At 41.8% G+C, this 102,181-nt stretch overlaps 5 protein-coding genes across 10 annotated transcripts; 3 read left to right on the plus strand and 2 right to left on the minus strand.

The window, feature by feature from the left end:
* Positions 1 to 1,606: 1,606 nt before the first annotated feature.
* Positions 1,607 to 20,295, minus strand: CMC2 (C-X9-C motif containing 2). Of its 4 annotated transcripts, XM_083629837.1 has the most exons (6): positions 20,149 to 20,291; positions 16,539 to 16,690; positions 15,326 to 15,371; positions 11,345 to 11,469; positions 2,833 to 2,904; positions 1,607 to 1,811 (listed from the first exon to the last, which is right to left on the minus strand). In XM_083629837.1, the coding sequence occupies exons 4-6, from the start codon at positions 11,423 to 11,425 to the stop codon at positions 1,737 to 1,739; spliced, it is 228 nt and encodes a 75-aa protein (XP_083485963.1). In that variant the 5' UTR covers positions 11,426 to 11,469; positions 15,326 to 15,371; positions 16,539 to 16,690; positions 20,149 to 20,291; the 3' UTR covers positions 1,607 to 1,736. The 4 variants fall into 4 exon arrangements, with proteins under 4 accessions (XP_083485963.1, XP_083485964.1, XP_083485962.1 ...); XM_083629838.1 differs by lacking the exon at positions 16,539 to 16,690 and having other exon boundaries at positions 20,145 to 20,295; XM_083629836.1 differs by lacking the exon at positions 16,539 to 16,690 and having other exon boundaries at positions 20,149 to 20,289.
* Positions 20,296 to 20,298: 3 nt separating this feature from the next.
* Positions 20,299 to 35,595, plus strand: CENPN (centromere protein N). 2 transcript variants are annotated; one of them, XM_083629832.1, is made up of 11 exons: positions 20,299 to 20,680; positions 22,799 to 22,979; positions 24,366 to 24,411; positions 29,110 to 29,169; positions 29,971 to 30,047; positions 30,457 to 30,633; positions 30,867 to 30,968; positions 31,920 to 31,977; positions 32,489 to 32,601; positions 33,973 to 34,096; positions 35,089 to 35,595. In XM_083629832.1, exons 2-11 carry the CDS (start codon positions 22,809 to 22,811, stop codon positions 35,199 to 35,201), a joined length of 1,041 nt encoding a protein of 346 aa, XP_083485958.1. In that variant the 5' UTR covers positions 20,299 to 20,680; positions 22,799 to 22,808; the 3' UTR covers positions 35,202 to 35,595. The 2 variants fall into 2 exon arrangements, with proteins under 2 accessions (XP_083485958.1, XP_083485957.1); XM_083629831.1 differs by having other exon boundaries at positions 20,436 to 20,595.
* A 1,176-nt stretch (positions 35,596 to 36,771) lies between these two features.
* Positions 36,772 to 53,816, plus strand: ATMIN (ATM interactor). Its single transcript, XM_083629820.1, has 4 exons — positions 36,772 to 37,339; positions 44,007 to 44,132; positions 45,032 to 45,231; positions 45,910 to 53,816. The coding sequence occupies exons 1-4, from the start codon at positions 37,031 to 37,033 to the stop codon at positions 47,726 to 47,728; spliced, it is 2,454 nt and encodes an 817-aa protein (XP_083485946.1). The 5' UTR covers positions 36,772 to 37,030; the 3' UTR covers positions 47,729 to 53,816.
* On the minus strand, positions 51,881 to 71,598 carry LOC310769980 (uncharacterized protein C16orf46 homolog). Of its 2 annotated transcripts, none has more exons than XM_083629821.1 (4): positions 71,298 to 71,598; positions 67,861 to 68,106; positions 61,704 to 62,813; positions 51,881 to 57,848 (listed from the first exon to the last, which is right to left on the minus strand). In XM_083629821.1, the coding sequence occupies exons 2-4, from the start codon at positions 68,068 to 68,070 to the stop codon at positions 57,153 to 57,155; spliced, it is 2,016 nt and encodes a 671-aa protein (XP_083485947.1). In that variant the 5' UTR covers positions 68,071 to 68,106; positions 71,298 to 71,598; the 3' UTR covers positions 51,881 to 57,152. The 2 variants fall into 2 exon arrangements, with proteins under 2 accessions (XP_083485947.1, XP_083485948.1); XM_083629822.1 differs by having other exon boundaries at positions 62,145 to 62,813; positions 71,298 to 71,562.
* A 6,326-nt stretch (positions 71,599 to 77,924) lies between these two features.
* Positions 77,925 to 81,630, plus strand: LOC310769987 (protein phosphatase 1 regulatory subunit 3E-like). Its single transcript, XM_083629833.1, has one exon. It carries the CDS (start codon positions 79,643 to 79,645, stop codon positions 80,726 to 80,728), a length of 1,086 nt encoding a protein of 361 aa, XP_083485959.1. The 5' UTR covers positions 77,925 to 79,642; the 3' UTR covers positions 80,729 to 81,630.
* Positions 81,631 to 102,181: the final 20,551 nt, after the last annotated feature.

The raw sequence follows: 102,181 nt of genomic DNA on the forward strand, positions 1-102,181 counted from the left end.
CATTAGAATTAGAAGCGAGAAACTGACGACGGGAAAAGAGCCTGCGAAAACTTAAGATTGCAAATGGGTTGAGAAAAAGGCAGCAGCCCCAAACCATGAAGTTTAAGGAGAAGAGCTGCAGCTCAGTGGTACAGCATCTGCTTTTCTGGCAGAAGACCCCAGGTTGAATGCCCAGCACGTCTGGGTCAGGCTGAGAAAGCCTCCTGCCTAAAAACCCTGGAAAGTTGCTGAAAGCCAGTGTGGACAATAGTGAGCTGGCTGGACCAACAGTCCAATTTAGTTGAAGGTAAGTTTTCTATGTTGCAAAGTATGAATATGTTCTAAGTGTGAAGAACTCTGAGCTAGATTGTAAGAAATCAACAAAACACAAGAGCTTTCTTTGCAAAAGATTATAGGCTTTTTCATATTATCCAGTTTATAAATATATAGACCAAGCAGGTAGCAACCAACCAACCAAGGGCAATAAGTAAGCAAGGTCAAGCAGTCTAGCACTCAAAGGCTGTTTATAAGTCAAAACTGTTTCTTGCAGGCAGATGAAATTACAGGGGAACCCTAACCACGGGTGGTATTCAACTATGTTTTAGTCAGAGCAGCCCTTTTGAAATTAATTACAAAGTTAGGTCCATTAATTCTAGTGGGTCTACTCTGAGTGAAATGGGCCGTGCTGTGTTAATATATGTCCATTCATCCTTTTCTTTTCTATTTAACTTTTTTATCTTGTGGATAAACTAAGCATTATTAAAAAGTGTGTGACTTCAGAGCCCATCAAATACTTTTTTGCTGCTCATCCACCGCCCCCAATCCAGTATCATCAGAGTTAAGTTCTTTTCCCACCAAACACAGGAGCATTAATGCACTCAGCTGTTTGTTTGCACCTCCTGCTGGAGTTGCACACATGATGTTTCAGGGTCATGTTTTGACAGGTGCGCTGAGCAAATAGGATGGTTCTTTATGCCTCTGACCATCTGACTTGATATTTTTTGAAAGCAATTTGCAGATAATCAGGCATTTCTCTAAGAGCTTTTATTTCCAAAAGGAAATGGAGTGATATCTGAAGCTCCTAACATATTAAACAGTTAAAACCAAGGCCATGTGTATACGCCAGCAAAGAAATGCACTATGTTGTACTGGCTGCAAGATTCGGCTTCCCTAGTCTCTGCTTTCTTGCTTTCTTTTTCAAAGCAGCCTCCAAAAGTCTCAGGGGAAAGCTCTTCCCAGCCTTGCTCCCAAGAGATCCTTTTAATATGAGATACCAGGGACTGAACCTGGGACCTTCCACATGCAAATCATGCACTCACCCACTGAGCTATCATTCCTCTCCGCAGAAAAACTCGAGAAGCAATTATACTTCACCAAGGCTATCAATGGCTTCTAGTCAGGATGGCCATATGCTACCCTCAAGGTTCAAAGTAGCATGTCTCTAAATACCTACTGTTGGGGAGAATGAGTAGGACAGAGTTATTGTCTTGGCATCCTATTTGTGGGTTTCCTACAGACATCTGGTTGGCCACTGCAGGATAGAGGATGATGGAATAAATAGCTTGATCTAGCAGGGCTCTTTAAAAAATGTTAAGTCTCAACCAAATAATTAAAGTGCACTGAACAGTTGCCAACACCGCAGCCATTTTTATTGCAAATGTTTTGGATTTAAATAGTTTTCTTTATTTAGGTACCCAGAAGACATGAGACAACACACTCCTTTGGCCATCCGTATGTTGCCCAGTCCTCAGCTCTATCTATGGTTCTGAAGTTCTCATTTTTCGTCTTATCTCTTCTGCGTGTGCTTGGCTCCTGGCTCTGTTTTCTTGATACTGGCAGGAAAAACAAGGCGATAAATGAATAATAGATAAGTCATGTCACTACATTAAAAATGCAGCATGGGTTTATCACTCGAAAAGGAAATACATGGTTTTTTTGTAGAACACAAATTACATTTGCATTGGTTGGGGCGGGGACCACCACCAAAGCAGCCCACTAAGGTTATTATTTAATTTGCATCTTTAGCTACTCCATTTGTTTTAGGTTGAACAGAGTTTTCAAAAGTGAACAGCAACAACGCAGCTCTTTCCACAGCTCCATATGCTTTCTGGGACTTCAAAGGAACACTCTGTGTACATTTTTAAACCATGAGGGCTAACAAACCTTGCCAAAGGATCTGAACGATTGCCCAGTATCCATTTTTGGAGCAAGGTGTGTGAGCAGGTTGTGGCAATGCAGATTCTGTGGGATGGGTGTGGGTGGGTTAAACAAATTGTCTAGATCCTCTCCAGCCTGGATTTTGGCACTGAGTGTGGTCCCCCAGGTGGATGATTTCTGATGGGAGACAGCTTAGGGGAATATGAGTTCAAATGCTTTTGTAAAATTCCAGCAGGACCCCTAGACTCAAGAGCAGGGGTTCCCAAACTTTTTCAGGCCATGCTTGGTTTCATAAACTCATCCCCAATGCCCCCTACCCGGCCCTACAAAAAGCATCATTCAGAAGAGCTGTTTGCATGACTTAGTAAATATAACAACACCATAAAATTCAAAACAGTAATAATTAATTGCACATTTATTCAAAACCAAATTAATACTATTTAGTTCAATTAATTCAACGAAACTGTGGAAATTGATCCAGTGATACCAACATTTCAAAGTCTGTTAGTCATTTACACCTCCAGCTATCCCCTTGCCTCTTAGTATCCCCATAGATAATCCCACTGCCCTTCCTGGGATTGGTACAGCCCACCTTGGGAACCACTTAGGAAGGCACAAATAGGAATAGGAAGGCACACAACTGAAAGGGGTGTTTGGGAATATTTCAGTGGTCCGGCCTCACTGTCTGTGGCTTACCTCTTTCTTTAAGCATCGCCTCATTTCTTTGTCAAAATCATTGCAACGACCAAAATATCTCATGATGGAGTGCTGAGAAACAGGACCACAGTAATAATAAATTATACAAATAAATACACCAAGTCTTCTCATGTCATTTGTATATCACAAAAAATAGCATAATAGTTTTGAAGTAGTATCTACAAGATATGATACATTATTAGCGGTCAATGTACAAGTTATTTGTTTGTGAATTGGTTTAAACAAAAGCAAAAGTGAAGGGGAAAGAGGATAGAACAGGATTAACAGATAAAATTTAATACTGCACACCTAAACAGGAGCCCTTGTGGTTGTGCTTAGATTATGTATGAGTAAAAGTCATTTTGGGGACGCGAGTGATGCTGTGGGTAAAACCTCAGTGTCTAGGACTTGCCGATCACATAGTCGGCAGTTCAAATCCCCGCGGCGGGGTGAGCTCCCGTCGTTCGGTCCCAGCTCCTGCCCACCTAGCAGTTCGAAAGCATCCTTAAGTGCAAGTAGATAAATAGGTACCGCTTTATAGCGGGAAGGTAAACGGCGTTTCCGTGTGCTGCTCTGGTGCCGGTTCGCCAGAGCAGCTTCGTCAGGCTGGCCACGTGACCCGGAAGTGTCTGCGGGCAGCGCTGGCTCCCGGCCTCTAGAGTGAGATGAGCACACAACCCTAGAGTCTGTCAAGACTGGCCTGTACGGGCAGGGGTACCTTTACCTTTACCTTTTTAAAAGTCATTTTCCCCCTTATGTTGCCAATGAAATAATACAAAGTGTTGATGGACGTGGGAAGGGGGTTCAAAGTGAAGATGATAATTTATGTTGAAATTTATGGTAATCCATAATCAGTCATGCAGGATTGCCTTTCCAACTCCCCCTCCCCCAAAAAAATCTGTAAAATGGAGGTTGTGGCGCTTCTGACAACATGGGTCAAACCAAGACAAAGGCATTTGTTTCATGACGGTGTATGTTAATTAGCTGACCAAGGCTACGACGTCAGTGTTTTGTTTTTTATTCATTGCATACATACCTTTCTGCCAAGGTAGTTTACAATTTAAAATATGAAAACAAACCCACAGTACAAAATATTCTCCAGCCGACTTCAGGACCTTCACTCCCTAACCCAGGCTTACTCACTTCTTGCTTCCCTCAGAGCACCCAGGTCTTAATTTGCTGAAAGAAAGGCGGGGCATAAGAGGGTGGGGCTGCCACCTCACTCCTATCAGGTCATTGCTGGTTCCTTCAGGAGCTGGTGGTTAACCCTGGGCCTGGCTTCCTAACTTCCTGTTGTCATCACCAACAGCTGTATGACACCATGCTTGTGTTTTTATACTTGTAAACCGCTTAGAAGCCTATTTTTGTATTAAGTGGGATATAAGAGAATACTAATAGTAACAGCTACTTATTTTCTTTTCACCTCGTGATTGACACTCCCCCTGCCAACCATCGGAAAGGGAAAGGGCAGGAAGTGGGTGGGGGTGGAGTGTAGGCATTGTTCCTGGACACACATCCCAAGAGAGGCCTTGAGTAGTTGAGCCAGCAGTTGATAGATTTCCCCCAACCCAAATCTAAAGACTCTCATCCATAGTTGCTGCACCCATATAATACAAAGGAAGCTGTCTGGTTCACATGTCAAACCACAGTATAGTGTGGAAGCGCAACATGCAGGCTCAAAGAGAGCATATTGCAATGGACTAAATCTTCCCAGAAAAAGGCGTGAGGTTTTTCATATTTTAAAAAAAGAACAATTGGACTTGATTTGTTTGCAAGAAACCCACGTGACTAGAGTACATCGAAAATTACTTATTAATAAAAGATTAGGACAGGAATTTATTTCATCAGACAAAGTGAAGAAAAGAGGAGTGGTGATCTACGCAAAGGAAAAGTTGGCCCCTAAATTAATTTTTAAAGATGAACAAGGAAGATATTTGGCAATTGAAATTCAAGTTCAAGGAGAAAAATTATTGATAATAGGAATTTACGCTCCAAATGAAGGGAAGTCAGAATTCTTTAAGAAATTGCATGAGACATTAATGGACTATTTGGATTACAATGTAATTTTGATGGGAGATATGAATGGAGTGGTCTCTACAAATATGGATAAAGCACAAAGACAGGTAGTCTCCAAGGATGGGAGACTACCAAAGACTTTTTTTGAAATGACAGATAACATGAACCTGATTGACATTTGGAGAACAAGGAACCCTCTTGAGAGGGAGGGAACTTTCTTCTCTGAAGCAAAAATGACCTGGACCAGAATTGACCAAATATGGGTAACTAGTGGGATGGCACCAAAGATAAAGAAAGTGGAAATCTGCCCAAAGACTTGCTCCGACCATAATGCTGTAAAGATGGAGATGAACTTAACAACAGCTGGTTCCTTCAGATGGAGGATGAATGACTCCCTATTTAGAGATGAAGAGGTGTACAAAAAGGCCCAGAAAGCGGTGAAGGACTATTTTGAGATAAATCTGAGAACAGAGGTGGAGAAAAGAGTAATTTGGGACGCAAGTAAAGCCGTTATGCGAGGATTTTTAACACAACAGAATGCTATAAAAAGGAAGAGACAGAATGAGAAGAAGGATAAGATTCTGGAAAGGATAAAAGAAGGAGAAAAAAAACTGAGATCAAAGCCAAAGTCACATGAAATTTTGAGAGAAATCAAGTTTTACCAGAGGCAATATATGGAACTGATGAATCAGGAGATAGAATGGAAAATAAAACAAATGAGACAAAAGACATTTGAATCGGCAGACAAATGTGGGAAACTTCTGGCATGGCAATTGAAGAAGAGACAAAAATTGAATATGGTTACAAGCCTACAAGTTGAAGGAAAGAACATTTATAAACCAAATGAGATTAGAAACTGTTTTCAGAGTTATTTCAGGAGACTTTATGCACAAGGGCCGGTGAATGAAAAAGAGATAGAAGAATTTCTTAAAAAATATGGATTACAAAAAATTTCTGACCAAAGTAAAGTGATTTTGAATCAGAAGATAACTGAGCAAGAAATTGAGGGAGCCATTCAAAATATGCAATTGGGAAAATCTCCAGGACCAGATGGATTGACCTCCAGATACTACAAAGCTTTGAAAGAATGGCTTATACAACCGTTGAAGGAGGTCTGTAATGAAATTTTAGAGGGGAAGAAGGCACCCGAATCGTGGAAAGAAGCGTATATTACACTTATACCAAAATCAGAGACTGAGAAGAATCAGATTAAGAACTACCGCCCTATATCATTACTTAATGTGGATTACAAAATTTTTGCAGACATTTTGGCAAAAAGATTGAAAAGAGTTTTGGTGGGAGAGATTCATAAAGACCAGGCGGGCTTTCTTCCAGGAAGACATTTATCTGACAATGTGAGAAACATAATAGATATTATGGAATTATTAGAAGCCAATATTAATACTAAGGCAGTATTAATATTTGTGGACGCGGAGAAAGCCTTTGACAATATCTCTTGGAGCTTTATGAAAAAGAATCTTGAAGGGATGGGGGTAGGCCAAGGTTTTGAGAATGGTATAGGTGCAATTTATTCTGAACAAAAAGCAAAACTGATTGTAAATAACGTGGTTACTGAAGAATTTGCTATTGAAAAAGGGACACGACAGGGGTGCCCAATATCCCCATTACTTTTTATATCTGTCTTGGAGGTTTTATTAAACATGATCAGAGGGGACCAGCTGGTTAAAGGGATTCAGGTCAGAGCTAAACAATACAAATTGAGAGCGTTTGCAGATGATCTAGTATTAACTTTACAAGAGCCAGACACTAGTACGAAAAGAGTTTTAGAGCTAATACAAGTATTTGGTCAAGTAGCAGGTTTTAAGCTGAATAAACAGAAAATGAAAGTATTGGATAAAAATCTAACAGTTGCTGAAAGAGAGAAGTTTCATAGTGAAACTGGTTTAATGGTAGCAAAGAAAGTGAAATACCTGGGGATTAATTTGACATCTAAGAATGTGAACTTATTTAAAGACAATTATGAGAAATGTTGGACAGAAGTTAAGAAAGATTTAGAAATATGGTCAAATTTGAGACTTTCCTTGTTAGGCCGAATTGCTGTTATTAAGATGAATGTTTTGCCGAGAATGTTGTTTTTGTTTCAAACATTGCAGATTGTGGATAAAATGGATTGTTTCAAGAGGTGACAGAAAGACATATCTAGATTTGTCTGGCAGGGCAAAAAGCCCAGAATAAAATTTAAGATATTAACTGATGCAAAAGAAAGAGGGGGGTTTGCCCTGCCGGACTTAAAATTGTATTATGAATCAGCGGCTTTTTGCTGGCTGAAAAACTGGCTGCTTCTTGAAAACACAGACATTTTGGATCTGGAAGCGTTCAATAATAGGTTTGGCTGGCATGCATATATATGGTATGACAAGGTTAAAAATTCATCAAGGTTTCAAAAACCATATTGTTAGGAAAGCACTATATAATGTTTGGATTCGGTATAAAGATTTGTTGGAAAACAAAACCCCTAGGTGGTTGTCACCAATGGAAGCTAAGGAAGTGAAAAAACTTAATATGGAATCTAAATGGCCAAAATACTGGGAAATTATAGAACAAGAGGAGGGGAAAGTGAAATTGCAGAGCTATGAGAAATTGAAGTCTAAAGTAAGAGACTGGTTTCATTATTACCAGATAAATGAAGTTTTCAAACAGGACAGGAAAATTGGCTTCCAGGTGGAGAGATCAAAATTAGAAACAGAATTGCTGGAACCCAATACTAAGAATTTGTCAAGAATGTATAACTTGCTGTTGAAATGGAATACACAGGATGAGATGGTTAAATCAGCTATGATTAAATGGGCACAAGACATTGGTCATGACATTATGTTTGCTGACTGGGAACAGTTATGGACTACCGGTATAAAGTTTACGGCATGTAATGCCTTAAGAGAGAACATTATGAAAATGATTTATAGGTGGTACATGACCCCAGTCAAGCTTGCAAAAATCTATCACACGCCCAATAATAAATGCTGGAAATGTAATGAAACTGAAGGTACTTTCTACCACCTCTGGTGGACGTGCCCAAGGATTGAGGCCTTCTGGGAAATGATCTATAATGAAATTAAGAAGGTTCTTAAGTGTACCTTTCATAAGAAACCAGAGGCCTTTCTCCTGGGCATGGTAGGCCAATTGGTGTCAAGGAAAGATAGGACGTTCTTTATGTATGCTACAACAGCAGCAAGAGTTCTTTTAGCAAAGTATTGGAAGACACAAGAACTACCCACGCTGGGGGGGCCACTAGGTGGCGCATCGGAAGATGGCTGACAATAACATCTCTCCGACCCACACGAGGTAATTTGGAGGCTATGATGGGGGTAATTAGCCTCCTTAACCCCCCCAGGATTATGGGGGGGACGGCCCTTGCCTGCTGTGCCCTATACCACCCCCGAATTTGTGGGGGTGGGGGCACTAGGCACAAAGCCCTCCTGTGGGACTCCGGCACTCCTGGACGCCGTCCCTGATCCGCGCCTCTAGTTTGCAAGAATCTTCAAAAGAAACAATTTGGACGAGATAAATTGCACATACTTCAAGGAAAAAGGGGGAGTAAAGACTGCTGACAGAAGAGATCTCTGACAACAAGGCAAGAACAAAATATGAGAAGATACGTCAAGATACGGTATTGCAAATGACTGAGGGGGGAGGGGGAAATAAAAACTTTCCTATCCTCTTTATGTGATTAACAAGAATCCCCTCCCCTAATGAGTTAGAACTTTAAGGACTTAAGCTGTGATTTAAGGCTGTGTGGAGATAAACTTTCGAACCAAAGCAATGTTTCAAGACGAAGCTGGAAAGTTAAGAGTTTTGGAATGACGCAGTTAAAAATGCCGTCGCCATCTTGGGAGGCATTGTTGGAGCTCTTGGGTCTGGGAGGAGAAAGAGAGAAATAGAGCTGTTTACATATCGTGGATTAACTTCTCTGTGGGACTTAAGAGCGAAAAATGCCTGATTTATGATGGAAAGAGTGATGTTATCTACGAAGGAGATATATGGAAACCATCTGGACTTAAATTGGAAGAACGGGAAATTCACACAGGATTATTATATTTGCTTATCGGCTTAAGGAGACTAACAGAAGAGATCGTAAAAGAAAAAGAGAAATTATATGAACAAGATATGATGTGGAAACACCAAGATAAGACTGGATAAAATTATGAGCTTTGTCTGGACTGATTGGGACTGATTTGGACACTAACGCAGTAATAAGAAGATGATTTGAATCCCCCTTTGGATCTTGAAGTATGGGTTCCCCCAACAAAATTTAAAAATTTGGCTTTGTAATTTGGAATTTATGTGATGTGATTTAATTTGATGTGATTGGCCAGTTAATAAAAATTATTTAAAAAAAAAAAAAGAACTACCCACGCTGGAAGAGTGGCAGACGAAGGTGATAGACTATATGGGACTGGCCGAGATGACTGGCAGAATCCGTGACCAAGGAAAAGAGACGGTGGAAGAAGATTGGAAGAAATTTAAAGTTTATCTTAAGAACTGTTGTAAAATTAATGAGTGCTAAAATGTCATGGGTAATGTAAAACAGAATTGCAGTGACAAATAATTGGGTAAGAGAAAAAGGATTAAAGAAAGTGAATTATAAGTAATTGAAATTAGGGGTTGCTGGGAAAGTTTAAAACAGGGATGCAGAAAAGGGAGGTATGGGGAAGTCGTTGAAATAAGGTTTAAGAAAAAGAGGTTATGAAATTATACGTGTTTATATGTTTGTTTGTTTATGTATTGTCAGTTGTATTGTGTCTTAATATATGTTGGAAAATTAATAAAAATTTATATATAAAAAAATATCAAAGAGAGCATATTGCAGTCACTTTGCTCTTTGTTGGTCATTTGGGTGATGCACTAAGCTTAATGGGCTCGTGGTTTAGCTCTCTCAGACAAACCATGTATTGTAAACATAGGACAAACCTTGGTTATGCTGCATAAACTATTAAATTTAGTTACCTCATGTCACAGAGCCAGAGCAATGCTTCCTGCCCCCCTCTAAACAGGCTAATGTCATTTTTACGTGTGCACACATACGTATTCACTGGATTGTTTGTCTGTTTGTTTGTTTGTTTGTTTGTTTGTTTGTTTGTTTGTTTGTTTGAACCACTTGCCCCTCCAATTTGGCTCAATCCTAACCACAACCAGTTCAGTGCTTACTACAGCAGTAAGTCACAAAAGCCTTTAGGAGCCTAGGCACCAGTTCAGTACAGGACTGTATAACTGTTTCAAAATTATTAGCAGCTGCATTGAATTTGTATGCTGGTTTCCACTCCACTTCCTATACTTGCCTTGTATTAATCTCAATAAAAGCATGTTTCCAAAGTCCTAACATGAAACAATCAATGGACCATATAAGTTAACTAAGAAACAGAGGAAAGTTCTTTTGTAAGTAGTATTTAGAAAATAAAGAAATTTATTTTCACGACCTAGACCACAAATGCAGATCTTCTACTTCCTTCTGCAGGAAACTATTTTCAGCTAATTAACTCTTTATTGTTGCTTCTACATGCACAGCCAGTGAACAGTTAGCAATTTTTAACGTGTCAGATGCATCATCTGCATCTTTATACTGAGAGTAAAAGATCCTTCCTTCCTTCCTTGGCTGTGCTTCCATTTCTCTTCTTCCAGCAATCAAATATAGGTTTCAAGTAGGACTGATCATAAACCACATCTTGTTAACCTATAATTATATGTAACATTTCACCTAGCCTTTCTAAAACATGAAAGGATTAGAGCTGTTCATGAATATTAATTCCGAAAAAAGGCTCCCTTGCAGCCATGGCCAGGCAGGAATGTTACCGCAGATGAATTCTACCGAGCAACAAAAGGCAGCTCTTAATTACCCACCATGGCGTAATTAGGTGGTAGCGGTAGCAGCAAAGTTCTAATTGCTTGAAGAGAACAACTGCAGCCAAGGAGTCGGATGGGCGATACAAGGCCCATGGCTACAGGGCACCCTTGCAATCTGACTTCTCCATCATATTTGAGAATCGTAAGCACCTAGCAACTCCCTCCCACCCAAAACCTAACCCAGCAACTGCCTTACAGGCAAAATCTCTCAGCATTAATTTTGAAAAGGCTTGTGTGGCAAGCCCAGCACTTTGATTGCTCTTAATGCACCAGCTGATAAACCCGTCTGTACGTACCTGCAGTAATATGGATGCTTCTGGATGTTACATTATATTGAGAAAGAAAAGGGTAAACAAAATTGTCTCTTGTGAAAATGGACAAACCTGCACAGCTGCTGAATCAGTTTAACCTGCTGAACTTTCTAAAGGCACCATCAGCAACACTGTGTGTGCCGCTGAGCCAAGGAGAGAGAGACAGAGAAAGAAAGAAAGAGAGTGAGAGCTGCTCTTTAGGATATATTTAGCTATTTCATGGTCATACTGCCCAAAGGCCGTCTCCTCTATCTGTAGAATTCTGGGATAAGCCCTTTCTATCAGGATACATTTCAGTGTGCTTTGGGTTTAGGCAGAAGTCCTACCTCTTTGTGGCACTCCTTGAGCAGACGGATAATAAGGTTGCATTCTTCGCTGTGCAGATGAGGAGACAGATCTGGATGCATCACAAATTAAGGAGAACTCATGGGCAAAATCTGAAGTCTTCCACCTGTCAATATTGTGATACATTTTTATATCCAAGAGAATGCCAGATAGGGCATCTTGCCCTATGTATATTTCTTAGCGAAAAGATCAGGACCAAAGCATGATTATACAGTAAAGTACTATTTGCATTTGGCTCTTAATCTTTTGTAAAATCAGAGAATCTATAGTGAGCGATTAATTAATCAGTTTAATAACGATAATATTTTTCATTTATTAACTGCTTCCTACAAGACAGTTAGGGAAGCAGGTGGTGCTGTGGTCTAAACCACTGAGCCTAGGGCTTGCTGATCGGAAGGTCGGCAGTTCAAATCCCTGCAACGGAGTGAGCTCCCGTTGCTCGGTCCCTGCTCCTGCCAACCTAGCAGTTGGAAAGCACGCCAAAGTGCAAGTAGATAAATAGGTACTGCTCCGGTGGGAAGGTAAACAGCGTTTCTGTGCACTGCTCTGGTTTCGCCAGAAGCGGCTTAGTCACGCTGGCCACATGACCCGGAAAAACTGACTTCGGACAAACGTTGGCTCCCTTGGCCAGTAAAGCGAGATGAGCGCCGCAACCCCAGAGTCGTTCACGACTGGACTTAACGGTCAGAGGTCCTTTACCTTTACATGACAGTTTATTTAAGCAACTTACATTATATAAAATACACAACTGCCTGTGCATAATTTAAACCCAAATACATAGAATAAAACATAATAGAACAGAGATGTATTGAGGAGTTCATCCAACAACAAAAGTAAAACCTGACCCTACTTGTAGATGTACAATACGGATAGGCAATGAATCATACCACAGTACAATGACGATGACAACAACACAACAACCAGAACAACATAATTTAGTTCATGTTCTACAATGGGTTGGTGATTTTAGTTCAGCTCATCAACTGAGAGCAATTCCTCTTTTTCCTGTTTGCCCAATTAAAGGTTCTACATAGTGGGAAAACCTTACATACTCACTTATCAACAGATAAAATGGGCCAGGAGCCAACAAATTAGGAGACTGGTTCTGTGAGCTCAAAGAGCAGCAAATTGGTTTTGAAACCATAGGGAGTTTCATATAGTTTATGATGCATCCCAGACACGTAGGGAATGGGGAGAGCATCAGCTGCCCAAGTAAATCAGTCCCATTGGGCTAGTTTAAGCCCCTTGTATGAACCCACAGCTGCAATCCTAATAGGCACATTTGAGCTTAAGTCCCACTGAACTGAGGGTAACTCATTCCTGAATGCTTGTGCAAAAGTCTGCGCTGCAGGACTGGCTCTTTGGATTCTAGCCATAAATCACTGCAAATTTAGTTTTAAATAGAACGGGATCCTCTGAGCCCCACATACATAATGATGAAGAGAATCAGTAGATTAGGCAATGACGCCTTTTGAAGAAATACTTTTTTAAAAAAAATGGCAGAGAACACAGTTGTCTGATAAAGCACAATTTGTTCAAAATATGTTGAAATTCATACATCGGGTATCAATACATTTCTCCCCAGTATCTGTTGGGCTTCTCTGTGTGTCCCTTGCCTGTCCCAATGCAGCTTCTTTGGGGGTGACCTTTTGCTACTAGTTTCTGCTCTGCCACACCTCAGCCTCCATTAATCATTTTTTCAAAGCTGAAGCTCTATTTCCACCTCATCTCTGTTAACTATACAAGAATAGAGCAGCAGTAAATGTCTCAGCTTCTGGCTGCCTGGGTATGTGCACCACTAACCGTGCTTTCAACACGTATCTCTAGGCATCAAGGTGCGCAACTGCTTCAAAAAGTAATCAAGAAGTAAATCTTCCTGCAAGGCTTTCAAGGTTGACCTCAAGGGTCTAGCCATAAGCCCAGAGTATCAGAAATACCAAGCCTGAACAACCAACTTTAATAAACCTGATCTATCGGGTGTTTTTGTGATTGTATAGTATATAGAGAAGGGAGCATGACCTCGGGATAATTTTCCTGTACCCAACTTGAAAGCTATTCAGCTTTGGCAAGTTAGAGGCAACCTACAAAATGAGATAAGGAAGGGCTATCACACCCCTTTGAGCTTTTAGGGTGAGCGAGAAATCAGAAGCTAGCCAGCCAAGAAGACATATACCAAAGTGGTAAATGGAACAGATAAGAATGTAAAAACCTGAGAAGGTAAGAACAAAGGCCTGTTTAGGTTTCGCATCTCGCTTCTCACCCATGCCAGCGAGAAGGCCAAAAGCAAGGAACAAGCACAATGTGTGGGCCTCTACTTTGGACAAAGCCCCTTTTGGAGAGATTTTGAACAGACATGAAGGACGGCTTCTATAAAGTAGCCCAAAGATAATTCGGTAGCTCCCGAAACTACAGAACAAATTCAGAAGGTACAAGAACATAAGAAGAACCCTGCAGGATCAGGCCAGTGGCCTATCTAGTCCAGCATCCTCTTCTCACAGCAGCCAACCAGAGGCCTGTGAGAAGCTCCCAAACAGAACCTGAGCCCAAGAGCCCACTCCCCTCCTGAGGTTTCCAGCACCTGGTATTCAGAAGCATGCTGTTTCTGAGCAGGGACAGAGCACAGCCATCAGGGTTAGTAGTCTTTGGAGCGGTTAAGAGCTGAAGAGTGTCTTATGTTTGAGGATGGGAAAGGAAAAAATATAGATAAACTGGAAATAAAGATAATATAGATAAAACTAGATAGATAATATAGATAAAACTAGATAGATAATATAGATAAAACTATATAGATAATATAGATAAAAATATAGATAAAACTATCACAGATAGAGTATCTATCACAAAGCATTGGTTTGTACTCATTTCTCTCTGGGGAGGAAGGGAGAAGAACCAAAGAGAACAAGAAAGAAAAAAAGAGCCTGGCTAGGTCAGAACGTAAAAAGAAACCTCCTGGATCAGACCAAAAGGCCTGATCTAGCCCAGTTTCCTGTGTCCCGCGGTGACCAATCAGAAGCAATAGCACTCTTCCTTTATGAAGCCTAAGAACTGCTATTCAGACAAATGCTTGACTGAATAGCGTGACTATGACTATAGCCATTTTTCTATATTATTATTTAAAAGGAGATTTTAAACAACGCCTTCAAGCTTAACACAGTTTAAGAACTGGTATTAGTAACGTAGTTCCAACGCCTGCAATTTATCAAATACAACCATCAAACTTGTTAAATTTACACGCAGAAAATAAAATGCACTGGACTTGGATGCATAGAATAAAGAAGATAAACATTTGTAGTGGACAATGCAACATAACATAAGGGACTTCCAGGTCAAAACATATAAAGCTACAACAACGGGATTTTGGCTCTGTTCCAATAGCTAGCAAACTTTTTAAAAAAAGTAGTTTGTTTAAGAAAGAAAAACTTCAGTTCATTTTCTTCTTTGGCAGGGAAAAATGGCTGAAGCACTTTTTACGTTGACAAAACAAAATATAAGGTTTGCACGTGATACATAAATACAAACTCCTGCTCACCTGTGAAGCTTATAGCATAGCCCTGGGCAAATCACTGTCTCCCAGGACAACTTACTTCATAGCATTGTTGTGAGGATATGTAAGTAATTTAAACATTGGAGAGCTGCTGCCAGTCAGTGTAGGGCAGAGCTTTCCTAACTGTTTGTTGTGACACACTAGTATGTCGGCTGCAGTGTGTAGGTGTGTTGCAGGAACACTCCCCATGCTTCTCCCAGGGCTAGAAAGGGGTTAGTTTAGCCTCCATTTTGCTAGTAAAAATTGAATTACTGTGTTGCAAAATGATGCATGTCTAAAAAGTGTGTCACCAACATGAAAAGTTCGGAAAGGTCTGGTGTAGGGAATACTGGGCTAAATGGATCAAATGTCTGCCTCCGTATAAGGCAGCTATTTCTAACCTTTGAAAGCCTGGAACAATATAAAAATTAGTACTTACCTGGGAAATCTGACTTGTACGCCTGCTGTTATCCGTCAGTTCACAACTGTGGGTGGAAAACATGAATGGCATTTTTTAAAAATCAAAATTCTGTCTGCTGAACTTTGTTTTTAAAAGTTACTGCAGTTTGTGTTCCTAATGTGATTGTGTATATATGCTTACTACTGCAAGGACAGGAAGTCAGAATTCAATTAAAAACCTACAAAATCAGAATGTTTACAGAAAACTTGGACCTTGATAAAAACAGGTCCCACTTTATACAACTTGGACTTTGGTAAAACTATGTGAGTTTAAAATCAGATGGATATTTTCAAGAAATGCACAAGGCTTGAAGCCAGTAAAGGAAGGAAAGAAGGAATGTTTGTTTGTTTGTTTGTGTACACATGGATGCGTGTATGTATGTGTGAGAAAACTATTTGGTACTCCAAATAGTACTATTTGGTACTCCAACAACTGCATAATTTTTATATATAATAGTTTTTGCAACACAATATTGGATACATAGAACATCAAGTTAACACTCCAGCATAGGTTTCTACATTCCCTGGGTGTCATGCAATGGTGATTGGTGAAATTTTTATTGCTATTATTTATTAAATTTGTATACTGCCCTTCACCTGAAGATCACAGGGCAGTGAAAAGCAAGAAAAGTTTACTGTACTGTGTTATACTGCACTCACTGACAGGATAAAGGTGCAAAAGACACACAGAGATGCAGTTATTGACCATAACATTGTTAATTTGTTATAATATAAAGAGAGGCCATAGCTCACTGGTAGAGCACAAGCATTGCATGCAAAAGATCCCACACAACTTTGATAGCTGTCCCTGGCCAAGGTCCTAGTAGATAGTGTCAGGTGGCACTGTGGTCTAAACCACTGAGCCTAGGGCTTGCCAATCGAAAGGTTGGCAGTTCGAATCCCCGCGACAGGGTGAGCTCCTGTTGCTTGGTCCCAGCTCCTGCCAAACTAGCAGTTCGAAAGCACGTCAAAGTGCAAGTAGATAAATAGGTACTGCTCTGGCAGGAAGGTAAATGGCATTTCCATGCACTGCTCTGGTTTCACCAGAAGCGGCTTAGTCATGCTGGCCACATAACCCAGAAAAACTGTCTTCGGACAAACATTGGCTTCCTTGGCCAGTAAAGCGTGATGAGCGCTGCAACCCCAGAGTCGTTTACGACTGGACTTAACTGTCAGGGGCCCTTTACCTTTACCTTTTTAAGACTCGGGAGACCCAGTTTCAAATCCTCTCTTGGCCATAGAGCTAATTGGGTGACCCTGGGCCAGTCTCTCTCGCAGCCAAACATACTTCTCAGGATAGTTGTGAGGATAAAATTAAGCTGGAGACTCTGCGTATTGTCCTGAGCTGCTCAAGAGAAAGGCAAAATAAAACAGTAATGAAATAAATTCGGAAAAGGGCCATAGCTCAGTGGCAGCATGTCTGCTTTGGATGAAAAAGGTCTCAAGTTCAACCCCTGGCATCTTCAGGTAGGGCTGGGAGAAACTCCACATGGAACCCTAGACAGCCACTGCCAGTCAGTGTAGACAATACAGGTCTAGACGAATGAACAAGTTGATATGATATAAGGCAGCTTTCTTTCAGAGACCCATGAGATCAACTGCTGGCCAGAACAGACAATACTGAGCTAGAAGATATTTAGCCTTTGACAAGTGAAGGGTTGTAGCTCAGTGGTAGGGCATCTGCTTTGCATGCAGACATTTGCAGGTTCGGTCTCTGGCATCTCCTGGTAAAACTGGGAATGTGTCATGTTTGAAACCCTGGAGAGCCTCTGCCCAGTACTCTGAGCCACATGGACCACTGGCCTGACTCAGTGTAAGGCAGCTTCCTATATTCAGATAATTAGTGGTTTATCAGAGCAAGTATTATTTGCATAGCATCTACACATGTGCAGTGGCTGCATCGCCCTCCCTTCATCATAGAAAGCAAAGGGGGAGACAACTGCATATATATACACACACAGCTTCGTCCCCAGATGTCTGTTTGCACTCTGCTACTGAGCTATTATGGCAGTGCCTTGCTCTAACCATTCTCTCTTTCCACAGTCAAATCATTCTGCACCACTGAATTCGCAGAAGAAAATGAGCAAGACTGCTCTGTCAAACTTCAAGAGATGATTTATTTATATTGATCACAAAGCAGCATTATCTCGGCTCAATACATTTAACCTCAGGATATTAAGGAGCCCCCACAGAAATGGCATTTTTCTTCTTCCTCAGGAGGGAGCGCTGTTCAATAAATAGTAGGCTGCCAGGGTTTTTTTACTCTCTTACAGAATGAATGGAACAGCTTTATGTCCCCTAAGGAGACCTAACCGTCTACTCTCAGTATATAGGTTTGACAGAATGGGCTAATAGTGAACTCCTTCTCCGAATCAGGTTCTTTAAGTGGCATAAGTGACACCACAAACACACACACACACACACACACACACACACACAGAGGAGGTATCAGGCACCTTGGAGTAACCTCGTAGTTTGCAGAAATACAGAAACACCTCAGACTTATACAACTCAAAAATTATTTTTAAAAACTGCATGCCTCAGACGGTGACATGGGTATTACAGAAAAATTTGTATTGATAATTTTTCAGTCTGCATCAGAACATTTTCTGTTGTCCTACAGGGTGATCTAATTTAGCATGCTTATTTTATTTGCATTTAGTAAACGAAGCTAAACACTTTGAACTGCCAAGATTTCCTTGTATATATTCACAGTTGCCATGCATTAATCATTACTAATGAAATTATGAAATGGAAAATCTTCCACAGGAAAAGGAAGTACTGGAAGAATTTGCACTCCAAGTCACTGGTGTCAGACTTACATAGTACTGTATTGTGATATTTCACTGTGCAGCACAATTGTTACTTAGCCAGCAGTGTTACAGCTGCAGCCAAGCTTTCACCACAGAAACAAGAAAGGCAGATTAAAAATGGATAGTTAGATGTGAAAAATCTACACTTTAAAGATGGGAAGTGTGAAAAAAGCCTCTGAGGGATTGCAGAAAGCCTGACATTGCTGTGGGTGAACAGGTTTTCATAGCAACTGTTTGCTAACTAGCAAGAGTTTTCATCTTCTTTTTAAGGAAGATGGGATTATTTCTCACTGAAAATGGCATAAATGCAGGAAAGCTTCCGCCAAGCCTGATTTAACTTCCAGTCCTGATGTGATTAATATGCACCATTATATTTCTCTCTCTAAAAGCAGGCTGTGAGTTGGTTTCTATTTAAATGCACATAGAAGCTATTTACAACCCACAGGACAACAACAAAGTGTATATAAGAATGACCACAAGGTGGTGCCATGGCCAAGAAAAGCAAGCATAACTATTAAGATGCTTTTCTAGTCACCACCACTATAAAATTCATTCATTCAAACAGTGCTTATATTCCATTTGTAGAATTCTGCTGTCGGAAAGTTCAGAGTGATCCGAATTTATACATAGGCTAGTTTTTGTTCAATATACAAGGTTCAGGCACACCATAAGCTACTTTAAGATCCCAACATTTTCCACAAAAATTACAGTTTCGGAAAACCAGTCATACTGTAGAATGTGGTGCATAAAGTAATGTTGTTGTTGTTGATTTGATTTCTTAGCCATCCTTCACAATAAGGTCCCAGGGTGGATTATAGCAATATTACAAACAAATTACACTCAAGAGAACTGGGTGGGTCCTAAAAATACATAGCTCAGGTGCTAAAGGGGAGGGTAAAGTGATGTATCTTCAACATGCAATTGAAACTATATAGTATAAGTGCCAGACACACCTCTGTGGTGAGCTAATTCCACAACTTAGGGGCTGGCACAGATAATGCCCTCTCCCACCAAAGCCTTCTTATAGTATATAAAATCATAAAATAGTCAATGAAAGAACAATAGAAGGTAGACGTACAAATCCAGCATAGCTACCCATTTCCCAACACAATATGACAAGGGAGGGGAGAGCTTTATTAGGACAACACTACAATGCAGTGAGCAAGCCTAGTTTGAGATTTTCTGCTGTTCCTAATATTGTTTTTAATCACAGTTTTAGTGAGAACATACTAGCATACGGACACATCATAAATCTAATCCATTTTCAAAGTATACAGAAAAATACATAAATGTAAGAACGAAAGGACTGAAAGTACATCTTCACACAGCATACAGTATTGTTTTTTAAGACTGGGTTTTTCATAAAAGCACAGCACACAGTTAAACTATGGAATTCACATCCACAAGTAGTGACGACCATCAACATGGGTAGCAAATTCATGATGAATAAGGCTACCTATGGATGGGTTCCATCTCCGCTGTCAAAGGATTTCCGTTCAGATCCTGCTTCCAGGCTTCCCACAGGCATCTGGTTTGCCACTGTGAGAAAATGATGTTATGATATATACAGGCCCTTCGCCTGATCCTGCAGGCTCTTCTTATACTCTTAAACAGCAAAAAATAAAAATAAAAATCCTGATTTGCTATTACAACTAAAGTACTGAAATTCCAAAAATATTACTACCTTATAGGCAGAGCAATCAAAACTCCCCATTCCGCTGGACTTGAGGAGATATGAATGGCATAAATGTGTCCCTCCACTGCATTAATTTCAATGGATCTACGCTGAATATGAATTGGTCAGATACAACTCAACTTATATTACATATATACATTACATAATTTCCCCATGATATAATACAATAGATATAAACGGGCAGTCAACAAAATTCAACATCCTTGCCATTCTTATCCTTCCTCCTCTCTCACATTTTCGCTCAAAGTCACACAAACATCCGCTTACTGAAGACCCCGCTTCACACCTACCTACCTAAGTTCTGCAAAACTCCCAGCACGCCTGGAACAGCAGAAAATTCAAAGAAAGGGCAAAACCCGGATGTAAGCTTCGTTCAGACCCGGAAGTTGTTGTTTCTTGACCGCTTCCGTCACACGGAAACCCCACCTCTTCTCCTGCTGCAGCTGATTGCACACTATACTAACGCTGCCGCAATCGGAACAGGAGACGAGGAACGCTAGGGGACTTCTGTTGACTATCGCGGTTCGAGCTCTGCGCAGCCGCCAACGCGGCGCGTGGCACCGCTAGAGCGGTGATTGGCTTTGGCGGACGAGAAGGCGGCAGCTGATTGGCTGGTTCAAAGCTGAGGGGACGGTTTGGCGGCCGCGGCGGGCCGCGCCAGTCGTGAGGGGCTCGTAAGCCGAAAAAGAAGATGGCAAAGAGGCGGCGGCTGAACGCCGGAGATGGGAAGGACGGGGCCGAGTAAGTTCGACTTGAGGGTGGGGGAGCGCCGCTGAGGTAACAGGGGCTGCCCTTTTCCCTCAGAAGAAAGCGAGCCGGGGAAACGGTACGTTGTAAATCAGTCAGCTTATTTTTATCCGGCTCTTCCTCCGAGGAGCTCAGGACGGCCGTTAACATAGTGGGATCCCCATTTCGTCTTGGCGACAACCCTGTGAGGTAGGATAGGGCCGGGAGAGGAAGTCTCAGCCAGTGAGAGCTTCGTGGCCGAGAGGGTTTGAACCCGAGTCACGGCCTTTGGGCCTGGGGAGCCCGATGTCGTGCTCTCCTGGTGTTTGAGACGGCAACTCCCATCAGCCCCAGCCAGCAGGGATAAAGGGCATAGGAGCCCCGCCCCGTAGTCCCCAAAGTAATGTCAGTGAGTGGGTTGGAGTGTGGGAGAATGCTGCTGCTCATTGATGAGGATATTTTCCAAATTGTTATAGATCTGGGGGGATCCCGCCCCTAAACTCTAGGAATAAATAAGTATTAGGAGTTTGATTAAATGGGATGTGGATTAAGACACCAACTTCACAGCTGTGCTAGACAAGGAATTCCTGGGCTGGCTTATGCAAACCAACCTGGTGGAGCAAGGGTACAATAGAGGCGCTTAACAAGACAACGAAACTTCCCTCTTGCCCGCAGGTGTGAACTGAGACTGGGGATTTGGGAGGTTGCCAGGGTAACAGCTGGGTGGGAGCTAGGTGAAGAAGGATAAAAGAGCTGAGATCCATCATTTGGAGTGTGCTGGCTGCAAGCTACTTATACTGCTACCTTTTGGAATGACTATGGTGTAAAATCTGGACTTCCTTCATTCAGACTGAAGGTATAAATAGGTGAATAAACCATATTTCTTAAAGCATGACATTCTCCGCCATGTCTTCTATTCCCCAAAGGGACACAGACCCCATGTGTGTGCCTAGGACCCCATGGGCTTTTGCCACCAAGATGCTCGGAGACGCTCTGTTATTTTGCATACTTCAAGCATTTTTATATTCAATAACATTTATAGACAACTTGATTGTAAAAACAAAATACCCTCTTACAAAAATATATCTTCCAACAACTCTCAGAAGAAAGTAGGGTCCAGTGTACGCTTATGTTGCACTGCTCTCACAAGAGTAAAAGCCAGTATAAAGTGGCACTTACAGTGCCAGACTAAAAGCAGGTATCTGATAGTCCCAGATTCACATCCTCATTCATCCACCGAGCTCACGGAGAGTAACCATGCACCAGTCACTTTCCTTTCTCAGCCTGGTCTACCTCACAGAGGTTGTGAGGATAAAATGAGGGGAACATGTATTTGGAGGAATGGCAAGATAAAAATAGAATGTACATGTAATTGAACTACAGCTTGCATCATCCCTGACTATTGGTGGTGCTGACTAGGGTTGACGAGAGATGGAGTCCAATAGGATCTGGAAGGTACCACACTGATTACCCCTGTTGGAATAGTGTGTCCTGTACTGGCTTCTGAAGCAGGCTGATGTAGCCAAAACACGGGAGAAAATAAGTATTTAATATCTACTTGTTGTGGATAGGATGATTGATTCACAGTAGGTTCTACTTTATAGTATGACTAGACCTTAAAATCTCAAGTGATGAAGATCTAAATTTGTTGTGATTATCCTGAATTTTGGGAATATGTAGCTATACCACTGAGAGGTTTCTCACCTATACTTTTGCCAACATAATTTTGTAAATATTACTATCCTACCCTCTTAATTATATTTTCAAAACTCCTAAGCTTCTAAAACTTTAGCTCATCTCTTGATTGGAAGGTGTTTCAAACCTGTAATTATTTTAGGGTTGTGGCTGGGGTTTTTGAAGCTTCGTGATACCATTTTAAGATGAAGACAGACTTGTAACAGGATTCCAGATGTGGCTGCAGCAAATACTTATAGTAGCATTTCAATTTTTGCCATTTATTTTCAATCCCTTTCCTACTAATTCTTAATACTGTATTGGATTTACCTTTTTCACAACTGCTGCATGCTTTCTATCTTCAGTGTGTAATGCAGGCATCCCCAACCTCCAGATGTTTTGGCCTACAACTCCCATGACCCCTGGCTAACAGGACCAGTGGTCAGGGATGATGGGAATTGTAGTCCAAAACATCTGGAGGGCCGAAGGTTGGGGATGCCTGGTGTAATGTATCTGAATATTTAATCTCTATTTTATTTTGAAGGGTCTTCATTATGGATGAGAGAGTAGCTGAATACATTAGAAGAACTGTGCTGCGAATCCCACGTTCCGAAATGGGGAAAATGCTGGCCACATGGGGGTTTCTGTCTGAAACTCAGCTTCAGTCTTTAAACATCCATCAGCTAAAGGAAAATGTGTCCCAAGAAGTAGTTCGGCTATGTGAGGTGAGAACAGTATTGGAAGGATCATTGTGAAATTTGTACAGATGTCAGTGTTTTTTCTGCATAAAATAAAACACATGCTTACTGGGAAACATAGTACCGTACTATGACTGTACTTTTGGTGGTCTGTGTTTTAAAATTACTTTTAATAGGAGTTGGTCTCTTAATACTGAAATCTTTCTCAAGTGCCTTTAATAAGGGACCCACCAGGCCTTTGGTGATGTCTTCACCCAAATAAGAGGATGAGGCAGTGATGTGAGCACATGGGAGCATGTGTGAAAAGTAGTGGTCTTTGCAGTGAGAGAATTTTGAATGCACATTTGGGGGGGCACATTATTCTTACATTTATACCCCATCTTTTTTCTGTCACTATTATTCCTTGCATGTGCAATGATGTAGAACAGGCTTCCTCAAACTCAGCCCTACAGTTGTTTTTTTGGCCTATAACTCCCATGATCCCTAGCTAGCAGGACCAGTGGACAGGGATGATGGGAATTGTAGTCTCAAAACATCTGAAGGGCCGAGTTTGAGGAAGCCTGATGTAGAAAATAGCACTGGCTTTGGCCTTTGGGGTGCATATCTTCTTGTTCCAGTTCTGAGAACTGGAGCATACTGTATCTTCTTGCTCCAGTGCTGGAGTATAGCAGGGCAATGTGATGGAGCTCCTTTTAGCACCTAATCCAGAAATCTGAGCACTGTGTAACTGGAACCCTGGGGACAGGGCCACAAACCCCTCCCGCTGACAGTCTGTTACAAATTGTACATGTTGTATGGGAAATGTGACCTTGGAGCAATTGCGGTGAGGCTCAGGGATACTTTGGCTGTAGATATATTTTGATTTGTATAATGATTCTGCAGAATTTCAACAAAATCCATGACTGTTGTAGCCCTTGTTCATCTATGACGGAGTGCCCCCAGTTTCTTGTCAACGAAGCAACTAATGAATAACTAATAGATTTTACAGTTTCCGAGCTTAATAATGAAACAATATTATTTTAATACAAATGCCGTTTTTAACCAGATCTGGACATAAGAGTAAGCCATGAACCATGATTTACTGTGAATGAGTAGCATGCTGGTGCACACAGCTCTTTCACATCCACCCCCTCCTCCATGCTTGGAGAAAACAAATCAGGGCATAGACTTGGTTTTATGTGGGAACGAATCCTCACACATTTGCTTACCTGCTTAGAGAAAACAAACCACTAATGCTGGTTCGCAAGTAATACAAGGTCACTGTTCTACTTTGTTTTCTCCTAACATAATATGGAGGGGAGGGGGCTGGTGCACCAGTACATTTGGAAAAAACTGTGGCTTGCCATTGTATGCAATTTGGGCCTATATAATATCGTCTAACTTTTTTGATTAGTTGTTCTTATTGTCTTGAAGGAAAACCATGCAACTATCCAGCATGCAGCAGATCTAGACATAATTTGTAAGTGAAGTGTTTTCTTATATTTTGTTGTTGTTGTGATTAGTTTCTGTTTTGGTATAAACCAGTTAGATTTTGGTTAAGCACTCAGCACTTCCTTTTGATTAGATAAATATTTGTCTTGTCGAAAAAATAAATAATTTAACTTTTAGGTAATACAAGGTAGTTGATGACTCCCCTTCCCTCTTAATTTGATGGTATTGTTTTCATTACACAGTGATACTAGGCCCAGCTATCCATGTACCATTTTCAGAAGGCAAGAGTCCTCTCCAACCCAGTAATTGTGTTTAGCCAGTACTGTAATCGTATTCCCCAATGAACATTCCCAAACCAAAGAAGTTTCTACTAGACTAAGATTTCATTTCTTTGCAGTATGTTGTTGTTGTTGTTTAGTCGTTTAGTCGTGTCCGACTCTTCGTGACCCCATGGACCAGAGCACGCCAGGCACTTCTGTCTTCCACTGCCTCCCGCAGTTTGATCAAACTCATGCTGGTAGCTTCAAGAACACCATCCAACCATCTCATCCTCTGTCGTCCCCTTCTCCTTGTGCCCTCCATCTTTCCCAACATCAGGGTCTTTTCCAGGGAGTCTTCTCTTCTCATGAGGTGGCCAAAGTATTGGAGCCTCAGCTTCACGATCTGTCCTTCCAGTGAGCACTCAGGGCTGATTTCCTTAAGAATGGATACGTTTGATCTTCTTGCAGTCCATGGGACTCTCAAGAGTCTCCTCCAGCACCATAATTCAAAAGCATCAATTCTTCGGCGATCAGCCTTCTTTATGGTCCAGCTCTCACTTCCATACATCACTACTGGGAAAACCATAGCTTTTACTATACGGACCTTTGTTGGCAAGGTGATGTCTCTGCTTTTTAAGATGTTGTCTAGGTTTGCCATCGCCTTTCTCCCAAGGAGCAGGCGTCTTTTAATTTTGTGACTGCTGTCACCATCTGCAGTGATCATGGAGCCCAAGAAAGTAAAATCTCTTACTGCCTCCATTTCTTCCCCTTCTATTTGCCAGGAGGTGATGGGCCCAGTGGCCATGATCTTCGTTTTTTTGATGTTGAGCTTCAGACCATATTTTGCGCTCTCCTCTTTCACCCTCAATAAAAGGTTCTCTAATTCCTCCTCACTTTCTGCCATCAAGGTTGTGTCATCTGCATATCTGAGGTTATTGATATTTCTTCCGGCTATCTTAATTCCGGCTTCGGATTCATCCAGCCTAGCCTTTCGCATGATAAATTCTGCATATAAGTTAAATAAGCAGGGAGACAATATACAGCCTTGTCGTACTCCTTTCCCAATTTTGAACCAATCAGTTGTTCCATATCCAGTTCTAACTGTAGCTTCTTGTCCCACATAGAGATTTCTTAGGAGACAGATGAGGTGATCAGGCACTCCCATTTCTTTAAGAACTTGCCATAGTTTGCTGTGGTCGACACAGTCAAAGGCTTTTGCATAGTCAATGAAGCAGAAGTAGATGTCTTTCTGGAACTCTCTAGCTTTCTCCATAATCCAGCGCATGTTTGCAATTTGGTCTCTGGTTCCTCTGCCTCTTCGAAATCCAGCTTGCACTTCTGGGAGTTCTCGGTTCACATACTGCTTGAGCCTTCCTTGTAGAATTTTAAGCATAACCTTGCTAGCGTGTGAAATGAGTGCAATTGTGCAGTAGTTGGAGCATTCTTTGGCACTGCCCTTCTTTGGGATTGGGATGTAGACTGATCTTCTCCAATCCTCTGGCCACTGCTGAGTTTTCCAAACTTGCTGGCATATTGAGTGTAGCACCTTAACAGCATCATCTTTTAAAATTTTAAATAGTTCAGCTGGAATACCATCACTTCCACTGGCCTTGTTATTTGCAGTGCTTTCTAAGGCCCATTTGACTTCACTCTCCAGGATGTCTGGGCTCAAGGTCAGCAACCACACTACCTGGGGTGTACGAGACATCCATATCTTTCTGGTATAATTCCTCTGTGTATTCTTGCCACCTCTTCTTGATGTCTTCTGCTTCTGTTAGGTCCTTACCACTTTTGTCCTTTATTATGGTAATCTTTGTACAAAATGTTCCTTTCATATTTCCGATTTTCTTGAACAGATCTCTGGTTCTTCCCATTCTGTTGTTTTCCTCTATTTCTTTGCATTGCTCGTTTAAGAAGGCCTTCTTGTCTCTCCTTGCTATTCTTTGGAAATCTGCATTCAATTTCCTGTATCTTTCACTATCTCCCTTGCATTTTGCTTGCCTTCTCTCCCCCGCTACTTGTAAGGCCTCGTTGGACAGCCACTTTGCTTTCTTGCATTTCTTTTTCATTGGGATGGTTTTAGTTGCTGCCTCCTGTATAATGTTGCGAGCCTCCGCCCATAGTTCTTCAGGCACTCTGTCCAGCAAATCTAAATCCTTAAACCTGTTCCTCACTTCCACTGTGTATTCATAAGGGATTTGGTTTAGATTGTATCTTACCGGCCCAGAGGTTTTTCCTACTTTCTTCAGTTTAAGCTTGAATTTTGCTATAAGAAGCTGATGATCTGAGCCACAGTCAGCTCCAGGTCTTGTTTTTGCTGACTGTATAGAGCTTCTCCATCTTTGGCTGCAGAGAATATAATCAATCTGATTTCGATGTTGCCCATCTGGTGATGTCCATGTGTAGAGTCGTCTCTTGTGTTGTTGGAAAAGCGTGTTTGTGATGGCCAGCTTGTTCTCTTGACAGAACTCTATTAGCCTTTGCCCTGCTTCGTTTTGATCTCCAAGGCCAAACTTGCCAGTTGTTCCTTTTATCTCTTGATTCCCTACTTTAGCATTCCAATCCCCTATAATGAGAAGAACATCCTTCTTTGGTGTCACTTCTATAAGGTGTTGTAAGTCTTCATAGAATTGGTCAATTTCAGTTTCTTCAGCACCAGTAGTTGGTGCATAAACTTGGATTACTGTGATGTTAAAAGGTCTGCCTTGGATTCGTATCGAGATCATTCTATCATTTTTGAGATTGCATCCCAGTACAGCTTTCGCCACTCTTTTGTTGACTATGAGGGCCACTCCATTTCTTTTACGGGTTTCTTGCCCACAGTAGTAGATATGATAGTCATCCGAACTGAATTCGCCCATTCCCGTCCATTTTAGTTCACTGATGCCCAGGATGTCAATATTTATTCTTGCCATCTCATTTTTGACCACATCCAACTTACCCAGGTTCATGGTTCTTACATTCCAGGTTCCTATGCAATATTTTTCTTTACAGCATTGGACTTTCCTTTCGCTTCCATGCATATCCGCAACTGAGCGTCCTTTCGGCTTTGGCCCAGCCGCTTCATCAGCTCTGGATCTACTTGTACTTGTCCTCCGCTCTTCCCCAGTAGCATGTTGGACACCTTCCGACCTGAGGGGCTCATGTTCCAGCGTCATAACTTTTATATGCCTGTTGTCTTTGTCCATAGAGTTTTCTTGGCAGGGATACTGGAGTGGCTTGCCGGTTCCTCCTCCAGGTGGATCACGTTTGGTCAAAATTCTCCACTATGACCTGTTCATCTTGGGTGCCCTGCTTGGCATAGTTCATAGCTTCTCTGAGTTATGCAAGCCCCTTCGCCACGGCAAGGCAGTGATCCATGAAGGGGTCTTTGCAGTATACATAGCTTGAATTACATTTAGAGCCAGATAAGGAAATAGGATGCTCTTTTCAACTTAATCCTCTGTTTATTTACAAGTGTCACTGTTTAATTTGGCTTACTGCCACAAGTGTTTATAAGATTACAGTACTATTAAATAGTATTTGCATAACTCACTAAATACAAGCTTGAATATTTGTCAGAATCTGAAGGTTTGAATTCCATTGTGATCTGAAATCAGTAGTATTTGGTAAACATTTACATTGCAGCTATTTATAGTTTACATTGTGAAATGTTAAAATGTAACTACAGTACCCCAGATCATGCATTGATTTCTAGTTTGCTTCAATTTTTGAAAAGTAAATGGAGGTTGAAAGAATCTATCCAATGTCAAGTTAAGGAACCATAATTTCTCCTCCTCTCATAATTTGGAATAAATGTTTGGGTAAATATTTGATCTTTATTGTATTCACATTTATTGTAAGCTGCTTTATAGTAGAAATAACAATAAGAAGAAATAACTCAACTAGTCACTTGCAGGTTGGATTTGGCTCCTGAATAAATTTTGGGCACAAATGGCCCTATGCAAATATAATCAGAATGATATTAAAATTTGCTGACAATTATACTTGTTAGGGAAGTAAATTTTGGCTGCATGAAGGGATGAGGAAAGTGGGAGTATCTGTGTACAGTATTGTTTAGTAAGCCAAAATGTATGACTTAGAGTTATCTGCAAATGTGGCCAATGAGAATAGTATGTATCTGCACTATTTGGAAATCTGTTTATATCTTACCATTTGAAAACACATGTCCTATTTCTGTGAAGCTCTTAATTGTTGGGTGGAACCAGTTTTATTATATGGAAACTGATCATCCATGAAAAGGGTTGGGTTGGATTGTTCTAATCTCCAGAATGTGTAATAGATATGGGTTCCCAAGCATACAGAACTTAGCCATCCTTTCTGTAACAAAGAGCAAAACTGTTGACTACTCAGCAAAATGAAATATGAAATTCCTGTATTGTGTAGGGAGGAGTTGCTAGCTTATAACAATTATGGATTCTTGTGTTAATAAGCAATGCTGTTTATTGTCAAATATTTTTCCTCAGACAACTACACATACAGGGACAAAAAGCTTTGGACTGTTTATCAAATGACAAAAGAAGGTGGTAAGTGTTTATAATTATCAAAAGCATTATATAAATAAGTGAAGTGCCCAGTTATCTGTTATAGTCTTATTTTGCTTATCCTCACTTTAAAGTGGATTATGTCAGCTATCTTATAAAACTTGCTGGAAACCTCTAAAATTTTGCTGTTTTTCTTGCAGACCTTTGACTGTTTAGCAGAGCTCAAAGGGTTGGGTTTTTCTTAATGCTACTTAAAGGCCAAGATATACTTCTTCCTTCCATAATAAAACATTTCCCCCAGGAAATGAACAGAGCAATCTAACTGGGATGTGTGTATGTATGGATCCACCACCATATCCTAAGCCTCACCAACTCATGCCAGCCAGGGTGGCAGATTAGTTTTCATTACACCAGCTCTAGACTTGCTTTGAGGAAAGAGCAACTTTATTATGCCCTTTCCAGAACTATTGTCTACAGCAGCCATTCCATCCTATAGGAGAAGGTACTGCAGGATCTTTCCATAAACTCTGCTGGAAGATCAGAAACTTTGGCCCCTTCTCTCCTTGAATTCCTGTAATTCCAGGTGATCGTTATAAGAACTGAGAAACAGTGACTAAATTTTATTTCTCTCCCAACCCTTTTTCGTTTTGTATTTCATATTTTTGATTGCATTCCTGAGGGCAGGGATATGAGACCGTCTCAGAAAAGTTTTTAAACTAAAGAGCAGGATTTTTAAATTATTAATAATAAATAAATAATTTGGTATTTTGCATGATTGAACTAAAATAATGCAAGTTATGTTTGGAATGAAGCTTATTTTAAAATGTTTTATTTTATTGGCAGGTGATGAATATGACATTTTTGACTTGGCAGATTTTAAAAAGAAATTTAAAAGAAGTCTTCAGTCAGCTTTGAAAAATGTGAGCATAAACAATGCTAATATTTTGGGTTCTCTTAAATGTTTTGTTATCCTGTTGTATAAAAATAATGTAAATTTATAGTAATTTGGAACTAAATGGAGAAATGTCTACCATCTATCCAATTTAGCAGTGATCCTTGGGTTTGTTTTTGTTTTTTTAAAAATGCAGTATTTAGTATCATATTGGAAGGTAATTAGGTGTGCTTCATATCTCATAACTTCTTTGTATACATTGTAGAAACCATTGTGTTAAAATAGTTCATGATTTGTTTGCTGCCTCTTGTAACACACATATAAGAAACCAGGATGTCTATACTTCTTGGCCTTTAAATATAGGGTTCTCAGTAATTTGAGTGCCCACTTCTGCCAGCTAGACTGCAATATATATTTTTCCTTTATCTTTACTTCAGGTAACTATCAGCTTTAAAGAGTTTGAAGACAATGCAATTTGGATTCGCATTGCATGGGGAACACAGTATACAAAGCCCAACCAATACAAGCCATCCTATGTAGCTTACATTTCACAGACTCCTTATGTGTTCATATCCAGCTCTAGAAATAAGAACTGCAAACCGTTACTTTTGCAGGTAAATACATTATGTCTGGTAAAGATTTGTTTTTCTGTCATCTTCAAGGTAATTTCTAAACTTAGATTTAGTAAGAGTGAATGAACAAGCAACTGGAAATTACTGCTCAGCTGCATGATATCCTACAGAGGTATATACTCTGAAATTCAATATCAAATTCCAATTCTAAAACAGAAATAATGGAACAACTCTTTCAACTTCAACTAAACTAGCACCTTCATTTTTAATTAAAGGCCCTGCTGATAGCTGCCAGTTACAATGACATCCATGAAATGGACCTCCGAAGCCGTTGTTTAGACTCGCTTAAAGATATTTTACTTAAGCGATGTAGCCAGGTGAGTTATTTAAGTATACTATTCTAAGTCAAATCTTGGGGGGTTTTTTAAATCTTAGGCCTGGTTCTAAAATTCCCAGGAGGTAAGGAAATTTTCTCCTTCAAAGAGATTGCTTATAGTACTACAGAGCTGTACAGTCTCACAATCAGGAAGAGATAATAAGGGCCAGAATTAGTTTCCCTCCTGCTTTTAGAGCCATTATTGAGTTTTTATCATTTCTGTCTGTTATCACTTAATCTCCAAATATGCCATTGAACTGCTTTGCATTACATGCTAAGCTGAACCTTGCTAAGTCACTTTGCTCCTCCCCTGTCCTTTTTGCTATTGTGCTGAGCCAAGGTTTGGCTTGATGTGCTGTCTGAACTGCGGCTTGTGGTTAAGATCTCTGTTCACTAACCATGAGCTGTAGCCAAGGTTTGTTCTTGGCTACATTTCATGGTTAGTGAAGAGAGAATTGAGCCAAGGGTCCTTCACTGAGCACTGGCAAGAAGGAAAAATACTTGGTTTAGTCTAATGTTCAAAGCAGAGGTTGTGGTTTGTTTTCCTCTAAACAAACCACAACAAGAAGTCAGCATTTTTAATATAAATCAGATTGCAGTTTTGTGATGCTAAGCCAGTGATTTGGTTTGTTTCTTCATAAACTAGAAGGAGGAGCAAAACAGCCCTGATGGAGTCATTAAGCATAATATATAGTTAACAGTTTCTCATGGCATGCAAACTGGGTCTTAAGTCAATGAACTTGGAATATTGGTTGTATACAAAGTCCTACTTGGAGTAGACCCATTGAAATTGATGGACCTAATTTAGTCATGCCCATTCACTTCAGTGGGTCTTCTCTAAGTAGGACAAGCATTGAATGCTATGCAGTTTCATACAATCACTCATTAGAGGCAAAAATACACTAACAATGTTCTATCACTATTCTATCTCTCCATGGACCCCCTCCTCCAGAAATTCCAAACACATCACCCACAACCTCTACAAGAACGAAATTGCATTCTGCAAAGAGGTACCCATAATATCTTGGTTTAAAACTCTATATAGCAAAACAGTTTATTTAAATATTAAGAAGTCTGGCCATTGTAAGAAGGCCCATGTTTACAACATGACTATCGGTTTTGGGTGCCCATATCCCCTGTGTGTGCACAGGAAGTGGTTCAGCAAGTTGTGCACTAGTTGGAGAGGTTTATCAATCTTCTAAAATATTTAAATAAATATTCAGAAACTTCAAATAGTGGCTAATATTTATCTTGCATGCATTAAACTCACAGCTGGAAGTTCATAGCTTTCTCTGGTGTTGATCTGTTCACTTTTAGTATGTTTGTTATAGAGTAAATGAATGGGGGGGGCACTGCAGCACAATTCATAGAGTACTTCAAGCACCCAAGAGTGAACTGCGTGTGTATGTCTTACTCTGTTGCATCATGACCTTTACATCTTTGGAATTCTGTTCAGTTCTGAATGCTACTTTGAAAAGGATAACATTTTACATGAGATTTTATATGGTTCTGTACTTTCAGTGGATCCAAATATAGTAAAGGAAGATAAACTTAAAAAGGAAAGAATTGAAAGAGTTAATGAGGAAGCCTTTGGTGATGGTCCTCAGCCAAAACTGGAGTTTGCACAATACAAGGTAAAATTATATTTAATGCATATTATATAAATTTAATGCACAAATATACATTTATTATGTATATGTATTCTATAGAATTTATTTTTGCACAAAGCAATACTTAGGGCTGAAGTGTCAGTTAACTACTTAGATTAATTATATAAGACTATTTGATCAACTGAAAAAGGTGCCATTAATCAGATTTAAAAGAAATACATGAAACTATATGGTAGGCACCATCTCAGGGGAGGTGCTCCCCTGTGTAAGATGCACAAACAAGTTCAGTTTTTATTCTGTTTATTCTATTACTACTTCAATCCCATTTGTTTACTCAGAAGTAAGTTCCTATGTTCAGTTAGAGTTGTTTGTGGCCTAAAATTCATATAATTGACTAAGTTTTCTATTTCTGCAGCAGCCCTGCAATTTTTGTAATATAGGCCAACTGTTAGCGTGCAGATTTCATTGTACTAACTGAAAGAGTATTGATTTGTTCCTCCGTGTTGCATGAGTCCATTCTAATACTGTATAGACTGCTTGAAATACAGTCTAAAACCTTGGGCTTAAATGGCTTACTTTTCTTAAATGAACTATTTTACATGCACACAGGATTTCCAGCCGTGCATGCAGATCATTACCCTGTATACAGAATGGTGATATTCCTTTGATGTTGTAATTGATACATCATGGTCTTGAAATGTTAAAGTACTTTTCTCAATTCACAACAACCCCAGAGGGTAGTGTACTGAGACTGAAGTAATTCTTATGCTTTTTAATTGAGCCAATACTGTAGCAATACTGAGACAGTAAATTAGAATATGTAGCTTAGTGCAGTGATAAAAATGCAATCAAAATTGCTGCAGGTGTTTTGGGTTCTTTAAAACTGTGAATGAGGCTGTTTTAGGCATTGTTGCCTATTTGCCACAGGGGGGCACTCTGGTTTTTTTTAAATGCACATCTATTGAACCTGTTTTATTTAATGTCTTTGTGACAGAAGGCCCAAGTAACGCTTGTTTCGTGGTACAAGACAGGTAGAATTCCACCAGAGTGATATAGTTCTCCATATGTTGAGCTCAGTCTTCACTGATTGGCTCTGTGTGTGTGTATACACACAAATACTTAAGAAAACATAAGTACTTTGAAAAATCAGATTGTAAAATCTGAAAAAGTTGCTGTTCCTGTTTGTCGATTTCTTAAAGAAAATGCATAAAGCTCTTTTAAAATGAGGTGCAGGAAAGGATAACTGTTGAATTCTGAGTGGATCCTGAGTGTAATAATCTGTTGGCTGAAAACAAAGTGTAGTTTTAGCACTTTGAACTGTAAAAATAATTATCGGCTTATTATAAGCTACAAAGAGCGCTTTTTTATAAACCCATTTATTGATTTGACTTACAGCTTGAGACTACGTTCAGAAATGAACAAGAAAATGGTATCTTGAACAATAAAGACCCGTTTAGATGTATGGTCAAGTTTTCTAGTCCTCATCTTTTAGAGTCACTGAAATCCCTAGCACCTGCCGGTAAGTGTTCCAGTGTCTGAGAATGCACACTCACAGTATTATGTTTTGTATGCTTATCTGGTGCATAAGGATTCCATAGAAGCAGTAATTCCTGAGTTTCAGTACCACCACTGCCAAACTTATTTTTAATCTTTCAATGTTTTAAAACTGGTTTAGGCTTTAAATGACAGCTGATAATCAGACAACTGGCAAAATGTACTCTGTTTCACTTGTCAGTACAGTGGAACCTCTACTTACGACGTAATCAATTCCAGAGGTCTGGCCATAAGTCAATCCGGGTCGCTGGTAGAAGCGCTGTTGTGTGTGGCAGCCGCTTTTGTGCATGCACGAATCGCAGCAAACCCGGTATTTACTTCCGGGTTTGCCATGGTCGCAACTTGGATCGGGCCCAAGTAGAGGCAGTCGTAAGTATAGGTTCTACTGTATTTAAATGCCAAAAAATTGAGTTGAGGAATATTGGCTGTGCCAACATTCCAACATAAGTTAAGATGCAGGCAAATGATTCCATAACATCTTCAGAGCCCTTTAGCACTGCAGCTGAATGTTCGTACTTCAGTTCCTATTGCTTGACTTGCACAGGGGAGTGAGAAACTGAAATGTATCAAACTATGCTAGCAGGAGACATTAGGGGCTGAACTTGACTAAAGGTCCCCTAGTGTGGGGTAGGGAATTATTGGATCAATCCCCATGACGTCTAGTAAGTAAGGCAAATTATGAGAGTTGTAGTAAGCATGGCTAATTAAGGGTCATCAGTTCTCCAGTCCTGGTCTAGTGTAACATACAGAGGATTATAGACTATTATAGTGATCTAGAATAAAAGGCAAGTGCATAAACCAAGTGAAGAGCTGTGTTTAAAAGAAAAGGCTTATGTGACCCTTAAAAGACAGGTCCCACCAAACTGTTTTGTTCTTTGGACAGCTGTACTTTCAAGGCAATATGGAACCATATGCAAAACTTAGAACTGATTCTAATTTTGTTTTCTTCTATTGTAGGGCTGGCAGATGTTCCCCCCTCACCATTACTTACTTGCATCACCCAAAAAGCCAGGAACTATTTTAGAATTAATGAGAGAAAAAGTGCACTATCACAAACCCTTGCAAGCTAATGGCATTTTTAGACAAAGGAGTGGATTACTTATTTCTCTTCAGCAAAATAAAACAACATGGAATGTATTCCTATAAACCTCTTACAATTTAGTTGGTCAGATTACAATATGACATCTTAGCAGGCTGTAGCCTGCTAGCTGATGTGACCTGTTGACCAGAGTCTGTATGTACTTCCTGGACAATGAGTAGGTGAACTTCTTTAGCAAATAACTGAAGTTAGATGTAATATCAAAGTGCTTGATTGTTTAAGCAAATGAAAGTTTTACTTATCTTTAACTTTTCAGGCAACTTTTCAAAATTCTTATTGATATGGTATTAAAATTATAATAAACATGGTGCTTGTAATATTAGTTTTTAAAATAGCTGTGTGATTAAATAAATGAAAGCTTATAACTGCTTGTGTCCAAGTTTTTTCACAAGAGTAAATAAAGCTATTACATTTTACTGCCACTTCCCATTTAATACAGTAGTGTGCTTATCGAAGAACTGGAATTAGTAATGCATTTCCTTGTTCTCTAGTCCAGTGGCTTACACATTCTTGCTGTTTTACCCCCAAATGTAGTCATCAGTAGTGATAGTGATATGATGTATACAAAACTCAAGCTGTGTACAGTATAATGAGACAAACTCTGAAGTGCAACCCCCTCTGAATAACAAAATACCCTGATTCAAAGCACTGCAAAGTCTGAGCATGTAACTGGCCCCATTATACTGGTAGTATCTCTTTTATATCAAGTATGTGTGCCTCTGTTGAATTACAATCAGATTTCCAAAGAAGGTTGAGAGACAGCATATTTTAGAGAATCAAAGATTTATTTACTATAGATATAAAATCATTATTTTGAATTTTTAAAGGTTAAACACTGACATTAATGAATATTTAATCCAACTGCTAACGGTATTCCTCCTTCTTTAATATAAGCCTTTTTTAGATTTTCTTCCTATTCTTATTCAATGTCCAAACCTGTTTTGAAGTTAATTCACATGTTGTGGGGTACTCATTTTGACTTGGAAGAAAACAGAATTTTATAGTTCAAATTGGGAAAAATAAATACAGTAAATGGACAAAAGTACAAAGATTCATAAAACATTTAGGGGTATGCGTACCCCTGTGTCCCCCCAGAAAAAGCACTGTGTGTACATATCAATTTGAGTTCATTTAACAGGTAGATTTGGAATGTAGAGATCTGTATTCCAGTGTTAATGACATCCATAGCTTCATACATTTGGAAAAATTCATACTTTTTTTTGCGCTTTGTCCCTGTGTAAAATGGGATTGAGTTCATCTGAGGATGAACACATGGGCGTCGGCAGGGGTTAATAAACTGAGGATTTGCCCCCTAACATGAAGCCTGCCCCCCCCCAACATAAATCCTGGCTAAGCCCATGGATGTACACAAGTTGCAAACAAACTTTTGCAAATAACACAAGAATTTCTACCTATCGGTTCTCAGTTACGGTCAGGCCTCAGAACCCAAGATCTTTCATATGCAACTGCTGAATGGGGCGGGGGACGGACCACCACCCTCTTTTGTCCACATTCTTTTGTCCACATCAATAACCCATATTCCATTTTACAAATGGAGAGATAGAAAATGCTGGTCTACTTTTATTTCCAGCCGCGGATAATATCTGGAAGGCACTAGGAGCAAACTGGGTGTGGGACTTGTTTCGCGGGCCCCTCATGAATATGGAAAACGCCAGGTATAAATATGTATGAGCTGCCTGTCAGTCTCTCCGCCGAGTTCCCTTCCACGCTCTTTCTCCCTCTCCTCCCGCCACCGGAAGTGCCCCGCCGGTCGGCGGATCGGGAACGGCCGAGAGCAACATGGCGGCTACGGCAGCAGCAGCGGCGGCGGCGGCAGGAGGAGCCGCAGCAGCCGTATCACGGGCGCCGCCCGCTCGGCGGCCCGGCCTGGGCCTGGGTCTCGGCCGCCCTCCGCGCTCGGCGCCGCGTGGCCCCCGCGAGCGGCCGTCGAGCCCGTGGGAGCTGGTGAGGCCCTCGGTGACGGAGCTCTCGCGGGCCGTCAGGAGCAACATCCTGTGCACGGTGCCCGGCTGCGGCAAAGTGCTGCCCAACCCGCCGGCGCTGAGCATGCACCTCAGCAAGGCCCATGGTGTGCAGCAGCAGCAGCAGGTAAGCGGCGCCCTCCCCTCTCCCGCTCCTCCGGGGACCGAGCGCCTTCCCTCTCCCTCCAGAGGCGCGCCAGAGAGAGGTTTCACTTCAGCCCCACTTTTTAGCATTCGGTTTCTTTATAAGCTTCCCAGGTAACAAATGTACTACCGATGGGTAGCTATCGGAATTCAATTATTTTCATTGATGGCAACTATCTGAAATCAAATGTGAATGTTAATAATCACTCCCTTCCAGCATCGGTTTGTTCACAACGTTCCCAAGTCGTAGTTATTGGTGGGTAGCAGACAAAATTCAATTATTAATTATAATATTCAGCCCCTCCTCGTATCCCAGGCAATTATTATTAACTGGTAGCTATAGACATTCAGTTATTAATAATCACAGCAACAAAAGCCCTTTTCCTATTATTCGCACCCCACCCCCTTTTGGTTGATTTACCTCAGATACCCCTTTCCTCTCCCTCCCTCCAGTGGCATTCTTACTATCTTTTTAATGCCTTGTTGTGAGCCACTTTGAGCTCATTTTGTTTGCTTGAAAAGTGGTGTGCCAGTACAATGTTAAATCAGACCTCAGAGACTCCCTTTCCCACTCACAATTACTTCTTAGCTTTATTTAAAGGTTTCAGGCATATTTAGCAAAGCTGCCAGGATGCCATACAATCATAGTAATAAAATACCCTTTTTTAAAAAGCAAATGTTAGGGAGGGCCCATAGCTGAAGTGATGCACATCCTTTGCATGCACAAAGCTCCAGGTTCAGTCTTGGGACAAGATTCGATTTCTGCTAGTTGTGGCAGATGATACTGGACTGGATGAACCATTTGATCAGATTTGGTGTGAGGTAGCTTCCTAGTTGCTCATGTAGAAGATTCCTTGTGGAATACTCGCACCTCCAGTTAAAAGTATCTTATTGGGAAATAATTATCCTTGAGATCCGAGAGACCTGTGGCCAGTCAAGATAGAAAATACTGAATTAGATAACCATTGGTGTAAGACTGGGAGTAGCCAACATGGTGCCCTCTAGACATTTTCCACTACAGCTGCCACCATCAGCCCCAGCCATCATGGCCAGTGATCAGATATTATGGGGGGATCGTAGTCCATAACAACTGGTGACCACCACATTGCCATTCCTGATCTAAATCATAGGAATATGGTATATGAAAGTGCCATACTGTGTCCTTTGAGTCAGTATAATGGGCTGTATCCAAGGTTAGTTCTACTCAGAGAACACCCATGGAAACCCAACCCACTGTAACCTCATTCCGTATGCTTTGAATGTAGAAGGTTTCAGATTCAATCATCAGTATCTCCAAATGTTGGGAGTATAGTCAGACTATACTCAACCTGAAATAAGTTAGTGAGGGTCTTATGGGGGGGGAGGCAAAACACTGGGTTTATTGAAATCAAAGCTAGAGAGGTCTCATATACTCACAAACACTCTGTGATGGAGTGGGGTTTGTGGTGGAAGCTTTACACTGCAGAGATCTTGCCCCTCCCCAAATGGTTCTGTCCCTCTAATACCTTTTATCCCTCAATAACTTGATCATCTGAGCCTCTTCGTCTGTTCACTTAGTACTTTCCAAAATTCTCTAGTTCGTAACTTGGTTGATTGGCATCATAATTGCAAGTAACTTTGGTATTATCAGGATGTTTTCTGTTCTTCCTGGGGAAGACTGGGTACCAGCTATCTCTGGAATGTTATTTTCCTCTCATGCTTCTGGAATTTCTGTTAATCATAGGTTAGCCTGTGACTTCCAAGGACTGTGGCTCTTATTGTGGGTTCTTAGCTCTGTAGCTTCATGATGATTCTGTAGAGGCAGAATTCTAATGCTTTGTTCATTTGTGATACTCAGCAGTTCAGCTCAGCTGCCATCCTACTTCCTTTCCTTTAGTAATTTTTCAGCAGAAAGTATCCATTCTAACCATTCATTCACAGAGTTGCAATACATACCGTAATTGGTAATCATCCACCACACATTCTGCTTGACCTAGAACAATGTGTAACATAAGTGCAGTGGTACCTCAGGCTAAGTACTTAATTCATTCCGGAGGTCCGTTCTTAACCTGAAACTGTTCTTAACCTGAAGCACCACTTTAGCTAATGGGGCCTCCTGCTGCCGCCGCGCCGCTGGAGCACGATTTCTGTTCTCATCCTGAAGCAAAGTTCTTAACCCGAGGTACTATTTCTGGGTTAGCAGAGTCTGTAACCTGAAGCGTATGTAACCTGAAGCATATGTAACCCGAGGTACCATTGTAAAGGGTTGTTTGAGTAACAGGGCTGGGGAGGACATGCCTGTAATATTGGAGAACCACTGATCTTGCTCCCTCATAGTAAGCAGGTTTAGAACCAAAGCCCGAACTAGAAGTCTCAAGTGCCTACATAATTTGAACTGGACCTTCCAGACACTTGCTGCTGCCACCACCTATTTAGCCCCATATGATTATATGTCTTTCTGCAAAAAGGAGACAAGTAGTGGCACCACTAATCTGTGACCCTCACCATAAGCATCTGACAAATCCCCTCACTATGGTCCTCCTGTAAACGCTCTCACAGAAACATATTTACAACTAAAAAACTTTTTCTGAAAGCAAATATGAGGAGGCGCCTCTTGAAGGGCCAAATAATGAACCCACCCTAAAATCTCTTTCTTAGCAGAGTCCTCAGTAGGCTCTTATATAAATGTACTAGGTGCGGGTCAGGGTTTCTTCAAACTCTCAGAATCCTTCAACTACTATGGCCCACTGATACATGTGGCAGCTTTATGTGGCCTTGTTGCAGCCCTTCCTGATTCCTCACTCCAGCCAAACATCCAGCCCGCCAAGCTGTGCTGTTGTTAAAATCAGGCAAGAGCATCCCCATTTAAAATATTTAGAAATCCCTTCCTAAGCTCTGAAACTGCACTTCATCTAAGCTTTCTAGGTTCAATGAACAGTATCCCCTCACCATCTACATTGCTTTATCGCAACCTGTGTGCTCTTTCATTCCACAAATTCACTCTGTACAGTGGTACCTTGATTCTCAAACTTAATCCATTCTGGAAGTCCGTTCCAAAACCAAAGCGCGCTTTCCCATAGAAAGTAATGCAAAATGGATTAATCCATTCCAGACTTTTAAAAACAACCCCTAAAACAGCAATTTAACATGAATTTTACTATCTAACGATATCGTTGATCCATAAAATGAAAGCAATAATCAATGTACTGCAGTCACACAACCAATCAATCAGTAACTGAACTGGGTTCCACACTGTCACAAAATCAAAACAAAAAGAGCTACAAAAATGCAAAATAAATAGCAAAAACAGACAGACCTCAGCATAACACTCAAAACGGAAGTGTGGCACTCAAAACGGAGCATGTTCAACTGCCGGGGGGAAATCGCAAACCAGAACACTTACTGCTGGGTTTGCAGTGTTTGGGTTCCAAGTTGTTTGAGTACCAAGATGTTGAGAACCAAGTTACCACTGTACCTTTCTTAAAATTTCTGAGTATGCCCCAGGTAAGGACAACTTCATAACCTTCCCAGACCTAGCCTGAAACCCTAGTAACCTAATCACTGTATCTATGAAAGGCTCACTGTATTTAATTACAGATTCCTTCAGCTGCTCTGTGTATTTCAGACTACGGAAGGAAACCTCCTCTCACCAAAGCCAGAATCCCTGCCGCTAATCTTTCTTTTCTCCTGTAACTTTCTCTTCTCTTGTGTTTATCTTGAAAATGAGCTTTGTGCCTGAGCCCATGGTGCTGTTTTCAAAATCCTGGTATTTAAGTGAAGTACTCACATCTTTGCTACTGCCTTTATGGTTGGGTTCCTGCTTCTGATTGTACTTTGTTGATAATATTATTTAAGTTTTAATCTCTTTCCAAATTTGAAATGTGACCTTTAATGGGAAGTGGCTGGCGGCTTCTGCCAAATCCCTTCCAGAAGTGCTTGATAAAACCTCTGGTGGGAAGCTGTAGCTATTTAGAGCAAAACGAGTGTTTATAAAACAATGTCCTCCATCTTGCAGCCAGATACTTTGTTTGGAAAGTACTGACTTAATTAAGATTTTGAAGTAATGTGACAATAATATTGCAACATGTCCTACTTGGACTCCTTGTGATCCCTCCTCATCCCTTTACATATCCCAGGGTGGCATATTGGCTTGTTGGGCTTTTACCTCAGAAATATCTTTTCAGACTTATTTTCACTCCAACCAACAATTTTTTTTTCTCAAAATGGTATTCCATATTTTAGTGCCAATATTACAGTAGACAGTAAGATACCTGATAGTGCTTTAGAACTATGAGTACAGTGGTACCTCAGGTTACATACGCTTCAGGTTACATACGCTTCAGGTTACATACGCTTCAGGTTGCAGACTCTGCTAACCCAGAAATAGTACCTCGGGTTAAGAACTTTGCTTCAGGATGAGAACAGAAATCATGCTCCAGCAGCAACAGGAGACCCCATTAGCTAAAGTGGTGCTTCAGGTTAAGAACAGTTTCAGGTTAAGAACGGACCTCCGGAACGAATTAAGTACTTAACCCGAGGTACCACTGTATATGGAAATCTGTATACCCTTGTGAGTGAATTTTGAAGTGAGACTTGCATTGTATATGGGGAAACTGAGCTCTGTAAAATAAACAGGAAGACTCCAGTCACTGGGTCTGTGAGCCAGTTTTAAGTCACCACTCATCCATGGATCTCACTAGGTGACCTTGAGGCAGTCATTATTCTTCAGCCTAACTTACTTCATGTAGTAATTGTGAAGATAAAATGGATGGGTGGAAGAACTGAGATGAAAAATGTAATAAATAAATGCTGGCAGCTTTTTGTTGTTTTTAAAGATTCTTTTGCTTAAGGTTTGGAAATATTTTTCATTCCTAGGGATTTATATATGCTACCACTGCTGTTTATTAACAGAAGGGTAGGGAGGGCCTGAAGAGTAGAGAGAGTCTTCCTGCATTCTTCAGGACTGAATCGTTGCATTTCAGGTTTTAGCATCTCTAGGCTGTTCTCTCACACTTTCCCCACTCCTTTTTGAAAGGGAAGATAAAAAGAAGTTAGAGAAGAGGTTGGGCACCGATGATGAAACTTACACTCCAGCCAGTCTGAGCATGTATCTAATGCAGCTGGTTTGGAAAGCCTTGGATTACGAATACTTGGGTACCTTAATGTATAAAGAGAATGCCACACTTTAAAAAGCCTTTAAAAGTTCTGCAGTCCACATTTTACACCAAGGAAAGCTGTCTCTTTGTATTAATTGAACCACACCCATATACTTCTGCAATCAAACTATTTTGTAATGTTGGGCACTGAATCCCTGTCCCCAAACTACTGGAATTAAGCCCTATCTCAAAGCTACTGGAAATCCTACTGATTTCCTTCTGGCTTCTGAGATTTTAGGAGCCATATCCACACATATTTCAAGCAAATCTTTCCAACCAGAAGTGCCAGAAACTTTGTGTTTTTTAATATAATATTATAGGAAATAATATGCTCATTATTCTGTGTTTTTGTCCATTCTTGCTCTGAATCACAATATGCTTAAAAACGTGCTCAAGTTCAGCTATGGAGAGACTGGAGCAATCGGTGGTTCCTTGATCTGGTTCATGGCTCTGACATCACAAGTCATTGGTATAGCACTAGTCTCCTTAGCTTCAGTTTGTTCTGAATTTAATATTACACTCACTTGCTGTAAGATGTTTGGTTCTAAATTGGTTGGTCTAAAAGTTCAGCATAATGTTTTCTGCAAAATGTTTCTGTTTCCTAAGTGACAGTGTTCACTCAATCATATCTTCTTGGTTTAACAAGCCCAGATGTGAATAAGCCTTGTGTGCACACACACCCTTCCCTCCTTCTTGGTGCCCCAAAATTAGCCCCAGAATCTACACTTATTACACTAGCACTAGGAAACTGGTTAGGTTTGGAACATTTTCAAACCATGGTTTAAAATCCTGGGTGGTTTGGAACATTGTAACTGTGCTACTGGGACCTATTGCTAATTGAAAATTGCCTTGCTTCTCACAGCGTGCCAAGGAAAAAAGTGGCAGCATGAGAATAGCATACCCTCCAAAATTTCTCTGATGAAAATAGGGACATCCCATTCCATAATGATAATTTTACTATTTATACCCCACACATCTTACTGGGTTGCTCCAGCCACTCTGGGCAGCTTCCAACATATATGAAAACATAATAAAACATTAAAAAAAACCCTTCCCTATACAGTATTGCCTTCAGACAGTTCGGGGGTTAGATAACTCCATACCATCCAACATTTCTCCAGTGAAAACAGGGACATCCTAAGGAAAAGCAGGACATTCTGGGATCAAATCAGAAACCAGGATAGCTTCTCTAAATCAGAGCACATGAGATAGAGCACATAAGCAAAAGCCTTGTACATACCTCTGCTTATTTAGCCAGGATTGACCCAAACTGGGCTAGTGAATAATCAACTACCTGTCACATAATCTAGGCAATTAGAGTGAGCTGGGATATAAACTACCTAAAGTTTTTATTCCATATAGGGAATAACTGAAACATGTACAGAAGTTTCAAGTGGAGAGTCTCTTCAGTATGCAGGCAGGCAAAATGCTGTATAAAGACAAGCTTTATTTGTATTCCAGATACTTCTGAACCCCAAACATTAGATACAATTTAATAATATTCTTCTCCTACAGGATGGAAAAATAAATCCTGCAATAAGGAAAGACTTGAAAACGCCACAGAAATACTACTGCTGTCCTATTGAAGGTTGCCCTAGAGGACCAGAAAGGCCTTTTTCACAATTTTCTCTTGTAAGACAGGTATGTATTCTAACTACACTATTCAATAAACAGAACAATATAATTTATATGGAACATCTTATTCAAGAGCCATGCATCTTTCTGAATTGCAAGATTTCTGTGTAAATGTATACCATTATAATCATAATGGTATACATATTGTCAGTTGTCTATTGTTTATGGGATCAGTGTGTTGGGAAAGAGCTCTCATGAAAGGGAGCCTGCAGCATCCTTGCACGGGTTTTATACATGCTACTCTTTCATTAGAAAATTAAACTTATTAAATGTGTTGAGATATGCCTTCAGTAGCTGAAAATGAAAGGAGCAAATTGGAGGGTAATTTTGCTGTAGATCTCTGACTAGTTAATTCAGTTACTCCTTTAACTCTCTGTAATATGCCCTCTTTTCACCAGAAGTACATAACTGTGTAAATCTTATAATGGGCCAGTGTAGATTATTGAGAACCTTAACTGCAAACTTCATGCAGGCTGCATGTCAGAGGTCTGGATCTTTTAAGAAATGCATTCTCTGATTCTTAATAACTTTTGATTTTCAGGAATTCCAGAAAAATCTTGAGCCCCCTCTATCAACTCCAGTCAGTCATTTAAAAATGCATGAAAATGCATCAAAAATTATGGAAAATTCAGTTGTTGACAGCATGCTTAAAAGTGCCTTGTCTTGGATAGAAAAGGCTGGAACTTGAACAGCTTTGTGTCTCAAACATAGTACCACTTCCTTTTGTTTGGGAAGGACCATCGCTCAGTGACAGAGCACTGGCATCTCCAGGGAGGGCTCAGAAAAAGCCCAGTCTGAAATCCTGAAGCCGCTGCCACTCAGTGTAGACAATACTGACCTAGATGAACCAGTGCTGTCCAAGGCAGTTTCCTATAATTTACCTAACTTTTGTTTTTATATTTCAGCATTTTATGAAAATGCATGCTGAAAAGAAGCATAAATGTGATAAATGCAGCAATTCCTATGGCACCATATGGGATCTGAAGCGACATAGTGAGGACTGTGGCAAGTCTTTCCAGTGTACTTGTGGATGCCCCTATGCTAGCAGGACAGCATTATTGTCTCATATTTATAGGACACAGCATGAGATCCCTGTTGAACATAGGTAAGAGCAACATTTTTCCTTTGTTAACTGTTTCATATATGTGCACATATATTTGCCTTAAAACATTGGAAGGGGGAGGAGTTCTAACACCATTCTGTGAAGATCACTGCCACTGACAGCTTCCCTTATCTTACCAACAATTTTTTTTTAAGGATAACTAAAGAGGCATGGATTTTTCCAGGCTTTTATACAATCAATTATTATCCAACATGCTGCCACCAGTAAAAGTGATTCTGTTTGAACTATCTAAGAATTCAGAATTCATTTCCATTCAATGTGGGGAGGCGGGGTGACTACTGCTTTTGAAGTCCTTTATCAAAATACTTAATGCACAGTATTATAGACTGTGTGGAATTGCAGTGCAAGTTTTACTTTTAGGTCAGCATTGTTGGCTGCTAAACTGCTGTAAGATTATGCTTTGGTTGAATAGCACAGAGGCACAGAGTTTAACTGTAACTCTGACTTATTTACCCAGCAATGCAGTTTTCTGCTTAACATTACCCTAATTCAGTGTGTTACTATTTTAATTTCTCTAAGTATGCTTTCAAGGCAAACAATTCACATTATTCTAAATTTTGTTATAGAAATGGTAAAAGTGGTGGGGTGGGAAAGATTTGGAGGGAATGAAGGAGTATGTGCTACAGCTGTACTTAGTCAAAGATTTTGTAATATTTACAGGGATCCACCAAGTAAGAAAAGGAAAATTGAAACCTCTGTATCCAATCAGTTGGTGGGAGAAAAAGTTAAAGGAGCTTCTGCCAGTGTCCAGACCAGATGTACTAGCACTAAAGACTTGGAGACCTCTGAGATGAAGCCAGCAGCTTCCTTTGAAGATTCTAGCTGTTCCTATACTACTAAGCAAACACAAACGCAGCCAAAAAATTCACCAAAGTTGCTTCTGCCAAAGCCAAAAGTGGCTTTGGTTAAACTCCCTGTAATGCAGCTTACTCAATTGCCTATCTTTGTATCAGCACCAGACTCTTCTGTCAAACCCGTTGTAGTTGCTGTTGATGACAAAGGGTCTGTTATGAGTACTGTTCACTTAATGCCTCTGCCGGTAGGATTTATGATACCAGGACTGGAGGCTGAAACACTTGCATTTAAAAGCACCTTGCCCCTTTCAAAAACCAAAAATGCTGGCAGTGTTGAGCCAGTCAGCACAGGTATCCAGGTCAATTTGGGTAAAGGGGCATCAGATAATACAATCCAAGATCTGGAAGCCATATGCTACAAGAACGGGATTTGTTCAACAAATGTGCAGACGGACTTATCTTATATTTCGCAGAACTTTGTGACATCTGCAGCCTGGACTCCTGATTCATCGGTGTCCTCTTGTTCTCAAACAGACCTGACGTTCAGCTCTCAGGTTTTGTTGCCAATTAATGTGCAGACACAGACACTGTTACCCAGTTCAAAGTTGACTTCTTCCATAGCTGCTCAGACAGATGCACTTGCACAGGCTTGCTTTCAGTCATGTGGAATTTCTCGGGAGACTCAGACCAATAGGTCGCAGAAAGATATTGATGGGAGAGTACAAATGGACCAGGCTGTAATGTGCAATGACATTTTTGACAGTGTTAGTTCATCATTCAGTGATTCAACCACAGTGGGACTTCCAGGCAGCAACTTGATGGCTGCAGGCCTGGGTCAAAGTCTGCTGCAAAGAGGAAGCTGCAAATCTTTGAGTCCAGACACTAAGTGTGAGCCAGTTATCAGCTTCAGTGCACAAAATAATATTCTCCCACAGCAGGTTATGACAGACAATCAGACCCAGACAATGGAGTTACTGAACGATCTTGAAACTATTTTTTCGAATAACACAGCGGGTCAGTCATTGGATAACCGTAATCTTTTGACTGACACTAGCTCGCATGCTGGCACACCCTTGCCTTCTGGCCCTACGCAGAACACAGGAATTGATTTTGACATTGAGGATTTCTTCACAGCCTCCAATATCCAGACACAAACAGAAGAGACCCAACTGAACTCTGAGCCAGTCTTGGAGTTACTAGATATTGAAACCCAGACAGATTTATTTTCAGATAATGCCACCCAGTCCTATAGCTGCAGGGGTAATCCCAATTTCTTAGGTTTGGAGATGTTTGACACACAGACCCAGACAGACTTAAATTTCTTTTTAGACAGCCCCTATTTGCCTTTGGGGAGCATCTTGAAACAGTCTACCTTCTCTATGAGCACAGACTCATCTGATACAGAAACACAGACAGAAGTGCATTTTCCTGCAAAAAATTCCTCTAACCAAATGGCAGAAAGCAAAGTCCAGCTGAATAGTGCTGAAACACAGACCATGGATAGCTGCTTTGAAACCCTTGGCAGTTTATTTCTTACTAGCAATGAGACTCAGACTGCTATGGATGACTTTTTGTTGGCTGACTTGGCCTGGAATACAATGGAGTCACAGTTCAGTTCAGTCGAAACACAGACTTGTGCAGAATTGTGTTCTCTGTTTCAGGGTCCTGATAAATCAAACCATTGAGTGCTGTTCTCAAACTCTTTTCTTTGAGGATTAAGTTATGTGTGGGTAGGAGAAACTGACATTCAAGTCACCTCCACTGAATGTAATTGACCACATATGGTTGGTTTACAAACTGTGTCCTACTATAAGCTACTTTAACTGTTTTGTGTTTACTAATATGAATCCCGTGTGCATATGTTCACTGCTGTGTGTTTGTGTATGTTTGAACACTTCATAACTGGTAGTAATATTGTGTCTGCCCTCTGCTATGCTGAGTTACATTTTTTTTTAAAAAAAAACTCTTTTAAGTTCCAAACTCATAGCTGTTAGTAATACCTGTCCTCTGATCTTGACTATTAACGCAGCAGTCCTGTATTTGGGAAGTCCACTAAACAGAGTGGAGTTCTTGAGTAATCAAACATGGAATTGTGCTGTAGGTTTTTTGTTTTTTTTTAATGGACCAAAACCTAGTTTTCTTTAAATTCTGGCTCATTCCCCAAATCCTGAAAATGCAGCTCTTCTCTTTTTTCTTCTTGTTTTTGGAGTTCTTTGTTGCAATTCAGCTCTACAGGGGTTACATCATGGTTGTGCCCAAGAATTCCTACAGATTCACGCTTCCGCATGTTGCTGTGACATAGGCTAACAATTTGGCAGGAATGTGCCCTACATACTTGCAGCAGCTTGTTGCTTGCTAGAAAACCAACCAAAGTACAGAACAAGTTCTCTCTCTCTCTCTCTCTCTCTCTCTCTCTCTGTCTCATCTGGCTTCTAATCCATATAAATTTAGTAAGACTTCATACTTGCGACTGTAGGTAGGTGGACAACTGAATATTGACATCATCATGCTAAGAAAAATGTGCAGCAGTACACTTTGGATTCTGTACAACTAAGCTATACTCAGACTAGGATTACTAAAATTAATCTAATTTAGACATGTCCATTAATTTTGGTTGGTCTGCTCAGTGTATGACTAATACAACCCAACATGTTTAACATGGGTAAATCCTTGTTGATCATGGATTCAATTTTCTTGAAACAATGTTAGTAGCCTATAAGACGTTTAGTTTCTGAACAGTCTTGCCAAGTTCTAGCAGACAGTTTGGAATTAAGCTCAATGGCTTGCAAAAATCTATATTAAGCAAGGAAAAGAAAGGAAGGCACCAATGCAGAAATGTGAGAGGATACTTCAAATATACACTTGGATATATGTTATTTAATTCAGTGTATTTTGTGTCAGCAACTCTTCAGAGCTGCTGGTTTTCATTGCCTCTGAAAAGGGATTATTGACTAAAATTTCCAGTTTACCTTTTTTCTTTTTAATCTGTCCTAAGAGCTTATGTCAAACAATCACTTTGGAAACATAGCTGCAAGGCAAACTATGAGAAAACAGTGAGTTCCTATCTGCTCAGGACAAGATTACTAGGAAGCTCTTCTACCAAGTGATAAAGGAAATTGTTCATCAAAGTAGCAGATGGCATGTGTTCAACTACAGCTTTTACCTGCTGTTGGACATAAAGTTCTGTTTGTGACTGAATTCTTTAAATTCATGTTGAGCCCTCAGCTCCTCCAAGAACAACTTATCTTTCAAAGGGCAAAAAAACTTAGGGCTAGGATGGAGGATCTGTGGTCCTCCAGATGTTCCTGGGCTACAACTGTTATCATCCCTGACAATTGTCCCTACTGGCTGAGGCTGATGGGAGTTGGGAGTTCAGCAGCATCTGGAGAGCACCATGTTCAGTGATAGGGCCTGTTGTTGTCTTTGTATAGTGCTGCTAATGGTCTGTCAGCATAGACCCATCACTTCCACACTGATTTTGTGTCTTACCTTCTAACTCTTACCCAACATACTCTGTGCAAAGTCTAAAGTGTTGGCAACTGCTCAGTGTTATCTGTTGATGTTCTTCAGAAACTTCTATTTCCGTTTTTTGTTTACTGAAGAGGATATCCTACACTGGATATTTGCAATCTTCATTAATTGCATGCAGGGTTTATTTTTTCTCTCTCCAAGCATTTATTCCGCAGAATTGAGCATCTGTTTCCCACTGAGCCTTGGATAAGCATTTGGAAGAAGAACTCTCAACTGGGTCCTGTATGTACATAACATTTTGGTATGCACCAGCTGATTGCTTCAGCCAAAGAGTGGCAAACAGCTTCCAGGTTGATGCAGGTTACACACTGTTCTTCAATCAATCTCTAGATTGATGCTGTTTAACAAGCGATGAAGCTGAAATGATGCAGTTTGGTCAGAGTCCCAGGCAGCAGTGAAGTAATGACATCACTAGGGTGAACTCTTTATGTATCATGCAAGTTGTTTTGATCTAAGGTCCATTGCCAGTCAGGAGTGGTACTGTTATTCCTCCATGGTCACACGAATTATTTATTATTATTTATTATTTGATTTATTACTTGCCCTTCCACCATAAGATCCCAGGTTGGTTCACAAGAATTTAAAATACATTAAAAAGATGGCACTCCAGAGATTTAACTATACTCTGGTTGGGATGCAACTAAAAAGCCCCTTATCCCTCTGAAGCTTAGTGCTCTCCTAGTGCTTCCAGTGCAAAGCTAGTGTCATCCGGCTTGCTGTGGTATACAGCTTGGTACTTGCAGTTCAGAATGTAGTCGCCTAGGTGCACTTTTGATTAAAGTGTCCACGGGCACCTTGAAGTGGGTTTGAATTGTTGATGCGTATCTGTGGTCAGGGTGTTCAGGCACTAATATGAGTATGTATATTAAGCTTTTCCACAAACAAAACAGGCAGCTGTTCTGGGTCCCCCACACCTTAAACAAAGTACCACTAATGCAGTGGAGATCATGTTGGTATATAATCGCCTTCTTAAGTTGATGTGATTGTCTTTAAGCAGCTACTTATAGATGGGTACTGCCAGTGCCAATAGTGCAGATTGACCTTTGGGCTCTATTCTGTTACTGGTATCTTATCCTACATAGGGTGCTTATGCAATAGCTCGCCTTGAACTGCTGCTGTGACTAAATCAATCCATGGATTTCTGCTTGTGGGGGAAGAAATGTTCCACACTCCTTGGACTCATAGAAGAAGACTTAAAAGCCATCCACAGCTCAGTGTACAAAACTACAGTAGCTTATTTTCTCCTCCAGGAATGGCAGATCTCCTGCATGCCCCACCTTTGGCTATCTTCTTTCTTTAGTAGGAGATTCCAAGAATATATTTGCTATAGAGAGAAAATATTGACTCAGCCTAGTCATATTTGCAGAAAAGACCTGGTTTCTGAACACCTTTCACGTTCCTGGCATCCTTTTAAAGGAGATTTTGAGCCTGTCTTCGAAATGAATCTTGTAACATTTTGTTCTTTGTTTCTATTGATTGTTTCCCCCCACCATTTCATCAGAGTGATTGAACCAGAATGTTGCTCAGTTTGCAACTGTCTGCACACAATCCTTGTATTTGATTAATGTGAGTTAATTAAAGGGAGTTTGGTGCATAAGCTACATCTTCTGCCTTTGGTTTTCCAATTCCATAGTATTTTCTAGCAATCAGGGTAACCTACCTGCTAATGAGGGAGCAGTAAACAGATTTGAATTTTTTAAGAATTGGTTTATATACAAGTGTTTAGCATGATTGTCATGACCTAGACACAGAGGGCCCACTTGCATGACACAATAGCTACAGGAAGGTAAGTTTCTGTCAGCATGAACCAGCTGACCTGAATAGAGGTTGATACCACATATCCTCCTTCTGAGCTGGAGATTATCCCTTGTTAGATCTAAACCACCCAGCCCTCCGCAACCTATCAAACTCAGCATGTTGTTGTCAAAAGCAAACTAAGAATGTCCTGCTCAGCTTCTACATATTATTCTTCTACTTCATAGAAAGTGAAAGATGCTAATATACATACTGATATCTTAGTGTTTGTGTGACTAGCCCTGATTGCTATAGTACTAAGAAACAAGAAATGCCTTTCTCTCAATCTGATGGACGCTGATATATACAGGCATGATCTTCCTTACAATCCCAAGTATAATACAGCACGCATGGTGCATATAGTCAGCTGACATTTACATCAGCTCTAACTTGAGTCCTGTCTTCTATAGGGAAACACTCATCCTTGAAATTCTTCACTTTTTCTTCAGTTAAGGGTTAAAATTAACTTGAACTAAAAACCAACCATATTTGTTTTTCGGCAACGATAATAAGGCAAGTACTACAAGTTACTACCCATCTCAGGCAAACAACAAGAAACTTTGGCAAGCTGTTCCTCCCAGGGTTTGGTTGCTTCCTTTCTCACGCCTGCTTCTAGAGGGCTTAGTTGTCTTTTTTGAGCGTCTGAAAACAGGGCCTAACACTCACTGTACTGGGTGAGTTGCTTAGTATCATTTTAGAAAGTAAAATAACTCGTTCACAATCACTGTACAGTAGCCTTTGCCAACCTGGTGCCTTCCAGATGTTCCCATAAGCCCTAGCCAACATAGCCAGGTTGGCAAAGGCAGCGTTAGAGGTTACCTGTGGCAGTAGATGCACCCAGGATATTTGCCTGTCATTGTAGCTGGTTCGAGATGGATGAAAGAGTAAAAGAGGATGAGCAGGCAGGAAATAGACAACCACCTCTTTATTGTTTGCAAAGCTTATATTAACTTTTAAAGGAACATTCTTGAATATCATTTTCTACCACGAAATAGCACTAGTCTGCTTAATGGATATTTCTAAACTTGAAAACAAAAAACATGAGTTGCAGAGCTTAGTGTGATGTCTTACTCTTTCTGGATCAAAGTATGGTATTTCATTTCATTATGCTTGCTAATTTTCAAGAAAAATTCTAGGTGTGCATACATACACACACATGCTTGACCTCTGACTGCAGATTGAGATGGCGTACACAGACACTGGAAATGAAACTCTGTGAGCCTCTGCATGCTTTATGGGGATTTGGGTTTTTGGAGGTCACGGACTTGTTTCTGACTAAATGTAGGATTGCACTGTGAATAAACTTGTGTCTAGCCTGTGTATGGGCTGCAGATGGGAACACGTATGCTTGATTACACCTCAACCCCCCTGCAATTTTTTTAAAAATTCCCTAATACCTAGTTTTCCATATAGAAAATAAGAGGGAACCCTTCTGTATGGAGGAGCATTCAATAATGTGAGCCCCCACCTGCAGCCTAAACATGGGTATACCATGTCAGAAGCAAAACTGTGTCATTGAACAATACCAGTGAACTAAGGGGTTTTGTCCACCGCAAGTTGCCTGAAATGTGAAAATGAGTCAATACACCCAGTTTATCTATTAAAGGGACAAGGGTTGTATCAGAACCTTGGCATGTAGATGAAACATCTAAATGACACCATATTAAATTCCAGCATCGATCATGTATATCATTGAATATTTTCTGTATCCAATTCTTGCACTTTATGGAGCTTTTGCAAGGAAACAATACAGTGCTGCTGTTTCCTAGCCTCAAGAGAATGACTTTCATTTCATCACTGAGGGGATAGGGAGCAGATGGGCTGGAGGAATCCTGAATAAAAATGAAACTGGCCTGTTACCTTGAAGAGGAGGTTGTCATATGATTACAGTTTTAATATCTGGCTGGATATGGGTAAGTGAAAGAAAATCTCATTCTCGTTTGCAGCTGCAATTTTCACTACACCCTCCTTTCTGCCATGTTTAGGGACAGAGTAGTCCTTTTTTTCTAGGGGTTTCCCCCCTCTCATTTGTGCCCACTTTGTTAAAGATCAAATTTATCTACCACAGTTAAATCTGTTATTCTTTATGGAGCCACAAGCCTCCTTTTTCTCCTCCGATGCATACGTATTCTCTTCAGGCAGCTAATCAAGATGAAATGCCAAAGAGCACATTAATCTTACACGTGCATGCAATGACAATTTAGACCAACATGCAAGTGCACAGTTTCCTCTGCTTTCAGACAGTAAAATGGTAGAACTGACTCTTCTCTGTCCATTAGGTGTTTGCACACACAACTGCATGCATAGAATTGCAAATACTGTGAGCTTTAAATAAATGAACTCTTTGTCTTGAATAAAACTGTTCAGGTTAAGGGCCTACCTGTATATATAATGAAACACATTTATGTCACAAAGATGAACAAATAAATGTCTTTCTGCCTTAACTCACCAGTTTTTCCCCCTGCCTCTTGTTTTACACTAAATGGTTACTTGAACACTTTGCCATTTAATTCCTCTATTGTAAGAAATAGTTGGGTCTAGAAAGTGGATTATACTGTGAAATGGAAACGCAATGTCACACTTTTCACTAGCCCCCGTCAAATTGCTGTAGTGCAATAGCCTTTGGCTGTGTGGATGGAGATAGCATTTCTTTTTTATTCCTTGCCAGAAAACCAAAGTAGTGATAAAGGGTATGGTTTTGCCCTGATGCAAGGGGTTTGCAAATGATGGGCCGTGACTGCAGGAGATGTAGCCATGCTGGCATTCTTTTCCCAGGGCTATGCAAGCGTGGCTATGGTTTAATATGGGGTGGCCAACAGTTCTGAATGCAGGAGCTGCATTCCGTGGGGGAAAGGTGGTCAGAGGCCGCATAATGGCAGTAGGCAAGGCTGGAGCCAACGGATAGCCCACCCCTTTTTCCTCACAGCTTTTCTCCATTTCATCAACCATTCTTCCTCACATAAACCAACCCCTTCCATCCTTACACACAACAGACATGCTTCCATCCTCCATCCAGTCTCAAACACACATACACAAACCCTCTCATACCAACTATTCTTCCTCTCTTCCATTCTGTTTTTCTGTTCGTTTCTCTGTCGTTCATCATATTATTTTATCACTTAGTTGCTATTTTTGCCTCCCTCTCCATTTACTCTTCTTTCCCCTCACCTGTGCTATGCCCCTCCACCTCTGCATCCACAACCCCATCCAGGCACTCAAAAGTAAATGAAAGGCTTGCTGTATACAGCCTCCAAAGCTCCCTCAGCACCTCCTCTTTGTAACTGGGATCCCGTGCTTTGCCACCTTGATCCTTCCCTGATCACAAGGGAGCCACGATAGGCAGGCATGCTAGCTGCTGTGTCTGGGGCTGACCCCCACATACTTTTCTGTCTCCAGCAGCAGCAAGAGCCAATCTGGAGAGTGTAGGGCCTACAAGGGCACTCTGAAGGAGTGCCTTGCCCTCTGTGCCTTGACCACACGTGTACAAATGCCTGCTTGAAGCTGTTTTGTTCAGTGGGGCTATGGTATTGGGGGGCATCAAAAAAAGGTGGAGATCCACATCAAGCTCACATCTGTCTCAAGACCCCCCCCCCCAAGACCTTCAAAGCAGCTTCAAATGTTGGAAGGGATGGCAAGGGACTGGTACATTTGCCCACAGGTGGCAGTCATGTTCTTTGGTAGAGGCGTTTGGGGGTAATAATTTTTTCAAAAAAACTAACAATATGACCAAAGAGAACATTTCAAAGACTGACTCCTTTATGTGCAATTCTGGTTATTTCACCAAACTACTTAATTAGTCTACACTAAAATAAAAAGTCTTTATTTTAGCCTCTTTATTGGCAGCAAGAACTGTAATTGGAACACATCAAAAAGTTCTGCAGACTCCTCTGTGAAGCCTTGGGGTTCATCCACACTTCTGTTTGTGCCACACCTAGAAAGCTCAGGTCCAAGTGGCTTCCCCCTTGCCATGCTCGCTTTCAAGGGGAAACCAGCTCTTTAGCTTGAAACAAATGGCAATCTGGGGGAAACCCAAATTGCTGTTTGCTCTGAGGGATGAGGAGTGGGTTTTCACTAGGGAAAAGCAGCAGGACAAGAGGAAGTGTGGATAAGCCCTGTGTTTCAAAGCGCCATTTATTAAAGGGCAAACACCAAACCCATGAAGGTTCTTAGAGGTCATGTAAAAGGAAAAGGCTACTCATTTTAATGTGTGGTTATCATACCTCTTAGAACTAAGCCTCCAAATAATTATAAGATTTTGCTGCCATGCTAAGAGAATAATTATAGTTTGAAGGCTGTACTTGATGTATCCTAACTTAATTGGTGATTTTTTTAAAAAAAAGTTTGTGGACTATATTTAGCCCATGTTTACTGTAAAGGAAAATTCCACATTATAAGAATATTATTTTTAAAGTCTATAAAATGCAGTAGGCATTGAGCAGGGAGGGCTTTTTACTCATCAGTAGGAAGGAAGCTCTTCTGCATCTCAGGTAGGCACACCTGGCACAACTATACTGCCACACAATAGACCTATGTTTTGGGGTGAGGAGGGAAATAATTATTCCACTATAAACTTTTTAAAAAACAAACAAACACAGGAGTTGGGGAATAACTCTTCTAACTGAAGAATCACGAAGGATTAATAGAATTATATTTTCATAACCAGCCAGATTTCTAATGCTAAGGCTCCCTATTCTCAGCAAATTAGTTTTAGGGTATAAGCTGACATTCAAAATATCATTGCCCCAGTGTTGCAAAAAAAGTATTTTGGATTGTGCTTGATTGCAATTCTAATCTGCAACCTTACAGCACTAATATTCAGTGCCCTGTCTGCAGTCTTAATATATTGCATTTTTATTTAATAATAATAATATATTGTAACATCAAAATTTGCAATATTTAAAACACAGCAAATTCAGTGGTTCCCCTGCATAAACCTGTGAAAACTACCTGTAAATAGGTTTCTTTCTCCCCCAAACCCCAAATGCTGAATTGTGTTGGACTCAAAATGCTGTCCCTTATTATTGTACTGTAGCAATTCCTATGTCCCATGATTTGGTCCTGGTTTTCCTAATTTTTTGAGGAAATTGGGAGGGTTAGCACAATTGTAACTGATGTGCTGTATCAATCAAAACTAATCAAGGCATCCTTGCTTTACAAAACTGGCATCCATTGCTTCATGGTTCCTTGACATGACAGTAATTTCAGTATCCCCTGTAACATTTGGGTCTTGCAAAAAGCTTTCATTCATAGGGAATGGAGGGATTTCCTTCTAGTGGCAGCTGTTCTTATCCTGGGGCCAGAGGAGTGTGCTCTGGAGGGCTTCCCAATGGGATGAGTTTCTCTGGCTGTTTGTGCTACCACTGAAAGGGGCAGCTGGGAAGGCCAGGTGTGCCAAGTGAAAACCACCCATGGTGCTTTGGGACTCCAGATATTGGGAGAAAGAATAACCACCTTAATATATAGTCATTCTGAATTATAGCAACCTACTAGAACCAAAATAGCATCAGAAACCAAGAGTGTCCCTTAAATCCCAGCTCATTGGCCTCACTGGTTTAAAATTAGTCACTGCCAATTAATTGAGATGATCAGTCCTGTTGAGTTAAAGCAATTGCCCTTGCTACTATCATAATTTTACAAGGGCAGTACAAACCATGCAGGTGTTCGTATTGCATTTAGAATAGCAATGATTTGGAATGGAAGCTTGAATGTAATCTTAATTCAGTGCAAAGGAAAAAGTCAAACAGCTTTGAAGACGAGACAAAATAGCTGAGCACCATGGACAAGTCAAAGGGCGATACATGATTTTTGTATTTGCTTTTTCACCGTATTATTCATACCAACTTTTTTTTCACTCTTCTGCTTTACTTTTTTAATTACGTGGCTATAGGAGACTGCGTCCGTGCTGTCCTCTTCCTCAGTTCTCTTGACTGCTGTTGCTTCATGCTTTGAAGGAGGCTCCAGATGCAAATTGATTACATTGCCTTCGTCTGGTCTGAAGACCAAAAATGCATTTAAGGTTATACAGCTCAAGCTGTTTGGAGGATTGCCGTGGATTACTCTGGGCAGGCCGATCTCATTATATTTCAGGATGTCAGGTTCTGTCTGCCGTTGTGAGTACTTGATTTCATATTCCTTTATTGGCAAGCTCCTTTTTTCACCTAGGAATGTTTGGATAGAATCTAATTTCCCTCTCTTTCTGTCTCCCTCGGCATGGGCTGTCATCATTGGGACATAGTTGTATGGTTTGATGCACGAAACTTCAATCTTTTTGTTGCTTGAAACTGGTTCTCCTTCAGTAAATTTGCTGTCCATTTTTTGTCTCTCTCTTGCCAACTGTGTTACCCAGGCCATGTTTTTCTTATTAGTAGGCACCATATTCTGGTGCGAGATGCTTGAGACTGTTTTGGTTACTCTTGGTTTCTTGGTCTCTTTTTGGATCTTACAGCATGTGAAAGGAGTAGCTCTCCCCCAGCCTTGTTCCTGGAAGGAAAGAAGGGAGGGGGAAAGATGGTGCCTTTAAATTCAGAGTCTTGCAGCCACACCAAAAACGTGAATCTTTCACTTTCACAAAAAACACTTAATATAATGAATTTCACCAAACCTCTTACAAAACTTGTAGTGAATTTTGGCCAAATTCTTCTTAAACTTTTCAGTGTCATGTTAGGTAACTTTTCCATGCTCTCTAGGACTTGCATTTGAAAAATGAGAATTTTCCACTAAATGTTATATTGGATATGTCCTGCTGGTGATGATTTATTGAACCAAGTTAGTAATGAAATCCTATAAAAAGACCCAATGTCAGCCCTCTGGGGGCCACTTGCCAAAATGGTGAAAGTGTAAAAGCAGGTGTAGTCCTTTTTTAAAAGGATACATCGGCGTGGGAGTCCCGGGAGAATCACCCAAAAATATTCTGGTATAACAGAATCACAGTAGGGTGTCCACAGAACTGGTCAAGTTTTTTTTAACGGATATAAATTCAGGAGGGTCTTGGGGTGCATTTGCGGGGGGTGGGGAGGAATCAAATGATTATTTGTATCTAAAGAAGGCTCTATATTTTTAAAGCTAAATGATTATTAAATTCTGCTGTAGTCTCACATTCTTTGTGATGTACATTATCCATGCTGTTATCCCCCTATTTTTCCACATTTGATATAATGGTGATTTTTTTAAAAAAACCCTCAAGTCTTTAAAAGAAAATCAATAGTATGATTTTAAAAAAAACAACCCACAATTTTTAAAAAAAGAATGAAATCACAGCTAAATTCCACACTGTTATCATTGACAAAGTCCACAGAAGAACTAAGAAAAAAAACTGTTAAATATATATGCTATTTTAAAAGCTAGTTAGCAATACACACTTGTGTTAGTATGCAATGCTACACACATTTACTTGTGTATGTAATCCTATATACACTTATTTTGGAGCATGCACCATTTGAGTATTGGATTGCGGCATCTGTTCTCTTTGTGCAGAGCAGAAAAGGGGAGTTAAAACAAAGGGCATGACCCAACCAACGCTAAGAAACTTTTAAAGTCCCTACTTATTTTCAGTTAGCGTTCTGAACATGCTTAAATCTTTCCCACTGAAATCAGTGGAATATGCAGCCTGGCCCTGGACATACCTACCCAGAAGTGGGCCCCACTGTGTTCAAGGAGGGGAACTGGAGTCCAGCCGTCTCCGGAGGGCCACAGCCTTCCCCCCACACCACACCCTCGACTAAGTAATACAAAATTCATACTTTGTTCATTGTAATGCCAAATTGCTTTTTGAAGCTTTCCTAACTGCAGCATCAGGAAGCATGACTTGTAAGTACTATCAAGCATAGCTTTTCAGTTCACTAACTTGGTTTAGCTGGTAAGTAACAAGATCAATCATTTTAGATTCGCTGAAAAGTAGCTGCTATTTATTTTGGTTCACTCATCAATGGAATCATTAGAAAAGCAACTTCAAGGTTATTTATGCTCACAAAGAATTAAAATTTATTGACATTTTTATTCTGCTTGTAATTTTGAAAAATGAAAACACATATTAATTGGTCCTTAAGTATGACATGTTATTTTCTGTAAAGCCATTATTTCACAAGGTACAAGTCTACATAGGTGAAGACTGACAACCATTTAACTACATATCTGTATTTTGTATGAGAGGTAAAACTTTCATCCACTTGGCCTAACAGGATCACACAGGTAACTGACTCAGCAAGTGGTTACAGCTATAGCATGGTTAAGCAACCACTTTGTAAATGACTGCTTGTATCCATCCATTATCCAAAACTCTGCTTAAGCCCTGTTTTGTTTTGTTTTAAACCGGAGCACAGAGTTTCACAATTCTTAGCAGTAAATGTGATGTGCAATGAGGGTAGCAGGAAGCCCTTTGACAGTGTTCAGTAAAAACCAGCATTTCTACAGAAGTGGTAGTAGGAGCAAGAGGAAGGGTTAAGTCTAGCAGCCAACCCAAGAAAAGGCAGGTCAAATTAACAGTTTATAATGGTTCAAGCAATTTTGTCTCCTATAACGGGTGGTGGTGGTGGTGAGGAATTGACACCATTTAATTGGTGGTTCACCTCAAAAATCTTTGCCCTACACTTGTAGAAACAGGTGTGGTTTCTTAAATATATTGCATGTTTGTTACAACATTTCTGTCAGTCACTGTTTTAATCCCTTTTTTGTAGGCACTGATGAATCCTGAAAAAATGGTCATGCTATTGAACACTTTTGCTTTAAATAATTTCATGCCTGTTTTAAGAACAAGAAAGGAAGTTCATTTTTTCAACTAGCCTACTGTGTTCTTGCATGAGGTTTATGCACATGAATTCCTGATGAGAGCCTTTGCTACCATTACCAAAACCAAAAGGAAAAGGCCACAGCTCTCATTTTTTTTTGCATAAGAACTCAAAATATTTAGTTCAAGGACTACGATCAGTTTATGTGCAAACTTGTTTGTTTGAAACTAAAAATAATTTGGCAAGATTTTATAATAAAACTAATTGAACAAGTATCTGTACAGTTGATCAAATATAAGTGGATTCCATGAATCATGGGTGAGTGACATTGGGACTCTTGCAATTGGATATCCAGAAATGTCATTACCTTCCTGCTACTCCAAATGCATCAGATAAGGTGTAGGATAATTATGGCAGATGTTGACAGGAAAATCTCTTGGATTGAAATACTGAGGAACATGCTGTCACTGTGCATACAGAAAAGTATTTTATTGAAGCTATCTAGATTATAAAGCAATGTGAGCTACCTAATTTTGCAGAGGGGGACAAGTCCTAGCTAACATAAACAAATCAAGAAGTATATACAGTCAATTCTACACACACAAATATAACTAAATATTAACTTTGCTTCCTTAGTCTTATCTACACATTGTTTGAACATTAAACATAAAAGAAAACTTTAAAAATAAACTTTTTACAACATCTAAAAACAGCTAAGGCTTTGCACAAATTGGAGGGCGCTTGAAAATAGTACATCATTGTGGCAGAGACTACGCAGATAATTTTTGGTACTTTTCTAGGTTCCATATGGTGAAGCACTTGGTCTAGGCCTGTACAACTGTACAACTCATTGAGATAAATATAGCTCATGAGCAACGTAGTCTGGCCTGACAGATATTTGACAGCCTTCTATTGCCATTCTTGACAGAGAGCAAAAACAGGCATTGTGGCTATGTATGGCTCGATGACTTCCAAATTGTACGGGCTTAATTTAGGCAAAATCTGATCCCTTGCCCATCTATTCTGAGTTTGGTGCAGTAGTTCAAGTATTCCTTGAGAAGACAAACTACACAGGTCATGGTGCTTCTGTAGTGGTCCTTCCCAAGCAAAAGGACTAATAAGAACAAAACAGACCGAAGTAGCTTGCATTTACCATACATACAGTAGGGATTGGAAGTACTGAAACGCTATGCCCAATTTTCTAAATAAGAACTAGCTAGGTGTACTTTTAAAGACAAAAAGGTTTTGGCAAACTGGGGACATCATCCAGGCAATGCAAATTAAGGCTCATCTCTGAGAGCCTGAGTCTACACTGTAGACTCTATTAGGTCAACTAAACATATTTAAGGATCTACTGAAACCATTATCATATTGTAAGAGGTAATCAATTGGTATTTTAATTTTGTACAGAAATGAGTGGCAGTCAACTCTATTCAAAATAGCACCTATGCAAATTAACAAATCTGCCCAGTCTGCTTTACAATGACTTTTCAGTATTTTTTCTCATTATACAGAGTGCTCCAAACAAATCCATGAATAGCCCAACAAGAAATTACAATTTAAAAAGTCAGGTCAGCCTAAAGGGCAATGCAGCTATTGCAACACGGCTGACCGTTAAGGAAGGGAATAGTCCAGAAAGCAGAGGGATCTCCTGTGTTTTTGACTCATTTCCTTGTTTGGTTCCAGTGTGACTCCTGCTTCTGGTGCAAGGGTCTTGCATCTCATTAGCTTTGTTGATTCGCGCTCCTTTTGTATGCAGAAAATGCATGCTGTTGAGATGATTGTGTCTTCGCAGTGCAATTGAATTAGACATGGTTGCCATTTTTGTATCTGGTGCAAATGCACAATGCCAGTAGCAACGATCTGGGTTTCTTGAGATGAATGAAGTCTTGGAAAGCCTTGAGTCAAAAGAGGCTATTTCATGCATTTTTATTTGCTCCTTCACTGCATTACACATTGTGTCTATTCTTTTTTCACTCTTTTGCTCTTTGGTTTTAAAAACCTGACCACAGCAACTTGTCTCGGAAACAGCATGGAATGATTTTTCACTTGCCTGGGAAGTAACAGTCTTGCTTTTCTTTGCTGAAGGATCCAGGGTGGTTTTGAGAGTTGCATCTTTCAGAGGTGGTAGTACTAATGATGGCTTAACAGTAGCAGTTTCAGTGCCAACATGATTACATATGGGAGGCTCGTAGCCTTTTGTGTCTTTGTATTTCACAGTTTCTAGAGTTTTGGGTTTTCCTGTAGTCAGTATACTATACTCCTTTATTGGCACTGTTCTCTTTTCTCCTTGGAAGAGAGGACTCTCTTTCATTAGAAAAAATCTCCTTTCACTTAAAGTAGCTTGAGCATCCTTTAAGGACACTTTTTTCTTTTCTCCTTGGGATGTCTGACCAGAATATATTTTGCCATAATAGTTTTCCTTTTTAGAGTCTTCTGTTGCAGAAGAGTCTATGGTTGCACTCTGTAAAAGCAGAGTCTGTTGTTTTTCTGGAATACGATCTGTGGCAGCACATGTACTTAATTTGAAATCAGTTTTCAATGGTTCTGTACCCTTGGAGTCTTGTTCCAAACTTTTGTCAATAACTTGATTCAGATCTAAGCAGTAAAGGCATCCACTGACAGACTGGCATCCACTGACAGACTCACTTGTCTTTGCTTTTCTAGCTTTCTTCTGTAGCTGAAGATAAGCAAATGGGGCTGTTTTGCCCCAGCCTTGGACCTGAGAGCAAAATGATGTGAATATAAGTTAGTATTTTAAGCAGCAGAGCAACTAGATTTACTGGTAATCTCTTGCTAATTTTAACTGTGGACCAATATGCAGGAAAAGATATTATCTGCTCAAAAAAAAGTGTAATTGAAATGAGGTTCCTAGACCATTTTAAAATAATGCCCCATTATCAAGAAAGTCAGATAAGACTGTTGAGCAAACCTTAAATGAGTCATAGTTTAGTACTAAACAAGAAGGTCCAGCACAAGTCAACTCCCGACTTTTGTTTCATACCAATCTACTTAAATAACAAAGCTGTGCATATCATATTACGGCTAATTTTTAGTCTCAAATGGGAGGACCAAAAGCTATTATTCATGTTCTTAATGCTTTCTTTAGAGCTCTTCACTAACAGCATTCCTACCAATGGGACAGCAGAAGGCAGAGGATTTGAATAACTCAAAGACATTTTACTGGGCACATGGTAGCAAAACAAAAAGGTGGAAAGCGTGGTGCTCTTTTTTATTTGTCCTTTCTAAATGCTTGTCTTCTAAGTTTTTATTATTTCTTTCCTAATGTTTCCAGTAGAAAGGAAAATACATATGTCAGTTCCAAGGCTGACATTTATTTATCTCAATTTATTTATTGGGCAGGGGTGGAGTCAGGGATATGGAAAGGATTTAGATCCAAACCAACCCCTTTCTTTGCTCCAACCAACATTTGAACTCTGACATTGGTAAGACAAATGGCCACAGTGACTTCCACAGTGGCTGGAAGAGGCCTTATGAGGTTCTCCACCCTCAACTTGGAGATTTGAAACATCCAATGGCTCCCTGGCACACCCTCCTAGGGACAATGGGATTTTAGCCTCAGTACTGAATTTATTTTTTTAAGTAATAGAAAGTATAAAATATTTTATAGAAGAAAGGAAGAGACTTGCTTTTTTAAAAAGCAGACAATGGGCTAAAGCAATTATCTGTACTTCAATGCTCCACAGACACACTATACTATACTATACTATACTATACTATACTATACTATACTATACTATACTATACTATACTATACTTCAGTGCACAACTGGAGGTGCTTTACCTCTAGAAAACACAAGTTGCTTTTCTCCAGAACAGCCCCATTGCCAGTAGTAGGAAGTCAGCTGTGAAGGCTGCGTAATCTCACCCTGGCACAACAAGTGTTCTGATCAATCCTTTCAGGGGTTTTTTAAAAATAGTGAATATTATATCTACCATGAACTTCTCAGAGCACCTTACAGTAAACTCACAAGTTATTTTCAATTCAGTTTTAAGGACAAGTCCTCCTAAGGCAGTGTACCATCACATTTAAACCAGTATCATAAAACCACACCACAATTAATATAAACAAAAACAGAATAGACCACATGAAACAAAAGCCAGCAACACCATCCCCAAAAAGTTGCACACAACAACCAAAAAAACTCTTTAAGGCCCATTTAAAACTCTGAAGCAGGAGGCCAATTAAGTTCTTATGGGAGGGAGATCCAAAGATGCAGGACTATCACTGAAAAGGCCCTGTACTTGGTGTCCAGAAATCTGATTGGTCTACCTGTAAAGGCAGTCATAAATAGAAATAACTTCACCCAAAGCAAAAAAAGTCTGAATAATCTGTGCCACGCAAAACACTGAAGCATGGTGGCATTGCTAGCATGGAGTCCTATGTACCATACAAAAGCCAAAATAGGTACCATCACAGCAGCCAGGCTGAGCTTTTGTAAGCAAACCCTTAGGTTATGTTAGCTTTGCTTCTGGGAACAGTTATGGTTCTGAAAGCTGCCACCTACTAGTCTGTCAGCATAAATGCCTTCCACAGTAACTTCTCCAGTGGTGCCTGTTAAGAGCCTGAGTTTGAATACAAGGTGGAAAGCTGGATCATGCACTCCTGACTATGTGAAAGTGTTCTTCAAGGACAGCTTTGCTGTTTGGTCAATAATTCCTGGTCTACTGGAGTAACGTAAACTACATCCTCACATTTACTATTTTATTCCTTTTAGTTTTTTCGTTCAAACCATTCACATTCCTGATTATGACAAAACCAGACCACACTATGGCAAACTCCTTCAGAGATGATCCAGTCCAATTTTTTTGCTCTGAATCAGGATGCATTATCTCCTAACTAGAATCTTAGTTAATAGAACTGAATTTTTATTGTTTTGAAATTGTTATACTTGCTCTGCTACATTGTAAGCTGTTTTAAAAATGTCTTTTGCCTCGAAAAGTAAGATATAAAACAGGCAAAGGACACCCAGAGAAGGGTCTCTGAAGAGAATCTCAGCATTCAGGCAGCTAGTTGTGGCTTCTCAGTAGTCTTCTAAGGCATCCCTTTCCATCTGAGTCTGGATGGGTCAGTGATTAGAGCATGATAATGCCAAGGTTGCAGGTTCGATCCCCGTATGGGACAGCTACATATTCCTGCTTTGTAGGGGGTTGGACTAGATGATCCTCAGGGTCCCTTCCAACACTACAATTCTATGATTCTATGAAGACATTGCATTAGCTTAACATAAGAGAGTCATCAAGAGGAGGGGTGAAAACTGGCATAGCAGCTGAAACTGGCAGAAAGTGCTTCATGCAACATCTCACTTGGGCATCCAGATATAAGAACAGATCTAAACAAATCTACAAGCTCTGCACTTAATTCTTCAAGGAAATGCAAAACCACCCAAAATAGACTCAACGTATCAAGCTAAACCACTTATAAACCAATTATAATCAGTACCTCCATCTTGTCTGGATTGAGCTTCAGTTAGTTAGCATGCATCCAGTTCATGCAACCCAGCCAGATGGACAGGGTATAAATAATAAATTTATTATTATTATTATTATTATTATTATTATTATTATTATTACTCATTTCAGACATCAGTTCATCTTATCCACCACCACTTCTGAATTTTACAAGAAAATGTCAGCAGCATACGGATGGCACCTTACTCCAGGATCCCAAAGGACCTCAGGATTTTCAAACAGAAGAGATTCTAAACAGCATAAGAGACAAAATAAATCCCTGCATAATACATTAGTGATAATCTCTCAGCACCACATTCTGAAAATGGCTCTCCACATAGGAACTGAAGCACAATGTCCCAGGAAATATACACCAGAATAATATCATAACTGATGGTAACAAAACCTGCTGAGAAGTTTAGGAAAAATAGCAGGGTTGCAATCAGGGTTGTGATAATTACCTGCTAGATAACTTTTATTCACAAATGAGAATTTAGCAACCAATAGATGGAACAGCCTGCAGGTTAAGAGAAGGTACATATCTGCTTCCTTCAAGGTGGCTGGGATTGCTCCCTCTCACAAGAAAGCATCACTAGACCTTGCTGGTCATTCTCTTCCCCCAACACTTGCAAGGTGTTATAAACTAGGAAATGCAAAGCATGTATACAAGGAAAAGATGGACTCTGGATGAAGCCACTGGCATGATTGCAGCCCTAAAAATAAGTACCATGTGGACATAACCACAGGGCTTCTTAATTAGATACAGAAATCAGGACACAAAGCAGAGCTCAAAAAATGTAGTAAACATGAGCCTAAAAATAGAGTAACAATGGCATGGCAGTAGGAAGAAAAGCTTTGACATTTGCTTCACAATCCAAAATACAAGAAAACTGTAAAAGTAATTACACAATTAACTGCAGTCATATGAAGACTTACTTGGGCATAAGCCCCAGTAAATGCAGGCTGACTTCTTTCCATGCATAGCGCCAGCTGCACATCTTTAAAATGACATATAATGGGAAAGTGTAGAGTACCCTGAGCAAAGAATTAAATTATTGCTACATATACTAACCTGAACCAAATCACAAATACTATCATTATAATAATTTCATCAAAAGCATTGTCTAATTTAAGGATTATCTTTTATGTAAATTTTGGAACCCAACACCACTGACTTTAGTCTGGACAGGGTGAAATTATTAATACCTATAATTTATTTTTATTAATTCCTTTGTAAATAGATCAACAAGATTCTTGCCATTCCTTAAAGATTAACACGTTTATCATGGCATAGGTTTTTATGGATTAAAGCTTGGTCTATCTCCCAGATGTTTTTATCACGCTAAATGGACTTAACGTGTCACAAGAGTTTTGTTTTTAAATATTTTCTTTAAAATAATTTTATCCCACATTTGAGTATATAAACTTTCTAAGCAGCTAAGAAAGTTTAAGAACTACAATACAAACCATAAGAATGTCAACAAACGTACCCAGCAGCAAAGGAAGTGTTAAAACAATTAAAAATCCAGGAGAGTAGGTGCCAGTCAATTTGTCCCTGGAGAAAATCTACCAAAACCAGGATACTACTATCTGATTGCCACCCACTTTCCATCTGAAAGTGGAAGCACCCAAAGCAAGGCCCCTGATGAATGTCTTAAAAATCAAGCAGGTTCATATAGGAGCAGTCAAGCCTTCAGATACTCTGGTCCGAAGCCATATGAGACTTTATATGTTAAAACCTGTCACAACCAGTATCTTGGAAAATCCTTGGAATCAAATTAGAAGCCACAGAAAATTGGCAAGCTACATTCCAAGTGGCTTGTTCCAGTCAACAGTTTGGTTGCCATATTCTGAAGTAATTGAAGATAACAAATAGTTTCCAAAGGCCTCCCCAAGTCCACTAGACTAGTCAGACTTGGATTTTCCACAGCATATATGGACAAGGCAAAGCTAACTCTGTCTAGGCAGGGCCATAGGTAGTATTGCAACTTAAGGTGAGGGAAGGTGCATGCATCCACAGCTGCAACATTTATATCGAAAAGATTCAGCAAGAGAGACCTATATAACTAAATGGACTTCTGCAACGGTATCACCTGATGGATTTGAAACCAAGGATATAATTCTTATATTCATCAGAATGCACATTTGAACACAAGATGCTTCAACTGATACTACATTTGAACCAGCCCCTAGGAGACAGGTGGTGCCCATTTATAAACTACACTATAGCAGATTCTTTTTAATGGATAATTTGTGACTGAGAGTATAAATGTTCAGAACATAAAATTCTTACTCACAGCTTCCTCCCATCCTGTTCCATTAGTACAATCCAAGGACCTTTCCTCTTGTTCATTTATGCTGTTACTGATGCTTAGAAGGGTGTAAATCTGATTCCTCTCCCGCCTCTCATTTGGGTAGGTGCAGCGCAATTCTGTTTCCACAATTCTTGTATTTCCAGCGACTCTTTCAGACTCTATTTCATTTTGCTTCTGTTCAGAGGAAGTCATTACACTTGCTGACTCTGTAGGTTACACGCGCTCTGCCTGTGTTTTAAGGATTTTTTAAAACAAAATAATAATACTGCAGTTAGACAATTAATTTTATAATAGCATGAATGAAACAAAATTGGTATGTTTCTTTTTTTACTGATCAGCTGTTGCTGGGTGAGAACAAGTAATTTTACCTCTAAAATCCTTCAACAGAATACAAGGACATGCTTTTTTACCCCGTCTTACAGAAGTCCTGCTGACTCAGGAACTGCATAGCAGCTCTGGATCACAGCACCTACATTATTTCTAGACTTGTATGATAAAGAAGGGATTGAATAAAATTTTGTTTTGAGATTGGAGCTATGATGGTAAGCATTCCTTATTCCTATCTCACCCCTTCTAGCCTAGAACAAAGGAGCAGGTATTATTCCTCTCTACCCAGGGCTAATTTCTCAACTCTGCAGCCAAGCTGAATGATGCCCAGGGAAAATCAATCCTGCCCAGCCTCCACTCCTGAAAAGTTTTCCAAATCTAAGTCAGGGGACACTCAGATTTCTTTTTGGAGCCCTTGGAATTCACCTAGCCAAGAGCCAAATATCCACTCCTTGTTCTCCAAGCCCCAAACCCACAAATTACTCAGTAGTGAAAACCAGGTGCCAGATTTAGACAAAAGCCTACCATAAGAAGCCACAGCAATAGATAAAGACAAATACTTTATTAAGAGACCACAAGACTAAAATAGAATCCTTTTCATACTAAAAATTACAATTTAAGAAACAAAAAAACTTTGGGGAATTCAGGTACAGACCAAAAAGAACAGCATTAGCTTGCCTCACCCTACCACCAACCCCGTAGTCACAGATCCCACCAGCAAGCTACATCCAGGTCGTTGCAACACAATCCTTCATCTGAATGGGCCCCCCCAAAATAAATCAAAGGCTACTTTTTAATACCAAAAAGCCTGGTTACAAGGCATATTTTTGCCAATCACAGCCTAGGGCCTAGTTTTCCCAACAATAGATAATGTACATACTGGAAAACTATCCAGCTGCTACTACAAAGTTCATTTTTGCGCCATTTCTACGACCTTGAGCAGGGGTCAGCAAGGCTTACTGGGCATGTGCCGGATCACTCCTGCGGAGATCCTCCATGGGCCAGGCCGATGAAATGCAAGAAATCATGTCTGTGCATGCCTGTGGCGCCAGCAATCGCTTCTGCACATGCCAAGAGGCCGAAAATCACGCCTGCACAGACGCTATTTCCGGCATCTGCGCATGCGCAGAAGCGATTTCCGGAGCCACGGAAGAGAGTCCCCGCACCGCATCGGTTTAGCACAGCGCGCAGGGACTTGCCAAGTGGCCGGCTCGTGGGCCTGTTAAACAGCCTTTGTGGGCCGCTTCCGGCCCATGGGCCTTAGGTTGCCGACCCCTGACCTTGAGCAATCTGGCAGCAAGCTCTCCACACTGGTGGCACATTATACTAATTAACTGGGACCTTTCCCTCAGAAAGACTACACCCAGTAGCCCAAGATGCTTCAAACAGATCAAAGAAATGGGGATTTATTTACAGATATCATCCCTATACAGTGGTACCTCGGAAGTCAAACGGAATCTGTTCTGAAAGTCCGTTCAACTTCCAAAATGCTCGAAAACCAAGGAAGCTTCTGCAGCCAATCAGAAGCCACGGAAGCCCCTTCGGATATTCGGGTTCCAAAGAACATTCACAAACCAGAACACTCACTTCCGTGTTTGCGGAGTTTGGGAGCCAAAACGTTCAACTCACAAGGCGTTTGGGATTCAAGCTATGACTGTATTACTTTGTCCCCATCTTCCAAAAAAATCCTGTGGTTTGATGTGGGTGTAAGTTGGGTGTGTGGATGTTAATGCTCCAGCCCACTGCCAAGACTGGACTAGCCACACAAACTGGCACAAGTTCCCCAAGTATCGCCCATCAGCTACATGTGCCCCCAAGGAACAGTAAGGTTGTCCACCCCTGCCTTAGAATGAAAGCAGACATCAGTTCTAAAGTGTGATGGAACCCTGTTTCCTAAAGTCCAGTGAAAAGACTGCATTGCTAGGCATTTGTCTTCAATGAAGAGAAGAGCATTAAAATTTTCACCACCTTACATAATGCTTAGGTCTGCAAAGTGTTTTATTAGTTTTGGGGATGTTTTGCCTGGATTGGACAGGGAGCAGGGTCTGAGCACTGACAGTTCTTATGTGAAATGGGTAGCTTGTGGTGCCCATGAGAGTTTCTTCCATTTCCAAATATACTCAGGCCCAAAAACGTTGAGTACCCTGCAGTATAATGAATTGCTGTCTTCACCCTTAGCTTCACCTGTCTTTCCCTACTTCCCCCTTACGTTCTTCCTTCCCATAATTTAATACCATTTCATATTCTTTTAGAAGACTATTCCTCCCTCAGTTACACTGTTGTTCAGAAAACAAGCTGTCAAGTGTTCTCACAGCAACCATGCTGTGCCCCATAGTTCAGCCCCTCATTTCATAACATGCTGACATGTCCCAGTAACTGCAGGAGGGTGGAAGGCAGTGACTGTGCACGGTCAGGGACACCCTTGTCTTAAAGCACCAGTTACCTATGGGAAGACATTGGGGCTGGTCAGGAGCACCCTTCTTTTTAAAAATCCCAGTTGTGTATGGCTAGCCCAGTGTTTCCCAAACTTGGATCTCCAGCTGTTTTTGGACTACAACTCCCACCATCCCTAGCTCGCAGAAACAGTGGTCAGGGATGATGAGAACTGCAGTTCAAAAACGGCTGGAGACCCGAATTTGGGAAACACTGGGCTAGCCCAACCTTTCTCAACCTTAGGTCCACAGATGTTGTACTACAACTACCCTCATCCTTGCCCATTGGTCTTGCTGGCTAAGAATGCTGGGTGTTGTAGTCCAACAACATCTGTGGACCCAAGGTTGAGAAAGGTTGGGCTGGACCAGTGTTTCCCAAACTTGGGTCTCCAGCTATTTTTGAACTACAATCCCCATCATCCCTGACCACTGGTCCTGCTAGCTAGGGATGCTGGGAGTTGTAGTCCAAAGACAGATGGTGACCCAAGTTTGGGAAACACTCGGGGCAGAGTAAGAGTTCCAGTTACTTTGTGGGAGCGCTCTGCAGGCGCTCAGAGGTCCCTCGCCTCGCCTTGCTTTCCCTCACTGTCCCCGCGGCGTGGCTCCAGTGTCGGCCCGGGTCCTCTGCCCGTTCCCCTCCTCTGGCCCCCTCGAACTCACCCCATAATAAGGCCTCCTTTTGACGTTCCTCGTGCCCCTTCCTCCTCCCCCCGCAAGTCTTGTGACCCGCCTCAGCCTCCTCCTCCGCCTGCCAGTCCCCCACGCAGGACCCAGAGAGGGAAGGAGGGGAACACGGCGACGAGGGCACACCGACGGACGGACCAGGGGGTTGAGCGGCGGCGGCGCTGGCGCTGCTCCGGGAGGTGGGTGGGGCCTCCGCTGCGCTCACAGTCCCCTCGCCGTCCCGCGCCTCTGTCGCCGTCACCGCCCATCCCCTCCCGCCTCAAAGCCGTTGCCCCGGGTGACGGGAGCGGTCGTTGTGAGGGAGGGGAGGAAGGCGCGGCGCGAGGGAGGAAAAGGGGCGGGGCCAAGGGGAGGCGGTGATTGTTTAGGAAGGCAGGCCTGAGGGGGAGAAGTAGCGAACAAAGGCTGGCGGGCGGGGCGGGGCGAGAGGGACTCATTACCAGCATTATTCCTTGCATTTATATCCCACCTTTTCCTCCAAGGGATTCAAGGTGGGCCACACGGTTCGCTCTCAATTAATCCTCGCAACAGCCCTGCGAGGTGGGTTGGGCTGGTTACTGGCCCGAGCAAAGTCACCCAGCGTATGATTTCCGTGTGGCCGAGTTGGGATTTTGGACACCAGTCTCCCTGGTGCTAGTCCTACATGATAACAGACCGTTACACCACACTGGCTCTCAGCATCAGCATCATCCCATAAGCTCTGCAAGTTGAAAGCTAGCACATCAAGAAATGAGCCAAGATAGAACATTAAGATAAAGAGTCCCTCCACCATGATGATCTTGGCCATAGCTGTCAACCTTCCCTTTTTTTGCAGGAAATTCCCTTATTCCAGCGCCGTTTCCCGCTGCTTCCCGCTGCTATCCCGGATTGTTAGATATCCCGTAGACTGTCCCCGGTACAGGTGAGACTGCTGATCCCTTATTTTCGAGGCTGCTAATCCCTTATTTTCAAATCTGAAAGTTGACAGCTATGATCTTGGCCAGACTCTGCGTGTAACACTACTAGACCAATGGTCCTTCTTGGTCGAGAGTTGTTGGGAGAGGGAGCTTTGCAGCAGCCAGAGGGAAAGGAGAGCTTAGTTCGCCCCATAAAACTGCCCCTCCCTGCTCCGCATCAGAAGTCTGAACATGTGCTTCCATCGCAAACACAGATGGGACAGGCCACACATGCAACAAAATTCAGCTTCAAAAATGTATTGCTACTAGCAGCGAGGGTCAAGAGAGTCACTTCTTTAGCAATTTTCCGCTATGTCGAGATAATCCATCACCTGGGAGTAAACATGTCAGTTCAGCTTCCTATGTGGCTGACTCATACAGTGAGCACAGTGCACTCAGAAGAAATCAGAAAAGTGTGTTATGAGGTGTACGTTTGAACCCACATCATGTCTATGAAGCCAGCAATACCCTACTGAGAGAAATGAAGCCTTTTGCGTGAAGTCAGGACATGTGTCTTTTTAAAATGCATATATACCTTTCACCCATATACTCAGCTAAGAACTTGTCACACCAGGAAGTATAAACATATTAGTTTATTACACAGAAACAAAAGACAGTGGGTATATGGGTATTGCTTTGGACAGCAAGTTTTACAGTTATGCAGGCGGCCAATATGATTCATAGTCACACACCTTAGTCTTAAAAAGAGTTCCCAGCTATCCAAAAACCTGGAGCGTGAGAAACAGATTCACACTAAAGAGAAATTAAAGAAATTAAAATAAGAGTTGGAAGTATAACTGATCTTATGAGCAAGTGTAGTGCAAAGTCAAGAATTTGATATCTGTGCCTTCTGACAGGCCACATTCACACCATACATTTAAAGCAGTGGTATAACTTTAAACAGTCATGGCTTCCCACAAATAATTCTGGGAGCTGCAGTTTGTTAAGGGTCCTAAGAATTGTTAGGAGACCCCTATTTCCCACGCACAGCTATGATCCCCAGTGTATCCTATGGGAAAATAAATAATGAATAATAATTTTATTATTTATACCCCACCCATCTGTCTGGGTTTCCCCAGGCACTCTGGGCGGCTTATAGAAGAAGAAGAGTTTGGATTTGATTTCCTGCTTTATCACTACCCTAAGGAGTCTCAAAGAGACTCACAATCTCTTTTCCCTCCCTTCCCCACAACAAACACTCTTTGAGGCAAGCGAAGCTGAGAGACTTCAGAGAAGTGTGATTGGCCCAAGGTCAACCAGCAGCTGCATGTGGAGGAGCGGGGACGTGAACCCGGTTTACCAGATTACGTCTACTGCTCTTAACCACTACACTGCATATATTAGATATACAGTGGTACCTCGGGTCACATACACTTCAGGTTACATACGCTTCAGATTACAGACTCCGCTAACCCAGAAATAGTACCTCGGGTTAAGAACTTTGCTTCAGGATGAGAACAGAAATCACGCAGCAGCGGCGCGGCAGCAGCGGGAGGCCCCATTAGCTAAAGTGGTGCTTCAGGTTAAGAACAGCTTCAGGTTAAGAACAGACCTCCAGAACGAATTATGCATGTAACCAGAGGTACCACTGCATATCTAAAAAATAATAAAAGCATCAAGCATTGAAAACCTCCCAATACAGGGCTGCCTTCAGATGTCTTCTAAAAGCTGTGTAATTCTTTATCTCCTTTACATCTGAAGGGAGGGCATTCTACAGGGAGGGTGCCACCGAAAAGGCCCTCTGCCTGGTTCCCTGTAACTTTGCTTCTTGCAGTGAGGGAACCAGCAGACGGCCCTTGGAGGAGGACCTCAGCGTCTCGGCTGAGCAGTGGGGGTGGAGATGCTCCTTCAGGTATACTGGTGCCAAGACCATTTAGAAAAAGCCACGACTGTTTTAAGTCATACTTTAAATGTATGGTGTGAAGTCACCTTGGGCTCTTCCTCAGAATCCTACGCCAGCAAGGAAACAAATCTCTCACCTGTTCCTTTGGTCTGCAGTCAAGTAAAGGTAAGTAGCAAAGGAAGAGTGGTTGGAGCTGTTTGCTTGGGTTTAAGTATACTTTGATTAAATCTAACTTCTATGGGAAGGGAAGGGGCTTACCTAGTGAGTGACTAACAGAACACCAAAACCTTTGAACTGTTGTTTGTACATATCTTCTGGTTTACTACTACCTTCCTGAGACACAAGTTTGAAATGAAGAGGACACAACCTTTATCTTTACAGTTCCTGGATCATAAATTTAATCTTAAAAGAGATAATTGTCTGTATGAAATCTGGTTCCTGCTTATAGAAGGTTTATAACTAGATATTTATGGCATATACAAAGTTAGGTTCATATTGTTACAAAGTTTAAGGTAAGAATTCACATACCAGTAACTTGTTACTGTAATAAGAGTCCATGAGCATGTTTTATTTTTATAAGAGGTTTGAAAATTCAGAAAGAAAATTGTCCTTTGTCCTTTGAACGTCTTACCAAAAATGGAGTGATCTATTCATGATCACAAAACTGGCTTACAATTTAGAAGTGCCTGGTCAATAAAGGTGCTAAACATGTTTCTGTGACGGAGAGTGACAATCATATATTCCCAGTGCTCAGTCCTTCAGTTTTTCAAATATTTTCTTTTCTGCTATGAACTTTTATAAACGGTTATGAACAGGTGTGTTCTGCAATAAGGTCATTTCAGTGAACATTAACATGACTGTTATTTACACAGCAGAAAGGGTGTTTCTTGTTTTAATCAAAGCAGTGTGACATAATCAAAAGTGAAGTGAGACCATTTAAACCTCCTTGGCTCATCTGTAGATTTTTCTTTTTAAAATCCTGCATGTCTGTCTAAGCAGGAACAAGCCCTAGAGGAAAATGATAATCACCACACTAAGGGCATGAACACATGACTGCAGTGAAGAAACAGAGTGACTCAGGAAACTCTGAAAGAAGTGCCTTCATATTCCCCTGAGCTAAAGATACGTATTATCAAAACAAAGAATGTATTGTAGTCGTTTATTATTTATTTATTTATCATTTTTATAGTATGCCCTTCATCCAAAGGTTGCAGGGTGGAAATGCATACAATTGAAACCAGAAGTTAAACAATAATATTTTAAAAAGCCAACATAAATTATGTGTAAACAAAACAGCAGCAACAATTTTAAAAAATCTAGTCCAGTGTACTTCACCCTTCCCCAAAAGCCTGAACAAAGAGATGCATCTTCACCCAACAAAAAAGCAAGAGCAATGTCATGGTGAGATGCAGTTCAGAAGAGAGGTCATTCCAGAGGCAGGGAGCCAGCACTAAGAAAGCACACTTAGTCCCCACCCCATGGATCTCACTGGGTGAGGAGATCACTACCAGGGCTTCCACTAGAGATATTTGTGCACAGGCAGGGTGATACGTTCTTTCAGAAACTCGGGATTTAAGTTTGTCACAACCCTTGAATCCAGCAGCAATCCAGACACAAGAGTCAGAGGCTGCTGAGGCATCAGATGAGGAGACCAACCAAGTTGAAGGCTCTGACTGGAGGTCAGGAGACCACTGCACCAAGGAGGTCAGATAGGAGCCTTCAGAAGAATATCCAGGACCATCAGAGACACTAGATGTTGAGGCAGGATTCTGGCAGGCACCTTCCCTTCAGCCTGGGAAACCAAATGGCTCCCACAGTACCTCAGTGCTCCAGCAGGACAGGGTGCTCACAAGGCAGAAGGTGATGGAAGGGTGGAGAAGGGCAGATTAGAGGGCTGGTCCTTTAAGAATCTGAAGCCTCTAAAAGTGGGCAAAAAGGTAGTCTGGAGGTAGAGGCTTAGAAGACCCCAGTGTGTTCTCGGCTTCTGTCAGAAGTTCAGAACACGTCACAGACTCGGGTCTATCAGTGGTCCTGCAACCTGCCTTGCTCCATGGGAGTGGGTGTCAGACCAAAACACAACAAATGTAATCTACTGCAGACTGCTTTCTCTGCTACACTAATGTTTGTCTCACAAATTAACTATGCTTTCTACCCACCCACCCCGCAAAAAAATATCCATTTTCTACATGAGGGCCCTAGCTCCATGTGCCTACATGAAGTGAGCAGGGACAGAGTGCAGGAACTTCACTGCCACTGAAGTTATAAAATCCCTACGCCAAAGACCGAATTCACACAGTTCTTGTGATTGTCTTTCAGAAAGGCCATGAAACCCAGCTCTTTCCCAAAAGTCTCTGACAAAGTGGGCATTTCTGATTCTGCAAGAGCACTGCTACAGAATGCACCGCTTTTGGCTGTTGCCATTTATGTAATTTTAAATTGTGTTTTGTTAATACTGTGTTATTTTGTTGGAAGTCATCTCTAACTTTTTAAAAGAAAGATACAAAAGTTCTAAATTGTGTCTGTGTGTGTGTGTTTCAAATAGTTATACACAGAGATTACCTTTGCTAAATTATTTCTCCAGTTATAGAGGTTTGGCAACAGTGTATCTGACATTGCTCAAGAATTCTGAGAAACTAAAAAAATCAGTGCAGTTCTGAAGTCAGTAGTTAAAAGCAATTGTTTAGAAACATTCAGTCCATCATCTTGAATCAAAATGGCATCCAATCTTACCCAAACATAGAACAAAATCTGCTCCTTGATCACAGACATCATCATGCTAAATTTGGTAATGATGGTTTAAAAGGTGTCCAAATGCATAGAGAACAGATGAATGGAAAAAAACTACTTTCTGAAACAAATAGATACAAGAACTGAGAGAATCTTTGTCACAGAAATTTGGCAACATCCCTTCCCTCCCCGCCCCCAAAATACAGAAGGAAAAACATAATTACACTTACTTAGTCCTCTCTCCTTCTATATTTATCCAAATTACAGTGCAAGTAAGAGACGGGGGGGGACTTTATTAACTAATTCTGAAATATTTTAACATGCTTTAAAAGCTGCTTCTTTTCTACATATATTGCAATTCCTCTTCTGACATAAACACTAACATTAGAGTTTAGTGGTTTACACAAGATAGCAGCTTTGTAAATGATCTGAAATTCATTAAAAATTGACCATGTTTCTCAGTGTTTGAATAAGGATAACCAATTGTTTACAAAAACCTAATTAGTTTAATTAAGTATTGTATTGATGTTTGGCACCTTAGGATGCAAAATCCTTTGCCAGATAATGGATTCCACACTTTCAGCAAGCATGCCTTGCTTAGAATGAGAAGTCCCCAAGGAACACTGCTCTTTCTGCCAAAGTATGTGGACATAAAAGAGTTTTCAGACATAAACCGTTGGCTATTCTTTATCTGAGGATGCATAATTTTACATGAGCTATCACAGGCATCTAATAATCCTAAGAACCTATGATTTATTTGTACATGGTGTGCAAATTGCTCTCCTGAGCGCTGAAAGGATGACCCTTTTTACAAAAAGTGCAGAGATTTTCCAGATAGCTTCTCCACAAGCAGCTTAATAACCACCATATCAGAGAGTTAGATACCATCACCTGCTGAATAAAGAGCAGTTCAACTCTACCATGGTTAAAAGGCCCAAGGTGTGATGCGGGATAATATAGGTTGTATAGACTCCCCTTTGATCAAACCACACAAGCTGTACTTTAAACAAATGTTTGTTTTATTAACAGAATATATAAAATATCTAGAACATGAGATTGTATTAAAATAAACAAAAAAAAAAGTTACTTCTCACATGGATCAGCCTAAAATCACAATCTTTCCTTCTTCCCTCTGGCAGATGACCAACATAAACTTCAGGCAATTGAAGACTCTGAACACAGGACTCGGCTAACCCTTTATAGTTTTTTTGTGCAGTGCCAAAATTTGACACCCCATCCCAAAGCATATTTGTGGCGTTCCCAAGGCTCCACACCCAGTGCCACCAAACTGATCATGCACCCCTAAATCTGCCTCTGATACGTGCATTTAGATCAGGAATGGCGGATAAGAAACCTACTTAGTGATATTTTGGTTTGTTGTTATTTGCACTAGTATAGAAGATAATATGGAATGCCTTTGTTGTCACGTCTCTTTCTTCCATAATTATTGCTGCTCTAGCCACCTCCAGAGTCCACTGCCTGAATCCTGTTTAAAATTTTTTTGTTAGATTAAGGGTTCAGGTGGAAACGACAACAATCTTAACTCAGAGATACATCAAAATGGCAGTGATGCTTGGTCTTTCCTATGCTTAGTCAAGCACAAGTCACGTAGTTGCTCCCATTCACTGTAATACAGGATTAGTTTCTCCGTTATTTATGCAATTTCCATAAATCTCCTTCACAAATCAAAACACGGAGGCTGCATTATATTTAACCGAGGAATATTGAACGGGTGACAAAATTCCTTCTGCTCCCATTGAACTAGCATTATTTTCCTCCCCTGATCTTCCTTATTAAAACCATAATTAACTTTCTTTCAAGAAAATGGAACCAATCAAGCTCATTCGGCGCCTAATGAGTACCTTTTGTTCTTGACCGTGACTGAGCAGCTCTGCACTCCCGAGCGCGGCCGATTTATTGAAAAATGCATTACATGGGATTAAACTGGATTTCCTCCTTTTTAAATCTACGCTGCCAGATCCGGCGCGCAAGCCAGCTGCATCTCCTCTCTGCCGCGTATTTAGGTTTCCCAGGGAGCCTTGATTCTGCTATTCCGGTAACAGACTGGAGCGGGGAGGGAGGGAGCCTTCTCCGGGGGAATCCCTCCCGCCGCCCCCTCCCTTTGCTTTGGGATCAAGTACTTAAGGACACGGCAGGGGGTGGTGAGGGGGAAGAAGAAGAGGAAGGAAGGCGGGTGGCACAATCGTCACAGTTTGCAGGGGGGGCGGGTTGATCGTGAGCCGAGATGACAAGGAGGGAGGTGGCGGGGGCAGAGGAGCGAGCAGGCGAGGCGGAGATGAAGGGGCGGAGAGCGGAGCGGTGATGAATTGGAAAGATGACACGAGGCCCGGGATGCGTATATTTTGCGGCGGCGGCGGCGGCTGCATGACTCCACGACGTCAGCCGCAGCCCGGGAGCCGCGGCGCGTCACGGTGGTCTCCCCCTCCATCGTGCCGGGGTCTGCGGGAGTAGGGCTGCCACCGCCAGACGCGGAGCTCAGCGGGCAACTCACGGTCACAGCAGCGACGTGCGCGCTCGGTTGTTCCCGCGGCCGCGAACGAGAGGAACGTCTTCCCAGCACCCAGAGAGAGGAGAGGCGCCGCGCCGCGAGGGGCTCCGAGCTGGATCGTGACCCGTCACGTCTGCAAGCCGGCCAAGGTGAGCCCCGCAGCCCAGCCCCGAGGTAGCGGGAAAGGTGCCCAGGCGCGCCATGGCGCCGCCGGAGAGCCGGCTGTAGCCGCCGCCGCCGGCTTGCTGAAGGGAGGCTCCTGCCCGACGGCCCCCTCCGAGGAGAGCGCCCCGCTACTGCCGCCGCCATGGACAAGGCCGGCTCCGTGCACGCGTCGGTGCCCACGCCGCCGCCGCGCCTCTACCTCCCGCGCAACTTCAGCTGCAGCGCCTGCCTCTACGGCAGCCTAGCCGACCAGTGCAAGGGCGGCTGCAGCCCGGAGCCCGAGCCCGTCGAGGGGCCGCTGTCGCTGTCGTCGTCTCCGCCGCCCTGCTCCTCGCCGCCGCCGCCCTCCCCGCCGGTGACCCCAGAGGCGGCGGCAGAGGCTGTCGCCCCCGCGAAGCCGCCCCCGCTGCCCGCCCCTCGCTCCCCGTCGCCGCCGACCTCTCCTCCGCCCGCGTCGCCCTCTTCCCGCGGCCGGGAGCCCACGCTGCCGTCGGTGCCTCCCAGCCCGACCCTCCGGCGCCGGGCCAAGTCTCTGCCCACGCCGGGCGAGCGGGGCTTACGGCCGGCGCTGCAGCAGAGCCCGTCCCGCCGCAAGACGGTGCGCTTCGCCGACTCGCTGGGCTTGGAGCTGATCGCCGTGCGCCACTTCTGCCAGGCCGACGTGCCGCGGGTGCCGCCGGCGCCGCTGGCCGCCTCGCCTTTCCCGCTGCCGCCGCGCGCCGCCGACCTGCTCAAGACGCGCAAGCCGCCGTCGCTGGGCGAGCTGGAGCCGGTGCTCTTCGGGCCGCCGGCGCCCGTGCTGGAGCCGCTCTTCCCGCCGCAGCCGGGCGCCAGCGCGGGCTTCGCCGAGCGCGTCCGGCAGCACAAGGTGAGGCTGGAGTGGGTGCGCCCCGAGGCGTCGGGGCTGCGCGGCGCCGTGCGCGTCCTCAACGTGGCCTACGAGAAGCAAGTGTCGGTGCGCTACACGCTCAACCGCTGGGCCAGCTGCAACGAGGTGCCCGCCGCCTACCTGCCGCCGCCGCCCAACGGCCACAGCGACCGCTTCGCCTTCCACCTGCCCGTGGGCGCGGGCACCACGCTGCTGGAGTTCGCCGTGCGCTACCGCGTGGCCGACGCCGAGTACTGGGACAACAACGACGGCCACAACTACCGGCTGCGCGCCAGGCAGAGGCCGGCGGCCGCCTCGGGCCACGAGCCGGGCGCCGGCGCCTGGATCCACTTCATCTGAGGAAGGAGGCGCGCCGGCCGCCCCGCCGAGGTTCTCCGACGGCTCGAGGGGCCTCCTCTCCACCTTGGCGGAGAGCAGTAGGCTCCTTTCCCTCAACGGATATGGCGACACCCAGGAGAGTTTATTTTAGGATAAGGCGCATGGTCGGACTGTGAGGACCGAGGAGGAAAATGATCCGTCGTTAAAGGCAGAGCCGTGGGGTGGCTCTTCTCTGTTATGCTCATCTTTCCTTATGGCCAGTGGATGTGGAAAACAAGAGTCCAAAAGTCCCCTTTCCAAATTAACCTCCATTGCATTGCAATAGGTAATAGCTTTGTTTGTTTGTGGCTCACTTTATCCATCTCCAACCACCTTTGAGTTGCCCTCCAACCAGCCTTGATCAAATCTCTCTTGGCAAGGAGGCTTGCAGTTCTAATTAGATATTTAACGGGAGGTAAGCACCATGACAACTCCAGCTTAGTACTCACGCAGAGCAATCTCTGGGTATATTAACACCTAGTACTGCAATGAAGGCAGCCATGATGGAATGCTCCTGTTTTGAAAATAAGAAATCCCTCCACCATGAAAATTGGCATGTCAGAGAGAAGGTTATGATACAACCCCCTCCCACATGCTAGTTTTCTGTGTGTAGGGATTTTAAAAAGACACTCCCATCATATGAGACATTCCTGCAGTTTGAGGCTGTCCAGGCCAGACATAGGTTAGCTTCCTCAGTGAGGAGTACAGTAGGTGACATACATTATACCATAAACAGAGCATTCACTGTAGAAACTCACTCGCTGCATTTTGCTTAAGTGTAGAATCTTCTCCCATATCTGGATCAGGGAGAACCAGCCTGCAACTTGCAGCAAGAGCTGGCTGTGCACAGTGCTGATTGGCTGAAAGCTAAGTGACATCACTAGCCCACATTTCCCCTTTTCGCTGAAATAGGTTTTCAGCAAGAAAAAGAAACAAATCTGCTCCTCTTTTTAAAAAGAGGAAAGAGGGAGTGAATATACGTTTAAGCCAATCAATGTGCAAGCAGTATCTTTCAAAAGATGGCAGGTAGCCTGCCTGAAGCAGTGGGAAAGGGAAATGCAGGTTACTGAATCAGTACAATTGATTTGTCTGCATCTCGAATGGGGGAGGAGGGGTGAGCCAGGCTCAAGCTGCTGGGGGGGTTGGGGAACACACATGATCTGCACGTCCACTTGTATTGCCTAGTGAAATGTGTTTATGTCTGGGTGGTTTCAGTTCACCATGATGTGAGAAGAATCTGCACAGAAACCCCAGTCTGTAGGGATGTGGTCTGTTCATTGCTAGAATTCAGCAGACCATAGCGCTGCTCTCGCAGTTCCACTGAGGGTTTTGTATGTGTCTGCTTTTGAGAGGTTATCCAGTGAGGTTTCTTTCCAGATCAGGGAAGACCACCTGACTTACTCAAGCCCCACAGCCTTCTCTTCCTCAAGCTGGTCTGGACCACGAGACCTTGTCTCCTGTTCTCATGCGGGTACCTTCTCCTCTGCCGTTCTTCACTTGCTGTGTCTTGAATTGTAAGATGTTCCCTTATTTATATACACCATCAGATTATATTTTCAAAATTGTGTGTTTCCAGGATAAATACAGATGGTTTATATTTTATATTTTGAGAAATATATTTGGGGGAGGGGAGGAGCTGTTTCAAGCTTCTGTCAGAGGAACAACTTGCAGGCAAAGTACGGGAAAATAGTGTTGTAATAACTTGCAAGGGCAACGATTTCTTACACTGTAAGCTTCCTCCTTTTTTCTCAGTTGTTATGAAACAGCTGCTTGTAGTATAACAAACTAGGATATTACACCAGACTGTAACAGAGTGGCAAGATGTGTAAACCAGTGGCTTGATACTATTTTTGACTAGGTATTTGGAGCAGAACTGGAAAACTATTTCCAATTCCTAAGCGTGTTGCCATTTTTAGGTGCTAGAGTCAAATTTTGAGGCACTGGCGCTGCAGATGGCTGAATAATTATTTCAAATTTCTAAGTGCTTAGGCTACCTGAGATTGTCCCAATTGTGACTGAAAAAGCAAACAACTGTTCTGCATCAGAAAGGATATGACACCCAAGGGAAATGGTGAAAAAAGCATACAGCCTAACCTGCTTTTTGGCTGTACTTGCAACCTGGGCCTATGTATATGTGTTCTGATGCAAGGGCATTGAGGCTTGCTCTCAAGTCAGTGTGCATGCAGACTTAGGCCAAGAATTTGAAAATGAAAGCACGTGTGCTCTAACAGTTGTTCTGCTGATTCAAAATGACTAGAGATTCGTGTACAAATCCTGTACCCAGCTGATGGTGTTATGGCTTCCTCTTAGCTTGAACACTTGTCCACAGGAATCTGATGCTGGCACACTGGGAATTGAATATTTTCCTGAGCTCTCTCAGGATTGGCACCTAACAGTTTGGGTAACTGCTTATGATTTTGAAATATTTTTTCCAGCCTTGCTTTCCGGATCAGCCTATTAAAAGTCCACTGAAACTTAGGTGTTCGCTTTGCATGTGCATCAGTCTTTGGCTTCGTCAAAATGTGCACTCTTGGTCAGCAACTGGTTTTCCTGTAAAGATGTCTTTGAGTTATTCTGTCACTGCTGAAGCTTCTGTATGCTGTGAACCACTATTATCATGAAATGCATGCAGTATAGCCATGTTTAAGTTGGATGGGAAACAATGGCTGTGTCCACACATAACACTAAACCATGATTTAGTGCTACATGGATATGAGTCTCTATGAGCCAGAGTGAAGCATCGTGCTTATGCACTCTTCCACCCCTGCAGTTGGAAAAAGCAGTTCTATCAAGTTTAGATTTGCTTTAAAAAACAAAACAGAACAAAACAAAATATTGGCTTAGCTTTATGTACCAACCAAGGATATTGGTCATGAAACTTGCTTGTTTAACTTACTATAATTTGTTGTAAATGGGCTAGTCACACTTCTTTGAAGTCTCTCAGCCCCACTCACCTCACAGAGTGTTTGCTGTGGGGGAGGAAGGGAAAGGAGAATGTTAGCCACTTTGAGACTCCTTCGGGTAGTGATAAAGCGGGATATCAAATCCAAACTCCTCCTCCTCCTCCTCCTCCTCCTCCACTTCTTCTTCTTCTTCTTCTTCTTCTTCTTCTTCTTCTTCTTCTTGTTGTAAAGCAGGGTTCCTGGTTTGTACATAACACTGAACTGAGTTTCTGTGGAGGCAAAACAAAACTCGGCAAAAGTCCTCCCACCTGTGTGGGAGAAGAAGAGACGTGGTGGAAGAATAGGATGAGGACAAAAGCCAATTCCTTTCTCATTTCAAGGTGAACATACCTCATTTGTACTTTCCACAACAATCTGCAAACTGAAATGCAGCCATCCTTTGAAATTCACACTTCAATGAATTTTGCAGAACAGTTCCCCAGACAAGTAATGTGAACAAAAATGCACATACTAGGGGAAAGTGCATCTGTTAATGAAAATAACATAGAATGTATTATAGCAGGATATTGAAAGAAAGCACTGTCAACATACTTGCTCATCCCTAGGGGAGAGTGCACAAATCCATCATTTCACTCGGGCTCATGACGTTTCTTCCACATAGTGCTAAAGCCATGTTTATGTGTTACTTGTGAACTGGATAGGGGAGTATAACACTCAAACCACAGGTCCGAGTTATGTGGATACATGAAAAAAAGTCTTGGCATTTGGAAAACAGAGTGAAAAGGAATTGAATGAGAATTTTCTTTAGGCAAGGGCTTTCCCATCAGATGCCATCTAGCTGTACCCTATTCCCCTCTAGAAATTAGAATCGGAATCTTTCTGTTTGTTTTTAGTTATGTGTGGAAGGACACATAGAAGAAATACTGTGTTGAATTTTCATTCCCCCCCTCAGTACAGTGCAGAGGTGGTGCAGATGTTTCTGCTTGGCAGGGGGTTGGACTCGATGGCCCTTGTGGTCTCTTCCAACTCTATGATTCTGTGATTCTATGAAAACCCTATTATGGGGAACCTTTGGCCCTCCAGATGGTGTTGAACTTCAACACCCTTCAGCCTTGACTATTGGCCATGTTGGCTGCGGTTGATGGGAGAGAGAGCTCAGAAACATCTGGAGAGTCAAATGTTCCCCACCCCTGCCCTATATCTTATCAGGGATGTGATGAGTTGTAATCCTGTTGACTCAAGTGAGATTGCTTGCTCTTCGGGGTGAATCATGTGTGCTTTCCTGAAGAAAAGAGGCCTTATCTTGATTGTTATTCAGGTGTGTTGCAAGATGGTGGATAAATTTAAGTGAGAACTTAAACCTCACTTTAAGTCCATTGACTTAACTGCAATGGACATTGGTTGTGTTGACTTTATTCCCTTATCAAAATCCCTCCCACAATGGATGGGCACAAAATATATCCACAAATAGAGCCTGGGCCACTGACGCTGTCAAGAGGGAGAATAATCCACTGAGGAATTTTCCTGTTGCACTCCTCGGAGATGCAGGAGACATTTCAGCGGGGCTGAACTCTCCAGCGGATTGTGGCCTGGGTCTTTTTGTGTTTATTTATTTATTTATGTTTGGGTCACTTCTTTGCGCCTTAAGACAAGAGAGCAAAATTAATGGAATGTCATTTTAAAAAATGACATTCAGATTTATTTATTTTTGCAAGCCATCTCCTTTCTTTTCTCCTTGGAACTTCTTCAGCCCTTATTCAGTGCAACTCACTAGCTATTCCTCATGGAGGGAGAGTTGCTTGGCCTTTGACCAAGTTGGCACCACTTCTGATGATGCAGCAGCCATGCATGGCAACCCAAGAGATGCTGAGCAATTCTGCTTGCCCTGGACTGCAGAAAAAGTCAAGCACACGGCAGGCTGCTGTGTTAGCTCTGTGCTAGAGCATCTGCTTGGCATGCAGAAGGTCTCTAGTCCACAGCATCTTCAGGAAGGGCTGGGACCCTTGTGTGAAACCCTGGAGAGCCACTGCTGGTCATTGTGGACGGTCGTGGGCTGGATGAACTAGTGATATGACTCAGCCTATGGCAGCTTCCTATGCTCCTAGGCTATAAGAATAAATAAGTTTGTAAATATTCCTTATGCTGCTATTTTTGAAACTCACCTTTGACTGCTGCCTGTTTATATCAGGACCAACGTTCTTAGGAAGGGAGGGCTTTTGGCTTAATGTAAGTTTTTAAGCAGAAAAGAACTACACATGGTACAAATAATTTGCAGTTATGAGAGGGATATAAAGCAACTTGTAAAGGCAAAATATATTCTAGTAGTTTGAGCATGGCTGCATCTTTGGAGCTGTTTTGAAAAACAGCCGTTCTCACAGCTGTTGCTTTGGGTAGGAAGACTGAATGCAGAATCGCAGCACTGCACCAGTCAGTTAATGCCCAGCAAATAACAATCATGCTTCATGCCGCTGTTTTAAATTCTGTGTTTCTAAAGGGTATCCTTGCAGCAGCATTGCCGCCTTCTTTTGTTTTGTGCCTGTGCCTTTAACGCCAATAAGAAATTAAGCAAGTGGTACAGTTCCTGGCATGGCAACAGTCTGTTTCTGAGGGGTGGGGGGCAGTTGAACAAGATATTCTCAGTGAGCCCCCTTCTCCACTTCTTCACCGCAGTTGCACTGCCCATTCAGTTGCAGCTCCCTCTTGACCCGGTGTATACCATATTGGAAGGGGCATGCAGGAGTTCCTGTTCATTCCCTTTGCTCTAGTCAGTGCCAGCAACAAGCAGCAACAGCAAGAATTCAGAGGCTGAGCCTTCCACTGGGACACGGGCACTAGTAAATGCCCAGTAATATCCTATCCTGATGCAATTATAGGAACAGCTTGACTGCTTAATTTCTCTGAACCTGGCCACCTCTGAAGGCTCAGGAGCAACACTAGGAAGGGGGCGGAAAGGTTGCACTATTTGAGAGCTGTGTGCTGCTGCTCGTGTACTCGCATTAACAGTATCTCTCCAACGCTTACAGTAGCTTTCCAAATGTCAGTGGATTTATGTGTGCATGATAATACATGGAACAAACCTAGAAACAAATATTCTTTTGAGATACTTGGCTTTTGGTCCAGCACATGCTTTAAGCTTGTGTGCTAACTGTATTCAGAGGGGGTGGCAGTGCTTTTCCTCCCCTCCCCTTTTTCTTCCAGAAAGAGTCCTCGGACCACTTAGGTTGCTCGAGTTACTTAATCTGGATTGGGTCTCTTGATCTCCCAGCGATCTTTTTTTAGTAAGTGAGCTGGTAGGGCTGATTTCATACTCAAACATGCTCTGAGCCCATGCTTATATTTTTAAGCCTACATGCAAACATTTTCAGGATCGGGTTCCCAGCATGTAAATTGCAACCAGCAGTTTTCCAAGAGAATATATGGGAAACAACTAAAAGTAACAGCTAGCTACAGTCTGTATATGTTCAAGTGCAGGGCAGCAGGCAGGGAACTGCTGCAGATCTGTGCTTTACTTTCCAGACAAGGAGACCAAAACTGGCCGACAACATTAATACTTAGCAATCCCATATATTGTATCAGTGACATGACCTATTATTTGTATACAGAGCATTAGTAAAATAGTTTATTTTAAGCACTGCTAAGAACCCTGTAACACTGACGAGGAGCACTTTTAAAAACAAATTCTGTGTGTGCTTGTGTGTATGTATAACGCTGCAGTATGTATGTAGTCAAATGCTTACAAGAGGTTGCTGCCTAGCACTGTGATAGATAAATGAGCTAGAACTCAGTGGTGTTACCTACTGAGCAGCGAGCAGCACTTTTCTGTATATTGACAGCTTTTCAAGGAGCTACACTTAAACCTGGTTTTGTTGACTGTAACTTCTGTGGACCCAGGTACGAGCCAGTTATTCATGTGAACCAAATGTGTACAGTACTCTCATAAAGCAAAGCTATAAAGCTATATATTGCCAAGGTAGAGTCTAATAGATATATATATAATAGATCTATATATTTTTCCCCTGGAAGGAAACATGAGTGTTTTTAAATGCAATATATTTTTAGAGAAACTGTCTGCTGTATCTGTCTTAATCTTAACACAAACCAGCGCACGCCAATCATCCTTTCCTCATAGCATTAGAATGTCTTCCTCCAAAGAAGAATGTTGAGCAGTGGTTTGAATCTGTGAAACTCTTTAGCTTCCTTGGAAGCTTATAAGGGGTTCCTCCATGAAGAGGAAGCAATAGCGGGCAACCTTCCCAGATAAAGACAGCTTGTTCACCATGACTAATCTTCACTCACACAGCATAGAGCCTCTGAGGAATGCTGGGTATGTTGCTCAGCCCATGAGGGGCAGCAGTGAGGGCCAAAATATCTGGCTCGGAGAGAGCTGTCAGGGCAGGATTTTGAGATCTTAAACCGCAGGTGCAATTGGCTCACCACAGTGTGAAGTAATGCACTTTGCTTCTAAAGTGGACTTCCATTAAGTCCAGAGTCTGAAATTACCTAACTGCACCACTGCTGGCGACGACTGAATGTGTGGGTGCCCTAGAGAATGTTCCAGAATCCTTTTGTAGCCAAGTGGGGGCTCTGTAATAGACGATCGCAAGATGTGCCATATTGAAGGTGGAATGTTTTAAATGCATGGGTTTAGCAGGTTGCCGAAATGTGTGTGTTTCCTCATTGTAGATGCTTTGTAGTTTAGCTTTTGTGTTCATAAGCTTACTGCCAGCGTAATGATGTAGCTTTATGAAATGTGCCATGTTTTATTGAAATGTGCAATATTTCGCCTGGTTCCTTTCATCCATATAGAAACCTTTAGTAACGCTCTCAACAAATACAGCACTCAGGTAAAGATTTTAGCTGCTCCTTTTTAAACTAAATGTGTTGTCAACCCATGAGCATTGCTTTTAAAAGAGTGATTAAAATGTAGAGTGCCCCCTCTCTACCTCCCTATATAAATTATGCTGTTTAACGTGAGCTTCTCTTAGCTATGTAAAAGTGATTTGAGAGCTCCTGCTCTTGCACCCCTATGCTGGTTATTGAAAGGGGAGCTACCCAGTTGCTTTTGCTCATAAACTACCACATGAACAAATGTTTGTTCATGCATAACATTGTTCTTTTATCAGCCAGCTGAAGCATGGGTTGATGAGGCTCGCAGGCAAAAATCTGCAAAATCTATATCCTCAAAAAAGAAGTCAACCCGCAGTGAATTCAGATTGTTTAGGTGCCTTCCAAGGATAATCACTACAACGTCGGATGTGGTCCTTAAATGCTTTTCTTAATTCTTAAAGAATATGTTTTATGGCTTCAGGATGAGTTTATATCGTAAACACAGAAACTGGACTAGCGTTTCCCCCCATCCTGCTGTCAGAACAATGTCCTTTGGACATTTGAGCCAGTGTTTTCAAAAGCCCAAGGGGCTTTTAAACTTTTGCTTTTATTGTAGTGAAAGATGTAGCGGTGAGAAATGTATTTTTGTGCATCACTATGAACCACATTCATATATTGAGCATAAAAAATAATAATATAGATCACAGCGTAATATATATTTGCACAACTCTTATGCAGATGTATTTTTACACACACACACATATGTAATCAAATCTTAGGGTTTTTTTATGGGGTTGATTCTGTGTAGAGTTTATTTTACAAATGTGTTGTAATCTTACGCTGCATTGGCACTCCCGGGTGGGTATTATTTCTCTTGCACATTTTTTAGCATTCACACAAAGAGGAAGTTCTCTGAAAGAATTTGCTTTTACATTTTTAATTGATATGCACGACTCTTATGCAAAACTTGAATAAACTTCTGTCGTAAGTGTATCTTGTGTGCACCCTGTGTGTCGTGGGAAAGGCTGAATCACAAGTCCGTTTGTCACATAGCCCATTGCAAGTGTGGTAGCTGTGATTTTGTCCTTTGTAGCCCTTTTGGGGGGGGAATATTTATTTAATGATTAGCTTAACTTTCTGTAAAGAGTTCATTACACAAAACCATAAAACATTAGCATTGTCTTGTCATTGACTAAAAGTTAGCATGCAAAAAGAGTAAATGTATTTAGAAATATGGTATGTACACTAGCAGTTCCAAAGAGCATAGGTAAACTTTTCTCCATTTAAACGTAATTTGTGCAACTTTAGAATGCTTGGCCTTTGTTCTAGTTAAACATAGTTCCACAAAACATACCATCTCTAAAAATAAAAGCATATATTTACCAATGCTTTTTCTATGCAATAATCTAGTCACCTTCTGTGTTTCAGTTTTTTTATTTAAAAAAGAGAGAGGACTTGAAAAGGACATGACCCTATTGCAATTAAGCACTTTTAAGACTAGAGCTCTGTGCATGTATACTTGGTTCTGTTGAACACAGGGAGACATACTCCTAAGTAAACTTGCATACAATTGTACAGCAAGCTCTGTTGTTGAGCTTACATTTTAAATTTATTTTCTTGAAGTTGACAAGGGGTTAAGTGTTTCTGTGTTGTGATTCCCTACAGCAAAGGGTTCAGAAAGCTTAATAGCAGCGCAATTAGTCTTAACACTCAAGCAGACACCAGTAGGGTGCTGTAGAAAACTGATTTTTTTTTCTCCAGGAAAGGTAAACGAGATCCTTTCTACAATGCAAAATGCATTGTTGCCTTTTTGATAATATGGTTTTATAGTCCTATTATATCCTGTGTGTGTGTGTACTGTGGATAGTGCTAATGCTAGACAAAAATAATCTGGCAATCATCCACTGTTGTAGCAATGACTAAAATTACTAATTTTAATATTGAACACTTTTATATTGGACAAATAGTTTTTGTTGTTTTTTACTCCGGCCTCACAGGCTAAGTCTTGCAAGCCTATCCCAAGGTTACAAAAGTGTATTTGACAGACAAAGCTAAGGTTGTGATCCTGTACTCAGTTACCTGGCTGCAGGTAAGCCTCATTGGACTCAAAGGGGCTTCCTTATGGGTACACAGGTATAGGGGTTGCCCTGTGAATTTTTCTGATCCAGTCCCATGCCCACAGCAGCTATAAGTTCTGGTGAAGTAAGTGGGATGTTATTCGGAACATCCATAGGACTGGACCGCAAAGCTTTGTTTCATTTACATAAACACAGTAATTTGGTTCTGGGGTTGAGGACAACATTCTGCTTTTTGAAACCAAACTAGCCTAGTTTAAAGTAGTTATCTCCCTAGTCATCATAGCACTGAAATCCTGTGCAGGTCTACTCAAGAGTGGGTCCTCTGGGGCTTACTCCCAGGTAAGTGTGTACAGGAGCACGTTCAGTCCTGAAGCTACTATTCATTTCAGCAGGATTTGCACAGAAAAGCCTCTGGGTGGGTTATGCCCAAATTACTAGCTCTTGGAGAAGAGTCCTTATTTAGCAACATGTTCCTGTTGTGATAGTATAACTTTTTTTGTTATTTATTTCCACACACCTTGACTTTCTTCAAAGTTATTTCTTAACTGCTGGACGCAAACTGGTATCTGAATTCTGTAATGTTTGTACTTGAGATGTTGTTTGATTTGTAGTTTTTTTCTGATTAATATTACTGGTATTATTTTGGTTTAAAAAAATACTTCATGTCATTTGATATTAATGCCTTCTACTCTTTCTGAAGCCAGTGAATACAAATGTAATATATCTTGCCTTATGACAACATTACATATCTTGTCTACCTAAAGCATTAGCCAGTCACTGGTTGTACTGTTATGGTGAAAAGTAGAATTTATAAATGTGTCATTACTAATTGTCATTAAACTTGAATGGTGCAAAATGGGAGTGTGATCCTGAGAAAATATCTGTTCTGTATGCGTTCTACGTTCATGGGTAACATCTATATTTAGCCTTTCTCGCTAATGTATCCATTCAAAAACTTTCTAGATGGAAGGCAGAGGTTCTCTTGGTCAGAATTTCTAAAGCAGGCATAGGGAACCTCAGCCCCGGAGGCTGAATGTATATCCCTCTCACTGAAGACCAGTAGTGTGCTGTGTCTAGTCTGGTTCTAGTCTGTTCTAGTCTAGTTCTAGTCTGATGTCCGTCTAAGGGTGAAACTATATGTTACGCTTAATGCATCACGTGCAGCTATATCTTCATTTGGTCTTAATTGTATCTGCCAAACTTCAGCACAGGGACAGAGGAGGGCTAACCTTTCCCAACCACAACAGCATCCAGAAAATTGCTCTCCCAGGGCAACTATGAGGGCGAGTTTTTTCTTCTCCTTTAAATATTCCATTTGTGGTCTGTAGGTATGGTGGGCTCTGGAAGCAGAACCAACAGCTGTGACATGCGTATTTCCCACGAAGCCACAATGAACACCCACCACTTTGCAAACCCTCCCTAATTTGCAAATACATCCATGTGCAACTGCACTTTGTCAGTTCATTGCATCACTCTTAACATAGTTAAGATTCCTTAAGCATGATTTGATGTGATGTATGAATTGAGCTGTACTGGTAAGAGTTTCCATAGGTGTAGGCTATGTTTGGGGTGCAGTGGGGGGGGGGCACCATCACTGTTGTTTAGGCTTCCCTTTCTCCAAAGGTGAGATCAGAGCACTTTCCAATGCTCCTCTTTTCCCCAAGTACAATTTTTGCCATTGCGAGCCACGGTTAAGGCAACAATGGCAGAAGCAGAGATTTAACAAGCAACTGCAGCAGCCTATAAAATTCCTGACTCATTCTCTGCAGTAATAAAATGGAGGCCTCCCAAGGTGCTTTGCTGTTAGGATTTCTCTCTCTCTCTCTCTCTCTCTCTCTCTCTCTCTCTCTCTCTCTCTCTCACACACACACACACACACACGAGAGAGCGCGCGCCCTGCTTCACTAGTTCAGTGCTATATAACCACATTACCACCTGCTTTCTTCCTAATACCCTTTATGAAAATTCCGTGTTCAGAGCTGGCTTTTGGAGTGTATGCCAGACCCTTCCTCACCCCATTGCTTTTAAAACAGAGCATTGTACATGTTTCCGTATTTGTTGGCTTAACATAGGCTATGCTGACATGATACAATGCTGTTTAAAGATTTCTTTTTTCCCAGAGGGGTACTCATGTTAAGTTTTTTTTGCAGCAGACAAAAAAAAAGTTGAAATGTTATTATGGCATAAGCTTTCATGGGCTGGAGTCTACTTGAGTCTGAGGAAGAAGACTCGAACCCACATTGGCATATGCCATAATAATAAATGGCATTTAAGGTGCCACTTTGTTTTTCTAATGTGCTTGTTCTGCAAATGCATGTTCAGGTTACCCTCCTGCTCTTACAATCTTAAATAAATGCTGATTGGCTGTTGAGACCTGCAGTCCAACAACATCTGCAGGCCTGGAGTTTCCCCATTGTAGTCTTACAGCAGCCTTCGCCAACCTGGTGCCCTCAAGATCCTTTGGACTACCACTCCCATCAGCCCTAGCCAGCACATTCTGTCTGGTGGGAGGGCACCGGGTTGGCGAAGGCTGCTGTAGAGCTTCAACACCATCTTTCATAACTTTGTTTACTAAATAGACAAGTAGATTATATTGGGAGCAAGGGATGCCCACAGTGGAGCAGCAGATCGCTAGAGAGTGGGAGATCCATTTCACCTCACAGAGCTTTAGCTTCTGTCCCCAAAGTTCAATGTGCAAAACCAAAACAAGCCCTGCCTGCTTTTCTCTTGCAGCCTTGCAAAATGCTGGTCTCGGATCCCACGCTTTGCTTATTCATGAGAGCATTGGCTGCCGCTAAAGGAACATTAAGGGCATTTCTGTCAAATCATTGACTCCTGTCAGGCAGCACTTCAGGCAAAGCAGTAATCAAATCGCACAAACCCATAACAGTGTCTTAAAAGCATCTGTTATCCTCGCCTGTTTTTTAATGCCTCATAAAATTATGGCAATATTATTAGTTTGGAGGAGGCCGGGGGGGGAGGCCTCCTTCTTCCACCCCCACCTCCTGGGCCTTTTCCTCTCAGGAAGGGATTGTCCTTTTTTATATATGTACCGTGAGACTGGAACCAGAGCAGTCCTCTGGGCAGAAGATGGAAATTGTAGCCCCTAACGTCTGGAGAAGAGACCTGGATACAGCTGTGAAGCTCATTGGCTGATTCTGGGTTAGTCACTCACTACCTCTCAGGTTGCCCTATCACAGAGACTGTCCATTTATATAAAAAGCAAGGCGTCATCATCTTGGACAGCTTCAAAAGAGGATTAAACAAATTCACTGACAGAAAGGCAATCAGCAGCAGCTAGCCATGATGCTTGTGTTCTGCCTTCCCTCTCGGAGGCAGCATGCCTCTGAATGCCCCTTGCTGAATCACAGGTGAGAGGAGGGTCCTACTCGGGGGCTTCCCACTGACATCTGCTTGGCCACTGTGAGAACAGGATGCTGGCCTAGACAGGCCTTGGATGGATCCAGCAGGGCTCTTCTTATGCTAACTTACATCTTGCTTTTCAGTGTTTTTCTCTCTCAGGGCAGCTAAAAAAAAAACCAGCTAAATCAGCAAAAACAATGCAAGGGGGAGGGAAATCAAATGTATTAAAGCAGTAAAAGGAATAGAATAGAAACGTAAGCACAGCTGTTGTTGGGAAAGCGCCAAAGTGCTGCCCCCCCTTCCAAATCGATTGCCAGCCTTGAATGTTGAAGTCAAATACAGTGGTACCTCGGGTTAAGAACTTTTAATTTAAAAAAAAAAAATAAAGAATAATTTTTTATTAACCAACCAATCACATCAAATCAAACCAAATTACATACATTCCAAATTACACAGCCGAATTTTAAATTTTTGTTGGGGGTACCCATATTTCAAGTTCCAAAGGGGATCCAATCAACTTCTTGCTTCTTGCTGTCTGTTTTAATGTCCACAAATCTAACCATATGATGTTCACAGTACTATCCAGTCCTTTCTTATTGCTTTTCCACATCTCTTGTTGTTATTTTCATATATTTTTCCTTTCTCTTTGTGACCTCTGATAGTACCTCGGGTTAAGAACTTAATTCGTTCTGGAGGTCAGTTCTTAAACCTGAAACTGTTCTTAACCTGAGGTACCACTTTAGCTAATGGGGCCTCCCGTTGCTGCTGCCCAGTTTTTGTTCTCATCCTGAAGCAAATTTCTTAACCCGAGGTACTATTTCTGGGTTAGCAGAGTCTGTAACCTGAAGCGTCTGTAACCCAAGGTACCACTGTACTTGGAAATCTTTCATGTTTTTTTTCTCTGAGCATTCAACTTCATCACCCAGAGAGTGCAATGCCAGCCTTCTTCCACCTGCCACCCTTTTCCCCTTCCCATGGCCTGAAGCACCATAGCACTATGTACATTTTTGGGGGTAAGGGTGACACACCTTCCCTCCCCATATGCCCCCCGTGTCATCTTTAAAAGAAGTATCCATGCCTTTTTAGTCCTGGTTTAAAACAAAAAAAAAATTTTCCTTCCAGTAGCACCTTAAAGACCAACTAAGTTAGTTCTTGGTATGAGCTTTCGTGTGCATGCACACTTCTTCAGATACAGATACAGATACTTCTTCTGTGTATCTGAAGAAGTGTGCATGCACACGAAAGCTCATACCAAGAACTAACTTAGTTGGTCTTTAAGGTGCTACTGGAAGGAAAAAATTTTTTTTGTTTTGACTATGGCAGACCAACACGGCTACCTATCTGTAACTAGTCCTGGTTTGTAATAGCAAAAGCTCTGTGATTGAGCTCCAATGACTTTAATTATGATGTCCTTTTACTTAATTGCTTTAACACAATTCTTCTTCCCTCTCAAAGCCTTTGGGGGGGGAGGAAGAAGTGAGCTACTAATCTCAGTTCTTATTCAGAGAACCTCAGTGCCCTCCTTCTTTTAGTTAATCATCTCTCACATTTTTAAGTAAAGCAAGTAAAGCTATTCCCTTGAAGGCAAGTCTCTCAAATAATGGTCTTCAATCAAATGTCATTTGTGAATGAAATGTTTGGGCCAAGGAAGACCCCTTCTTTCAAAGCCTGTGCTCTAAGCAGCAGCCAGGACTCCTGGAGCAGGAACTTAAAAAGGCATTGTCTAGCTTGCAGCTCAGTGTAGCTCTTAAATAAAATATGGTCTAATGAAGCACAAGTCACGTAGGCCGGTCATAGTTGGTATGCACTGTGAAATGAAACTGGCAATTTCCCACTTTGACTGAACATTGGTGTCGCCTCAAAAATGGTGCCCAGTGCACCAAAACAGATCTGAAATGGATAGAAAGAAAAGGCGTTTTTTTACAGGGTTTTTTTTTAATGCAAGCAATTCACCATGAATTGCCCTTCACCATAAGGACAACAATCATCCATAGAATTTGTCACATCTGAGTGGTTTTGAGGGCTTCACATAAGCCAATCCTGAGCTGCTCTTTTTAACTTGAGCTTTCCTATAATAAAGGGAAGCACAAAGGAACACCTTGGGAGCCTCCAAATGATGGAAGGTCCATTCTGGATCTCGACTCCATTCTTTTGTGGATACTCTCAGTTGGAGCAGCAGTGCTGGGGACAAGGAGAGGTTAATGCTCCAACCCACTATAAATCTGTGCCCTGGAACTACTAAACTTGCCAAAGAAAAGAAATGCAAGGACATCTGTCATGCCCCAGCAGGTTAACAGCAGTTTAGCTTGTGTGAGAAAGAATTAAATGAGTGATTTAACATACCTGTTGTCTTTTTAAAGTACCGGTAGCTTTCAACAGTATTGCATCACATGTGTATTTATTGCATATATACTCCACATTTTTCTCCAAGGAGCTCAAGGTGGAATACCTGGTTCTCTCCCTTGTTTAATTCCCACAAGAACCCTGTGAGGCTGGTTAGGCTAAGAGGCTGCGACTGGACCAAGGTCACCTAGCAAGCTTCCTAGCTGAGTAGGGATTTGAGCCCTGGTCTCCAAGGTTTTAGTCCTGCATTCTAACCACTACACTACACTGGCTTCCTTCCTGCAGCAAACTTTGGTGGTGAATGTGTCTCCGCCCCACCCCACCCCCAGGATTGCATGGCACAAAGCCGATGTTGATCGTAATCAGCCTCCCCACCTCACCCCAGGTTGCCCTTGAGTGGGGAAAGGGGTGAGAGAAAGTGTGGTCACATTTACAGCCTTCCCCTAACTTGGTGTCCTCAAGATGTTTTATTATTTATTTTATTTATATGCCCATATTCATAAAAACCCCCACAACAGAACAGTTTACAACAATTGTACAAAAATCAATGCAATAAAAACGTATTTCAAAACATAGAATCAGAAATCAAGCTAGCTATTGTGGAAAAACGTACTCTTAATTGCCTGCATAAGCCTGACAGAACAGAAAAGTTTTCAGCAGGAGCTTAATGTGTGGGAATGTTCAGGGATGCAGGACAGGATATATTGACTGATTATATCCTTATCCAACTTGTGCTAACAAGTTCCCAATATCAGCAGAGTAAAACATTCCCCTTTATTTAAGTTTGCAACGGCAACGTGTGCTCAGGTTCGCTAGAACCTCTATAATAATTACTCTGGTAATTTCCCCTTTGTTCCCTCTTAAAATAGAAGACACGACACAGTCCTTTACAAAAGTATAAAAAGAGTTTACTCACATTCTGTTCACAATCGGATCCCAGAAGGCAGACAGCTTAATAAAGTAATATACATTTAGAATCTATCTTATAAGAAGATAGTCCCTTTGTCCTCTCTTGGCTGGGAGCCATGAGGGCATCTTTAGCTTAGCAGATGTTGCTTCTTCGAAAGAAGAGAAGAGAGAGAGAGATGGCTGCCCCTGCCCTGTGCTTTTATCATTACCTGCACAGGTGAGGCCACACCCACCTCTAGTCACATGCGGAGGAAGTCTGTCCCAGCTCAGAGGGAAACAGGAAGTTTACCTGCTGGCTGGACAAACATCCCTCCCCATGTTTAAACATGTACACTCTAGGAATGTTGTAATTGACTGCTCCTGTGTTTTACATCCCACAAAAAGTTGAAACAGAAGGTGTCTGCTAAACCTCTGTTTGCAGAGTATTCCACAGGACTGGGCAAATGACTAAAGACTTGGTATCTTGTTGTCCAATGAACCACACCAACTCAGGGCATGACCAATGACACTCCTGCGGATGATCTCAGTGATCAAGGGTTCCTGTGGTACCCTGGACCTAAGCTTTGTAAATACAAGGACCTTGGACCTGAGTCAGTAGTAGATGGGCTGCCAGTGCAGATGCTTTAACAATGCCGTCACTTGTTGTCAGTCAGATGCAACCCTCAGCAATCTTGCAGCCACATTCAATACCAGCTGGAGTTTCCAAAACAAGCCCAGAGTGCATTGCAGTAATCCAGCCTCAAGGTTACCGATGCATGGACTACAGCTGTAGGGCTTTGGACAACACATTTTTTTTTACTACACTTCTCATCATACTGTCTGGAGCTGATGAGAGAAGGGCACCAGGTTCAGTAAGGCTCAGTTTAACATAAAATACAGTTTGGCCCACGTGTATATAACAGAGAGAGGGGCGGGGAAGGAAAATGATGTGGTCCTGGGGAAGGTTAAACACTCCTTCTGCTATGGCTACTTCTCCAATCAAACTCACTCCTCCCTTCCATGGCTCCTTTTAAAAAAATAAAATATTAAGTGACAGAGATACAATCATGAATCATCTGGGACACCTTTGTTTGGGTATGACTTTACTATAGTATTTGATGCCTCTCCTGACAAGAGTCGTCAGGACTCCTAGTATGCTAGCAGCACAATTGCTCCTGTTAGAAAAAATTTAAACATATGAGACTGGGCAGAGTCAGAACCCGCAGATGCAGCAGCCATATATTTATAGAGGCCACTTTCAATAGTGGTCCAGTTATACAATCAGCCAAACAGAGTGGCCAGGCTTTTCATGGACTGTACCACTTCAGGCTGCAGGTGACAGTGGGCATGCAAATTTAAATGCTTTGTCTGGGGATAGGTGGTGGTGGGGAGAACACCTGCATAGATACCTAGCATGTCAGGGCAAATGGTCAAACCTAATTGGGCATGCTAAGTTTGCTGTGTGCAGGGAGGGGAGGGTGGGTTTTTTATTTTATTTTTTGCACACAAGCTTGCAGCCCTCTCAAGTTTTCACCATGGTGTGTGTGAAATTTGCACCAAGGATCACATGATATAGATGGACCTTTGGCCTCACACAGCTGGACCAATGTTATGTGGTCTTACTAGCAGATGCTACAAGGAGTTCAGGGCTGTGCTGCTTCTCCCTCCTTTTTTAAATCTTAACACAGCACTCGTTTTTTGCACTTCTCCCAGAGGCAAAGATGATGCCTTGTCTCCTGTTAGGCCACGTTTCTCGGGCAGCTGTGCTGCCTGCATCCACGTTCACAGAGCATGTGCCTTCCTGTTTGGAGTCACAGAGGCAAGCGGGAGCTCAGAAACATTACAAAACCAATGCCTCTACTGCTATTTTGAAACTCCTATAGTCCGGGGACCACATGGAAGCCACGGGAAACCCACTGGGATCTCAAGAGCGGAAAGGGAAGCTTTGTACTCGGCAAGATACAGACTATAAGCAGAGGTTTGCTGTTTTTGTTGGAACAGAAGACCCAGGCTATTTCTGGCAGTCTGTTGACAGTCCCAAAAGGTTTTCTCTACTACACCTGTGTTGCCAACTCTAGGACATTTGCTGCAGCAATTTCTCCCAGGTAAGCATCCTCCAGGGGGGAAACACAGCCTTTTGGGACAGGCAGAGGAGTGGATAAGCAGGTACTCAAATTCTGTCAAGATTGGAGAATATAAAAGTTGAGAGTATGTCAAACTATAATTAAGATTACTCTCCTTCTCCCTCAGTTTTATACCCATAGTCAATAAGAGCCAGGTTTATCCTTCATTTCAGGCTGTAATTTATTTCATTTTAACAGCACTTTTTACATGACCAGAGTTAGTGTTCAACCAATCACATGAAATGTGTCTTGTGTGAAGCCCTGGAGGACATCCCAAAACTAAAGCTTTACTATAATGGCAGTTGTTACTAGACATGGTAGGTAAAAAAATGTTATGTCTATCATTTTAAAGTTAATGTTATTATATTTTGGGTTACTGAACTGTTTTTGAATGGTTTCTGCCTTTTCTGTTAATATGTTACATTATGCCTTCAATATTTTGTTGATATGGGTGTGCTGATTACTATATTGACTGGAATGCTATTTATAGCGTTCCTCCTTATTGCAAACTCAGGCGATGAGTCTCAACAGAACCGGAATCAAAGCTGGGCAGCTGGGAAAGCTCAGCGTGCTCAGGCGAACCCTTGGTGTGCAGTATGAAAAGTGGGTAGGAGATCTGACTCAACTTTGCCTGCCTGCCTTTGGCTCCCAGGCTCCTGCTACCCATTCAGCAAAGGGGAGATCTCACGTTTCCACCTTCCAAGGGCTGCCAGAGCAATGACCTGCCTTTCTCCACCTGCCCCAGCGATACGCAGTCTTCGTGTCCTTTAAATGTCAGGTTTGATTACTCTGCTGTCATCTCGCGGTAGAGATAGCAATCTGAGACCATTGTAAATCCCATGTCTCCCAAGGGATGGAAAGTGAAAGAGAATCTTTTATCCTCTATCAGTTGACGGCAGAGGCACCAGGCAAAGAGGCAGCCAGATTTGTCACTCATTCTGTGATGAAGACATTGAGATGCGCCAGCCACCGTCAGCTTAGCCGACAAAGCTGTTGCGGTAATTGGCTTGCTGCTAATTTAATTTGACACAGGGAGGCTGCTGCGTTGATACTCTCAATGACCCTGCTAACACGTTGAGTGCTGGTGGGGGGGCCAGGGCAATCCACTCAGCATCAGTCGCTCTGCATCCCCTGTTCATCTCGAGTGGGACTCAAGTACTTTCGGCCATCTCCACACACAGCAAGACCATGTTCATGGAAGACAATCTTACTTGGCTACGAGTGATTGCCAGAGAAGAAGGAGGAGGATCAGGCTGCCCAGAGTGATCCGGGGCTGTTGGGCTGAGGAGTTGGGCAAGTGGCAGCCAAGCATCCCTAGTGTGCTCTGGAGAAGCAGATCCCAGCAGGGTTGAATCCTGCTGCTTTTCAAATCCTCCACCCACATGGAATGTGTTTGCAGAACAATATCCTGCAGGAGAGATTAGGTAGGTGGGTCTGTATACACGGCCCTATCATTTGCCCCTGGAACAATGCTTTGCTACTTGACACAATTTTGCAACTTCATTTCTGGAATGTATATACCACCTTTCATTTCCCGATGGAGTAAAAAGGCACTTGCTCCACAACAGACCTTTATATATGCCCTACAGACACCTGCTGGACTACAGGTCCCATCATCCCTAACCATTGGCCATACTGGCTGGGACTGATGGGAGTTGGAGTCCAACAGCATGTGAAGAACCACAGGTTCTGCACAACTTGTGACTTCACCAAGTTGAACTCACCCCCCTCCTACCTTCACCATTAGTTTATTGTGGCCAGATGTGGGGCTTGCAAACTCACATCCATTTTGCTGACACAGGCAAGCAGGCAGCAAAAAACAGATGGGTCACTTATAAAAATTTGTACTCCACCTTCAGTAGAAAAATACTCCTAGGAATAAAGCATTACAACAATCACTCAAAAAGCAGTTTAAGCAGCAAATCAATAAGCCTAACAAAAATAGTGCAACGGTAGAAGCAGAATAAAAAATAGCAGCCACATCGGGTTAAAAATGAATTCAGCTAGCATTTTATTTATCAGCTAAAAAACAAACAGGAAGAAAGAACATATAGTCTCATCTCCTACAAACCCAAATAATCCTAGGTCTGTTCCCCAGGATGTTGGAATTGGGCCTCTAGTGGGACATTTCCTATCCTTTGGAACTGCCTCCCATTATATATCAAACAGGCACTTTCTCAATTGTCTTTTCAGTGCCTGCTAAAGACTTTCCTCTTTTAACAAGCCTTCTAAATGGAGATCTTTATTCTAGCTGGTGTCTGCATTGGATCTGAAATGATTTTATGTGTTTGCTGTGGGTCTGTATACAAGGCCCTATCATTTGCCCCTGGAACAATGCTTTGCTACAGCAAACACATAAAACACAGCAAACACATAAAATGCTTTTATGTGTTTGCTGTGGGTCTGTATACACGGCCCTATCATTTGCCCCTGGAACAATGCTTTGCTAACCAGGCACACACAAAAATAGATATACACATCCATATATAAGAATGTATGCAGTTGTTTTGATTTTTTTTATATGTAACTGTTTTGCATGTGCTTTTATTATATTGTAAGTTGCTTTGGAGTGCCTCTTCAAAAGTGATTAATAAGCAAACAAAAATGGACTAATATATGTGTTGACAGGATGCCCATCCCTAATCTATGATGCAACTTGGGCATGGACAGGCTTCTGGCTTGCCAGGTCTACTTTTATTTTTCCTTAGGTGCAACAGAAGAGGACATAGGGAGAACAAAGAGTTCCAACAGAAACAGGAGTGAAAATTGCCAGCTTGCTTACTCGTCCCATGTCCATAACAAAAATCTATCCTGTGAATGCAATCAGTGTTTGCTGTCTTTGTTGCTTGCAAATGATATGTAATTGATTATGTTCTACCCCCTACAAAGCAAGTTTTCCAAGATTCATTA

The sequence above is a fragment of the Podarcis filfolensis genome (genome assembly GCF_964270895.1).
Source record: "Podarcis filfolensis genome assembly, chromosome: 8".
Classification (NCBI taxonomy): Eukaryota; Metazoa; Chordata; class Lepidosauria; order Squamata; family Lacertidae; genus Podarcis; species Podarcis filfolensis.

Excerpts from the sequence above, each read along its gene's own strand:
- CMC2 (XM_083629838.1), bottom strand. The coding sequence starts at position 11,425 with ATGCATCCAGATCTGTCTCCTCATCTGCACAGCGAAGAATGCAACCTT. Across the intron at positions 2,905-11,344 it reads TCAAGGAGTGCCACAAAGAG|CACTCCATCATGAGATATTT; the intron begins GTAGGACTTCTG and ends CCTGTTTCTCAG. Across the intron at positions 1,812-2,832 it reads GGCGATGCTTAAAGAAAGAG|TATCAAGAAAACAGAGCCAG; the intron begins GTAAGCCACAGA and ends TTTTCCTGCCAG.
- CENPN (XM_083629831.1), top strand. The coding sequence starts at position 20,546 with ATGGCAAAGAGGCGGCGGCTGAACGCCGGAGATGGGAAGGACGGGGCC. Across the intron at positions 20,596-22,798 it reads GATGGGAAGGACGGGGCCGA|GGTCTTCATTATGGATGAGA; the intron begins GTAAGTTCGACT and ends TTTATTTTGAAG. Across the intron at positions 24,412-29,109 it reads AGCAGATCTAGACATAATTT|ACAACTACACATACAGGGAC; the intron begins GTAAGTGAAGTG and ends ATTTTTCCTCAG.
- ATMIN (XM_083629820.1), top strand. The coding sequence starts at position 37,031 with ATGGCGGCTACGGCAGCAGCAGCGGCGGCGGCGGCAGGAGGAGCCGCA. Across the intron at positions 37,340-44,006 it reads GTGTGCAGCAGCAGCAGCAG|GATGGAAAAATAAATCCTGC; the intron begins GTAAGCGGCGCC and ends CTTCTCCTACAG. Across the intron at positions 44,133-45,031 it reads AATTTTCTCTTGTAAGACAG|CATTTTATGAAAATGCATGC; the intron begins GTATGTATTCTA and ends TTTATATTTCAG.
- LOC310769980 (XM_083629821.1), bottom strand. The coding sequence starts at position 68,070 with ATGACTTCCTCTGAACAGAAGCAAAATGAAATAGAGTCTGAAAGAGTC. Across the intron at positions 62,814-67,860 it reads GAACAGGATGGGAGGAAGCT|GTCCAAGGCTGGGGCAAAAC; the intron begins GTGAGTAAGAAT and ends TTTTGCTCTCAG. Across the intron at positions 57,849-61,703 it reads GACTATTCCCTTCCTTAACG|GAACAAGGCTGGGGGAGAGC; the intron begins GTCAGCCGTGTT and ends CTTTCCTTCCAG.
- LOC310769987 (XM_083629833.1), top strand. The coding sequence starts at position 79,643 with ATGGACAAGGCCGGCTCCGTGCACGCGTCGGTGCCCACGCCGCCGCCG.